At 39.5% G+C, this 144179-nt stretch overlaps 5 protein-coding genes across 18 annotated transcripts in view; 4 read left to right on the top strand and 1 right to left on the bottom strand.

Moving 5' to 3' along the window:
* Positions 1 to 24019, top strand: part of sdk2a (sidekick cell adhesion molecule 2a) — a 145868-nt gene extending 121849 nt beyond the window's left edge. Inside the window, exons 26-45 of the mRNA XM_057346533.1 lie at positions 162 to 277; positions 357 to 546; positions 637 to 735; positions 1656 to 1850; positions 1933 to 2134; positions 6192 to 6295; positions 6961 to 7031; positions 7144 to 7279; positions 9726 to 9782; positions 10275 to 10376; positions 10556 to 10671; positions 11715 to 11901; positions 13959 to 14096; positions 14988 to 15170; positions 15285 to 15410; positions 15692 to 15856; positions 15953 to 16093; positions 17488 to 17632; positions 20881 to 21010; positions 23908 to 24019. Coding sequence (XP_057202516.1) covers positions 162 to 277; positions 357 to 546; positions 637 to 735; positions 1656 to 1850; positions 1933 to 2134; positions 6192 to 6295; positions 6961 to 7031; positions 7144 to 7279; positions 9726 to 9782; positions 10275 to 10376; positions 10556 to 10671; positions 11715 to 11901; positions 13959 to 14096; positions 14988 to 15170; positions 15285 to 15410; positions 15692 to 15816 — 2147 coding nt within the window. The 3' untranslated portion in view covers positions 15817 to 15856; positions 15953 to 16093; positions 17488 to 17632; positions 20881 to 21010; positions 23908 to 24019. The remainder of the gene's footprint in view (positions 1 to 161; positions 278 to 356; positions 547 to 636; positions 736 to 1655; positions 1851 to 1932; positions 2135 to 6191; positions 6296 to 6960; positions 7032 to 7143; positions 7280 to 9725; positions 9783 to 10274; positions 10377 to 10555; positions 10672 to 11714; positions 11902 to 13958; positions 14097 to 14987; positions 15171 to 15284; positions 15411 to 15691; positions 15857 to 15952; positions 16094 to 17487; positions 17633 to 20880; positions 21011 to 23907) is intronic.
* A 5323-nt stretch (positions 24020 to 29342) lies between these two features.
* Positions 29343 to 52525, top strand: cdc42ep4a (CDC42 effector protein (Rho GTPase binding) 4a). 5 transcript variants are annotated; one of them, XM_057346320.1, is made up of 5 exons: positions 29343 to 29570; positions 46891 to 47081; positions 47805 to 47903; positions 48679 to 48715; positions 49658 to 52525. In XM_057346320.1, exon 5 carries the CDS (start codon positions 49813 to 49815, stop codon positions 50812 to 50814), a length of 1002 nt encoding a protein of 333 aa, XP_057202303.1. In that variant the 5' UTR covers positions 29343 to 29570; positions 46891 to 47081; positions 47805 to 47903; positions 48679 to 48715; positions 49658 to 49812; the 3' UTR covers positions 50815 to 52525. The 5 variants fall into 5 exon arrangements, with proteins under 5 accessions (XP_057202303.1, XP_057202300.1, XP_057202299.1 ...); XM_057346317.1 differs by lacking the exons at positions 46891 to 47081; positions 47805 to 47903; XM_057346318.1 differs by lacking the exons at positions 29343 to 29570; positions 46891 to 47081 and having other exon boundaries at positions 47101 to 47903.
* Positions 52526 to 82834: 30309 nt separating this feature from the next.
* On the top strand, positions 82835 to 85488 carry pmp22a (peripheral myelin protein 22a). Its single transcript, XM_057346321.1, has 5 exons — positions 82835 to 83034; positions 83850 to 83939; positions 84058 to 84151; positions 84480 to 84620; positions 84712 to 85488. Exons 2-5 carry the CDS (start codon positions 83862 to 83864, stop codon positions 84870 to 84872), a joined length of 474 nt encoding a protein of 157 aa, XP_057202304.1. The 5' UTR covers positions 82835 to 83034; positions 83850 to 83861; the 3' UTR covers positions 84873 to 85488.
* Positions 85489 to 112275: 26787 nt separating this feature from the next.
* Positions 112276 to 123696, bottom strand: hs3st3b1a (heparan sulfate (glucosamine) 3-O-sulfotransferase 3B1a). The gene is made up of 2 exons (XM_057346315.1): positions 123006 to 123696; positions 112276 to 114162 (listed from the first exon to the last, which is right to left on the bottom strand). The coding sequence occupies exons 1-2, from the start codon at positions 123494 to 123496 to the stop codon at positions 113544 to 113546; spliced, it is 1110 nt and encodes a 369-aa protein (XP_057202298.1). The 5' UTR covers positions 123497 to 123696; the 3' UTR covers positions 112276 to 113543.
* A 14276-nt stretch (positions 123697 to 137972) lies between these two features.
* arhgap44a (Rho GTPase activating protein 44a) overlaps positions 137973 to 144179 on the top strand; it is a 57939-nt gene continuing 51732 nt past the window's right edge. For 8 of the 10 annotated variants that reach the window (XM_057346304.1, XM_057346306.1, XM_057346310.1 and 5 more), the window contains exon 1: positions 137973 to 138283. In XM_057346304.1, coding sequence (XP_057202287.1) covers positions 138231 to 138283 — 53 coding nt within the window. In that variant the 5' untranslated portion in view covers positions 137973 to 138230. The remainder of the gene's footprint in view (positions 138284 to 144179) is intronic. The other 2 variants (XM_057346312.1, XM_057346314.1) reach the window with 1 other exon arrangement.

The raw sequence follows: 144179 nt of genomic DNA on the forward strand, positions 1-144179 counted from the left end.
TCAGAAACACATCTTTACGATTATGCTGAGAGTTTAAACCAGACTTTATTGGCATGTGTTGTATATTTAAACACTTCAGGTGGAGAACAGTAGATACTATATTACTTTAAAAACTTGACAATCTCTTTCTTGTGAATATTGCGTGGTTTTCCCTTTTTTAGTCCCATCCAGTGGCCCTGCGAATGTTTCTGCCTTTGCCACCACGTCCAGCAGCATCCTGGTGCGTTGGGGTGATGTGCAGGAGACAGACCGCAATGGACTTATTCTGGGCTGTAAGGTACATTGAAAACGTGTTATCCTTTCATTCGACTCCGTTTGAGTTGGTACAGTAGTAAAGACACGCATGTATCCTTTAGGTGGTCTACAAGGAAAAGGATGCAGATGCAGCTCTGCGGTTCTGGACGGTGGAGGGAAATGCCACCTACAGCGTTCAACTCACTGGTTTGGGAAAGTACGTCCTCTATGAGATCCAAGTTCTGGCCTTCACCCGCATAGGAGATGGCATGCCAAGTGCTCCGCCCATCTTTGAGCGAACGCTTGATGACGGTGAGAGTTTTAAACAGCTGAAAACAGCAACCATAAGGTCTTGCTTTTGCTGTGTTATCTATGTCAAACATTTTGGGTTTTTTCAAACAGTACCTGGACCTCCAGTTGGGATCCTTTTCCCTGAAGTTAGGACGTCTTCTGTGAGGCTGATCTGGCAGCCCCCTGCCCAGCCCAATGGCATCATCCTTGGTATATTTGCAAATCTTTACTTTATTTTCTATATGTGGTAAAGATGAATCATGCTTTTCCATGCAAAAGTAGCTGGCACAATGCGTGGTTGCCAGGGTGTTGCTATGCTGCTGTTCTGAATTGTGAATTTTGATGATAAAATTTTATAAAAAATACGCCTCTAAAGGCTGGAATACACTACACCTTTTTTATTTAGATTTTTGCAACTTGGACGAGTCAACAAGTGTTGCAGAAACTCTCCGCCAGTCTGCAGATTTTGGCTAGTCCGCGTTGACAGATTTGACAGAAAACAGTGTGGTGAATGATGAGCACAGACTCCAGTTCTTTCGCTTCAAACATCAAAACATTCTTAAAAACATATTATACCCGATTTTGGAATACACATCGCATCTACCCACCCAAGACAACATTTAAACGTGCATTAAGATTACAGAACGTTGCACCTCGATGGTGTCAATCATCACAGTTTTAGAATTGAGTCGTGTTCTGTACGCTTCAGACTGTAATTTAGGATTTTAGGCATTCGATCCCGTATTTAAATGCTGTTGTCATTAAAGTTATGTTTTTGAAATGGTTTGAAAGTCTGGAAGTGCGTGATAATCAAACGTTCAGTGCAAGATGCACAGTTTTTTTTGACCGCTTTCAAAGTCGGCAAGAGCATGATGCCTATTTTCAAACCTGTTGAGATTATAAAAGTTGTGTAGTGCATTCCAGGCATAAGCCTCTCTGATATTCTCATAAGAGGAAATAACATGCCTCTCTTCAATAATCGGAATGAATTGAAGTATCATTTTTGTCTAGTACAAACAGTTCACCAAAGTTTTAAAAACCTCCACATATGAGCAACAGCAATAACATTATCAAGAGCAATGATCCCATTTTCCACCGATTGTTATGTTTATGTTTCTCTGTGCATCCAGCGTATCAGATTGCTTACAGGAAAAACTCCTCTAGCATTACCTCTGCCACCGTCGATGTGCTCAACCCCAGCGCGCGACAGTACACAGCCAACGGACTGAAACCAGAGAGCGTTTATGTGTTTCGACTCACGGCCCAGACTCGAAAAGGCTGGGGGGAGGCGGCCGAGGCTCTAGTGGTCACTACAGAGAAGAGGGGTATGACGTCTGAGTTGTTCATTCGGTTACTGTTGTTTATTCCATATATTTGATTAACGCTGCTCATTTGATCTCCTCTCAGCTCGCCCACAGCCCACGAGTCTTCCCGTTGTACCTCAGGAAGAAGTGCAGGCTCGCAGTGTGCTGTTGTCATGGGAACCGGGTAGCGACGGTCTGTCACCCATCCGATATTACACCATCCAGTACAGAGAGCTGCCGCAAAGCAACTGGACCGTTCATTCGGCGTCAGTCAGCCATGAGGTCACCTCCTATGTCATCGACAAGTAAGTGCAAATTGAACCGGTGTGAAATTCCTCAGCTCGCAGAAGGTCACATTGACTACGTTTACATGCACCCTCATAATGCGATTATAATAGGATTTTGGCAATACTGCAATTACACTTTACTTCATGTAAATGCAATCATTCGATTTAAATAATGTGATTAAGCTCATAATCGCAGTAAGCATAATCGAAGTAACATATGTGGCGTACGCCAGTTTTAATTGCAAAATGAAGGCATGTAAACACCTTAATCGCATTTATGCTGCTCTGATCAAGGTGCGCATGTGCTTCTGTCACGCACCTGATGGTAAACATGACAGTCTGAAGTTTTATCATCAACACAACTTGCTGTGGTGTGAACCCGGCATTACAGAAACAACGCGATGACAGCGTACACCACTGTTGCGGAGACATTTTACATCATACTTCTCTATCACGCTGCAGAATAAGCATAAAATACGCCCACATAACGGTGTTTTGCATTTGACGCAATTATGTTTAAACGATAGCCAGTAACACACACCTACTGTATCTGAGATCATCGCTTGTGCTGTGTGTTAGCATATAATCAGACTAGTAATTACTTCCATGTAAATGGGAGCAAAGAGGTGTTCTCATGTCATGTAAACATGTTACTGCGATTAAGTCCTTACTCTGATTATTAGAAATAATCGCATTATTGATGCGCAAGTAAACGTAGTCAATTGATGGCCACTTACTACTTCTTGTGTAGAAAAAACACAGGTTTGCAGTTCAGACAATGTGATTTTTTGTGTTATGGTAGTTACTGTGTCAGCAATTTTGACTCCTAAATTTGCGTGTATCATGCACAAGAAACAATATACTGTACGTTGCTTCCTGCTGAGTACTCACTTTCTTTCTTTTACGCCGTGCGTGATATTATCGAGAAGCGATTGACTTCCGCCAACAAGAGAATAAACTAACCGAAGTTACCGAAGTGTTTTGTACTGGCTGTTGATTTTCTAGCTTAGCTTAAACTAGCCGGTGTTGACTTTCTATTTTTTTCAATTACTTTCCATATCCAGTATTTATCTTGATTAATTAAGTGATTCAAGGATAGACATGAAACGGCTCTTTTAATTCATTCAAATAAATAATATAAAACTACATAAAGTAGTATTATTAACTGACCAAAGTATTACAAATGTGAGAAAAATACATTAAAGAAAAAATTTTAAAGTTAGACTTTGAATTTTGATATCAATTCCACTATTTTATATAATATACAGTATTTAGTTCAATTACATCAGAAGTAACTATAATTAAATTACAAAAAATAAGAGTAATCAATTACTTTATTTTCAAGGTAAAAGTAATTAATTTACAGTAACTAATTACTTAGTGCTTCTGCTATCATTCTCTAGCATTAAAGGGGTCATATGACACGGCTAAAACGAATATTATTGTTTGTTTTAGATGTAATGCAATGTGTCTACACGATTTAAGGTTCAAAAGCGCTGTATTTTCACATACCGTGCATGTTTGTATCTCCTCTTTGTCCCGCCTCTCTGAAACGCGCAGATTTTTTACAAAGCTCATGGCTCTGAAAAGCGAGGTGTGCTATGATTGGCCAGTTAACCAGTGCGTAGTGATTGGTCGAATACTGCAAGCGTGTGAGGGAAATGTAACGCCTCTTACCATATTTGGAACATCAGGTCCCAAAGCAATTGTACTGACAGGTACGCCACCTTACTTGCGTATACATTTGGGCGGTCTTAGTCAAGTCAGACCATGAACTGACGTAGATTTGTGTGGGTGTGGTTACACGAGGCGTTTCAGGCAGGTCTGGGTGAGCATTCGCTTTTAGATAGAATGCATCTTTTGTTCCCACACTTTCATTTATGCAATTTTACGTGTCTAATACATGCATGGGCAACTTATAACACACCAAAGACACAGAAAAACACGTATTCGTGCCATAGACCCAACAGAAAGACTTGCATGTATTGAAGTATGTTGTGAAGCATCGTGTAGTTGGTGTAGTTGTTGTAGGCCTATACTATAACAGGCAAAAATCCCTGATAGCACAAATTCATCTGAGAGACGTCTTTTTGATGTCTGCATTTACATCTGCAAGTTATATTTTTTGATTGTCTGCTGTCACGACTGGTGTGAAGAAGAACCCAATTGCAGGCAGATGGAGATGAAGGGGTTAAACAAGATCTTTATTCTTACAAAAAACACAAAACAAAAACCCACGAGGGGGTGTAAATACAAGAACGAACTAAAATGCAAACTGGAACAAAACACTTCCCTCGATGGGGAAAAACAAACTAAACAGAACACGACACAACGTCTTAAATAGGGCAAAGTATATAAACTAACAGAACAGGAACACACTCACAAACTTGAACGGACACGAAGGTAATTCCCAAGACAAAACACTGGCGTACACAGACAAGGCACAACCACCACAATGAACGAGCAACAAGACAATGCAACAAGAGGGCATTAAATAGGGAACACAAATGAGGGATAACGAGCGAGGGCAGGTGGGAAACATTAGACACGGAAGGAGAGCATAGGTCTCGAAGGCTGCACCGGACTGGACGCCGGCTGGATCGCCGGCTGGATCACCGGACCGGATGCCGGCTGGATCACCGGACGCCGGCTGGATCACCGGACCGGATGCCGGCTGGATCACCGGACCGGATGCCGGCTGGATCACCGGATGCCGGCTGGATCACCGGACGCCGGCTGGATCACCGGACTGGATGCCGGCTGGATCAACAGATGCCGGCTGGATCACCAGACCGGATGCCGGCTGTATCACCGGACCGGACGCCGGCTGCAAGCTTTAAGAATACGGGCCCAGATGTTTATACATAGTAGATGTTTTCCAGAGCCCGTATTTTTAAAGCTTCTAAGAATCCTCTAAGAAAGCTCTTAATTTAGCTTAAAAACTTCTACGTAGGAGTCTTAGCTTAAAAGCGATTCAGTATCAATCTGAGAGCAACTCTGAGCAAGGAAAAGACAAAAACTAACACTTATCTTAGTGAAGAGGCGGGGGCTGACCTCGTTGCTATGTCTTTTGAAGACTGTGATAGGTTGGTTGGCCAAGAAGGAAAAAGAGCGCTTTTAAGTATAAGGTCATTAGTTTGAAATTGCACATGTAATTTTTTTCTGTTTTACCATACTCACGTACACACACATATATTCTTTATTTTTTATTTACCATGATGTTAATGTCAACGTATTTGATAGAAAATGAACAGTGTCTGTAAGTGCTGTAATTGTTTGTGTGATCACTATAGAAGGTTGTGACAGAACCAAATCATCTCTGCTGCAGAGCTGCATTTCTCCAGTTGCTAAATATGTTAATGTAGCTTTAGTGATTTCTTCTATTTCCGGTGCTATGACATTTCTGCACTGTATTGGAGATGTTAACGTGTCTCTAATAGGATCAGTCCCAAACATGAACCCTGCACGACCTAATGTGTTGTGTCTTATTAACTCACTGTCATTCAATTCAATGTCATTTAATGTTATAGCGCGTTTACAATTTGCATTTCATCAAAGCAGCTAAACAAGAAAACCAAGATAAACCAAAGTTGAACACACACAAAAACAATAAAAAAATCTTATAAACCTTTAAAGTAATATGGAAATTGTCATGCATTGCAACACATTTCTTCTCACTTTTTGTGTTTCGTCCATTTTCTCTGCTGCTAAAGAAACTCTTAAGTCTCTTAAAAGTCCTCCTCGCTACTCCTAAAATGTTGTACCTTAAGTATGCTTTATGAATTACTTTTTTCTTTACTAGGATCTTTAATGTAGTTTTAACGCCCACATTTCTAAGAATTTTCTTAGAATTTTGTCACTAGGAGCAACTGTTTGCGCTAAGATTTTTCATGAATACGGGCCCAGGGCCCAGTTGCTAATATCTTTCTTTGTGTTCAACACGACAAAGAACTGTATACAGATTTGGACCAACTTGAGGTTGAGTTATTCATGACAGAATTTTCATTTTTGGGTAAACGATCTTTCTTAAACTGTGTTTTTAGCATGTTACACTGGGGTTACGTCTTGTTCGCAGGCTCAACCCTTTCACTTCCTACCAGTTCAGAGTGAAGGCCACTAATGATATTGGGGACAGCGAGTACAGTGTGGAGAGCGAAGCAATCACCACTCTGCAGGACGGTAAGGGCAACTACACTGCACTTTAATGCTGCAGGGGAACATGTTCCTCTCTGAGACCTGAGATGAATCATAATGGGGCCAAAATAGCACAGTGTTTTCGAAGGGGAAAATACTGGGGTTGTGCTTGGTTACCCAACGCTTGAATTTTGACTTGGAACTAGAACATTGCCAGCAGTTATTCTACTTACAGATGCAAGCTGTACAAATTTGAGATGTTATTGAGCACTCAGGGACAAATTTGGGGGTTAAAAGATTACTTTCATCGTGGAGCAAAATCGTTAGTCAGCAGTGGGTTGGTGTGACATGATCGCAAATGTCAGATTGTTTGTCGCTAAATGAGTTCTGACCGTGTCAGACATTTTGGGCAACACGAATATCTTATTTCGTGTGCCCTTCACGTTTGAATATACGAATCAAAATGACCTTAAATGAATCTCACTTTCATCCTTTTCCAAGAAAAACATTGTGCAACATTGGTGTGACTTGTTTCTGCGCTCTTGTAATTCTTCCCTGCATGCAGTCCAAAAAAACAACAATCGTAAAGTTACAGTGTACACTCAGCTTTAGTCGGTTTTGTGTGGCTTATTGTTTTTTCCACTCTTATCAGGGTCTTTGCAGCTCCGCAATCATAAACTGAACAAACTGTCTGTTTGCGTTCCATTTAGCACCCGACAAAGCCCCCACAATCCTCTCTGTGACGCCGCACACCACCACGTCTGTCCTGGTCCGCTGGAAGGTGAGGTCCGATTCATCATGCACTTCGGAGAGGGGACATTTGTGTTTATCTGTTGTCTAGAGTTGTGTTTACAAACTGGAGATAATGACATAATCTGTTCGAACCCATCCAGCCGCCCCCCGAGGAGGAGATCAATGGCATTTTGCTTGGTTTTCGAGTTCGCTACAGAGAACTGCGCTACGACCGCCTACGTAGTTTCAGCGTGCGTACCGTCAACAGCCCATCTGCCAACTGGGCTGAGCTCACAGGTGAGTCTCTATTCATTAAAAAGAGTGTCCGAATTTCTACTCCACCATCTAATTCAAATCCATTATAAAACTGGTATCTGAGGTCTGGTGTGTAATAGTGTAGCGCTGCTATAGTGCAGAGATGGTATCTCTCTATCTATATGGTACTTTTATATATACCGTGGTACTGAATGATTACCCCGTTCGGTTGTGCTAACCGTAGTGTCCGCAAAGATTAAAGTTGGGAATCATTGAGAAACAGCTCCATTTTTCAATAGAATACTTTTTCAGCACTGCAGAAAGCACAGACATATTGTGTTTCGTTCAGTTGTGAGCTTGCAGTCTGAATGAAATGTGATAAGATGAAAGGATAGAATGCCTCAACATGATAAATAAGAAAATACATATTGTGTTGTCTCCATAGGCAGCACACAACAACAAACATGTAGTCTGATTCACAAACAAGTAACTTAAGGTCAAAGGATTTGCTAGAACTAAGGTTTGCAATAGTTCACAGATAGATTTTTTGTTATGGTTGAAAGTCTATTGATATACTAATAGCAATAAAAAAGTGGCATAAATATTAAAAAATATCTTGTGTTAAAGCATGAGACCATAAAATATGCATCCTGTCATTGCATTTGGTCCAGATGTCCAACATGTTATCCTATGTATTTGAATAATTTCACACTGTCTTCATACACAGACATCACACGTTATCACTGCAACCGTAAAAAAGTTGCTTGTTACTGTATAAAGTTGCTTTATACTAGAATGTTGGTTTAACAGGGAATGACACATGAGGTCATCGATATGAGAAGGCGTGGCATTGGAGAGAGCTCTAAAATAGGGGTTGGATCATTTTCCCTTTTATATGCTTTGAAAGCTAGCTTGCCATTGCTAAGGATAATTGGCACCGATATACTTTGACCTATGACGTACTGTATTAACAACCTGTACGTAGGCATTTATAAAAACATAATTTATTCACGAGAAATTCATTTATCGGTACTTACATTTGAAAAACTGACATCCCTATTAAAGTCCCGTGAACCGGAAGTTGCGATCAATTTTACTTCCGTATTTTGACGCATTTCTAATGAGAAAAATAGTGGCCGTGGCTTTCGTCTTTCTCTGCGATTTGATTGGATGTATAAAAACAGCCGTTGCATTTTGAAATGGAACTGGCTGCAGACTGACAGTTGAAGGGGAGGAGTTAACGGATGCGTCATCTAAGATTGATAGTCATTACAGGAAGGAAGTGCATTTTCAGATTTGAACTAAAGATTATGAGGCCGCACGAATTTTAAAAAGAAAATGACCCACATTGATAAACTATTTACAATAAACGCTGCATGTTTCATGGAAAAATAGGCTTTGTAATTTTTTATTTCACTGGGACTTTAAAGTTTTCCGCCATTTTTATTTGATTTACTTTTGCAATTTGACCGTTGCTCTGCTCCCGTGGCATCAAGGGATAGAGAAGCGTCCATCCAATGCACACTCACAAGTCTCAGCGGAAGCAGTAGACCATCTGGGTATTTCTAGCCTACTGTTTTTTGCATACTGAGGTTTCGGACATACTATTCGTGACTCATACTTAATTTCACCTACTATGTATTATGGATGTAGGCAATTTCGGACGCAGGGTATGTGTCTGGAGCGGTCGAGTGTTATCTATTACAGTGGTTCTCAAACTTTTTAGTTGTAAGGCCCCCTTTGTGTTAAGTGCATCGCTTTGTTGCCCCCCATATAAAGACGTATAATCTTAAACTTAGAATTTTTATTAAAAAAGAAACATTCAGTTATACAATGCTGAAACCTCAATTCTTTTGTTTGGTGGTGTCATTTTTCTAATGTTTGATTGCATAAAATCTATGATACATTTTTATATTTCATAAAATGCCACAAAATCTGTGGCCCCCCTAGATCCATCTTGGGGCCCCCAGTTTGAAAACCACTGATCTATTATATCTATGGAGAATTGAAAAAACAAAATGATCTTTACAATTTCCATCCTTTGGCTATGACAACTTTAAATGCATATATTTATATTTGACAGTAATAAATCCTTTAGAAATGTCATTTATGTTTTGACGACAGCACCGCAAATATAAACTTAACAGATGAACTCAACAACTACGTACATCATGTACTGTATATACATAGATATTAACCTCTGTTACGCATCTTAGCCGAAGTTGTATTTCTGTGGATTCATTGCGGCTTGTCTCATTAACATGGCTGTAATGAAAACTCTACTGTGTATAAAGGCTCAGGCTGTGTTAATTGTTTCCTCAGCAGTTAGTTTTTCTCTGTCAGAGTCTGGAAAGCTGCCAGTCCAGCCTCTCTTTCTTCAAGCATTGAACTAATGAGCTAATCCAGCACTTCTTTCTCTTTGTCTCTCTCTCCCTCACATAACCTCTGGTCTTCCTCACTGCTTTCCTCTTCCTCCAACTGTGCTCAGCTCCCTACAGTGTGAGGAACCTGACCGAATCCTCACTTACCCAATACGAGCTGGACAGTAAGTCCTGACATTCACTTTCGCTCTGTCATCAGTGTTTGTCATCGGTTTTGGAGGAGTTGTCTGCTCGTGATTGAACATGTACACAAATATATGACTTAAGCCTTTCGATTATCACGTATTACCTCAATTCACATGGCTATAAATCTGCATGTGCAATGCAATTCAACACAAAAAGCAGGAATTTTCGTCACTCCCCAACACTTTGTACCCATCCAGCGAGTCTCTCATCCTGCCAAACTCAATCTTCAAACTCTGGTAACAACTCTTTCTCACACCTCGTTTGCTCGCTCACACGAGAGCACAGTCTCATTTGTCTCTCCTCTCACGTCTGTTTTTTTTCTGACCGCGCTCATTTCTCTCTGCTCCGTCATTGACTTTTTCTCGCAACATCTCACTTCATTGGAGACGGATCATTATGTTTTAGCACCACTTTAAGGTTTTGTCACGTGCTGTTGAATAGCGCTCGTGTGCGTTTTCTCTGTTGTTCAGATCTGAATAAGCACAAGCGTTACGAGATCAGACTGAGCGTGTATAACGCGGTGGGAGAGGGACCCGTCAGCTCGCCGCAGGAAGTGTTTGTGGGAGAGGCCGGTAAGGACATGAAAAATCTACCTTGCTGCTTCAACGCAATATTTTCATTTGGCACCGACTAATACAACTATTGCAGCAGTGCTGTCAGTCGGTATAAAGTCTATTAAAAGGGTTCAAACTGTGTCGGTATTTTTCTGCAGTCGCTCAAGAATTTGATTAAGTCTCTCTGTACTCATCAGTGCCCACCGCCCCGCCTCAGAATGTGGCTATCCAGTCCTCAACGGCGACCCAGCTTGATGTCACGTGGGACCCTCCACCCGTAGAGGCCCAGAATGGGGATATTCAAGGCTATAAGGTAGGACTTAACATAATCGTTTATGACATGTATGACTTTTTCTTCTGCAGAACACAAAAGTTGATATTTTGAAGAACGTTTGTACCCAAACAACATTGGCTCCCGTTGACTTCCATTGCATGGGCACAAAACCACTGAGACATTTCTCAAAATATCTTCTTTTGTGTTCCACATAAGAAAGAGTCAGGTTTTGACCATCATGAGGGTGAATAGGTGATAATTCAATTATTTTGGGGTGAACTATCACTTTAAGACTCTAAAACCATAGACATACATAGAGTGCTTAGGCACGTTGCCGCGATGTCTTTGTATGTGCATGTATGTCTAATAAAGCAATAAGTCCCAAGAAGCAGTGGGTTTCTAAAGCAATAAGCCCCAAGCCACTTAGCTGTTATAAAATGCACTTGTAACCCACTGCTTCGAGGGTCTTAATGCTTTTATAAAATGGTTATTCCATATGAGTAGCAAGGTTTCATTAAATAAAGTAAATAAAATGATATTTAGGCTATGTAATGCGGTCAGATGATCCAATGTCCAATGATTTGGACAACAAAATATTTTTACGGTTCTATACAAGAATAAATAATGTTAGAAAACATTTTGAGCTTCACACACTATAAACACTTTTATTGAGGCACAGGTAGTCGAGTTTAACTTGAACCTGGAACATTAAAATACAGTATTTCAAAGTTAATTTACATCAAAATCTTACCAAAGTTCTCATCAGTTCTCATTCTTTTAACTTTCCGACCGAGAGCTTTGTTCTTTTAATTATGAGACATTCAGGCTAACCCAGATTCTTACATGAGCAGTGCAGGTCACAAATAGACTTGTATTATATTCTGTTTGAACCGAGTAATGATTAGGTAAGCTGTACTTTTACAGTAATTGCTCGAATCTAATGTGACAGAGCACTTAGTCTTTTCGGTTTGAGAGCTACTGCTTCCAAATATAATAATCACAGCTCTTATAACACGAAACTCCGTCAGATTTACAGCTTCTTCTAGTTATCCATTTAAGTGATTTGTAATCTGTCTGTCCAGATTTATTACTGGGAGTTTCAGCTTCAGAACGAGACGGAGAGAGTGCGCACTCTCTTCCTGCCCGAGCTGAGCGTGAAATTAAAAAACCTGACCGGCTACACGACCTACATGATCAGTGTGGCTGCCTTCAACGCAGCAGGCGACAGCCCACGCTCACTGCCCACCAGAGGGCGCACTCAACAAGCAGGTGAGAAGACAAACCACTTCAATCCAGTTTATGGGTGCTCGTTCTAAAACTAAAACTGCTTGGGGGAGAGTATTTCGTTTTTTCAGCTCCCTGCTGATATGTTTATTCACTTTGAATCGGAGGGATCACGTCTTACAGAGGTCACGAGGGCTGTGGTATTAAGTTTTATGAAGGGTTGGCTCTCGAAACGGAAGCCCGTGACAGTTCGCTTAGGACTGGGAGCTGGGAACTGGGTTTGAGAAAATGGGCCACATGTAGGGGAAGGGTTTTGGCGGGTCAGCATAAGAAAAGTTGTGTTCCAAGTGATTTAGAAAAGTTCATTCCGCCTTTTCCGCTTCCCTTGAAGACTGTGACAGTGTGGTGAGGATGCAACAATGAGAACAGTAAAGCGAGCTTGAATCTTGGCTCAGTGAAACTCTGGGAGATGAGCCAACACAAGCTCATATGCCAATGTTCTGGAGGGCAGACAAACTCCTTACATTACTGGGAAATTAACCTGACCCCTCACCACACTGTGTTTACATAGAAACTGACTTAAAAGTCATTTTATTATGATTTGACTGATGTATCACAATGTGGATTTAGAGCAGTGCATTTTTGAGAAAACCTTATTGTCCTTGAATACTTCAAATACTGGCTATGAAAATTATTTATTATTATTATGTGTTCCCTGGGACACTAACCCATGATCTTTGCCCTGGTAATGTCATTCTCTACTAGTTTAAGAACAAGAACACCACATATCTTGATGACAAAATGATTTTGCTTCTTAAAGCGGCCCTAACACACCTGGTTTCTGACAATCTCATATTAATCTTGAGTACCTATAGAGTAGTATTGCATACTTTGTATCTTCAAAGAGTATTTAGTTTGATTACATTTATAAAAGATAGATACATCTGTACGATTATTTCCGAAAGCATACCGCGCATGCGGGGGGCAGGGGTAGGCTGAACTAAAGCACGTGCGCACCCATTGCCAACAAAACACAGACATCAGTTTCACTCACCGCATGCGGTTCATGTCCGGCATCTTTTAGAGCTGGGACGGCTCCATATATCAGTTTCAAACGATCTCCAAATCCAGTGTTATATCCACCGTTTATATAACATGCATCACCCAAATGCAGTGAACAAACAAACACCTGAACTTTGCGTACGTATGCTCACTCTCTCTCTCCTGCACACAAGTGAAAGTGACATCTGCGCATGCTCCTTCTCCTGCTCTCCTTGCTGCCACGTGGGCGTGCCGCGTGCTTTTCCGGGAGAATTGTCCAATAAGGGACTAAGAAAAATTGTTACGAAACAGTTTTATATGTTCGAAAAAAACTTGACAAGTTGACCATGTTAAGCATGAGAAGACAGCACGTTTAACATTGTAAAGAAGCCAGAATGCATGACACACCGTTGCACCACCCCTTTAAAACATTTCTTTCGCTGTTGTGCTTCTGAAACCTCGTATCTCCATATTTTGTGATTTGTTTACTTTTTGTCATAAATCATTATCTTAAGTCACGCTTTATGTTTTTCACTGGGTTTTGCGAATATCTGACCTATAAAAAGTGCCTGTCAACTTTGACAACACAGTATTTTATCATTTAAAAAGTAGTGTTTTTTATTTCCTGAAAAACAGCGACTTGGACATCCGAGGTTTCCGAAGGACAACGACGATTTGCATTTTTTTTGTAGCATATTTTTTTTGAAAATGTTCATATGCATTTGGCAACCCCCTATAAAAATAAATATAAAAGTTGTGAATTTTCTGTTGACATTGAAGCTGTTAAGGCGCATGTGTCGTGGACTTTGTCTTTGATTTGATTCCCTCACGTTATTCACATCGACTAGATTCAGATTACCTCACAATTGATATTGATCTGAAACGTAATGCGTGGTTATTGCGTTGCAAATACTGGGAAACTGACTACACCTCGTAGCTGTATTGATTCACAAACATCAATTTTCACACACGTTTGGCGTTGGGCTGTATCTGTATTTGTGGAAATCAGTCAACACCATTTCACGAAAGTGAATTATTAAAGAGTTTCATTCCCTCCACAGCTCCCAGTGCTCCCAGTTTCATTCACTTCAGTGAGCTCACCACTACCTCTGTCAACATGTCCTGGGGTGAGCCCAAACAGCCCAATGGCATCGTGGAGGGCTACCGTGTGGTCTACGAACCCTGCACTCCAGTGGATGGTGAGAAACCTCCCGCACACATAAAGTTAATCCTAACTCTAATTTGCACCCTTTTAGCTGTTTTTATCCCACATATGTCTAAAATTTGACCCTGAATGCATTCTATATGAGGTTTCTTTTGGCATGTAATGAATGGCATTCCTCTGTGAAGTTTCTCTGCCCTTTGCCCTGTCATGAGCACGGCCTGGTTGAAACATTTCAAAGGTGTGATGCATCAGCCAAATTCCACTATGTTTGGGATCAGAGAGGGTTTAAAGATTACTGTGGTCCCCTCATGTACTCATAATGGCCCCAGAGTGGTCAGGCCTGTGGGGAAACCAGATGTGATGTGCTGCTGTTTACCAAGCAGACATCGAGGATACTCCTCAATGGCAAAAGTCCAACGCTTTGTATTAGTTTAACTCCTGGAGTTCGACCTTGTGTGATTTTCAAACAAATGGGTCAGTGACAAATAATAATGAGGTAAATGAGAAAGTGCATGTGCCAAGTTCGTGTTTGCTTCATTTGTTTCATTTTTAAAAACTTTGATTTAATAACTTTTTGATTTTATAATTTCAAGTTACAAGTAGTAAACTATTTTCCTTAAACATTGAAAACAAAACAAAAAAACACATCTTAAACATTATTTTTTCAAATATACATTAAAAATGTTTATTTATAATAAAATGTTTATTGTAAAAATATATGGATTTACATAAAAAATGTGTTGTTTATTATATGTGTTTATTGTTGAAGAAATGCATTCAAATGCTTTTCATATGTTTTTATTTGAACAATTTAATAAATCTGGCCAAAGAAATGAGTGTCACTCATGTATTTTGTGTATGTTAATATTAGTATTCGTACTTTGACTTTAGCATGGTATCTAGAGTTTGAGTGTTTCCTCTACAGACTCCTCTCCTCACACTTCAGGTGTCAGTAAGATTGTCACAGTGGATGTGAAAGGCAGCACCCCATTGTGGATGAAAATCAAGGATCTGGCAGATGGAGTGACCTACACCTTCCGCATCCGCGCCAAAACCCTTACCTACGGTCCTGAGATCGAAGCCAACATCACTACCGGCCCTGGAGAAGGTGTTATTGCCTAATTTTTATGCTAATATTCAAGATTTCATTCTGATAGATTTTTGTGTTTATCACTGCAGTTTTGCGGCAATCAATTGCTTTATTCCTTCATTTGTGTCACAGGTGCTCCAGGGCCTCCAGGTGAGCCGTTCATCTCTCGTTACGGTTCGGCTCTCACCCTCCACTGGTCCAACGGCGACCCCGGACGAGCCCCCATCACACGCTACGTCATAGAGGCCAGACCATCTGGTGAGTTCAAGTAAAAATTATGAAACCGAAATTGTTTAATTACAAGCAGATATCCTCACAACTTTCCCTGTCTTTCATTGGCTGAAACAGACAGAGTACAGCCCTCGAATTCACTCCATTGGTTGACACAGTGTTGCTCTTTTGGGCTATTTGGGATGTTAAAAGAACACATTGTTACACATTTTGGGAAAAGCATATTACAAATAGTTTGCGTACAGCCGGATGAAAGTTATTTTAACATTGCAAAATGTTGAAATCATCACATTTTTTACCGTCGACAGACGAAGGATTGTGGGATATCCTCATCAAAGACATTCCTAAAGAAGTGACGTCATACACTCTAAACCTGGATATGCTCCGAGAAGGAGTCACTTATGACTTCCGTGTTATTGCGGTGAATGATTAAGGCTATGGTTCACCGAGTGCTCCATCTCCATCAATATCAGGTGTGTAACGTCGAGCAAACACGGCCGAAAACATTTCAACACTACTGTATATCGTGTCGACAAACCATTGTTTTTGCTCTACTTTTCGTTTATCAGCACAAAAGGTCTCTCCCTTTTACGAGGAATGGTGGTTTCTGGTGGTGATCGCTCTCGTCGGCCTCATCTTCATCCTCCTGCTCGTGTTCATCCTCATCATACGCGGGCAAAGTAAAAAGTACACCAAGAAAACAGACTCAGGTGGGTCGATAGGCCAGGGAAAATATACTGGAAATAGATCCGCAATATCCCTCAATTACGCTGATTGCCTTTCTGCTGATTCAATGAAATGGACTCAAGTTCAGCTCCATTTTCCCACCGCCGGTGTGTTTTGCCACTGTTTGAGAAAACGTGATTTTCCACTTGAGAGAGGCTCGGGGAATCAATAGCGGCGTCCATTTGCTTCAGTTGCTGTTGGTCATTTCTAACAACTTGATTGCTGACTCATTTTGCCGCCTGAGCGAGGTGGTCTGCCGTCTAATCCAAAATTACATCATCTCGCTTCTCGTCTCAGCTCGGCAAAGAAAGTGATGATTGAGACCTTTAACATTTCTGAGTTTTACAGAAAGCACGGTGGCTTGGCCATTAAGTACCTGAATAGGTTTTTATCGGCGGGTAAGCTCATACAAGGGGTGTTCACCTTGTGCAAACTAAACAAGACTAAAAATACAAAAACAGCAAGTATACGAAAGAAGGGAAGAACAGTTCTGTAGTACTTCGACGAAAACATACAAGTTACACATAGATTTTGTAGACTGCACCGAACGTTCAATATGCTTTGGGGAAGAAACTGTTCTTGTCTTGATGTTTTAATCCTACAAAATCTAGTTCTCGACAGCACATGCACCGAGTGTAGTAATGGGTTTATGGGTTATTTGGATCGCAAATGGACCACAAACATTTAACAAAGCGTTTCATCTTTCGGGGAGGTCTGGTAAAAGTTGGACGTGTGTGTGTGGGAGGTGTTCACACGTGGCTGCTTCAGTGCTTGGTCAGAGTTTAGTGCTGTGCCAGGATCAGTAAACAGGGATGTGGATGGGTGAAACACAAGGAAAGTGTTTGTGTGGAGCACAAAGGGCTTCTCTCAAGGTTCACCCCACCCGCGCGGCTCCGTTCAGTCCTGATCTACTGCCATCGGCTTGTTTTACTGGTGTTCAGCGAGACACAAAGGTCCCGCAAGGTCACACATCACACTGTCCACATCTGGGTGGAGCGGTCACTGCTCTCCTGACCTCCCTAAAAATCACACTTCTGTTCAACTCTCATTGTGTGTGAGGAGGGGTTCTGAGATCAGAGGTCTTCTGAATTTAGGAATTGCATGCTTCATGACCTAGTGCTGCGGTTTGACTGGCTTCCATGCCATGGCCACATACATGTGGAGGTCAAACAATACTGCATGAGATGTGCTTTACCGTGGTCATTTCTTAGGTTTGTTGGACAAATGAAGGGACTTTTTGTGAGATACAAGCCCTCACTCCACGACTAAAAATATATTTTATAGGATATTGTTTATTATATACTGTAGATGTCTAGATTTAATTAACAAATAACTCATTTCCTCAAGTCCTCATAGACCATCTTATCTTCCTCTGTAGGCGCCCACTCCAATTGCACATCTCTGCCCCTCTCTCACGGCGAGATGGTTCGGCTGGATGAAGGACGTTTTCCCGCCCTGGAGCTCAACAACCGCCGACTTTCTGTGAAAAATTCTTTCTGTCGTAAAAACGGAATCTACACCCGGTCAGTGTGGGTGTGATTTATCCATTATACATATAGAGAGCCCTAGATCATAAATATCATTCACAAAGGATCATTTGCTTAGCTAATGTAATGGGGCTTTTTATGGAATTTGAGATAAATATTTTATATCAGTATTCGGTTGAGGACGTTATTTACACAATGGATTTTATTCCCGACTGGCTATACAAACACAGCAAGAGTGAAATGTATTCTCTCAGCACACCGAGCTTTGGCTCAATCGTTCTACTTCAGTCATTCTTTAACAGGACGGAGTTGGCATGGATTTTAATGACAGTCGCTCTTTTCAAATCTCCAACTGCAATCTGTCAGCTGAAAAGAACACACCAGACTGTGGAAGTTGGACGTCTAAGACACCCCTCCTTTATTTCTTATTGGCATTCAGAGTACATGCTGCAGAAAGTGACCATTTATGTAAGCTTCAGAAAAACCATTTTTTTCTTATCGTGCAGGATACAAAAGGTCATATTCGTGACAGACATACTCTGTCTGTGGTATAATGCGGAACCAGATAGTTATTTATTAAAGACATCAAGCCAGTTATACAATGACTTTGAGGAGCTTTTGGAAAGTCATTTATTGAAGTATTTTATTGATGCAGTTTTGGTTTGTCATTGGCTGCCCAGGGTTATTACAGTAAACTAAAACTTAAACTAATTAAACATTTCCGTTAATTGAAATCAAACGAAAAATAGGCTTAAATATTATTTGAAAAATGAAAATGAGAAATGTTGCCTTAGCAATAAACCGACATGAGTTTAAGTCAATCGACATTAGTTTCAATTATTGGCTGGAAATGAATAAAAACTGAGCCGAAATAAAATACATTTAATCTATATTGCAATATAAGAAATAAAATTTGTAATGATAAAGCACACAATTTATAATAATTATATTATAAAAGTTCCAGTCCTTGATTCGGATTGGTCAGTAGCTGTGGAAGGAAGACTAAGTGATTTTACTTCATGGAAGTTGCATTGATTTTTTTGGCTTTCTGTGGTAACCGTTTTATAAAAGCGATAAGGTACTCGAGGCTACTGCTTTAAAGAAATCATTTTTTATATAAATATAAATGTTATATAAATATAATAATTTATATAAATTATTTTTAATCAAGCACACTTATTGCTTACTTCAATGTTAATTATGTAACTAAAAATATATTATACTAGTTAAATTACATTAAAATATATGTCTAAACTAAAAATTATACAACCAAGATAAATACTTCACACTGTTTCTTGGAAAAAAATCTATCAGTCTATCTCACCCATATACACAAAATATTGCAAAGTATTTTAATATGCATAATGCAGTTGACTTATTTGCGATGTTTTAATCATTTTTATATCATTTGAAGCCCTAAATAATGCATAAACTTTATCAATCTCCAAAGCACTGAAAGTCACAGTGAACTAGAAGTCGCAATCTTTACTTTTTTTAATTTTAATGAATTTTTAGGTGAACTACTGTATCCCTTTAACGGATATTCTGCCCAAGCCATCAAACTGACATCATCAGAAGAGGATCATCACTCCAGAGTAGAAGTTGATTTTCAGATTAAAGATTAAAACAGATGTGTGGATTGATTTGCACCACAAAACTAGTAATATGTAACAAAGTACTTGGGGTTAGCTTTGATTTCATGTGAACTTTTAGCTGTTGCTGTGGTTACCTCATGAGTCCAATTAAAAAGCCAACTTGTGCTTAACTTTACTGAAACGTTGTCATTTGAAAACCCTTTTGAAATGTTTCCTTATGTAATATGTAAAATTCATAATTTAGTACATGTTTTTGAGATATGTTCTATCATTTGAACCCATCCTCAGTAGCTCAACAGCAGCAAATATTTCAGATTTAGACATTTTTTAAGTGAAACATTTGCATCATTCTAACAGCAAGGATCTGAAGTTTCTTCGTAGAGTTTGCAGGCCACTTAGCTTGATTGGATGAAGTGATGAGTCTGCTGCGAGCTTCCTCTGCTGGTAATTGGTGGGCCTATTAGAGTGGAATGTGCTGGGGGCTTGTGCTGGTCCTCTGCCCGGTTGCTGAGGCCCGGGATGGGGATCAAAGGAGATTGGGCAGTAGATGTCTTCCACTAGGGATGCAGTGCTGCTAATGAGCTACCGACTAGATGGAGTCTTAAGAGAAATCTTTAATGGATGTAGAAGAAGGAAAGAGTTTGTTTTGAATGGAAAAACATATAGTGGTTGGGACTAGAGGAAGACCTTTCGTAGTGCTGCGATGGGGGGGATACCGTGCTTGTGAATAATTGAAACCCTGTCGAGGGATGTTGGGGCTGTTTGACATGGCTCCGCCTCTGTGCTTCTGCCTGCCTCCGATCTCAGCCTCCTCTGAATCTTAAACAGATACAATGTCATAACCCTCTCCTCCCCCTCAAGTCCCATTGCTTTTATCCCAGGGGCCCTGTTTTTTGCTGGGACAACCCCTCCACCACCAAGGCTTTCAATGGGCATACAACTCTCGCATGGCCCTCTTGCTAGTTGTCAGTTTGAACAAAGCATCATACGTTCCTCCATTGATGCACATGGCTGGTGGTTGCCATGTTTTTTGAAATCCCTCTTGCATCCTAATTAGGACTCCCCAAATATCAGATGTTCCTTAAATAATTAGCGTCTTTAAATCTTCTTTCCTCTGCTTGATTTATATTGTGAGCCGACTGATGTGATGTTCTGAGCCAGGGCAGCTTAACATCACCGGTTGAGAACCTGATGTCTCCAGTGACCTTGGCTTTGAGCGTATCAGACCTCATTATGGCAAATGAAGTAAACTCATCTCGCCATGCAGTCTTTGCTCTCCTGTCATTTTTTTCAAGCGGTTCAAAGAAATACAGTCTAATCCCCCCATAACCCCTAAATCTGTCTCCAGAAGACACTGGAATGATTTGCTGCTCCTTATCCCCTTGGAATGCTCATCATCCGTTGTTATTTTTTCTGCCGTGTGCAGACGTCAGTCTTCATGAGTGTTTTCATGTAATCGAAACGAGCTTTGAGAATGAATTCTTCCATAAGGATGCTGCTTTATAGGATAGGTGGGGTTGACTGTATAATCTTCAAAGATGGCAAATTGATTCTGTAGCCTGTTTTAAAGAAATCGGTTTTATCTCCACTTACAAATGACAAAACATGCTGATCATTAATGAGAACTGAATTACTGACCCAAATGATGACTTCTGGGATTCACTTTTTTTGTTTTGTTTTCCCTTTCAGATCTCCTCCTCGGCCCAGTCCCGGCAGTCTGCACTACTCCGATGAAGACGTCAGTGTTAAATACAATGATCTGGTCCCTGCCGAGAGCAGCAGTCTGACCGAAAAGCCATCTGAAGTGTCTGACTCACAGGTGAGTCATAAACATATCAAATGTTTTCTTATAAGAAGAAAAGAAACAACTTTATCTTTTTTACTTTTCAACCCCTCCATCCCCAAGTTCCATTATACTATGTAAAGACCACGTTTTACTATCCAATCAGTTTCTGCAAGATAAAATCAAGCCCCGCCCCACATTGTCACGCTGAACCTGTTTCAACGAAGTAATGTAGAAGTAAAATTAGGTGGTATTTTGGTTAAAGAATTAAAGAATAAAGAATTAAAAATAAAAAAGTCTTTAATCCATTAAACAAGCAAAAAGCTTGAGGCCACCCACCATAGGATAGAAAAATGGGAAGGTGATCTCAACATCTCAAATGTTTTCTTAAGAAGAAAAGAGATTAAATGGAGAGAAAATGGAGATGTTTGTTCTAAGTATTTTAGATTAATCTTCAGATAAGACTCGGTAAGCTCCTCTAGTCTCCTCCAGAGATCTTAGCTCTGTCACAAACTGTGCTTATGTTTTCCCAGATACCGAAGTCAGCAAACAAACATCAAAGATTTGAATTTGCATTAAAACATCTTATTACAATTTATTCTCATTAAAGACTCTGAAGCTGTCTCCGGTACGTCTCCATTTCCTCCGACTAAAAACATGCTATTTTTTCCTATGCAAACACATTAAAATACAAGATTATGGTAAGAGAACTTGACCTTTCCTGTTAAAAGTGTTTATCAAGACAAGCTGACACAGCTCATTTCATCACTGGACATCCAATCCAATCCACTATTGATCTTCACAGGAAACAGTAAATTTCCCAATTACAATTAATGGAGTTTATTTTATGCAACAGAATATAATATTCTGTTACATAAGGATCTCTTCATATATGCAGTATATGATTCCATGACTATATAGATAGGGCTTTAGGTGTCATGGAGGTTTTGTAAATTGGGGCCGTGTCGCTTATTTCAGCATTTGTCATTTCTCGCCAGTGTTGGGTGTAACTAGTTACTAAGTAATTATTTACTGTAATTTAATTACTTTTCACTTGAAAAATTAAAGTAACGGATTACTCTTATTTTTTCTGTAATTAAATTACAGTTACTTTTGATGTAATTAAACTAAATACTTTGTGTAATATATGTGTGTGCAATAGTGTAATTAACATCAAAATTCAAAGTCTAACTTTAAAATCCGTGCTTTAATGTTTAATTCTCACATTTGTAATACTTTGGTCAGTAAATAAGAGTACTTTATGTAGTTTATATTATTTATTTGAATGAATTAAAAGAGCCGTTTCATGTCTATCCTTGAATCACTTAACTAATCAAGGTTGATGTAGTATATAGAAAGTAATTAGTAATAAGTAACTAAATTATTTTTGGAGAGAGTAATTTGTAGAGTAATCTATTTACACTATTGAATATGTAATTAGTAACTAGTAATTAATTACCTTTTCAGAATAACTTACCCAACACTGTTTCTCGCACAACCCCACTAAGAGTGTCAGCTGCCCACACTGTCATAACATTGTCTCTTCATAGGATCTTTCTAAATTCAACAAACCACTCCTGTCCTAAATAAAGCACTTAGGTTCCTCGGCACTTGTATAAATAGGTAGATCGGCATGTTCCTGACATAATCTCAACTTTAACAAACACTAAAACTGTTTTTGCCTGTCTGTTTGTTCATTTTGACCTCGTTTCTTTTGTGCTCTACACACAATGTGTTTGCTCTTTCACCGGGGGCTTGTGTTTGGTTATTAGGTCTCTTCTCCTTAGAGTTTGGGTGAGGTATGTGTTTACTGGTAGTCTAGCAGAGCAATGATGATTGTAGGAATCTGTATAATAGTGTGAATGATCAGATTCAGAGAATTCTGTCATTACTGTATATTTAACAACTTTTTATTGTTCCAAAGCTATATGCTATACCTTTTTTGAAGAAGATCCTTCCAGCAAAGTTTGATGTTTCAGACAACTCATATGAAACTTTTTTATTTTCAATGAAAAGTTCCTAAAAAGTTATTTGTGCGTTTGTATGGTTCCATAAGGAACCTTTAACATCCACACAACTTTTCTACAGATGATAAAAATGTATTTTTCTTTTTAGAACCTCGGAATGAAAGGAACCAGAAATGGTTCTTCTGTTCCATTTATTTGAAGAACCCTTTTAGCACCTTTATGTTTAAGAGTGTGCATTAGAATTCCAAAAAGATTCAGATTTTTCTCTTTTGTCTTCCAAAAAACAAACTAAAAATAATAACATAGATTTAGAATGATTTAATGTGATAGTTCACCCAAAAATGAAAATTGTGTCATCATTTACTCACCTTCAGATTGTTCCAGCCTGTATAAATGTTTTTGTTCTGCTGAACACAAAGGAAGATATTTGGAAAGATTTCAGTAACCAAACAGTACCCCCCCTCCCCTATTGACTCCCATAGTATTTATTTTCTCTATATGGCAGTCAATGGGGGATGAGATCAGCTCGGTTACTGACATTCTTCCAAATATCTTCCTTTGTGTTCAGCAGAACAAAAACATTTATACAGGTTTGGAACAATCTGAGGGTGAGCAAACGATGACAGAATTTTCATTTTTGGGTGAACTATCCATTTAAGGGTGAGTAAATAATGTTCCCATTTTTGGTTGAAGAGTTTCTAAGTGTCCAGATGTGAAGATAGTTTTTTTTGTTTAGCGGTGTTTCAGACTTTAGTTTTTGTAGATTTCAGAGTACTCAATTATTATCATTTAGTTTTTATCTCGTCTATATTTGCACGTGTCCATTTAGCAAAATCTTTTGTCCATTGCGACTCGCGAAAAAGGAATGTTGCAAAACAAGCCTCTCATTCTAAGCAGACAGTAGAGTCAAAAGTTGGCCATCAAAGTTCTCTTGGTAAAGGTGAACTCTTTCTCGTTCACTTGCAGGGCAGCGACAGCGAATACGAGTTGGACCCAAACAGGCAGAAGACCCACTCTTTCGTCAACCACTACATCAGTGATCCCACCTACTATAATTCCTGGCGGCGACAACAGAAGGGCGTCTCTCGCCCTCCTGCGTACGGCTACTCCCAGCCCGACACTGTGGCGGAGCAGGAGTCGCGACCTCACCCTCCTCCGCTGCCCCCGCTACCACCTCTGCTACCCCACAGCAATCCCTCCCAGCAACCCCAGGGCCACGGCACCCTGTTCAGGCCCAAGGGAAGCCGGACTCCCACCCCATCACTGCTGTCCTCTGACAACCATAACCAGCACACCCTGTACAGGCCGCCTAGCAGCCTGGGAGCCTCCACCCAGGTCCCAGCCGCAGGATTCTCATCGTTTGTTTGATACAAGACTCTCGTTTTAATGACAGCACGCCTGTGTGGGACTCCGGGGTTATTATTGGCCTGTTCTTCTGGTGCTGCATCTTGTCGGACATCCAGAGCTGCTTTTGGAATTCATTTGACCCTTTGTGTGGGTGTGCAGGTGTATTGTGGGCGTGTATGTGTGCGAGAGCATTCAAACACAGACAATCATTTCAAGAGAAAGCGCTTATAGCTTGTTCGTTTTAAGATGACGTTAATTTATTCACCTCACCTGTTCACTACATTTAAGAGATTATGCGATATGTCCAAAATATTTAAAATAAATGTTCATGTAATACAGTGGGGTCCAAAAGTCTGCAGCACCATTTGAAATCTGTGATTTTTGTTACTTAAAGCTGCAATTCATACGTTTCGGTTAAAAATATTGGTTACCCCTATAAGGTAGAATAATGTTTTGTTGGTCGAGTTGTTCCATTTTGTTTGGAAATGTCAGTTTGACCTCATCACACTTTGAAGGTCCAGAGTGTGAATTTTACCGGCATCTAGTGGTGAGGTTGCAAATAGCAGCCAATGGTTCAATCCACCGCTCGCCCCTTTCTTTTGGAGGACAAAGATGTTGTCTTCACTAGATAACATCTACAAAACTCGCTCTGTTGAGCAGTTTGTCCGTTTAGGGCTACTGTAGAAACAATATGGTGAATTCCATATAAGGGGACCCGAGGTGTATGTAGATAGAAATAGATCATTCTAAGGTAATAAAAACATAACGCTTCAATATGAAAAGTCTTTATACACCTCTGAACACATAGTTGTGTATATTATATTGCATTTCTTTCAATGGATCCTCCTTAATCGCACACATTGCACCTTTAACCTAACGTTAAGTACGTAAAAGTAACCTGCAGTTTTATGTTTCAAACAGATAGAGAGGCAAGAGTTATAAATTGCAGCTTTAAATTTACATTTCTAGACGTCTCCTCAAATATAAGCAAAGTTATGACATTAATAACCAGATCCCATGTCAGATTTCCTTGCTTTCATTGAAGCATATGAGATACTCTTTGAAACATCTCAAATCATGCTGGAATGGCATGAATCATCCGATTATGCACTCGAGAAGTAAAGCATACAGGAAAAATGTTAAATACTAAGAAATGCTCATTTCAGCATTTCACTTGAAAAGATGTGCTGATCTCCACTGAAAAACTTTGCATTAAATTAGATAAAATTAAGTATTTTACAGAAGTACTGAAGTTTTATTTCGCTCTGGTTTTTAGAACCTTGTATACGTCAAAAAGTGACTTGAACAAGAACAAATTGCATTTAGCATTGTATATAATGCTACGATTTTCCACAGCTGTCATCGTTGTAAATCTCAAAGGATTGTTTTAAATTCTGTTCGTGTGGTATTGCTCTGAAGTGTTGTCATTCAATGACAGAAGAATTAGTCAAATCAAAGCATAAAAACTGTGATTTTGTATAGCAATGTCAGGATTTCAAACTGAGGGCTTTTTCCATCTCCTTAGACAACCAAACTGAACACTGAGGAGGAGGAACGGAAAATGATTTCTATTTCTAGGAGGAACAGAAAAGGAAAAACTATTTCTATAGAATTCAATACATGGCCTGTTTTCATTTATTTTTTGCTTATCATTTGTGAGAAACCACAAGTTAGCACAGGATAGTTGGCCACTGTTTTTGTCATGTCATCATGGTTAAAGAAGAAAGAGGGCATGTTTGTTTGCTGTTGGATGAGTTAGCTTGTGGTATTCTGCCGGTGGTTATTTCCATTGAAACGTGATACATGTGAATCATCTCTGATCCTACAGGTGAAGAGCAAACTGTTCACGAGAGAAGTGAAATGGCAGTAATAACAATCATAACTATTACTAGTAGTACTACTAGTAGTCATTTCAAGAGCTACCACTCGGAATGTTTGTGCACATACAGTAAGATAATATCATGTGTAAGGCATGTAAAGATTACTGTGGGTCAACATCTTTCAATGGTAGTCATTGAAAGATCATCATTAGCAAATGAGCTACATGGACTCGCAGGTCATGCTACACTGTGTCAATGGATTTGTACAGATAAGTCACAAACGTCATTGATTCAGTTACACAATTTCATCACTCCGAGATTGATAAAATGTCTGCTATTTTAAATGACATTGTGAATATTCCTCTGAATATATTGTAGAATGTGTTTTCTTACAGTTCACAGTATGACATAGTGTACACATAAAGTATGCTTACGTGTTTCAGCAGATACGCTTCACTTCTTTATATTCCATTGGTTTTATACTCAAACTTAAAAAGAGCAACTGCAGTCTTATGTGGAAACTATTTTAAAGGACTTCAAAATATGATGATCATGAATCACAATATCTCCTGTCTTGTTCTCTGTGAAGTGACTATCATTGTACAGAACTTGATGAATTATATTGGACCAAGGCATGGTTCATATTGAAAATAAATTACTCTATTTTTCAGTGTTTTTGTTGGTCTCTTGCTTTGGGTGTTAAAAAAAATCATTTTTAGATCAACGAAATTAGCCTTTCTAATTTAAACCACTCTGCAAAAACAAATAAAAAATTCTCCAATTCTGTCTGGTTATAAGCATTCTTCCAAATATCTTTCTCTGTGTTCATCAGAACAAAGACACTTATACAGATTTGGAACAACTCAAAGGTGAGTAAATGATGACGGAATTTTCATTTTTGGGTGAACTATCCCTTTAATTTAAAACGTCTTTTTTAAAAATCTTGTCTGTTTATACTTTATTCCCGTAAAATAATAAAGTTCTAAAAAAAGTCCCCAATTAAAGCGGAGGTCTGATCGAATTTCACTTTTTTAAATTTAGTTAGTGAGCAGTATTAGCTGTTTCACTTTTTAAAGATAACAATGAATGGCTTGTTGGGAGTACAACAAGCTACTTCCTGCAGTAGTTACATTATGAATCCCAAAATTTACATTGACCCTGCCACCTAGAACACGGATAGGGTAAAGGGCGGGACATCTCAAAACACACTCTAAGCGGTAGACCAATCACAAGGATTGGCTCAGCTTGACCAATCAGAGCGTTTCGGAAGGAGGGACTTCATAGAACCAAGAACTCAACAGCCTGTTTTCTGAGAATCGAGATGACGGTGTAAAACACAGGTGAAATAGATAATATATAAAGCATTTTTTGAAAGTCGAAACATGAACACCTGTTTAACACATCATAAACATAATAAAGACGTTGCAAAATAGGATCCCTTTAATATTTTGCAGTGCTGTGTTTATACTCTCATTTAGTCCATCACCTTATCAAATAAATGACTATTTGTTTTGTCCTGTAGTTTAAATGAGAACAAAACTATAAACAGATACAGGGCGCACTCGCCTCACTTTCCCGCAGCACCAGCTACACTCAGCTACGAATAAAGGTGCTTAAAAGGTTCTTCACAGCGATGCCACAGAAGAAACATTTTGGTTCCACAAAGAACCATTCAGTCAAAGGCTCTTTCTCTTTCTCTCTTTCTTACTTTTTTATAATCTGAAGAAACTTTTTTTGCCAAAAATAACTTTTTGTGAAACAGAAAGGTTCCTTGGATGTTAAAGGTTCTTTATGGAACCATTCAGACAAAAAAGGTTCTTCTATGACATCAGGAAGCACCTTTATTTTTAAGAGTGTACAAATCAGGCCATCCAAAATCTAAAGAACCCCAGACGTGGGAGAGTTCTTCTGGAAATAATCTCTTTATTCCAGGCAGCAAAAGCATCGATCTGGATGTCAGAGGCTAAAACAAGAGATGTTACAAAAGAGATGACAAATAATAACCCAGTAGAGACAGCAGAGCCATTTCAAGTCACACCTACAAAGCAAGACAGAACATCATAATGTAACTTCACTGTATATAAAGATAAATCATTCTGGTATAACGCACATGAACACATTGCGCTTGCATCCCACGGTCAGTGGATCAATGAAATCTGGGAATACGGCCAAACGGGGGAAATGACTTTTAATTGTGACTAAAAGACTTCCTCAATGCGCTGCCTGTCACACTGTTCATCAAATTATGACCATGAAAGATTGTGAGTCATAATGTGCTCCATTCACATCCATTTATTGTGCGTATGATTGCATCTTTTATTATGTGTTCAAGTAAGTGAATAAAAATGTAACTCAAAGCCACTGATGGGACCATCAAAAGGAAGCTGATATATGAGCGTACTGGTTAAATCTCAGATGGTGACCTCACTGTTCAAACATGCTTTTCTTCTGAGCCCACAGTGCCAAAGGCCTTAAACTGCGCAAGGATACAATAAGAGGTGCAATTGACACATAATGGCCCTTTGCAAGTTGATTTATGTGAATACGCAAATAACTGTTGAACCCTATGGGTACTGACTAGACACTTAAGAGGCTAATGATGGCTAACAATTGTTCACTGGAAGATCGCTATCAGGTTAAATGCATTTCAAAGAGACATTCACAAACAAGGGGGAGCCTACTGGGAGGGCAAGCACAGTAATACCCAGTGTAACAAAATACACGTTTTAGGAACAGATTCATAGTTTTTGTTACAGTTACATGTTTGCACGCAACACAACAACTGTTTTAGTGTTATTAAACAACAATTCAACCAACATGACCCCCAACCAATAATACCAACCCCACAGTATATCAAATATTGCTATTTGCGTTTCTTGTTAGATGCATTTCATTGGCTCCATACTTGTACTCTGCACAGTGACTGTAAAGTTGAGTCAAATAATATAACTAAAGCATACGCTATAGTTAAAATATAAATAAATCTGAACCAAATATTGTAATTCAGTTTGAACAAAAGCTAAGCCTAAAATAAATAAAATAAGAAAAACTAAAAATAATTTATAACACAGTATAAATGCTCAAACATAACAATAGTTAGTATTCATACGTCTGAACGTTTGATTTGTGCTGTGTCTTTAAGCGCAGCGTATAGGGTTGTGTCTAAACGTATAAGGGGCGTGTTTTACACTCGAAGGGGCGGGGTCGTGTGAGTTATTGCACACAGCGCGGTGACGGTGAGTTTACGGTAGCGCTTGAAGCAGGAAGGATGCGGGCGGGTGTCTGTGGACTCGCTGTGTATTGACATTGTGCAACCGAGAGATACAAAACCTGCATGTTTTAAACATCACTGAGGAGCACGGGGCACATGTTTAGATGCTCAATGTTGAGTTGCTCAAGCAGCGGGTCTTGCAAAACCTTCCGGAGTTAAACTTACAAGATTCACAGTGCATGGATCCACACGTAAGTTAATATTTTTCGCTTTACAGATAAGATAAAGATATTTTAATGATATCCATTTTATGTTACGTTATATAATTTTACACGATTAAAATAAGCGCAAAAGCTGACTTTTGGTTTAGCTTCATTGAATATAACCATGTACTACAGTAAACATCACCAACAGCCTACACACGGTCTTCAAATGCCATGGACGCGTAAGAGAGGGAGGGTCAATGTCTCTCATTATCATAATAATATGTTCCCTAAATATAATCAAATATTGCAAAATGCTGAATGTCAATACAACGTCCACGTATTTGCCTTCATGTGTGTCTATTCAGCTGCTAGCAGCGCTTTCTGGTTGTGTCTCATTGTTTATTTCTGTGAGGATCCATCATCGCGACTCCACATGGTCAGCTGGATCATTGTTCTTTATTTGCCTCGCGCTCCGCTTCTCACGAATCAAAATGACAGATATTTTTTATTTTTACTCTTGATACAGAGAGACAAACGATTAAATTTACTCGATAAACTGCTCGGTCACTTACACATCTCCAGCCGCAGCTCTTATAATAGCTTCATCTTTGATACATGCTACGCATTGTCCATGTCCATGTCATTCATACTGCCATTTCCTGTAAGCTTCGCAGTAAAGCACGAAATGTCTTTTAATGTGAATGAGAATGCTGGGTTTGTAAACGGGTCTGACAAACCAGGACTGTCAGGTTTATAACAAAGAGAGGATCCATGTGAATAGATGAGAATGGTGCTCGTGGCAGTGGATGAATGAGATGAACTTGGGTGCCTTGACCTGTTTATGAAACCAGTGCCTTTGTAAGCCTACAGTTTAAGTCAAGGTAAAAGTTTAAGAGTGAAACCGACAAAATAGTTAGTTTAGATAATAGTAGGCCTAATCTTAACATTTTAGAATGTAACTAGATTGTTTAAGCTTTGTACCAATGAAAGACAATGTGTGGAAATGTATTATTGGCACAATTGTCATAAAAATATTCTTTAAAAATCCTTTGTACGGTTCAAAGATCCCATATTCATTTATTCAATTTTACAATAGCTGGTAACTAGTATTTTAATGGAAGCTGTGGCACATTTCTTTGTATGGGGCTATTGACCATCTAAATTCATGACTCGCTTTTGGGGATGGCATATGGAGCAATACTCCTGTGTACACACGTGTGTCGGCTGATAAATGTTCCTGCTGTTTGTTTAGCTTGAGAAGTTCAGCACCTGCTGGTCATCCGGTACCCATGTCAATGTGTTTCCCATTTTCCTTTTCATTACTCCTGCAGTAAACAGACCACCAGCAACAGATGTACAAGTTCATGTGAGCACTTCTCGTAAACGTCTTCTCTCTCCTATTGGTTCATTTGAATTCGTTTCCATTTATCTCCCATGTTATGGTCCTAGGAAACCATTTCCCTCAATTAGCAAAGTGGCGTCTGTTTAACTTAAGCAAAATTATCAGCACCGTCGCCAAGTTTTGGCCTGTGGAAGTCAGTGCTGATGGTTTAGGTTTCACAGCTGCCTCTGGCCTGTCAGAAAACCGTGCTAATGACACACTTTTATGTCGGCCTTGAATGCACTTCTTTGTCAGTTCTTTGTTGCAAAGCCTTCTTTTAACAGCAGTATTTTAAGACACTTATATACAATTTAGATTCAGGCGTAAACATTATTAATTTCAGATTGACTTCTGTTTATTTCCTAATGGAAGTCAACTTGTATTAAATGGATGCTAATAGTTCTCCAGTAATACCACATGGATAGAAACAGAAGCTCACACGACTATGGTTGGGCACAGTGGTATGTGTGCTGCTGTGTTTCTGCATGTCACAACCTCGACCCGGCTGTTATGTATGTTGTGTGTGCGACTAAAACTGTGTCCAGCCTTTGTGCATTCCAGGAAATACCACATAAACTGTATTTTTCCCCCAGAACCGAGCGTAGCAGCCATCTAGTGCCGGAGGCTGAAAAGGGGCTGAAAGACCCATCAGTATGTAGCGTGAACTCTTCAAACACAGATGCTTACAGGAACAGGATTAAAAACAGAAATAACATGCTTGGTGAAACAGATTGAGACATCACAAGAGATTTATTTGTAGTGATATAGCGGGCCTTGTCTGAACCCCATCGCTCACTTTCATCTATTGCCGGGTCACTCACAGATTTCAACCTTATGTAACCGCTATCAGAACTAACCACTGCTTAAAACACATTAGCAACCACATAGCAACACCCTGGCAACCACCCTTCACAACCTTGCTATGTGGCAGCAAGGTTTGCATGGGCAAGCATCACTCGAAGGCATTTTTAAATGATTATTATAGGGAAACACTTTTTATCGTGTGTAAGATGTTGTTAGCATATCTGTGTCTGGTTTTCACACACGCCTCCATTTGGCATCTACACTGTTTAAAATGAAGGCTTTCATGGATCCATCACAAGAAACATTCCAGACATGTTTATGACCTTGGACTGTGTTTTTAAAGAAACTTGATGACCTTGCTTCTTCCTCGCTATGCCGTAACATATCGCATCTGGTGAGTATGGTCAGACAGGGAATCGTGTTAAACCTGTCTTTACATGGAATAGACTCTCATTAGAAGGGTGGAAATTAAAGGGTTTTTCCAACAGAAAAAAAATCTTAATTTCTTAAAGGTCCAGCGTATTAAATTTAGCGACATCTAGAGGTGAGATTGAGAATTGCAACCAACGGCTCACTCCACCACTCCCTTTCGAAGCACTAGGGCGGCTGACACAGAACTAAGATGTCGTCATGTTTTCACTTCTTTCCCGAAGGAGATAACGTATTTACGAAACGCGTGTCCGTTTAGGGCTACAGTAGAAACAACATAGTGAAATCCATGTAAGGGGACCAGCGGTGTATGTAAATAGAAATAGATCATTCTAAGGTAATAAAAACATAACGCATAATTATGGAAGGTCTTTATACACCTCTGAACACATGTATATTATATTGCATTTCTGTCAATAGATCCCCTGAAAAAATACACATGAATTTAAAGGTATAGTTCATCCAAGACTGAAAATGTACTCGCCCTCATGTTATTTCAAACCTGTGACTTTCTTCTGTAGATATTTTGAAGAATGTTGGTAGCAAACAACATTGACCCCCAATTTAGTTCTTTTGTATGAACTACTGAGACTATTCTCAGTGTCTTATTTTGTGTTCCACAGAAGAAAGAGTCAAATACAGGTTTTGACAACACAAAAAATAATGAAAAAATCTACCTGCCTAGTGCCTCACTCTGAAATACATTGGACTACATGCGTTTCATGTTTGACTCAAATGTGCAACATTTTTAGTAAAACATACATAGAATAAACTTGTAAGTAAATACAAGCACTGGTGTCACTTACAGCAGAAAAGGTCTAAACCAACCATTTGCTGCATTATAGACAGTACTAGCTCATCGTATCACGATCATGGTCACAGAGGCCTCCCGCGCTGTTTGTTTGTTTAGTGTGATGTGAAATTGAGTTTGCGATGTGTTTGTGTTTGTCCTAACGGAAAGGCAGGGAGTTGATTCCTTTTGGGATGACAGGGTGTGGACACTCTGCCCTTCCTGTCCAAACGCTTAATCCCTCTCCCAGTTAATTCTGTATCACAGCAGGAATGAACTGTATATCACACTGGAATCCAGAACAACTGGTTTTAAAACCCCGTTTGTGGGATGGGTTGAGATTCATTGATGGTTTCGCTCACTGCTTAAGATCCTCCCTATAGTTTTACGATTTAATAGTTTAATAAGTTTCAGTCAAAGATCACGGAAAGCTTAGATGATTTGTGTGTAGTTACACACACCTGTTTTTCTGCCATTATGAATCCCTGAATTGCGTGTAATTGCAAAAACTGTGACCTGTGATCTTTCAACATGACATTTGGGGCCAGAATAAGATGCATTGTAGGCCAGATGTGATGACTATGTGGTCATGACTCTGTGAAAGCTTGGGGAAATATGGTTTTCATGGGACTTGGTTTTTAGACAATTAATTGTCTGTAAAATTGTAGTTGAAAAACGGTTTGTTGTATGAAGTTGTATGGCTTCTTTAGTCTCCTCTCTCTCTCTTTCATTCCTTCATGTTCTTCTGCTTTTCTGACCTTTTATGTGTAATTTATCTGTTAGCCGTGTGTCTTGATATTGTTGATATTTGGGAGCAGTTCACCATCAGTGGGTTATTCTCTGGAAACATGGAGCATTGAAAATATTTAGCTTTGGAGCCAAATGAATATAGATGTGCTGACGTGATTATTCCCCTCTGTCAACAATAGTGTGTGTGTGTGTGTGTGTGTGTGTGTGTGTGTGTGTGTGTGTGTGTGTGTGTGTGTGAATAATCCTGTACATTAGCTTAGTTTCTTTGGACAACCAAAAACAATGTCCAGAAAAAATAATACACATAAAAATCTGCCTCAAAATACATTATTTTAATGTAGTTGGGCAATATTTCAGTATTATTTTTCGTGTTTCTAATTAGGGGTGCTCCGATCAGGATTTTTTGGGCCAATCCTCAATCGCTGAAAGCTGTATCGTCCGATACCGATCACCGATTACAGGGGCTATTTGAAGCTCTCTTAGTAGCATTATTTATTAAACTATAGTTAACAACAATGTATATCAAGTATTAAAATTAAGAGCAGAGAAAGTGCTGTATTAACATAAAACATAGCAGCCTGTGCTTGGTTTTTGTAAACAGTTTAGAGCTTGACAAATACAACTTTCGTGTACACATAAAATAAAAGAGAATACAGTCTTTTACTTTAAGTTTAGACTTAAAACGGCAACAAAAAAGGATATAGCCAAAATATTATTTCAATATAAGTCAGTCAGCCCTCAAGTTTTTTTAATATACTTTAAGGACCACAGGTAATAAAGTGCACAGCAAAAAATAAATATCTCTATATAACTTTAACTCACTTCTCAGGGCAGGCCTAACAAGCCAGGCCCAATTGCAAGTTCACAAATCTTGGAATGTCAAGAAATGCAGTTAGCAATAACAGAAATAGGGGTGACCCCGAATAGTCAAAAATTCGATAGGAGGAGCCTGATTCGATTGCCAATCTCACAGTTGAATCTTCGCAGAAGTGTTATGCAATGGGGATCAAGCCATTTTTGGTTATATGGGCAGTGGTGTAACAGACGGGCACACACTGCGCCGGCAAAAATATTATTAATGATGTAAAGAAATAGGACATTTTTAGGGTTGGGTATTTTTAGGGTTGGGTACCGAAACCCCTGGTATTCCCGTTTGTAAAAAAGAATTCATTATTATCGAGTAGTTTTAAAAATAGTTTTGAGACAAGATCTGGTCTAGTGTTGTATTGCACAGCATTGTTAAGTGATGTTTAAGGAAAATGTCCATTAATTTGACTATTTGTGGCTTGTGTTTTGAAAATTATGTTCCCCTGCATTTCAGACATTTTGCCTAAACACGTTTATTTTGCACATTGTGACTTGATTCTGGCTTGTTTCGTTTCGTTTCGTTTCATTTCTTTTTTTGTTTTTCAAAGTCACGGAATCTTATTTGGACTCTTCCAACAACGTAGCTTTTGATGTTTTTACACCATGGTCAGTCTCCGCGGTCTTCTCAAGAAGACGAGTTAAAGCTCTGATGGATGGTATAACATCTGCAGTTGATGAGCTGATCTGTTGCGTGAGCTCTTCAAATGGGGCGAGTTGCGAAATCATATTTTCCACTAACTTCCAATTAGGGCTGTCACGAGTATTAAATAATCGTCTCATAGCGATTGTTTGACCTCATCGCGATGATTTCGGATCTCTATAGAAGACACTAGGGGGAGCTGTAGTGCATCTGCATATTGCATATTTTTGTGTATATATTGTTACTAAAGCATGGTAATACTTGTAAAATGTACCACCACAACACAATCACTTAAAAAAAAAACTAAAACATATACAAATTACCTGCAGTACAATTTAATATTATTTAAGCAAATCTCAGTGTGAAAACCAGTCTACCAAAATTTCATTAACACACAAGTAAAATTTAACTGTAGTCTTGCAAGTGAGAAAAAACAAACTAGAAGCTTTTCTATGACTGATAGCATTTTAATGGTGGCTTCAATTCACTCCTGATCAATTTACTTCATTTACAAGTATTTGGCGGTTGTATTATTGACAGGTAAAAGCCTAAACCTTAAATATATGATGACCCAATTTTTTCTGATGTATTTCCAAGAAAAAAACATAGTCTTGTATTCAGAACATTATGGTCGTTTCAATCGCTGAATCAAAAATGAATGAGAATTAAATGTCAAAGCTCAAAAACAGACAATTAATCGTCATAATCGCAATGATTTATTAGACAGTTAATCGTCAATCAAATTTCATAATCGTGACAGCCCTACTTCCAATGGCTGCCGGTAAACATAGATGGTAAGTCGTAGTCTGCTCCATAAGCACATAGGGTACGTGCCTGTTCCAGGAGACTTTGCAGCATGTATACAGTACTGTTCCACCTGGTCGGTACATCTTGCTGTAGTGTCTTGATAGGCTGTCCCAGTTGCTTCTTAATACTTTGAAGTCTGGAGTACGCAAGCGGGGAGTGTTTGAAATGACCGACAATGCGTCTTCCAGAGGCAATTATATCAGCGATGCTGCGTTGTGACATAACTCCTTCGGCCACGGCGAGCTGGAGTGAATGCGCCATGCACGGCAGGCTAGATTGGCATCCCTCATGGCCTTTTCCATGTTTTTTGCATTATCCTTTAAAATAACGTGGACATTTTCCTTCGGGATTCCCCTTGTGACCCTGAAAACACTTGAGAATGAAGAACAACTTTGTGTTGTTTTCGAAGTTTTGATTACTATACTGCGCATTGAGGCTCAGTACATGGACATGGGACATACACTCGCACTCCAAATGTCACTCGTGAAACTAAAAGGCGTTATGTTGTCCTTCATAAGGCTGTCGACATGTGTAAACACTGTTTGGCATAACTGCGGCAGGCACACATCAGTGAAATATTTTCGCCCTGGCATAAGTATAACGTGAATCCATGTAGGACATGAGTCGCCGGAACCCTTCGTCTTCCACAGTAGACAGCGGCTGATGATAAAGCCAATGAATTTCATTATTTTATTCAATAGCTTTCCTGGAGCTCAGTGGTTAGAGCATGGTGCTAGCAATGCCAAGGTCATGGGTTCGATCCCAGGGATTGCACATACTCAAAAACAAATGTATAGTATAATGCAATGTAAGTCGCTTTGGATAAAAGTGTCTGCCAAATGCATAAATGTAATTTTATCTGAAATTTCTTTATGCTTCTTACTGTCCTTGCAGTAGAGTTGCTGTATTTGAAGCGTCTCTGTTACCGACAGTTGAGCGAGTTGCGCTTGAGCTGCTGAACTGTGCGGCTCTATCTTAGCGCTAGCTAATTTTGAAAACTGCTCGTATTCCTTTACGTGACTAACCTTCAAATGTCTGATGGTTGGTGGTGTTAAAATGTTTGGGTGCTTCCCGCCTCGTGGAATTTGCATGGTACACACGATGCAGATTGCTAATGTATTGTATTTTTCACACACACCTTGTAGAATTGCCAGACCGGTGAAGCCATTTTCGTAGCGCGTAAAAAAATTGTCTCGCGAGTTTTGCGTCCTCTGATCGGCTCTTCTAGATCGGCCTTTATAGAGAGCGCCGCTCAAACTTCCCAAAGCGATTATCGGCCGATTATGATCGGCGACCGGTCAATCGGAGCACCTCTATTTCTAGTATTGCATTTCTAAAGTACACTTTCAATCAAGTATTAAGATTTCTTCGTAAGTCACGCTCTACTTACGCGAGCACACATTCCATTTATTTATTTCGATCATTTAATACTGAGGAAAAACATTTAGTTAACTTTACAATGGCTGAGGGCATCTGTAATAATTTGACATGGCTTTTTTAACCTTTAACAGCAGAAGAAACGCACTTTTTGGATCATTTTTATCCCCCACAATCACATATTTGTTACATTTCTCACAAAGTGAAAGATCACTCTTCTTTTTCTAGGGCTGAGAGAGATCTACCTCTCCAGCTTGTTTGTGATCGAAAGAACTGTGTTACTATACCCCCCTCCCCGGGTCCCTATCAACTATAACAGACATATTTCATTCTGTTAGAACTGGAAGAATAAAGCTAAACTGAAACAAGTTTTGGTTGCAACTTCATCTAAACCCCCACAAAGCCATCAAGATATTGACACGTGAGTTAATGACTTCTTGAATATATTTGACTAGCTGTTTGAAAGACCCGTCCTGACTATTGTTATGCCAGCTTGGCTTTGTGTAAAAGGCATGACACATTCAGGCCAGTAGCCTTTTGTGAGCCAATGTGGTGACGCCTTGAGGAGATGGGTGTCATGCTGAGGTGTGTGAGGGAGAGGGAGCGTGTTGTAAAGATTATCTTATCTCAGACCCATGATATTTACTCACCCACCCCTTCATTCTTTCTGCACACAACCTGAAATCTTCACAGTGAATGGCAGCTTTAATGTTATCTGAAGTCGGGTTTGAGCAGCGGCACGAAATTAGCTGGGTTTTAAGAGCGGGTTTGATTGCGTTTAGTGCAAAAGTGAGGATGAATGGCCTGAGAAGTTGCCTTAGTCACTCTGCCACAGATGCATTATGGGTAATTGAATCAACTCTGCTCAATGTCTGCTCTCCAAATCAAACGTTTAGCCTATTTCTAGTATTGAAGATGTGAAGTGTTTCATAAGTGGCTGGCATTTACGGCAATATCCATAGTCATGCTTTTATAAAACGTCTCTGTTCACAACGAAAGTGAATATTCGCATCAGCCAGCTTTGAAATAAAATAAAGCATTCTAATGGATCTAATGTATTCGCAAGAGAACTGTGAAAGTTTTTCAGAGTTTTCCCCTTTATGTAAAATGTATCCAAAAAATAAAAAATCTGTCATTTATTCACTCTCATCGATCAAAACCGGTAAATGACTCTTTTATCGGTGAAACACAAAAGAAGATATTTTGAGAAATGTCACAGTGGTTTCATGTTCATATGATGGGGTTCATTGTTGTTTGCTTGCCAACATTCTTTACAATATCTTCTTTTGTGTCCTGCAGGTTTGAAATGACATGAAAGGTGAGTAAATGATGACACAATTTTCATTTTTGGTTGAACCGTTTCACATGAGCTATTTTACAAAACTGCTTTCATGTCCCCTGGTGTTTAAAGATCTGTAGTAATGTAACTTGGTTTGTACCATATGGGTCTCTCTGTGTTGCCCTGGGGTCATGAAGACCTCCAAGCAGGTCAGTGGGTCCTAATGGACACAGCCAGATGGATCTGTCCCAGCTGGATGCACACACCTCATCACATCCCAACACATCACTGCTGGTTTGAGTGGTCAACACTGACAGATTTATATCTCGGCAGGAATCAGTCCTCAATCACAGAAATCTATTCACTCAATTATTGATGAACATTGTGTGAGTGACATAGTCGACTCAATCTGCCACTGCAATGAAAATGAATGCAATGTAATGACACTAAGTTTTCTGGCTGTTTCCAACCTAACAAGAGTACAACTGAATTAAATCACAGGGCCTTCGCATCAGTAGGGTTATTGAAGCCTCTAGTATTGAATAAAATGCATGTGATCGATGATTTATGGCCGAGGCGTATAATTCAAGAGAACGGCCCGCGTAGCTCTGGGGGCTTGTGCTCCGGCCAGCAAAGAAATCGTCCACAGATCATTCACTGTCTGAGTGCTAGGATGCACTCAGCACTTTTGTTTGATTCACAGAGAGGTGCTTGTTTGTAAAGAGTGTGCTTTCTGTCCGTCCGCTGCGAGGACAAAACACTCTGAAGTGCATGTGACATGCAAGTGTGCTTCAGCGTTAAACGGCATGTTTCCATGTCATAATAGACACCAGTTTACTGTACAGTGTCAATTGTACAGTGCTCATAAATGGACTAGAAACTTAAAGGGACAGTTCATGCAAAAAATCATTTACCCATCCTCATGTCATTACAAACCTGCAAGACTTACTTTCTCCTGCAGAACACAAAAGAAGATATTTTAAAGAATGTTGGTGACCAAACGACATTGGCCGCCATTGACTTCCATTGTAAGAACACAAAACCACTGAGACATTTCTCAAAATATCTTCTTTTGTGTTCCACAGAAGAAAGATTCACATAACGGTTTTGGAAAGACACGAGAGCGAAAAACGAACGACAGAATGTTATTTTTCAGGTGACCGATCACTTTAAGGCACACTTACAAATATAATAATGTTATTGCATTACACTTGGAAACCAAACGAAAGTGTAGAATTGAAGCTACACCAAGTGCGGTTCGTGTGCGATGCTGATGTGTGTTTATTTTTCTATGGGATTTGCTAAGCCTCTTAAACTCACACATGGGTCAGAGGTTAGTATGTTTAGGGTCGTGGGGCTGTAAAAAGGAGGAACGGATAGCCGGAGAGAGGGAGGTGTGTTTAGTCTGTGAAGGGCGCTCGATGTATGCAGAGCTGATCACAGGAAGTCCAATTGCTCCCCATGAACCGCCTCGCTAACATAGATGTTATAAGAGGGTATTTGGAAAGTCGCTCTCCCCCCTCAGAGGCCTTGTGCTTCCCACGCTACCTTCCCATGACCCAGTCTTGCTTCGTATTTGCACATAGCTATAAATAAGCTGCATTCCATCAGGCACTTTTGATAAAATGGTTCAGAGATGCTCATGGACCGTCATTAGCTGAGGTCATTAGCCATTACTGCGATGTGCTAATATCAATGCATATTTAGATAAAGTTGCCTGAGTGGCCAAAGTGCGTCTCTGTAGAAGAGTTATAACAGAAACACAACGCGAGTATGAAAATGCAGATTGAGAGTATGTAGCCTGCACCGCTACACATAACCAATGTGCATTATTGTGTTACTGTAAAAGTAAAAATACACCTCAGGTAAAGGTCTGTAAGATATTGAAATTAACCAAATATTGCAAATGTGCTTGCAAAGGTATATGACCCTAAGAATGTAAAAGGTTATGTATACTCACAGATTTAGGTTGATCCAGCAAGTAGCTTATTAAAATAGTTTTTTGTTGACATTGTTAAAATGACATTGTCATATTTGTGTTCATGTAGCCTAGTACTGAAACAGTAAAACATTGCTGTTCACCATCAGATCAGAAGTAGTAGTTATGCTTTCTGGATAAAAGCATCTGCCAAATGCATAAATGTAATGTAATGTATTCCCAGAAAGAATGTAAAAGGTTTGTTGGTTATGTCATTATCAGTTTTTGAATACATTTTAATATAATTGTTTTTAAAAAAGTACAGCAACGTACATCCATTATCTCTTCTTCAACATCGTGTAGCCCTACTTGGGGCTCAAGGGGGGGCGATACAGAACTGGATTTGTGGCAACTACATCAAGCACAAAATCTGTCCTTTTTTGAAAATGTTGCTTGAGAGAGAAAACTACGCTATTGGCCTATTTAAAGTATTGCGTCGAGTTTACGCCGTAGCCTGACGTGCATCTCTCCCAAAATGTAACAACGTTTCAATAATGCATGGACCGCAAGCATTGTGATTGGTCTCCTAGAACCAGTGTTAATTTTGACAGCAAATTTTCATTTAGTTTTAGTCATAGTCTTTTGACGAAAATGCAATTTAGTTTTAGGCGCATTTTAGTCAACCCCATCATTTTAGTTTTGGTCTAGTTTTAGCCGACGATATGAAAAACATTTTAGTTGAATAAATATACATTATGTTTAGTCTACTAAAATCTAAATGGTTTAAATCATTTACTTGGTGTAATAACCTTTATTTTTCAGAAAAGTTCAGTAACTAGATTTGCATTGTTGGAACACAGAATATTAGACCATGAACGACATGTTCCAGTTCATTCAATCCCATTTGACTCAATTGACTCTTTAAGTAGGGCGTGTTCATTCAGTTCATTCAACCAATGAAACGCTCTGACAGGGCTCACACTCAAAGGCTATTGGCTCATGGCATGCCTCTTTGAAGAAAGAGCTGCAATGTCTTGGCTTAAGACAGCAATGAATGAGAAATAGCTTTCAAAAAGACATATTATATAAATTGTATTACATTTCTTTAATCATGCAAACATGTTACATACTTGGTTCGAATGTACAGTTTGACTCACTTCATCACTTCTATAATCAGTAGAGGACAGCGCTGGTTTCTTTTGGCTAACTATGTTGCATTTCACGTTATGCAGCAGCTCTTGTTAAGTTAACATAGGCATATAAAAACCTTTGTGCTGCCTTTGTAATGTGTTTCGGGGTAACTCGCCTGCAGTCACGCTTCAAGTTTGCGGCGTTTTACCGGCGATCGTGAAGAAAATAAGACGCTTTGTAAACCGTGTGGAGACACAATATACTGTATGTCTGTGCTTCCCCTTCTCCCAGAGACTTCTCTCTACCTCAGTGTTGCCAACTTTTGCAAGACAAATAAGCAACTGCAGCTCCAAAAACAAGCCCAAAACAAGCCCAACATTATTCATGATCATCAATGTAATTTATTATCAATTATTTATTATTAATGAACGAGCCTGGGTCATTTTAAACTGACACTACCCTGTTTGAAAAACACAAACATAAATTATTTTACAAAAATTAATTGCAAATCTCTGATGTGAGCAGTATAGGCCTGGAGAGATGGAAAAGGAGAAGATATAATGACCACTTAACGTAGCTGTAACAGCCACACATTTATAATAAAGTAAAACTGAACTATATGCATTTGATGTATACTTTTTAAAATTATATTCTGCAATGATCAATACATTTATTTAATACAATAAAAATGTTTGATGTTTACCTTATAGCCTAATAAATAATAGGGTCATCCCTCCCTACCCCTTTGCTGCACCGTGATCAGATCTGAACACTTTTCGTTCATTTTCACATTTCATTCTAATCGTGACAGATTTAATACATTTGGTTTATTTGGTAGGGGAAAGGAGGCGGTGTGTTTGAGGACAAATAACGCTATTCACACGTGCTTAGGCTTGAATAACGCTGTGTAGCCAAACGCGCAGATCTACACTTTTAACATGTTTAATGATGTAGCCCGGTTATAAAATGCTTTTTATCTTTAAGTGAATATTTCATCTGTTTAGTATATTTACCTCCGATTACCCAAAGCGCACCGATGATTACGTGAAGAGACCACTGTAGCATTCTTGGCTTCTCTATGTTGTGTTACGTGCTTAGATCGGTTGTGTGACCTCCTGCGGCGCAGCGCAGACCAATCGGCGCGTGACATCATAGTACCGCGAGAGTGATGCGACAGTAGACGTCTCTGTATGCTTTCAAATAGCTCTCGCGGTGCTGTGATGTTATGCTCTGCCGCATGTAGTACAAAAAGCCTACCGTCGAGCAGACAGTGTTAATGGATTGAACAAAATAGCGACCGTAGATGTAAAGAAACAAAGTTGCTTGTCAGGTTCAGAACAAGCAACCATATTTTTTAAAATAAGCCCCAAAACCCGCAACCCACGATTTTTTTAACGCAACTTGACAGAAAAAGAAGCCCAAGGTCGCGTACTATAAGCGGACTTGGCAACTATGCCGTTTATATGAGATAAGCAGCACATGCGCGCAAACTGATGTCCGCCAGGTGGGACAAGAATATTTTCGTCTCGTTTTTATTAGTTGACGAAAATGTCAGTATATTTTTATTACAGTTTTCGTTATCACGCATTCATTTTTATTTAGTTATCGTCTCGTTTTCGTCAGTGAAACGAAACGAATACTTTTCATCGTAGTTTTCGTCAAAGAAATTAAGACTGGCTAGAACCCCTCTCTCCGGTCAAAAAACATCTTTGATCGTGTCGCATTTCCTCCTCATACACATATGCATGCCTGGGACACTGCCTACTAGCGGTCATTGCCTGTTGACGCAGAATTATAAACTAAAACAGGGGCGGCAAGATCCAATTGCACTTAATACCCAATGCTAATAGCGTATTATAGTGACATTGCTTGCCTCTTGCTGCTACGTTGTAGTGATATGAATTATGAATCATTTGAGTGAATCGTTATTTTTTTCAGTTCGTTCACCAAAATGATTCGTTCAGATTCGTTCACTGATTCGTTCAGTGACCATTTCTATAATACGCCAGCAGGTGGCGAAAAAGAGTTGTGTCATGTCAACGAACGTATTAATGGACATATAAACTGATTACAGGCTTTATTAAAATGTGTGTCTCTGATCTACTCATTAAATAAATAAAATACACTGCGTTCCAAATTATTATGCAAATGATATCTTTCTCTGGTTTTCCTAATTTGTCGATGCAAATGACAGTCAGTATAATTTTCAAGTAATCAACAGTTAGGGTACATTTGGAATTTTATTGAACAAACCTCCCACTGACAACAGTATTTATTTAAAAAATGAAAAACTCAAAATGCACTGTTCCAAATTATTATGCACAACAGAGTTTGAAAACATTTCATAGGTTGTAAAAAACTGAAAATGGTCATTTGTTGAATTTGCAGCATTAGGAGGTCATATTTACTGAAATCAAAAGCTATTTCAATCAAAAACATCCTAACAGGGCAAGTTACATGTTAACATAGGACCCCTTCTTTGATATCACCTTCACAATTCTTGCACCCATTGAACTTGTGAGTTTTTGGATAGTTTCTGATTGAATTTCTTTGCAGGATGTCAGAATAGCCTCCCAGAGCTGCTGTTTTGATGCTAACTGCCTCCCACCATCATAGATCTTTCGCTTGAGGATGCTCCAAAGGTTCTCAATAGGGTTGAGGTCAGGGGAGGATGGTGGCCACACCATGAGTTTCTCTCCTTTTATGCCCATAGCAGCCAATGACACAGAGGTATTCTTTGCAGCATGAGATGGTGCATTGTCATGCATGAAGATGATTTTGCTACGGAAGGCATGGTTCTTCTTTTTGTACCATGGAAGAAAGTGCTCAGTCAGAAACTCTACATACCTTGCAGAGTTCATTTTCACACCTTCAGGGACCCTAAAGGGGCCCACCAGCTGTCTCCCCATGATTCCAGCCCAAAACATGACTCCGCCACCTCCTTGCTGACGTCGCAGCCTTGTTGGGACATGGTGGCCATCCACCAACCATCCACTACTCCATCCATCTGGACCATCCAGGGTTGCACGGCACTCATCAGTAAACAAGACTGTTTGAAAATTAGTCTTCATGTATGTGTGGGCCCACTGCAACCGTTTCTGCTTGTGAGCATTGGTTAGGGGTGGCCGAATAGTAGGTTTATGCACAACTGCAAGCATCTGGAGGATCCTACACCTTGAGGTTTTCGGGACTCCCGAGGCACCAGCAGCTTCAAATACCTGTTTGCTGCTTTGCAATGGCATTTTTGCAGCTGCTCTCTTAATCCGATGAATTTGTCTGGAAGAAACCTTCCTCATTCTGCCTTTATCTGCACGAACCCTTCTGTGCTCTGAATCAGCCACAAATCTCTTCACAGTACGATGATCTCGCTTAAGTTTTCGTGAAATATCTAATGTTTTCATACCTTGTCCAAGACATTGCACTATTTGACGCTTTTCGGCAGCAGACAGATCCTTTTTCTTTCCCATATTGCTTGAAACCTGTGGCCTGCTTAATAATGTGGAACGTCCTTCTTAGTAGTTTTCCTTTAATTGGGCTCACCTGGCAAACTACTTATCACAGGTGTCTGAGATTGATTTCAGTGATCCAAAGAGCACTGAGACACAATACCATCCATAAGTTTAATTGAACAATATAAAATTAAATGTTTACGACACTTAAATCCAATTTGCATAATAATTTGGAACGCAGTGTAAGTCTAATAAGTGGTTCAGATGACCAACGCACAAGGTTTTTCTGCATAATTAAAAAGTTAATTGTTTGGTCATTGACACATTCATAAATCTGGGATTATGTTAAACGTGAAGTTTATGTATTTTAAATAAACAAGCGTGCAAAGTAGCCTACCTGTAAGTGCGCTTTGCATCCGCTTTCTGCTGATTGCTGAACGAGACTCGCATGCTAATTGACCGACCTACAGTGTCACTCTCGTTCATTTCCTTCATTTCGTTCATGAACGACATGTACCAGTTCGTTCAATTCGTTCACGAACGAGATCTCTCTCTCTCGCTCGTTCAGACTCAACAGCGACTTGGTCAGTGTGGGCGTATTCGTTCAGTGGAAGATCTAACCAATGACATGTCCCTTCACAGCCGGAACTGGAATGCTATTTGCTGACGTGACGCGAATGAGAGCTAACCAATACTTTTTTGTTTTACAGTTTTTAGAGAAGTGCATGACATGAATTAAACGTAATGAAGTCGTTTTTATTTGAAAGAAGAAAACTATTCAAACATGAACCAACAACAACAATAATTAAAATAAATGATACAAAATGCACACAAAACACCTGTGCTTGCAGTACAATAACGGAGTAAACAAGGCTTGACATTTTCCATGCAATAAAAATGACAATGTTAATTTGTCTTTGTTACATTTAACCATCAGCTTGCATTATTTTATTATTTTCGTAAGGATCTTTACATTGTGTCCGTTTCTGTACTTGTTGAGCAAGAGACCTCATCTTTCGTTCGAATCAGCGGGTCCTTTGACTCCTTTCGTACGCGTACGAACGAAATCTCTCTCGTTCAGACTCGAACACAGGCTGGTTCGTTCAGTGAAGGGCGTATTCGTTCAGCACATTCAACCAATCATATGCTCTGTCAAAGCTCACACTCGAACGCCATTGGCTCCTGCTTTAGACACTCTTTTAAGCCAAGACGCTCTGTGCTCGAGGCGACTGTGTGTTTGTAGAGTATATTCTGGGTCTCGGTGTATAGGATTCATCTTTCATCATCGGCTACTTGTTTTCCTCGTGCTTATGCCACCCAGTAGCAACACCTCACCCAAACACTGCAGTCTTTGTCCCGAAAGCTGCGAATTGTCATTCTGCATTGTAATTTGAGTCACTAGCTGAATAGTTTTGCGTGTTGATTCGTGAACACAGCTGTACTTCTTCCCCATCCTTTTTTATGAGAAATACTTTATTCTTATCAGACTTCCATATTTCTATTAACAAATGTCTGTATTAGGAAGATTTGCAAATTAGTGGTAAAATTGCAATGTGAACTGACAACGCTTGGAACTTGGGACAAAGCAGAAGTTGGGTGCATGGAAATTTGCATTAGACACAAATGTGTAAGCGGTAATCCCCAAATCATTTGCATTTATCACAACGTACCTACATTCTATTCTATTTGATTTGATTATTTTAAAGCATTCACACACTAAAGATCTTGTTATCCCATGCTCAGAACATGAAATGGTGTCATGGAAACGGGTGTGTGAAGAGCAGAGCCCCAGGATGACTTCTCTCATTGGCTGAGTCTCATCCACAATCTATCGTGCCTTCAGGGAGCCTGCATGAGCTCAGTCTCCAACAGAACAGAACAATAGATCTTTTACTTTAACATCAACATCTAATTTCTACTGATTCTGAGAGACGGTATGTCGTTTATGAAATATAATTTATTTTAATAGTGATGATAAAGAGATTATTTTAGGTATTGAATTGAACAATTTAGATTAGAAATGTTGATACCTTTCTCCAGATTTTGATACTAGACTGTTTCATTGGACGCACACGCCTGGCCCGAATTTAACTTCCGGTTTGTGTTTGGTTATAATATAACAGTTTATTTTATATTTAATTTATATAATAATATTTTGCTGTATTTTAATTATATTAAAGTCAATCTATTCAACACTTATTGATTCTTTGTGGACGTCTAGCTGAAGTTAAGTTTGGGCCACATAAGATATGCTTAAATTGTTGCCGCTGAAACCGTCTATATGAAAATTAACTATTACAATTTTAACAAAACAAAAAAAAACATCGTTAAACCGTTGTTACTGTAGTAAACCATTTTTTTCTTATTGTAATACACCAAACCCTGGTTGCTACACTGATCATTTTCGAAGGGGACGTTTATAAAAACAGTAAAAGCAAAAGGCTCGCTTTGCAGACAGGAAACCCTAACATCTGTGTGGAGACGGTTGTTGCTATAGAAACGCAAGCAGGTAAGAACATAATCAGGAAGTGCAGAGAAGGCTGGTAGAGGAAGAGACAGACAGAAACAGGTCATGAGTTTGTCGGGCCCTTCAGTCAATATTAAGCTTGCTCTCATTCTTTTTCAAAGCAAATACGACTTCATGAATATTTCAGCAGATCGGAGAAACCTGTTGCCTGCCAAGCATTTAGCCTGTCTCTCAGTCTCCGTGTTCATTTACTGACCTGGGAATACCGCCACGGGACTCTTCAGCGTGGGTGAGAAAGCGTTACGTTTGGTTTCTTTAAAATGAGCATCATATCTTGTCGGTCATTGTTCCTGTAGATGAGCTGGTTGTGCATTGGAATAGGTTGTTCCCAGAGAACACACATACTGTTAAAATGTAGATCTGTTTGTACTTTAAGTCTATGGATAAAAGCATCTGCCCAATGTGTAAACTCTACTGCCGGGTGTTTTGGTCTGAGGTGTGCGCTTGCTTGTTTACGTGTATAGGTTTGTGGTTAATTTGATGTTAAATGTGGTCGTCCCTGACGAGCCACTGAGATCACAGAATCAAGTTTGAGTTGAGAGCCTTGTTGAAACACACCATGAGTAGTGTTGATATACACGGTTGTTGTGTTTTGGCATTCATACAGCTGTGGCTGTTTTCACAGGATGTAGTTGTCCTTTGCACTCTCTTATCTCTACTGCAGCGCAATGATGTTTGATGACATGATATAAGATGACATTTATACACACTAGTAAGTCATTAGCATGTGTTCATCATCTGTTCGGATAATTGAATAAGCCTACTGCACACTGTAGATATTTACATGGCGATTTTGTGACAATTAAAGAGAGAGTGCACTTAAAAGTTAAAACTCTGTCGTTATTTATTTATTTACCCTCATGTTGTTCGAAACCTGTATGTGAGTCTTTCTTCTGTCAAACACTAAGAAGATATTTTGAGAAATGCCTCGGTGGTTTTGTGTTCATATAATTTAACTCAATGGGAACCAGTGTGGTTTGCTTACATTCTTTTGTGTTCTGCAGAAGCAGGTCATACAGGTTGGGAATGAACCTCATGAAGGTGAGTAAACGTTGAAAGAATTTTAATTTTTGGGTGAGCTGTCCCCATAGGGAACAACTCTTTTTCATTGCATTAATGTACTATTGAAAATCATGATCCAATTTTCTAGAAAAATCTGCATTCGTTAAAAATACAACAATGAATACTGTAATTGTTAAACTTTGATATGACATATTTTTTTAAAAGAACTTGAGAAGATCTGGAAAGGGAAATGCGCTTAATAGTAATGAAAATAAGAATTCTATGGTCCTGAACACAAGCCTTATTACTGTTATACAAAATGTTGTATTCATATATTCATGTAAATGTTGTATTCATATTTCTGTCTTGTTGTTTTAACCCTGGCATGTTTCCAAAAGGTTTTGAAAGATTAACAATAATAAGGAAATTACTAGTCCTCTGCAACTCAAAATATTCGATTAACTTACATATACATCTTTCAGTTGGCTCAGTTTTGTAAATCGCAAAGAACTGTTGAAAAAAACCTTTTGCCACAAGTGATACATTTATGAAACCTCAACTGAGCCTATTGAAAAATGTTGACATTAACAATCACAAGAAAGTTTTGAGTTGGGCTCTGAATTTTTTACATTCTCACATCAACTTCTGCTTATCTTATTAATGATTAAACCTCAGTTCATATGACCGAAATAACAATGACCCTTACTTCAAATGAATGCTGAAAATCCTGCTGCTGTTCAGCTTTTAGATAAGAATGACACTGCGGCTTCTAGTGGCCTTCTGGCCAGACACATCGATAAGAGATCCTGGAACTGCCTATTCTGCCACTTCCTTTCTGTCTGTATTGATCTTGCAGCCGGTTAAACAAATGACACGGTGCTATAATTAACTTAATTTAGTTAGTCTGGGTCTTTGCTCCGAGTCAAGATGTCAACTCCAGTTAAGGAAGAAATCTGATCTTGTTGTTTCTTCCTTTTTCAGATTAATCATCTCCCGTCTGGAAGCTGAAGTCACAGCCCTCAAGACCGCACTTCACTGAACAGAACCTGGATGATACGTCTCTTTGGACTTGTTACTTATTAACACCATCACCGAATCAAACTGTAGAATTAGATTTGCACGTAGTACAGCACAAGATGCCTATCTTAAAGCAGCTGGTGTCCGGCTCATCTCCGACTAAACGGCGCTCTCGTATGGACCTCACTACCGAGATGATCAGTGCTCCCTTGGGTGACTTCCGGCACACCATGCACGTAGGACGCGGCGGGGAAGCTTTCGGAGACACTTCTTTCCTCAGCACTCGATCTGGAGAGCCGCCCCAAGAGGATCACGCTTACCCACGCTCTCCGAAACCCGGACTCCTGTCCCGTACCTTTCGGAGCAGCAAGCGCTCTCAATCCGTCACCAGAGTGGATCAGCGTGACAACACCCTCCTTCCGCCCAGCGAATCGCCTACCTTTGTAAAGAATGCCATGTCCCTGCCCTTCCTAAACAATGAAGAGGGACATGACAGAGACGGCAGGGTCCTCAAAAGCATGACCTCCAGCCCCTCCAATGGAGCTTCAGCCAACGCCCTGGACCTAGAGCTCCACGAGAGGCACTTTGGGGTGTTGACAGACCTCCGACCGTCCCCATTCTACAACGGGGGAGGTTTGAAGAAGGCTGAATCTGTCATGTCGTTCCATATCGACCTTGGCCCCTCCATGTTGGGGGAAATCTTAGGGGTCATGGAGAAGGAAGACGATGATCAAGGGTTTGAAGAAGGCAAGAGCAGTGAATGGCACGCTTCACCTCTTCCTTGTAACCAGGGAGGAGTTGAAGAGGATGGGAAGATACAGGAAGAGGTCGCGATAGAGGAGAAACCGGAGTTAGTCGTTCAAGATAACGGTCCCGTACGGGCTCCCAGCTCTGTTGACCTGGAGATCCAAAGTGAGGGCACCAGCACTCCAGAGATGCCCCACAAATACCAGCATCACCCTGACAGCTGCTCGGTGTCCAGCTCCAGTTCAGCTGCCATGGAGGAGAAACCCGCCAGTCAGCCCTACGAGGATGACGTGGGCAGTACCGACAACAATCCGGACGATGAACCAGCCTTCTCCTCCTTCATTGAGGATGAGGATGATGAGATCCGAGTATGAAACCACCACTATTAGCAAACCTTTACGAGGATAGAGAGACTTGTATATCTTGACCAGAATTGGACAGTCATTAAAGAGACTTGAAGTTGGGATGTAAGCTTGTCTAAGATGGACGGATGCCTCGGGATCCCTGTAGAAAGAAGTTGGGAGGACTGGTTTAGCTCCGTCACACTACTCGCCCACTATAACGTGACCAGCTGGATGTGTTTACATTTAGGCAGACGATCAGTACAAAAGGGACTGGTTGTGAGTTTCACTGACAGCTTTGTTGAAGGAAAGGTGGCAAGGGATACATGTGTCAATTGCTTGAGCGGATGCATTTATTACTCCAGTCCTGTGACACTGTGCCTAAAGACAGCTTTTTTTATTTAGAGCACTAGTGAATTTCAAGTAAATTAGGCTCTGTGGCCTTATTTGTGTTATCCCGTGCGTAAAAGTGCCGTATAGTTTGTCACATCCTTTGGGTTTGAACTTTGTCAATGCCCTGCCAGAAAGTATCTCTCGATTGCATAAAAATTAGTATGCGTCCGCTAACGTGATGTCATTATAAGAGCGGCTGTGTTTCAGAAGCTCAGGAAGAGGCGTTGTAATCCTAACAACAAACTTCATCTCTCAGAACTCGAATGGAGATTTAAAAAAAGAGCAGATGTCAGAAAAGTTTCCTTGACAGACTGGTCATGCTCCACTGTTGGGAATAATGGCACGAGGCGTCCTTTCATCAGAACTCTTTTTTTTGTTGTTGGTCTGTACGTGTTTTGCATAGCAGTTCTCTGCGCCGTATCTTGCATATCTCACCACTTCCTTCCTGCCGTTTATGGCACGCGAAGGGAACTACTACTCCCTTGCTGAAGTTTTTGATCAGTTTGGCGGCATCACCGTCATTGACATAAAACACAACGTGTGTTATGTTGAGTTCATGTAAGAAGCCGTCTGTGTTCTAGTAAACGGTATCGGTGGTATTAACTCTGCTAACTTTAGCAAAAGACAATGGTATTGCTCCTCAGGAAAATGAATGGGGCGGTCTGATACACTGTTGAGCAGAGACACTAATCTTCACTGATTCTCTTTGCTTCTTTTGTCTTCATTGTTACAGTACAGTATGTATAGGGCTATGTATTACTGAATAAACTAAACCGAGGCCTTTATCACTGCAGACTTTTGTGTGTCATCACTCAGTGTGTGAGTTAACTGGCTCTGAAGGATCACAGTATTGTGTCTTTACCGTCGAGACTTACAGAGATTTACAGGGATCTGCTTCACACCAGGAGTCACTTCAGCCTTAAGCAAAAATGTAAAGTGCCAAATTGAATTCAGCTGCCGAGAAGGGAATTATTTAACAGAAACTCGTTTAAATAAAGGGCAAAATCCTTAATTTGATTACCGGGTTAGCAAGAATTGACCGGCTTTGTTTGGAGATGAACCACAGAGATAAAAATACACATGCATAATACATTTACATAACATTGTGTGGTCAGTTTTAAATTTGTGATGGTAAAAAATGAGCTGAAGTTAGGAATCTCTTTATATCTGAAACCGTGAGGCTGTGCGTGTGAGCAATGTTTTTCATCTTTTCCCTGTTTGTAACAAGACTTTGTCTCGACTAGTTATCTTTGCTACAGATTTTATGCTGAACGTGTATGTATTCATGCTCGCCTGGCTTTTTCAAAAAGCATAACTGTTATATTTTTAAATAAAAGACAAAGCAAAACTGTGTTTTCTTCATTTTCGAAATTCATTTGTCCTTGTAATCTACAGAGATTGTGGTTGCACTTTATTTTACAGTACGTGTACCTATAGTGTACTTACCTAAGAAAGTACTGGGTAGTATAAGGTAACTACATGGGATAAGATTAGGTTTAGGGGTAGGTTCAGGGTTAGTACCCAGTTATTATATTTACTGTAATAAGTACACAGTATGTACAAGGGAAACAGGACTGTAAAATAAAGTGCTTTGTTTCTCAAGAAGATAAAACAGACAAGAAGCGTGTAACCTCAGTAATATTGATAAATATTTATATAACTTTAATGCTGCTGATAATAGGAACTAAATTGAGAAGTCGGCTGCTTGTAGTAACGAGACAAACCAGGATTTGTTATGACTAATTCAATAGGCCAACGTGAGACTCAAGTGAGTTCATGTTTTGTGCACATGCTGTTAATGGAAAGATCACCTCCTGTGACTGTCCACCACATGCAGCTCAATCCGATTACATTGACTGCAAAGCTAAATGAAACTTTCATGAGTAACTGATCTCAGCTTTATATATTTAGCACTTTCTTACATCTTGTAGATTTGTGCTGTTTACAGGGCATCGTTCAAAAATCCCTTTATTCCCAACTCAAATTTATAAGTGAATATCGATTTAGGTGTTGAAAACAAAGTGGTTTGATTGATCTATCTGCTTGGCCCAAAACTAGGTTTTGTATTCATCTTCAAACAACACGGTTATCTTCCGCCATCTAGTGGTCAAGACGCACCGAACAATTCAGCATTAAACGCAACCACAACAAGGGAGTTGAGGCTTTGTAGGGGGATTAAAGACAGAATCAAAATGATCCGAAACATTTAAAAATCTAGATGTTTCTTGATGTGTTGTTTTTTTAAGTTTTGTCGTATATTTTTTAAATATTCTGTCTCTATCAGTTAAAATAAACCTACCATAAAAGGTATAGACCCTTCATTTCATTGTAAGCAGGCAAACTTACAAAATCAGCAGGGGATCAAACAATTATTTCCCTCACTGTATGTGTTTAGTTAAAATTATCATTTTGTTTTATTCTGTGAACTTACAATAGTTCACCCAAATCTAAAATTAAAATATTGTTTCTATTTGCATTTATTTGCAGAAAATGAAAACTGGAGAAACAGGTGAAAATAACAGAAAAGATGCTCTGTATTTTTTCAGACATTAAATACAGCAAAGAAAACAAGTTCATATTCACTTTTAAACAATACAACAGTAATATTTCTACATGTATTTAGGGAAAGTAAAAATAACCTGGATATTTAACACAGACTGACAGCATGACAAGACATAAAACTTTCACATTGCTGTTGGATGACAAAAATACTTTGTTAAAAAAATACGATCGTGTTCAAACAATGTTCATTTATACAAATAAAATCTTGGAATGGACACAAAACGTGCAGAAATATTGATTAAAAACAAAACTCTATATGGCCTATATGTGTGTAAACTCTATAAACTCTGTATGTGTGTAAACGTGTCCTATGGTGGGACAGCAAACATTTAGAAAAAAACTATTAAGATAAATCTCTCTTATGCTAGTTTATATTACAGGCTAAATATAAATATTAATAATACAAAACAATATATTATTAACAGTTTGTTTTCAAATTTTTTGCTATGTCACACCATAGAACACAATAGTGAATTTGTCAAGTACCATGCGACTATTTATTTATTTATTTACTTATTGTCTTTTTATAAAAAGCAGCAGTGTCCAACTTCATTCAAACTGTGGCGAGACCTCAAATATTGTGCAGAGCTTACATCTAAAGTTAAAATAAAAGTTCACCCAAAAAAATTAATTCTGTCATCATTTACTCACCCTTCTGTCATTTCAAACCTGTATGACTTTCTTTCTTCCGCAGAACACAAAAGAAGATATTTTGAAGAATGTCGTGAACTGGCCCCCATTGACTAGCGTTGGTTTTGTGTACATACAATAGAAGTGAATGGGGTCCAGTGCTGTTCAGTTACCAACTTTCTTCCAAATATCTTCTTTTGTGTTCTGCGGAAAGAAAGTCATACAGGTTTGAAATGACAAGAGAGTGAGTAAATGATGACAGAAATGTTATTTTTGGGTGAACTATCACTTGCTGCTTGATATGTCTGTATTCTGCTGTTTTGCTCTTTAGCCAGATGAGGTCGCTGGTTGTCAACAAACAGCACATAACTGCTGTGAGCTGCCAGCACTGCGGCCTCTCTGCCGAATCTCATGACAGAAGTCAAGGCATCCAGGAGGAAACCAGCATGAAGAAATCTGGAAACCATTAAACAACCTGCTAGAGCAGAGATTTGAAAGGGAGCGAGAGATAGAAAAGGGGGGATGGGTTCAAACTGGGAGTGGAACCGAAGGCACGATCGCATTTTCTCTCTTAACTTTTCTTCCTATTGTGTGTGTTTCGTCCACACACACATAAACAAACTATGGGTTACAGCTGTGGCCCACCCTTCTGCCATAGATTGCCAACATCATGCACAATCAGTTACAAAACAAGAGATGATGATAACCAGACAGCTCTTCCTTTTAGCTCGTCAACTCCACCAAATAACAGCCACATGTCTGAGGCCACTGGAAAAGATGATAATATCTTTTTCTGGTCCTTCTACTTGTTGAAATGTGCATTTTTCTAAGTTAAAATACCTTTTTTATCCTAGCCCAACATGCAAGTAGAATTGAGGTTTGTATGTTGATTTCCCTGAAAACTCGAGTATGGCGCTTTGGACGTACATAAGACCAGAAAGGTTGGCATACACTAGTATAGTCCATCTCCATGCTGGAGCATAAATAAAATGTAAGGCTCACGCTTAGAGAGTCAATATTTTCTGTTCTCCTCCTACACCAAAATACAGTTCACCACTGATGCGCTGCAGACAGACCATAAAGCAAAGAGCATTTGAACTTTTTTGCATCGTGCCATCAAAACATTCTCGTTTGTTGCTTGTTCTTAGTGAAAAAAAGCTGGTCTGACTATGCATAGTTATATTCCACATATTCAATATAATGTACGGGATGGGGGGATGGACATACATAAGAGTCAACGTTCTGTACTTTGTTTGTTTTTGCTCTTTGGTCGCAGATCTAACCACTACGATCACTCCGGGCTTTGAATTTTACAGCCTTTTGGAAAGTGTATTTAAAAATGTTTAATAAAACCCAAATGGGAAAAAAACGTGTTCAGCACTGCATTGAAACTTCTTTGACGGTAGAACTGCTTTTTCCATCAAGCATTTTCCAAAAGAATTTTAGCTGAGAGTGCAACCGCGTTTGGATACGTGCGTATGGAGGATTTAAGCTTGCGGTCTAGGACGGATTGGAAAATGTGAACATACGGCAGTTTGGCAGTGACCTCTGACCCCGGACCCATGGGACCACACACACGGCTGAGGAATGGTTTGGTTGAGATGGCCGCTTCGGCCGCTGTTTAGGGTTTTTAAATCACAGCGGATCTCTTCACTTGTAACCTTGTTTTATGTCTACAGTTTGTATAGTGGTCGAGATTTGCTCAGTTCTTTCAGCTTTTTTGTATTTACACTGTAAATCTGTTTCAGAAGAATCTGTTGCAATAAGCCATTTAAATCACAGCCAACCGGAGTCGTTTCAAATACAACCGCTCATACTTCAACACTCGTGCAAAGAGTCAACACTCGCTCGCAAGTGTTAAATATAAAGATAATATGCACTATTGCACGTGTAGAAGACATCATTTAGTGACAAACCAGGGTTTGTTTATTTGGTCAACCCTCTTCCCCATTCAAACTGTATTGCATTATTAATCTTTTTGTTTTTAAATGAATATTAATGAATACAATTTTTTTACACTATTTTAATTTTTGTGTAGTTTTTCAGGACATTTATTCTGTGAAATGTGTTATACTATCAGGGTTGACAGGTCCTCGGTTGTCCCGCAAATGTGGTTAATTTTACACAGTTGCCAGGGTTGTCTTTAATCCCGTGTCTTAAATGTGGATGTATTTTTTTTATCGCCTGGTTAAAATGAAGTTATTTATGAAAACAAAGTGTATTTATGGTAAACTATACAGTACGCTGCTAGCCTATACAGTGATTTTCAAAGAGAAAGTGTCTGTAATGCATAACGATGACTGTAATAAATGTATTTTAGGTGGGGGAGTAAATATTTTATGTTTTGGTGTTTGGGTTGGCAATTCGTTTTGTTGGGCTGGTTTTGTTATGCAGATTTGGCAACCCTTGTTGCAAATGACAATAAAGTCTCACTTCTGCAAGTTGGGTTTGAATCTAGTCTGGAGTAGCAGATGGATTACGGACCTCTATAGTGCCCTATATGTCAATGCTGAGGATGCAAAACATCCGCCCTATATTAATTGCATTGTGAATCAAACTTTTCCAAACACAAGAAATTGAGCTGGTTTGTCTAGAAGAAAGTTTGTGTACTTACATATGGTTTGCTCTAAAGAACAAGCAGTCCATAAGCCACAACTGACTCAAGGCATATCATTTCCAACTGTAGTACAAAGTGTAGCATCTTTCTATTTTTATTTACCTTATGCATTTGACAGACGCTTTTATCCAAAGCGACTTACATTGCAATATACTATACATTTGTATCCAAGTATGTGCAATCCCTGGGATCGAACCCATGACCTTGGCAATGCTAGCGCCATTCTCTAACCACTGAGCCAAATTTAAAGTCTCAGATGTACATACAGCATGACTCATTTACTTTTTATTTGATCATATTCATGTTCCTCGTGTTCACCCTTTCCCGTTTATTACAGTGGTGCAGTTTAGGATATGTGGGATCGCTCATGAATTTCAAATTTCCACCCATAAAATGACAACACCCAATACATGCATGCTTTCCTATTTACAAAACCCACAATGCAGGCCTTGTTCAGAACTGGGCTTATGGTATGTACTCCAGCGTAGGGAGAGCACGCAAGGTGACGACGGGGTCAGATCTGGCAAGGAAGTGGGAGATCACAGGGGTCATTTGCTTTTGGCATGTATGAAACTCTAACCCCTGCAGACTTCAAGCCCATTTTCAACCCCTGTCCTGCACCATCTGTTTTATTTGCCCCAAGGTATGGTTGCAGCGCTTGTTGGAAAGCATGCATAAAATACATCAAAAATATGCTTTGAAAAGTTTCTGGTAGGGTTTTGACTGGTCAAAACTGCTTATTGTATACAATCGTAATCATAGGGGAACCACTTTAAGTGCTATATAGCACCATGTCTTGGTGCTTCAGTGGTTCTTCAGAGGTCCTATGGGGTGACCGAGGTGCTATATAGCACCGTTTCCATATAAAGAACCTGTTAAGCCCCTGTATGGTTCTTCAGTGGTTCTATAGCACCTCAGTCATCCCAAAGAACTGCTGAAGAACCTCTGACGCACCAAGATTTGGTTCTAAAAGTGGTTCCCCTATGATCACGAGCCGAGAACCACTTTAGTGCTATAGCACCATTTTTTTAGAGTGTTCTGTATATATAATTGTTTAAAATCACATTAAGCATTTAGTATTTTTAAACCAATTCGGTGTAATAAAATTTTAAAACATTCAGCATTTTGCAAATTAAATTGAACACGTTGATTTGTAGGATACAGTGTTTTTGTATGCTATTACAAACACAGCCTTGATTTTTTACTTGATATCAAACTCGTCTTAGAAAGAAAGACTTATTGTCTTCTTTCATATTTCTCTCTTTTGGATCCGTGTGCTTTTCTCAGGCTTGTGTATGGGTGGATGGCTTGCTTCTGTTTACACTTTCTCTAACTCTCCTTCCATTGGGTAAATCAAAGGATGTTGTTTTTATATCCGAGCCTCATCCTATGTGCCATAGCGCGAGAGGCCCTGGGTCAGGCAGAGCCGAGCTCTGAACTCTGTGAGCATTCCTTTACTGGTTTTAGAAGGCACATAGTGAATACGTGTGCCGATCTTACAGTGGCTCATTAATATCGAGCCTGGCTCTGAGCTATGTAAAGCACTGACTTTTCCATTACTGCACACTACTTTCTGTTTTTTCTTGCTTTTCCCAGGGGGCAGTAGTGGCCTAATGGTTAGAGAGTCAGACTCGTGACCAGAAGTTTGCCGGTTTGATTCTCAGGGCCGGCGGGTAACGGCTGCAGTGATAGCTGCCTACTGCTCCGGGTGTACGTGTGTTCACAACTCACTGGAGGGGTTAAATGCAGAGGTCACTTGAAACGTATGATATTTCCTTCCCAAGATTCCACACAACAGAGTGGATTGTCTATTCGGTGAGTCTCAACTCTACTGCAAAATAATCGCTGTCCTCAGACTGTCTTTCATCATTGGGCTGGCTGAGTGAGGAGGACAAATAATTGAGATCACACTTCAGCTCAGCATCACATCATGGGATGGAAAGGCAAGGCTTTCTCGAATGTTTGTGTATGCGTGTTTATATGCGACTAAATGTGTTAGCGTGTTTAAGAACACGGCATCTGGTTTTTATCTAGTGCTGGTTTTACCAACACACTGGACCGACTAAATAATAAAAACATAAAAGGTAGATACATGTGCAGTTATTATCATTTATTAACGAAACTATTGAGGCATAAAGTCTAAAGTGCTGTTTTAAAAGTCATAGTTGAAGTAATATCGACTACAATTGAGATGCTTTCTAGTGTTTCATGTTCCTCATTTTTAGAGCTCATTCTTGCTCATTTCATTTTCCACATATTTACAAGTTTTAAAAGTAACAATGAACAACAAGGGTGATCTATATGAGAGGGTGAAAAGTGATGTAAAAGTGATTGTTTTGGGTGCAAGAAACCTTGGATAATATTCTAATCTAAGCAAATAAAACAATCCAAGAAAAGTTCATATTTGCTGGGTATGTGTTTATTCAGATGGATCAGAGATGAAGACTTTCTTTGCCTGTCTGAAATACAAACATTTCGTGAACTTTTGACTCCCGGTTAAGCTCTCATGTGATTCAAAACATCAGTCAGTTTGCATGCAATGTCATTTGGCCGTGAAGGCATGCAAGTGCAATCATAAAACTATACTTTCTCTGCGGATAAATAAAAAAGGAAGGCCAAGTTAAAACAAACATATGTATTTTTACTTGAGGAGGCTGTTTTGGGTGGGTGTGACACCCCCAAAAAACCCAAACAGTTCACCGTGTGGTAATTGACACCTCCGTTTCATTTAATCTCCTTCACCAAATCACCACAATGCGTAAATGAAAAGCAAGCTCAACATGCTGTGGATGTGAAACCTGTTAAAGATCCAGTGTATTTTATTTATAGGCAACTAGTGGTGAGGTTGTGAATTGCAACCAATGGCTCACTCCACCCCACCCATTCAAAGCACTACGGTGGCTGACACAGGACTAAGATGTCATTTTCTCTTCTTTGACGAAGTGGATAACGTATTTACAAAACGCGTTTTAAGCAGTTTGTCCGTTTAGGGCTACTGTAGAAACAACATGGTGATCTCCATGCAAGGGGACACGCAATAGATAGAAACAGCTCATTCTACGGTAATAAAAACACAACGCTTCATTATGTAAGGTCTTTATACACCTCTGAAGACATAGTTATGTATATTATATTGCACTTCTGTCCATAGATCCTCCAAAAAATGACACACAGCACCTAAATATTTGAGGAATACTGCTTGAGGAAAGTCCAACTGCAGACGAAAACTTGATAAAACTTATTCTGATGTTTCGTCTCTTGTTCTCTCGTCATGTCTATGGGTGTGTGTTGTGTACGTGTTTTTAATTAACACTTAATGATTCTCCAGCAGTAGTAGATGAGTGGGTGGGGCGGAGCAGGGTAATGAAGATGGGGATGGGTGGAGGTAGGTTGATGTCACTGCTCTTTCGGCCCCTGAGACATTAGGAAAGATGTTGTGTTTTATCCCAGTAGTATTTTATTACAAACATCATTCAGACAAAAATGAAATATAGTCATTATTTTCTTCTTCAAGAATTGAAACCAATCTCTCTTCTCCATGCAACTACTTCACAATAAATAGGAGGCTTTCTAGCATTATAAAGTACACAACAGCATCATAAAAACATTAAAGTGATGCTTTTACAGCGTTCTAGATATCTTTTAAGTTTTAACACACCCTTATGAGGTTACATTAACTTTTTTTTTCCGCTGTTGTGAAACACAAAAAAAGTCATTTAGTTTTTATGACCAGCCTTTTTCACCAAACTTGGTTCTCCTGCAGTATTAAGAAACACATTTTATATGTTTCACGTGTGAAATAAATAAGTGACAGTGCTGATCGCTGATACATGGGCTGTATAATGCTCTGATTAATATGTTTAATGTCTCTTTGTCGTAAAGACATATACAGTAACTGTTTTGTTATTGATAGTATATCTAAATTATGTTTAGCTCACCTAAGACTTGCAATAATACCATGAAAATTGTACATTGTATGCACCGCCTATTTGTGTGTTTATACATGTTTGTGTCTATGTATACATTTGCCTTTTTCCCTTACCTTCTCTATTTCATATTACTTTTAAGGTTTATCTTTTGTGTTTTTCTTGGTTTTGGTTTTCTTGTACAGCTGCTTTGATGCAATGCAAATTGTAAAAGTGCTATAAAAACACATTTGAATTGAATCTTTGTATCTAACCTGAGTAATGTCCATGTCATCAAAGATTTGATTATCAAACATCAACTAAATCGTTTATGGTGTTTAAAAAGTTTATATGGTGTTGACATAATGACATCTAGCTAGTTACCCTGGTACTATATGTAATTTTGTTTCATTGCAATGCAAGTTTTAAAGCTCTCACATAATATTTGAACTGTTGTTTAATATAATTGATATGTTTTTATGAAATATGTATCTGCAATCTTTAGTATAACATTGAGTATAACAAATATCTGTTTCCTTAGGACAACTCTGAAGTTTACAGGCCAGTTGGAAACTCTGTGGAAGTAGAAAAAGCAATTTTTGCAGTTTTAACACATGGTCATTTTGGACTTGGCAGGAAGATTCTGAACATTAAAGTATGTTTTCATTATACATAAAACACTTGAAAATTTGATTTCTTATGAAATGACCCATCTCAGATGCCTGAACTGTGTCATGGTGGTCATTGAATGTGTGATAACTGCTGCAGCTGGTCTCCATGTGTGGGACAGAAAGAGACCTTCGCTTATCGGATCATCTATCTATATACACATGTGAGGGGCTTATCTGTTCATTCATCTTACCAAAATATTTTGGGGACGCCTCAAGCATTCTTGTTGTATCTCTGTTCTTGTGTGTGTTTTACTTCTGCTTTATACGGTTTTGTTCGATGTGCAGTTTGGCAAAGTTGCACATACTGTATGATTATTAATCTGCTCACGTTGTTGTTAAATTTAGCAGATTCCCATAAAATCTTGCATGTGCCCTGTTCGTAATAACGCCAACATTTCAGCCAGGCGCGCTGTAACACGAGCCCAGGTAATTTTGAAAGGTTATGTTTATAATGGAAAAATTCAAACAAACACAGGCTCTGCTTTCAATTACACCGAAAGACCCCCCCCCCACAACCAACAAGAGGAAGAGAAGAAAAACATTGAGGTAAGTGCAACCTTTGTTTCCCCTTTTGCAATGCACATAGGATATCACTCGGGTAAAAAATTAGGACTGTTCAGCGACTGTTTTTACATGTATAACCGTTGTTCTACACCCATTCTCCTCACAAGAAGTCAAAATCTCCTGCTTTGAGGAATGCATTTTAAGTGACTCAAAGAACGTGAGGGTTTTGTGGAGGCTGACTTGCAAGGGGCCCGTCTGGAATGCAGAGCACCCCCATTTCAGAACATATATGGCCGCAGGAAAGGGGGTTAGATCGTGTGTGTGTGTGTGTGTGTGTGTGTGTGTGTGCGTGCGTGCGTGCGTGCGTGCGTGCGTGCGTGCATGCATGCGTGTGTGATACTTGCATGCATGTGCGTCTGTAAAAGAAGGGTGTGCCAGACCTCCCTGCTGAAAACAAACCAGAGGAGCTGCACATATGTAAATTCTTGTTTCCAGCATTTCAGCTTATTTTAAAAGAGAAAATACACATACGGGAACATAACATTGGTATCGGTGCATTTTTACAAGTAGGAGTATTTATCGATTGTTATCGGCCATATCGGTATGTGCAAATAAAGTGTCATTTTTAATGTTATCGGTTTCAACGCGATAATAAAATTAGGCCGATACATTAAGGCCGATAAATTATGAATAATTTCCTCTTGTTGAACCACTACATTACTGTGTTTACGTAGTGATCATTCATATACTGCTATTAGCAAAACATTGTTGATGTACAGTATGTAGATATTTATAATTGTGTAAATTATAGGAACAAAAGCTTACTGTTTGAAGCAGATTGCTGTCTGAATGCTTGAGACCTGTTTGACTTGTGGCTATTGAGAACACTTTTGTGAATTGCACTGAAAGAACATCCACAATTTGTTTATTAAATAAAAATTATACCAGAGAAATTTAAATAATTTTTAACTGCGTAAAGTAGTCTTGGTACATGATTTTTGAAAAAAAAATGTTAATTTTTAAATTAAAAGCAGCTGTCCACTTTTTGCCTTTTGTTTCGAAAAAAATTTATATTATTGTTTAGATACTGTATATCGGCCAATATATCGGTTATCGGCAAAAAAATGATCAGTGATCATTATCGGCCAAAATTACATATCGATGTATATGTTTGCACAGACAGGTGTTTAAAACAGTAAGTTATTATTCATTGATAATCGTACACATGTAGAAAAACTGCTAGCATAGTATGGCATTGTTTGCTCTTCGCAATTTGGTTGCTTTATGGTGAGACATTAGACATATAAAAAAATCCCACCTCATTATTGTGTCAGTAATGAAAATACCAAAAACATAGAATATACAAGACCTTCTGTGAATATTTGAAAACACAGGTGTTTACATCTGCACGTCAATCGTGTCTCCTACTATGAGATTTAATGATAACCGGCCACCTGCGTCATAGATAAACAGCAAGGTATTTCACAAAGAGTGAGAGAAAGTGATCCTCTTTCATTCTTTTTGTTGCTGTTCTAAGACCAAGAAGCATTTGAGGTCAATGCTTTTACAATATCAAGGCAACACCCTGGGATGAGGTAACTGCAATACTGAGCTCTCGCATTCCAATACAATTCTGACTAGATGTGCAGGAAATCCTTCCCACACAGGTCTCCCATCATGACCTGCCCCATCCTTCTTCAACTCCATTGAGATGTTAATGCTAACAGCTGCTGAAACGTCCATTAACGGCTGTTAATAACCAGTCTCTCACCTCCCACGTGAAGTTGATTACGTGCAACCCAATACAATGGCAAAACATTCTCAGCTAAAAAACATGTTAATTAAGATGCATCCCATCTCTAAATTCAATGGAAAGGTTAGCTGTCCAATATGAGATAGAAATGTTTATAGTATTGTCAAGCCAGCAGGAATGTGTTTCTGGGTGGGAACAGTTGGTGTAATCCGAGCGGCCTTCAGCTCAGAGTTAGTCTCGGTGGCCACATTTCCGCCGGCATTTTACTGAGTCAAGGGCGGTCTTTCCCAAACCTGCTTCTAGAATCCCAAATTTGAGTCGTCTCTCAAATTGAACACACCTGGTTCAACTCATCAGCTCATTAGTGGACTCCTCCACGATTTGGGTGTGGCTGTGCTAAACAAATGAGACATCCAAAATGTGCACTACCCGTGGGTTTACACAAGGATTGATATTGGGTAACCCTGTTCAAGGCTATTGTGAAATCTTCCAGATTTTAAATTGCTTCACTGTTGCCGGCTGGAACACACTACAAGACTTTTAAAATCTGAACCTTTTTTAAACTAGACATCATACACTTGCAGACTTTTAGAAAGTTTCAGATAGAAACACACTAACTGATCAAATCTGCAGACTGGCACAGACTTTCTGCAACAAGTCCAGACTGAAAATCTGGGCAAAAGTCTTGTAGTGTATTTTAGCCTTAAGGCCACTATCAGACCGATTCCTCCAGCGGTGTGACAGTCTGGAGCGGTAATAGGGATGTGTGTGCTGAAGACGTAGTCTGAAACAGGAAGCCCGAACTAATGATTCGCAGATGGTTGGGATGGCTGCAGTCCCGAGGCCTGGGCTTCGTCACGGTGTGTGTTTGTGATTTATACGCCTGTTACTCTGAAAGGGGGCTGTGGCGGAGGGGCGTGATGGGGGTGGGGGTGGGCAGTGAAGTTAAGCCATCTCCCCTTTGGTCATGGTGCGAGGGTCTCAAGTTTACCCTCTTTAAATGGAGGAAGTTCCAATCCCGTTGAGAAAATGAGACGAACGTTGGATCACACTTGGCTCAGGCTATGAAGATCATATCTATCCCAAACAACATCTGGGCTCTGCGAAATGTACGTGGCTGGATCTAGATTGAACACTAGCATGGGTGTTTTCACACTGCTATGGTAAGAGTGCCCTTGCTTTCATTCAGGCTGACTCACGGCCCCTCTAACCTGACATCTGATAGCTACTAAGCGAAACGTAAACATTCGCCACAGATCCCAGAGCGCTTCATGTAGGAATAGTAGAAAGCTTTGGCTGCAGTCTGAGAGAACGGGTAAAGTTAAAAAAAACATAATTACGCTGCCTCTACAGACAAAGCCTTATCGCGCATTTTGCCACAATGCAGCTGTGAACTTTTGTTCAAGCTACAAGTGGCCTTGAGGGACATGTTATGCAAAACCTGTCGGTAAACCAAGAAACAATTTCTCATGTTTGTATATCCTTGCATGGGAATTCTGTTTTAGAAATACAGCGTGTTTTCTCTGCATCGGCCAAATTTTTTAACACACCAACACTGCAGGATTGTTTATCTAACACATTTGTGACATATGCGAGTTAGGGTGGAGGAGTGAGGCACTATGCATTTCAATACATTAGCCTCATCTGTTCAGGGTGTCCTCCCTCGTATTCGAAGCAGTGTGCTCCGGTGACATAATACTCATTTCAACCCACACCCATCCAAAGTTTTTCTTCTCTGCGAGTCAATGACTTCCATTTGCTCTATATTTTGCAGGCTCAATTCCAGCATGATGGCGGCTCCTCCCTTTCTCCAGACACATTTGAAATTCCCAAGGTCCACCCTCTTCCAAAACTAATAACGAAACCTCCTTGATTTCTTTCACCATTTTCCTGTGGTGTGGCTTGGCCTGTTTGTCACATTCACTGCTGTCCTCCTCTAGAACCAGACAGACCTCAGAAAACCCCGGGGTGGTGACTCACCAGGACACATCGCTATGAGCAATGCCATAGACTAATAACAAAACTATTCAAGAAAGATTTTACTCACACAGTATGTTTTGCGACAGTTTTCCACACCATGCTTTTGGCATGGGATGAAATGCGAACACATTTGAGAGTAGAGAGGTGTGAATTCAGAACGTTGATTAAAGGGGTCATATGGCGAAAATACGTTTTTTTATCTGTGTCTTTGGTGTGTTATAAGTTGCCCATGCATGTATTAGACACGTAAAATTGCAAAAATTAAAGTGTCGGAACAAAAGATGCATTCTATCTAAAAGCGAATGCTCACCCAGACCTGCCTGAAATGCCTCGTGTAACCACACCCCCACAAATCTACGTCAGTTCTTGGTCTGATTTGACTAAGACCGCCCAAATGTACACGCAAGTAAGGTGGCGTACCTGTCAGTACAATTGCTTTGGAACCTGATGTTCCAAATATGGTAAGAGGCGTTACCTTTCCCTCACACGCTTGCAGTATTCGTCCAATCACTATGCACTGGTTAACTGGCCAATCATAGCACACCTCACTTTTCAGAGTGATGAGCTTTGTAAAATATCTGCGCGTTTCAGAGAGGCGGGACAAAGAGGAGATACAAACATGCGATATGTGGAAAATACAGCGTTTTTGAACCTTAAATCGTGTATACACATTGCATTACATCTAAAACAAACCATAATATTCCTTTTAGCCGTGTCATAATGTTTCTATTTGCATTTATTTGCAGAAAATGAAAACTGGAGAAACAGGTGAAAATAACAGAAAAGATGCTCTGTATTTTTTCAGACATTAAATACTGCAAAGAAAACAAGTTCATATTCACTTTTAAACAATACAACAGTAATATTTCTACATGTATTTAGGGAAAGTAAAAATAACCTGGATATTTAACACAGACTGACAGCATGACAAGACATAAAACTTTCACATTGCTGTTGGATGACAAAAATACTTTGTTAAAAAAATACGATCGTGTTCTAACAATGTTCATTTATACAAATAAAATCTTGGAATGGACACAAAACGTGCAGAAATATTGATTAAAAACAAAACTCTATATGGCCTATATGTGTGTAAACTCTATAAACTCTGTATGTGTGTAAACGTGTCCTATGGTGGGACAGCAAACATTTAGAAAAAAACTATTAAGATAAATCTCTCTTATGCTAGTTTATATTACAGGCTAAATATAAATATTAATAATACAAAACAATATATTATTAACAGTTTGTTTTCAAATTTTTTGCTATGTCACACCATAGAACACAATAGTGTATTTGTCAAGTACCATGCGACTATTTATTTATTTATTTACTTATTGTCTTTTTATAAAAAGCAGCAGTGTCCAACTTCATTCAAACTGTGGCGAGACCTCAAATATTGTGCAGAGCTTACATCTAAAGTTAAAATAAAAGTTCACCCAAAAAAATTAATTCTGTCATCATTTACTCACCCTTCTGTCATTTCAAACCTGTATGACTTTCTTTCTTCCGCAGAACACAAAAGAAGATATTTTGAAGAATGTCGTGAACTGGCCCCCATTGACTAGCGTTGGTTTTGTGTACATACAATAGAAGTGAATGGGGTCCAGTGCTGTTCAGTTACCAACTTTCTTCCAAATATCTTCTTTTGTGTTCTGCGGAAAGAAAGTCATACAGGTTTGAAATGACAAGAGAGTGAGTAAATGATGACAGAAATGTTATTTTTGGGTGAACTATCACTTGCTGCTTGATATGTCTGTATTCTGCTGTTTTGCTCTTTGGCCAGATGAGGTCGCTGGTTGTCAACAAACAGCACATAACTGCTGTGAGCTGCCAGCACTGCGGCCTCTCTGCCGAATCTCATGACAGAAGTCAAGGCATCCAGGAGGAAACCAGCATGAAGAAATCTGGAAACCATTAAACAACCTGCTAGAGCAGAGATTTGAAAGGGAGCGAGAGATAGAAAAGGGGGGATGGGTTCAAACTGGGAGTGGAACCGAAGGCACGATCGCATTTTCTCTCTTAACTTTTCTTCCTATTGTGTGTGTTTCGTCCACACACACATAAACAAACTATGGGTTACAGCTGTGGCCCACCCTTCTGCCATAGATTGCCAACATCATGCACAATCAGTTACAAAACAAGAGATGATGATAACCAGACAGCTCTTCCTTTTAGCTCGTCAACTCCACCAAATAACAGCCACATGTCTGAGGCCACTGGAAAAGATGATAATATCTTTTTCTGGTCCTTCTACTTGTTGAAATGTGCATTTTTCTAAGTTAAAATACCTTTTTTATCCTAGCCCAACATGCAAGTAGAATTGAGGTTTGTATGTTGATTTCCCTGAAAACTCGAGTATGGCGCTTTGGACGTACATAAGACCAGAAAGGTTGGCATACACTAGTATAGTCCATCTCCATGCTGGAGCATAAATAAAATGTAAGGCTCACGCTTAGAGAGTCAATATTTTCTGTTCTCCTCCTACACCAAAATACAGTTCACCACTGATGCGCTGCAGACAGACCATAAAGCAAAGAGCATTTGAACTTTTTTGCATCGTGCCATCAAAACATTCTCGTTTGTTGCTTGTTCTTAGTGAAAAAAAGCTGGTCTGACTATGCATAGTTATATTCCACATATTCAATATAATGTACGGGATGGGGGGATGGACATACATAAGAGTCAACGTTCTGTACTTTGTTTGTTTTTGCTCTTTGGTCGCAGATCTAACCACTACGATCACTCCGGGCTTTGAATTTTACAGCCTTTTGGAAAGTGTATTTAAAAATGTTTAATAAAACCCAAATGGGAAAAAAACTTGTTCAGCACTGCATTGAAACTTCTTTGACGGTAGAACTGCTTTTTCCATCAAGCATTTTCCAAAAGTATTTTAGCTGAGAGTGCAACCGCGTTTGGATACGTGCGTATGGAGGATTTAAGCTTGCGGTCTAGGACGGATTGGAAAATGTGAACATACGGCAGTTTGGCAGTGACCTCTGACCCCGGACCCATGGGACCACACACACGGCTGAGGAATGGTTTGGTTGAGATGGCCGCTTCGGCCGCTGTTTAGGGTTTTTAAATCACAGCGGATCTCTTCACTTGTAACCTTGTTTTATGTCTACAGTTTGTATAGTGGTCGAGATTTGCTCAGTTCTTTCAGCTTTTTTGTATTTACACTGTAAATCTGTTTCAGAAGAATCTGTTGCAATAAGCCATTTAAATCACAGCCAACCGGAGTCGTTTCAAATACAACCGCTCATACTTCAACACTCGTGCAAAGAGTCAACACTCGCTCGCAAGTGTTAAATATAAAGATAATATGCACTATTGCACGTGTAGAAGACATCATTTAGTGACAAACCAGGGTTTGTTTATTTGGTCAACCCTCTTCCCCATTCAAACTGTATTGCATTATTAATCTTTTTGTTTTTAAATGAATATTAATGAATACAATTTTTTTACACTATTTAAATTTTTGTGTAGTTTTTCAGGACATTTATTCTGTGAAATGTGTTATACTATCAGGGTTGACAGGTCCTCGGTTGTCCCGCAAATGTGGTTAATTTTACACAGTTGCCAGGGTTGTCTTTAATCCCGTGTCTTAAATGTGGATGTATTTTTTTTATCGCCTGGTTAAAATGAAGTTATTTATGAAAACAAAGTGTATTTATGGTAAACTATACAGTACGCTGCTAGCCTGTACAGTGATTTTCAAAGAGAAAGTGTCTGTAATGCATAACGATGACTGTAATAAATGTATTTTAGGTGGGGGAGTAAATATTTTATGTTTTGGTGTTTGGGTTGGCAATTCGTTTTGTTGGGCTGGTTTTGTTATGCAGATTTGGCAACCCTTGTTGCAAATGACAATAAAGTCTCACTTCTGCAAGTTGGGTTTGAATCTAGTCTGGAGTAGCAGATGGATTACGGACCTCTATAGTGCCCTATATGTCAATGCTGAGGATGCAAAACATCCGCCCTATATTAATTGCATTGTGAATCAAACTTTTCCAAACACAAGAAATTGAGCTGGTTTGTCTAGAAGAAAGTTTGTGTACTTACATATGGTTTGCTCTAAAGAACAAGCAGTCCATAAGCCACAACTGACTCAAGGCATATCATTTCCAACTGTAGTACAAAGGTAAGGTAACTGTAGTACAAAGTGTAGCATCTTTCTATTTTTATTTACCTTATGCATTTGACAGACGCTTTTATCCAAAGCGACTTACATTGCAATATACTATACATTTGTATCCAAGTATGTGCAATCCCTGGGATCGAACCCATGACCTTGGCAATGCTAGCGCCATTCTCTAACCACTGAGCCAAATTTAAAGTCTCAGATGTACATACAGCATGACTCATTTACTTTTTATTTGATCATATTCATGTTCCTCGTGTTCACCCTTTCCCGTTTATTACAGTGGTGCAGTTTAGGATATGTGGGATCGCTCATGAATTTCAAATTTCCACCCATAAAATGACAACACCCAATACATGCATGCTTTCCTATTTACAAAACCCACAATGCAGGCCTTGTTCAGAACTGGGCTTATGGTATGTACTCCAGCGTAGGGAGAGCACGCAAGGTGACGACGGGGTCAGATCTGGCAAGGAAGTGGGAGATCACAGGGGTCATTTGCTTTTGGCATGTATGAAACTCTAACCCCTGCAGACTTCAAGCCCATTTTCAACCCCTGTCCTGCACCATCTGTTTTATTTGCCCCAAGGTATGGTTGCAGCGCTTGTTGGAAAGCATGCATAAAATACATCAAAAATATGCTTTGAAAAGTTTCTGGTAGGGTTTTGACTGGTCAAAACTGCTTATTGTATACAATCGTAATCATAGGGGAACCACTTTAAGTGCTATATAGCACCATGTCTTGGTGCTTCAGTGGTTCTTCAGAGGTCCTATGGGGTGACCGAGGTGCTATATAGCACCGTTTCCATATAAAGAACCTGTTAAGCCCCTGTATGGTTCTTCAGTGGTTCTATAGCACCTCAGTCATCCCAAAGAACTGCTGAAGAACCTCTGACGCACCAAGATTTGGTTCTAAAAGTGGTTCCCCTATGATCACGAGCCGAGAACCACTTTAGTGCTATAGCACCATTTTTTTAGAGTGTTCTGTATATATAATTGTTTAAAATCACATTAAGCATTTAGTATTTTTAAACCAATTCGGTGTAATAAAATTTTAAAACATTCAGCATTTTGCAAATTAAATTGAACACGTTGATTTGTAGGATACAGTGTTTTTGTATGCTATTACAAACACAGCCTTGATTTTTTACTTGATATCAAACTCGTCTTAGAAAGAAAGACTTATTGTCTTCTTTCATATTTCTCTCTTTTGGATCCGTGTGCTTTTCTCAGGCTTGTGTATGGGTGGATGGCTTGCTTCTGTTTACACTTTCTCTAACTCTCCTTCCATTGGGTAAATCAAAGGATGTTGTTTTTATATCCGAGCCTCATCCTATGTGCCATAGCGCGAGAGGCCCTGGGTCAGGCAGAGCCGAGCTCTGAACTCTGTGAGCATTCCTTTACTGGTTTTAGAAGGCACATAGTGAATACGTGTGCCGATCTTACAGTGGCTCATTAATATCGAGCCTGGCTCTGAGCTATGTAAAGCACTGACTTTTCCATTACTGCACACTACTTTCTGTTTTTTCTTGCTTTTCCCAGGGGGCAGTAGTGGCCTAATGGTTAGAGAGTCAGACTCGTGACCAGAAGTTTGCCGGTTTGATTCTCAGGGCCGGCGGGTAACGGCTGCAGTGATAGCTGCCTACTGCTCCGGGTGTACGTGTGTTCACAACTCACTGGAGGGGTTAAATGCAGAGGTCACTTGAAACGTATGATATTTCCTTCCCAAGATTCCACACAACAGAGTGGATTGTCTATTCGGTGAGTCTCAACTCTACTGCAAAATAATCGCTGTCCTCAGACTGTCTTTCATCATTGGGCTGGCTGAGTGAGGAGGACAAATAATTGAGATCACACTTCAGCTCAGCATCACATCATGGGATGGAAAGGCAAGGCTTTCTCGAATGTTTGTGTATGCGTGTTTATATGCGACTAAATGTGTTAGCGTGTTTAAGAACACGGCATCTGGTTTTTATCTAGTGCTGGTTTTACCAACACACTGGACCGACTAAATAATAAAAACATAAAAGGTAGATACATGTGCAGTTATTATCATTTATTAACGAAACTATTGAGGCATAAAGTCTAAAGTGCTGTTTTAAAAGTCATAGTTGAAGTAATATCGACTACAATTGAGATGCTTTCTAGTGTTTCATGTTCCTCATTTTTAGAGCTCATTCTTGCTCATTTCATTTTCCACATATTTACAAGTTTTAAAAGTAACAATGAACAACAAGGGTGATCTATATGAGAGGGTGAAAAGTGATGTAAAAGTGATTGTTTTGGGTGCAAGAAACCTTGGATAATATTCTAATCTAAGCAAATAAAACAATCCAAGAAAAGTTCATATTTGCTGGGTATGTGTTTATTCAGATGGATCAGAGATGAAGACTTTCTTTGCCTGTCTGAAATACAAACATTTCGTGAACTTTTGACTCCCGGTTAAGCTCTCATGTGATTCAAAACATCAGTCAGTTTGCATGCAATGTCATTTGGCCGTGAAGGCATGCAAGTGCAATCATAAAACTATACTTTCTCTGCGGATAAATAAAAAAGGAAGGCCAAGTTAAAACAAACATATGTATTTTTACTTGAGGAGGCTGTTTTGGGTGGGTGTGACACCCCCAAAAAACCCAAACAGTTCACCGTGTGGTAATTGACACCTCCGTTTCATTTAATCTCCTTCACCAAATCACCACAATGCGTAAATGAAAAGCAAGCTCAACATGCTGTGGATGTGAAACCTGTTAAAGATCCAGTGTATTTTATTTATAGGCAACTAGTGGTGAGGTTGTGAATTGCAACCAATGGCTCACTCCACCCCACCCATTCAAAGCACTACGGTGGCTGACACAGGACTAAGATGTCATTTTCTCTTCTTTGACGAAGTGGATAACGTATTTACAAAACGCGTTTTAAGCAGTTTGTCCGTTTAGGGCTACTGTAGAAACAACATGGTGATCTCCATGCAAGGGGACACGCAATAGATAGAAACAGCTCATTCTACGGTAATAAAAACACAACGCTTCATTATGTAAGGTCTTTATACACCTCTGAAGACATAGTTATGTATATTATATTGCACTTCTGTCCATAGATCCTCCAAAAAATGACACACAGCACCTAAATATTTGAGGAATACTGCTTGAGGAAAGTCCAACTGCAGACGAAAACTTGATAAAACTTATTCTGATGTTTCGTCTCTTGTTCTCTCGTCATGTCTATGGGTGTGTGTTGTGTACGTGTTTTTAATTAACACTTAATGATTCTCCAGCAGTAGTAGATGAGTGGGTGGGGCGGAGCAGGGTAATGAAGATGGGGATGGGTGGAGGTAGGTTGATGTCACTGCTCTTTCGGCCCCTGAGACATTAGGAAAGATGTTGTGTTTTATCCCAGTAGTATTTTATTACAAACATCATTCAGACAAAAATGAAATATAGTCATTATTTTCTTCTTCAAGAATTGAAACCAATCTCTCTTCTCCATGCAACTACTTCACAATAAATAGGAGGCTTTCTAGCATTATAAAGTACACAACAGCATCATAAAAACATTAAAGTGATGCTTTTACAGCGTTCTAGATATCTTTTAAGTTTTAACACACCCTTATGAGGTTACATTAACTTTTTTTTTCCGCTGTTGTGAAACACAAAAAAAGTCATTTAGTTTTTATGACCAGCCTTTTTCACCAAACTTGGTTCTCCTGCAGTATTAAGAAACACATTTTATATGTTTCACGTGTGAAATAAATAAGTGACAGTGCTGATCGCTGATACATGGGCTGTATAATGCTCTGATTAATATGTTTAATGTCTCTTTGTCGTAAAGACATATACAGTAACTGTTTTGTTATTGATAGTATATCTAAATTATGTTTAGCTCACCTAAGACTTGCAATAATACCATGAAAATTGTACATTGTATGCACCGCCTATTTGTGTGTTTATACATGTTTGTGTCTATGTATACATTTGCCTTTTTCCCTTACCTTCTCTATTTCATATTACTTTTAAGGTTTATCTTTTGTGTTTTTCTTGGTTTTGGTTTTCTTGTACAGCTGCTTTGATGCAATGCAAATTGTAAAAGTGCTATAAAAACACATTTGAATTGAATCTTTGTATCTAACCTGAGTAATGTCCATGTCATCAAAGATTTGATTATCAAACATCAACTAAATCGTTTATGGTGTTTAAAAAGTTTATATGGTGTTGACATAATGACATCTAGCTAGTTACCCTGGTACTATATGTAATTTTGTTTCATTGCAATGCAAGTTTTAAAGCTCTCACATAATATTTGAACTGTTGTTTAATATAATTGATATGTTTTTATGAAATATGTATCTGCAATCTTTAGTATAACATTGAGTATAACAAATATCTGTTTCCTTAGGACAACTCTGAAGTTTACAGGCCAGTTGGAAACTCTGTGGAAGTAGAAAAAGCAATTTTTGCAGTTTTAACACATGGTCATTTTGGACTTGGCAGGAAGATTCTGAACATTAAAGTATGTTTTCATTATACATAAAACACTTGAAAATTTGATTTCTTATGAAATGACCCATCTCAGATGCCTGAACTGTGTCATGGTGGTCATTGAATGTGTGATAACTGCTGCAGCTGGTCTCCATGTGTGGGACAGAAAGAGACCTTCGCTTATCGGATCATCTATCTATATACACATGTGAGGGGCTTATCTGTTCATTCATCTTACCAAAATATTTTGGGGACGCCTCAAGCATTCTTGTTGTATCTCTGTTCTTGTGTGTGTTTTACTTCTGCTTTATACGGTTTTGTTCGATGTGCAGTTTGGCAAAGTTGCACATACTGTATGATTATTAATCTGCTCACGTTGTTGTTAAATTTAGCAGATTCCCATAAAATCTTGCATGTGCCCTGTTCGTAATAACGCCAACATTTCAGCCAGGCGCGCTGTAACACGAGCCCAGGTAATTTTGAAAGGTTATGTTTATAATGGAAAAATTCAAACAAACACAGGCTCTGCTTTCAATTACACCGAAAGACCCCCCCCCCACAACCAACAAGAGGAAGAGAAGAAAAACATTGAGGTAAGTGCAACCTTTGTTTCCCCTTTTGCAATGCACATAGGATATCACTCGGGTAAAAAATTAGGACTGTTCAGCGACTGTTTTTACATGTATAACCGTTGTTCTACACCCATTCTCCTCACAAGAAGTCAAAATCTCCTGCTTTGAGGAATGCATTTTAAGTGACTCAAAGAACGTGAGGGTTTTGTGGAGGCTGACTTGCAAGGGGCCCGTCTGGAATGCAGAGCACCCCCATTTCAGAACATATATGGCCGCAGGAAAGGGGGTTAGATCGTGTGTGTGTGTGTGTGTGTGTGTGTGTGTGTGCGTGCGTGCGTGCGTGCGTGCGTGCGTGCGTGCATGCATGCGTGTGTGATACTTGCATGCATGTGCGTCTGTAAAAGAAGGGTGTGCCAGACCTCCCTGCTGAAAACAAACCAGAGGAGCTGCACATATGTAAATTCTTGTTTCCAGCATTTCAGCTTATTTTAAAAGAGAAAATACACATACGGGAACATAACATTGGTATCGGTGCATTTTTACAAGTAGGAGTATTTATCGATTGTTATCGGCCATATCGGTATGTGCAAATAAAGTGTCATTTTTAATGTTATCGGTTTCAACGCGATAATAAAATTAGGCCGATACATTAAGGCCGATAAATTATGAATAATTTCCTCTTGTTGAACCACTACATTACTGTGTTTACGTAGTGATCATTCATATACTGCTATTAGCAAAACATTGTTGATGTACAGTATGTAGATATTTATAATTGTGTAAATTATAGGAACAAAAGCTTACTGTTTGAAGCAGATTGCTGTCTGAATGCTTGAGACCTGTTTGACTTGTGGCTATTGAGAACACTTTTGTGAATTGCACTGAAAGAACATCCACAATTTGTTTATTAAATAAAAATTATACCAGAGAAATTTAAATAATTTTTAACTGCGTAAAGTAGTCTTGGTACATGATTTTTGAAAAAAAAATGTTAATTTTTAAATTAAAAGCAGCTGTCCACTTTTTGCCTTTTGTTTCGAAAAAAATTTATATTATTGTTTAGATACTGTATATCGGCCAATATATCGGTTATCGGCAAAAAAATGATCAGTGATCATTATCGGCCAAAATTACATATCGATGTATATGTTTGCACAGACAGGTGTTTAAAACAGTAAGTTATTATTCATTGATAATCGTACACATGTAGAAAAACTGCTAGCATAGTATGGCATTGTTTGCTCTTCGCAATTTGGTTGCTTTATGGTGAGACATTAGACATATAAAAAAATCCCACCTCATTATTGTGTCAGTAATGAAAATACCAAAAACATAGAATATACAAGACCTTCTGTGAATATTTGAAAACACAGGTGTTTACATCTGCACGTCAATCGTGTCTCCTACTATGAGATTTAATGATAACCGGCCACCTGCGTCATAGATAAACAGCAAGGTATTTCACAAAGAGTGAGAGAAAGTGATCCTCTTTCATTCTTTTTGTTGCTGTTCTAAGACCAAGAAGCATTTGAGGTCAATGCTTTTACAATATCAAGGCAACACCCTGGGATGAGGTAACTGCAATACTGAGCTCTCGCATTCCAATACAATTCTGACTAGATGTGCAGGAAATCCTTCCCACACAGGTCTCCCATCATGACCTGCCCCATCCTTCTTCAACTCCATTGAGATGTTAATGCTAACAGCTGCTGAAACGTCCATTAACGGCTGTTAATAACCAGTCTCTCACCTCCCACGTGAAGTTGATTACGTGCAACCCAATACAATGGCAAAACATTCTCAGCTAAAAAACATGTTAATTAAGATGCATCCCATCTCTAAATTCAATGGAAAGGTTAGCTGTCCAATATGAGATAGAAATGTTTATAGTATTGTCAAGCCAGCAGGAATGTGTTTCTGGGTGGGAACAGTTGGTGTAATCCGAGCGGCCTTCAGCTCAGAGTTAGTCTCGGTGGCCACATTTCCGCCGGCATTTTACTGAGTCAAGGGCGGTCTTTCCCAAACCTGCTTCTAGAATCCCAAATTTGAGTCGTCTCTCAAATTGAACACACCTGGTTCAACTCATCAGCTCATTAGTGGACTCCTCCACGATTTGGGTGTGGCTGTGCTAAACAAATGAGACATCCAAAATGTGCACTACCCGTGGGTTTACACAAGGATTGATATTGGGTAACCCTGTTCAAGGCTATTGTGAAATCTTCCAGATTTTAAATTGCTTCACTGTTGCCGGCTGGAACACACTACAAGACTTTTAAAATCTGAACCTTTTTTAAACTAGACATCATACACTTGCAGACTTTTAGAAAGTTTCAGATAGAAACACACTAACTGATCAAATCTGCAGACTGGCACAGACTTTCTGCAACAAGTCCAGACTGAAAATCTGGGCAAAAGTCTTGTAGTGTATTTTAGCCTTAAGGCCACTATCAGACCGATTCCTCCAGCGGTGTGACAGTCTGGAGCGGTAATAGGGATGTGTGTGCTGAAGACGTAGTCTGAAACAGGAAGCCCGAACTAATGATTCGCAGATGGTTGGGATGGCTGCAGTCCCGAGGCCTGGGCTTCGTCACGGTGTGTGTTTGTGATTTATACGCCTGTTACTCTGAAAGGGGGCTGTGGCGGAGGGGCGTGATGGGGGTGGGGGTGGGCAGTGAAGTTAAGCCATCTCCCCTTTGGTCATGGTGCGAGGGTCTCAAGTTTACCCTCTTTAAATGGAGGAAGTTCCAATCCCGTTGAGAAAATGAGACGAACGTTGGATCACACTTGGCTCAGGCTATGAAGATCATATCTATCCCAAACAACATCTGGGCTCTGCGAAATGTACGTGGCTGGATCTAGATTGAACACTAGCATGGGTGTTTTCACACTGCTATGGTAAGAGTGCCCTTGCTTTCATTCAGGCTGACTCACGGCCCCTCTAACCTGACATCTGATAGCTACTAAGCGAAACGTAAACATTCACCACAGATCCCAGAGCGCTTCATGTAGGAATAGTAGAAAGCTTTGGCTGCAGTCTGAGAGAACGGGTAAAGTTAAAAAAAACATAATTACGCTGCCTCTACAGACAAAGCCTTATCGCGCATTTTGCCACAATGCAGCTGTGAACTTTTGTTCAAGCTACAAGTGGCCTTGAGGGACATGTTATGCAAAACCTGTCGGTAAACCAAGAAACAATTTCTCATGTTTGTATATCCTTGCATGGGAATTCTGTTTTAGAAATACAGCGTGTTTTCTCTGCATCGGCCAAATTTTTTAACACACCAACACTGCAGGATTGTTTATCTAACACATTTGTGACATATGCGAGTTAGGGTGGAGGAGTGAGGCACTATGCATTTCAATACATTAGCCTCATCTGTTCAGGGTGTCCTCCCTCGTATTCGAAGCAGTGTGCTCCGGTGACATAATACTCATTTCAACCCACACCCATCCAAAGTTTTTCTTCTCTGCGAGTCAATGACTTCCATTTGCTCTATATTTTGCAGGCTCAATTCCAGCATGATGGCGGCTCCTCCCTTTCTCCAGACACATTTGAAATTCCCAAGGTCCACCCTCTTCCAAAACTAATAACGAAACCTCCTTGATTTCTTTCACCATTTTCCTGTGGTGTGGCTTGGCCTGTTTGTCACATTCACTGCTGTCCTCCTCTAGAACCAGACAGACCTCAGAAAACCCCGGGGTGGTGACTCACCAGGACACATCGCTATGAGCAATGCCATAGACTAATAACAAAACTATTCAAGAAAGATTTTACTCACACAGTATGTTTTGCGACAGTTTTCCACACCATGCTTTTGGCATGGGATGAAATGCGAACACATTTGAGAGTAGAGAGGTGTGAATTCAGAACGTTGATTAAAGGGGTCATATGGCGAAAATACGTTTTTTTATCTGTGTCTTTGGTGTGTTATAAGTTGCCCATGCATGTATTAGACACGTAAAATTGCAAAAATTAAAGTGTCGGAACAAAAGATGCATTCTATCTAAAAGCGAATGCTCACCCAGACCTGCCTGAAATGCCTCGTGTAACCACACCCCCACAAATCTACGTCAGTTCTTGGTCTGATTTGACTAAGACCGCCCAAATGTACACGCAAGTAAGGTGGCGTACCTGTCAGTACAATTGCTTTGGAACCTGATGTTCCAAATATGGTAAGAGGCGTTACCTTTCCCTCACACGCTTGCAGTATTCGTCCAATCACTATGCACTGGTTAACTGGCCAATCATAGCACACCTCACTTTTCAGAGTGATGAGCTTTGTAAAATATCTGCGCGTTTCAGAGAGGCGGGACAAAGAGGAGATACAAACATGCGATATGTGGAAAATACAGCGTTTTTGAACCTTAAATCGTGTATACACATTGCATTACATCTAAAACAAACCATAATATTCCTTTTAGCCGTGTCATATGACCCCTTTAAAACTTGATGACTGATGTGATGCTGAAGTTGGATGTGATCTTACACCCAGGCCACGCTTTGATACCAAAGTTGTGTAGAACAAGACATCAATCAACATATAGAGGGTACAGTTTATTTCTCAAAACCTCTCATTTTCAGGATGTGAATAAACACCTGGTTCACCATGAAATACAGGTCAGAATGCAAAAAGAAACTGATTGAAGCCAGACCTCTGAATCACACATGGCATGATTTAAACCATACACTCTCATTTCATTCTCAATCATGAGTCATTTTGGCATCATTGACTGCTTCAACACAAGGAAATGTTTAAGTCTGAGCATTGAATTTTCTTGTAGTAAATAGATGTTGTTTCAATAAGATGGAGTCATGCCTGTGGCGCTTCCTGTCAAGCTATATTGCAAACAACCACATTAAATTTCTTTTGCATCATTCAGTGTTAATCTTATGGAACGTAGATGCATGAGTTGGCCATGATTAAACTTCATAAGTGGGAATCTTATTTATATTCTCTACAGTTCAACATACAGTATAATACTGGTTATTTGTTTCTTCTGTGTATTAATTCACGGATCGCTGACATGAATTCTTACGTTTTGATGGGAATGTCTCCAGCTTTCCTGTGGCTCAGCGGTTAAAGCATGGCACTAGGTCATGGGTTCGATCCCAGGGGATTGAACGTAGTCAGAAACAAATTACAATGCAATGTAAGTCGCTTTGGATAAAAGCGTCTGCCAAATGCATAAATGTAATCTCCTACTTAATGCCAATTTAGATGCAGTGACCTCAAAATAATTTATACTTAAGTATGAAACAAATACGAATTTGAATGAACAAGATAATAGTACATCAATATATAATTTGTATTTGTGAACAAAAGATGCTAGACTAAAGGGACAGTTCCCCTCCGTTATTTTGAAGAATCTTGGTAACCAAATAACATTGACACCCATTGTATGCACACAAAACTGCATACATTTGACACATTTCTCAAAATATCTTCTTTTGTGTTCCACAGAAGGAACAGGCATAAACAGGTTTTGAAGTAGGCTACATGAGGGTGAATAAATGATGACAGAATTGTTATTTTTGGATGATCTATCCCCTTTCTTTAGTCATTTTTTGCTATTTTAATTGTGGTGAGAAAAATAGTCATCAACGACCAAGGAGAGAGTTATATTAGGAGATGCATTGTACATGTTTCAAACACCACAAAAGATGTGGTCTAGATTAGATCTAGATTTAAACATTAGCCCCACGCCCTTGAGTTTCTTTGAAGTAAACCATTTGGCCATTGCCCCCTATTGATCCAGGCAAAATCAAATGAACCCAAAAGATAAGGGAAATTAAAAGAAAAATTAAAATAAATTAAAATCACAAAAATGATGTCTCCTAGATTAAATGGAGTGCAAATCGATTTTTTAAACATCTATTTCCCTGTAGAAGAAGAGCCAGAAATCTCACCAATGTCTCCATTCCAGTTTCAGAAGAAATCTTAAAAGTGTCAATCAAAAGTCAATATTATTGAAGATCTCAATAGGAACTCACACATTTCTAATCAAATTTACCAAAAATATACAATATACAGCTGCGGAAATAACTAAGAAACCATTTCAGAGAGAGTTTTTCTGATTTAAAAATGTAAAATTTATAGGTATGTGTTTAGGTAAAATGATCATTTTTGTTTCATTCTGTGAACTACTAACAATATTCCTCCCAGATTTAAAAAATATATATTGTATCTATTTGTATTTATTTGCAGAAAAGGAACCCTGGAGAAACAGGTCAAAATAACAGAAGAGGTGCTCTGTATTTTTTCAGACCTCAAATACTGCAAGTTCATATTCACTTTTAGGCAATACAACAGTCATACAGTATTTGTACATGTATTTAGGAAAAGTTCAAAAATATAGTTTTCATGTGTCTTGTCATGCTGTCAGTCTTTCGCATTTGGTGTTGGATGACTTTATGTCACTCCTGGGGTTTGATTTTGTTGTAATTCAACAGTCACTGGACTGGAACGGCCACAAAACATCTAGAAATAATGATGTGAAATGAACATTTGCAGTGGTCTCTTATTTTTTCTGCGGCTGTGCATTTATTTTATACCTCCATTATCTTCATGTATTTGAACAAGCGTGTCGTTAGTTTCTATTTGTATTTCTCTTAAACCGTGTCTACACTGGACGGGACAGGCACGACGCGACACGACAAAGGACATTAGAAACGCATTAGAACCCATTATAATTTCAATTTTTGTCCACACTGCGGTGCGCCTGTCGCGTCCGGTGTAGACGCGGTGTTAAGCCATTCTTAGGAGCAACACAACGTTGAAACACAAATCCTCTGGTAAGCTCTGGTGAGGAGGATCCAGTAGCTTATACTTCACCCCTTTCACCTCAATAATAAGGCAGGAAATATTTAGCAGGGCACAACATTTGTCTTTTAATGTGCTATAATTTGTGTAGTCTGCAAAATAACTGTTACAGAGCAAAAAAAGCATAGCCGAGTACCAAGTAGCTAAGTACAGAGTGCACCCTTAATGGTCCACTGCCAGCACACTGTCAGACTGTGCCTCCAATGGACAGCAAGTAATTCAAGGATGTGTATTTATGACCTACATCAAATCGGGAGATCAGGGCAAACACATCACCCGGCCGCTGCTAACCAGTTACTCTGACCCATAATTCATAAATCTCACAGAGCACCAGAGCCAACCCACGGCAACACTGTCCAACACTCCAAACCAGAGAAAACAGGGCTGGCACAGGGAACGCCTCCCTCACTGTATTTACAAACACAGCTGCTGCCATGAGACTGCTCACGAGGGTGTGGCAGAGAAAAGACGCTTGTAGTCACCAAAACAGTGCTGAAAAGTGGACTTGAAAAGTCTAAACACTGAATTTAAACTACAAAGGTTTTTTGTGGTTTAATGCACTCCAGATGCATGTAAACAGACACATGGCATACCGGGCATACCGTGGGGCCGCTGGGAGGGGCGTGTGGGGTTACGCACGCACACACGCACGCACGCACGCACGCACGCACTGAGGTTCGCTCGGTGCCACTAAACAGCAACAGTGTGTCAAAATGGAGGACATGGATGACCTTGCTTTAAGTGTGCAAAACTCAACAGTTCTGTAGAAACATTCATACTTGAACAAAACAAACTGCGTGTTATGAATTCATGCACGGTTTCCAAATATCAAGAGGGTTGTTGCTGGTGCAACGTTGTTTATATTCTCTTTTTAAGAACTGTTAAAAGTCTAAACGATATTTTTTTTTTACTTTTCGAAAATGTTGCACTTGAATAAATGCGTCTGACACATTGTTGCGTAGCAACCTGTGAGAAGAAGTTAGGCGTGGGAGGGGAAAGAAAGAGAAAAGAGTGACGTCGTTACGCTTTAGGGCGGTGTTCTCACGTTTCTGGGAAAAAAGGAGAAAGAAAAAACGCAAATACGGCTGTGGCGCTTCATCTGGAATTCACAGGCTCGTCTCGTGCTTTGAGAATCTGTAGTGGGATCCACAGCCAACGCAAGCCAGTGTTTTCTTCCTGCTCTCTTTCACTACTGAAGGATTTTCCCGTCTGTTTCTCTCTCACCTGTAAGTTGGAGCGCTATGGAAGTTTTGTTTTCCTTGCATTTATTGATGGGATATCGCAGAGTACGTCATTACAGGAGTCTGCAGCCCACATTTGGGGTTACTATGATTCGGTGCAAATCGTTACTTTTTCCGCAAATGTGCAAACGGTGTTGTACATTATTCTTTATAGTCATATATAGGATTTTTAATAGTTTCGTTTTTAATTACGTGTTGTGTTGTGCTTGTTGTTTTATTAGCTCTAACACATCTTCAAAATCAAATGTCCAGCACATTTGAAGTTTTCATACTTCGCTGTGAAGACGGTCGTTTGCAGAGTTTGGATGAAAACAAACGTGCGTAGGAATGTGTGCCTGTTTCCTTTAGTTTATGCTTCGGAAAACTCACACAGCGCGTACGTTACAGTTATTTCAGTTATTATATTGTTGTTATTTTCTTACATGTCTGCTTTCTGGGGTGGAAACTTCAGATGCATCCATACACATTTTAGAGGTGGCGAAAAAGGCGGCACCGCCAAAAAAAGCGACCTGACTGAAGACATAAAAGCATATATTTCGTTGAGAAACACAAAGCGCATTTCAGTCACTGCTATGCGACTGGTTAATGAAGAAAGGTTTCCACATATTACATTTGATTATTAAATGCGTAAAGGACGAAAGAGAGAAAAAAAGAAAAGTTTATAAGTGTTTGGGCTAGTGATGAGTTAGTCCGCGGCGCGACCTGGTGGCCGGATGAGGAACTGCATCATCACATATTGAAGTGATGAACAGTACGTGTAACAGGCAGAGCTTTTGATAACTGTCTTTCTGTTCTGTCAGGCGGACCCCAACATGCTGGCCATTCTGTTTGCGACATTAGTCTTGCATCTGACAGATCTGATTATTCTCTTCGTTTCCACCTGTGCTAATGTGAGTATCACCTTTGGGCTTTATATGTTGTAGAGTTTGTGGGTTGACCAGGAATTGAATAAAGAATGCGCTGGTGTGTATGTAACCATGTGGGTGTGTCTGAAAAATAAACAAACAGGCGTGGAGAATACATGGAGCTGATAGCTATGACCTCTGGTATCGATGCGCACAAAGCAATGGGGGATACACCTGTAAAGGGACTGGTGAAGAAGGTGAGCACTGCAGAGTGAAAGTTTTGTGAAATTTAACCAATGCATCTTTTGTTTCAACGTATTGATTAATACAATTCCAACATTGTAAAAACATTTTATTTTGCATTCATGAAAACCCTAGGATGCATGGTCCTGTTAAACATAAGTTGTCAAATAGAAAACAATACAATTAGGAAACAATTTATGTATTCATTTTTTATGAGCCCATTGAATTGTTTTGCAAACAAACGACAATGAGCATGAATAAAAAAGTTGACGACTGTATACTGCTTCAGTGGTTGTTGGATGGGCTTTTGTTTATTTCTTTTTGTTTTTCTGTCTCTTTCAGAGTGGCTGCAAGCAGTACAGGCTCTTATGGTCCTAGCCACCATCTTCAGCTTGACCTCCTTCATCATCTTCCTCTGCCAGCTCTTCACCCTCGTAAAGGGAGGACGCTTCTTCTTCACGGCCGTCTTCCAGATCCTAGCCAGTGAGTATCGTCTAGCCGTGTTTGTCAGATCACGTCTGGGACGGCGTCTGCGTATTCTTACACCCTTTCTTTCTCTCTCTCTTTCCTGCAGGCTTGTTTGTGATGAGTGGGGCCATCATCTACACAGTGATGAGTCCAAAGTGGGAAAGTGACAGCGACAGTTATGGATACGCCTTTGTTCTGGCTTGGCTGGCATTCCCTCTCACACTCGTCAGTGGCTTAATTTACATCGTCCTCAGGAAGAAAGAATGAGAATTCAATCTTCAGGGACTTTTTTGGAAAGGAAAACCCTACTCAGCCAACAGACTCTAACCAAGTGGCTGCCTCCTAGTATTTAGACCTAAAGTGATCAAAGAAAATGACAATTCATGAAGATTCAGTACAGCGAAGACATTGTGTATGACACAAATCTGTGTCTCTGGCTGTTGAGCCTATTTATATACGTTTTCCCAAGCTTTTTGTAAATAGTATGCAATAACATTTCAGTGAAGGCCCTGATTTTTTAAGATTGTACTCATGGAGATATAAGAAAAAATCTCTTTGTATTGTGTGTTTTATACCCTTTTCAAATATATTGTTTTTTAATGCTGTAATAAAACGTACTCTTTAAGGGATCTTATTGACGTTGACTTGAAATTTCTCTTATAGCCATATGAAACATAGCCATTCAAAAAAGAGTTTGTTGTGTTGTGTTCAGATTCTCGGAAACGGTGCTATGTATTTACCATTGCTGAACTTTATAGTTAGATATACCTATAGACTCGAATTTTGTACAAAATTTCACAAAACATTTTACATTTGTGTATTTTACCTGTGATTATATTACTTTATGAGATGTCTTTTTTTAAAAGAAAAAATAAAACATCAAATTGTTTCCCTTGTCTCATATTGCAATACACTTCATAAGAGCACTAAGGCTGTTCAAGGTCAACAGACTTACTAGGAAGGTCGTGCACTGTAATAGAGACTTTTTATCTTGTTAGACAAATATCTTTGGTTTGGTTTCTAGACAGAAATGTAGAGTAAACCACTCCTGACAGGAAACACAGCAGGTGAGGTCATTTTTATAGGCTTTCTTGCAGTGTAAAGGAAAAACAGATGTGATGTAGAGATGATTTTTCATGGTGTACCAGTGAGTCATCTCAAAGTATCCTACTGAGGGCCAGTGAAAAAAAAAGGAAAAAAATAAAGCAAAAAGATAATTAACTTTAATTTTGACCTGAACATATTATAGTGATATTTTGGTCACTATGTTGACAATATTTATAATGACTAATTTTATTTTAAACCTTCAATTCATAATAAGTGCTAATTAAAGGCATACAATAATTACAAAATCTGTTCAGAACTAAAATAAATCCCAGAATGCATTAATTTATATGTACTTCAGAGTACATATGTACATACACAGGTGAATGGCTTTGTGTTTAACGCTGGAATGACACCACAGAAGTTTACTGAAATATTCAGATTAAAATTTAAACTCTTCGTAAAGATTTTGTTTCATCCCTTTTTAAATAATAACAGCACCTCCCCACCTACAGTACATATATCTATTATATTATATGATTACAGGATTATGACTGTAATGGTCAAATGCGGAATGCACACATCAAAGACCACACCCGTCACAACAGCGTTCATATATTCGACCGCTAGATGGCGCCAGAGACTTGTTTGAAATCTAACAAAATCACAATTTAAAGGGACAGTTCACCCAAAAGAGAAAATTCTGTCATCATTTAGTTACCCTCTTGTCATTTCAAACCTGTATGACTTTCATTCTTCTGCAGAACGCAAAGCAAGATATTTTGAAGAATGCTCGTAACGGAACACAGTATTCACTTCTATTGTATGGACACAAAACCAATGCAAGTCATGACAGCTGTTGTTTGGTTAATAACATTCTTTAAAATATATATTTTTAGAGTTCTGCAGAAAAAGTAAATCTTACACGTTTGAAATCAAGAGGGTAAGTAAATGATGTCAGAATTTTCATTTTTGGGTGAACTGTACCTTTACATTTTACACAGATTAAGAAACTCATAATATCATAAATTATCAAATATTCCAACGAGTTAATGTTGCAAAAAATACTACTTTATTGACTTTAATATTTAATTTATTGTTAGTGTAACAGATATACATTCAAAAGGTAGCCTGCTTTGAAAGGGATGTGAGTTTGTTCTCTTTTTGAATTATTGTATGTTCATCTGTCAAACATTCTATAGGCAGTACTTAAAGAGGCCTGTTTAAACCAGTGATCTATTGGATTATCACAAATATCTTACAATAGGATGTGCTGTGCATCCAAGCTGGCAGAATGGGATTTTGCACATACATCGACAAGAAATGAAAATGTTTTAGGTATTATATTTAGCATTTTCACCATGTGCATAGCAAGATTGCTTGTTTAATGTACTGTGTTTGCTAAAAAGACTTGGTGGAGGACCGATGTGGGCCGAAAACTCCAGGGCCGTTTTTGCTTCCCAGTCCGCCCCTGCCTCCACCCAAACAAAAACCTGGTTTTATGACCTAATCTTCATAATGTTAATGTTTATTAACCATCCTCACTTTCAATCTAAGCGCATCATTTGTTTAACATGCACTTGTGTTTTTAACCAGTCTGCTCAACACAAAACACACGTCCCATTAGGTGTGCTCATCAAAGGCAGAGCATGTTGATAACATATTGGCAATGTCAAGAAAACTCTGGGGGCCCATAATGGTCTTACAGCTCCATTTCAAACGTGGTTAACCTCAGAGGTTATTTATCACCCGGTGAGTCATGGGGGTTGAACGCCATTTTACTACAGGACATGGATCTGGGAATCAGTGGGGTGTACATTGAAGATGACACTGGCTGTTCAGCAGAGGTTTCTAACAAACTTCTTATCCTAAAATTGGCAGTACTATATGAAGAGCTCATTTGCTAATTTTTTTTATTGTGCATTCCAAGCAATATCAATCAAACTGCAGTGTGGTTGTTTTGAATGAGTAATTATAACTAAAAGGAATAACTAACACAATAATATGCAATAAAAAACATGATAACACAATAAAAACATGATTTTTGAAAATTAATAAACCACGAGTCATCTGTTTTTGCAAATGAACTCTTCATTTGCACTTAAAATTCAACACCTCTCTTTACATAGACATTTTATTTCCACTTGTAACTTGCACTGCCTCCTTATACTGTGAACATTTTATTTTTATTGTCAATTATTTCATAATTTCGTATATGTTTTCCTTATTTTCATTGCACAAACTTTTTTCTTGCTACGACTGTTCCCCAATGAACCATTTTTCTTATAAGAAAATACCTTCTTATAAGAACCTTTCGTTTATTCTTAATTGTCTTAATAACATTTCTTTCAGTATAAAGAACATTTTGTGCAACAGAACAGAGCATTTCTTAATGGAACAATTCAGACAAAAACTGGTGTTCTTTGGCAAACAGTTCTGGGGCACTTTTGACTACCATTGTTATTTTTCCTACTATAGTCAATGGTGGCCAAGAACTGTTTGGTTACAAGCATTCTATCAAATATCTTCCTCTGTGTTCATCAGAACAAAGACATTAAAACAGATCTGCAACAACTCAAGGGCGAGTAAAGGAAGACTGTATTTTTATTTTGGGGTAAACTGTCCATTTAAGTTAGTCAAATCAATTTAAATTGTATAAAATATGTAAAAACTTAAAATTATACTGTATGACCAATATACATCAAGAAATTAAAAGAAAAGAAATAATCACTCTTCTAAATAATGGCTATATGCATCGACCTAAAACTTTTTGAAATATTAAAAACATTCTGTTATTACAAGACAATGCCATATCCAAATTACAAAATGCACATTTGCAATATGTCAATAATTGCAATATCTTGCAGCCATAACACATACCACACTTTATTAAAATAAAAAGTGATTGTGACTTGCGCCCTTTGAGCTTTCCTCGCTCTCTTATTGGTTAGAAAGGTAATAAGAGCACCCCAATGTTAACAACTTAAAGTCGCATTGCACTTTTCATCATGTTCTTAGCAAACATCTTGACACGCAGTTGAAATAGAACAGGGACCTCTGAAGGACCCAGTGTGTTCTTTCTTCTCCTGTGAACCCTCCTCTTTGATCCACACTGGCCCCGTCAGCTGAGAGAAACCTGAAAAGAGCATCTCCGGTCAGCCGGGGACCCTCCCCACGCAACCCCTCTTTCAGTTTAAGGCCTTTTCATCCCAGGCGCCCATCTCCAGCAACAAAAGCAGTCCACTTAGATCTAAGTAAATGATATAGAAAATGTGGAAACCTAGTATATTCAGGCCGGATTTCATCACGCCTATAAATCTCAGACAAATCAAAGCCCTGCCCCTCCTCAGACTTTTTGTCTTGCTAATACACATTAGGGTGCGGCTGGCTGGTTGCTTTGACCGCCGCTGCAATGAGAATCGAGCGGCGTTGCGGATGCACAACCAGACGACTCATGTGAACTCTGACCCCACCACTTAAACCACCACCGGTGTGAGAAGAAAAACCTCTCTCGCCGATGAAGATGTAGGATGCAGATGAAGAAAATTTTCGGCAAACCCAAGCTTGCTGGTCGTGAAGAGATCTCACGTTCACACCAACAGCGGGATAACGGAGCGGCAGCCGGAGAGGATCGGAATGCATTTCATTGAGAGCGTGGAGAAGAGGCTTTTTCAGAGGTGCTAAATAACCCATCTTGCAGACCCTCGCGTTCTTTTCTTCTCGGTGACCCCTTCCGATTCACTTCATGAGTTAAGCAGAGTTGAAAGAGGACAAAGCATTCCTCTGCAGTAAGCTAAACTGAGTGATCTGGGGAATGTTTCTTGCAAGCGTGTTCTTTAGCTTTATGACTTTCGAAAGCTCACAGAAGCTTTTTGTTCTGAGGAAACACCACCGCAAGCTCGTCCTTGAAAGATATAGAAACATAAACTGGTGTTTGAGCCACAGTTACGGAGGATGTGCTTGGAGTTCACAGTTATCAGGAAAAAAACTAAAGCAATCTGACTTTACTAAAATAAAGAATCAGAAGTTATAGTGGTTATAATGGGAATGTATTGGCTTTGGTCATATGGCAGGTTGGAATCAACAGAGAACCTCTCAGCAACTTGCTGAATTAAATCCTACTGGAGTAAGTCCCAACACATGCTAAAATTAATATGGTATCATAATGGTATTCGATTTTTTGGGGTGGTTGTGTGGTTTCCTCCAAATAACACAGTCATGCTATATCAGCTCATTCTTGACCATGTCGATGTGCATGTCGACGTCCCATCTACATTCACACCACAAGCTTTTTCTTAGGTGGAATTTCCAAGCTTCAGGAGTGAAAACAGCACCATGCTTTGCTTTGCTTGTGCAGGAGCACAGGAGTGGAATCCAGAGAAATGAGCGCAGATCCATCTCCACCAGCTGTCTGTTTTAATCCTCTGGTTGCGGATGGTGCGGTGCGGGCTGCTTTTCTGTGTTGTAAGATTGTAATTATGGATCTCCGTGTCTCTCTCATTTTCTCTCAGCATGTTCTAACTGAAAGTGGCAGGCTGGATTTCAAGCCCAGGAGGTAAAAGACATACATTAATTTGGGGGTTTGTCACATCTTAGCTGCATTAAACATGTGCTTATTTAAAGTGCCACAAAAATGTCTTTTCAACAGGCCTGTGCAACACTCTTACACTACATGTCAAGAGAACTTTTCTTTTGGTCGTACATACAGACATAATTGAAATGATATGTGAACCTGGACCACAAAACCAGTCGTAAGGGTCAATTGAATAATCAGCTTTCCATTGATGCATGGTTTGTTAGGATTGGACAATATTTTGCGGAAATGCAACTTTTTAAAACTCTGGAATCTGAGGGTTCAAAAAAATCAAAATATTGAGAAAATCGCCTTTGAATTGTTAATCAGAGACGCTGTAGGAGGCCGTTGCTAAGAAGAAACAGGTTTGTTTTAACGCTCTCTATTGGTTTACCGCTGTAATGACGTTGTGGAGAGTAGCTGATCCCGAAAGCAGAAATTATAAGCTTTACGTAGATACCAAACTTGAGTGGGTATTCCCAAAGAGCGAGCAGCTACGAGTGAAGTTTGAAGGTGTGTTGTGTTTCCCACCATTTTTGTTGGCGTTTTCGATGCTTCAACTCAAAAAAGTTTTGATAGATTTACGGTAGGAAATTTACTAAATATCTTCACGGAACATGATCTTAATATCCTTTATAATGGATCATTTTGACCCATACAATGTATTGTTGGATATTACTACAAACGTCATGAAAGGTATGAACATGTAAAGGCACAATATGTACGATTTTGCATTTGGTGAGATATAAACACTGGCATTGAAATTATTTCATGTTATATATTTTATTGGTGCCTTACTCATGTAGTTGGAACTGATTAAGTGACACATTATTTTTATGAGCTGAAAGGAAGTAAAAATTAAATAAAAATATAACAAAAAAATGTTAACATTCCATTAGATCGACATTATATCCCAGTTTTGTTACCCTTCAGTAATGTGGCGTTCAACATGTGGTTTGTTGAGTTGTGGTCACCCTACGTGTGTTCGAAGTGCAGCACAGCGCAGACCAGTCGGCGTATGACATCGAAGTATTGCAAGATCGAATCGAAAGCAGCAGTCTTGCAATACTTTGATGTCATACACCAGCAAATCTGCACACATCTTATTAGTCATTTGTTGCTATGTGTTCCAAGGAGCTCTGTTTTTTGTGCATTGTTTTGTGGGTGCTTACTGTCCCCGTGACATTTGTCTATTACTTCTTGTGACCCTTCGTCGATGTGGGTCTGTCTGTAATGCCTCAATTTAATTATTTTTCAGTAGTAACACAGTGACTAAAGGGCAGCCCAGATTCAGTGTGACCTCTCTGGGTTAGTTTAACCCTGCTGACCTCTTTACCTGAGTGTGTTAGTGTCGGAATACTCCAGGTTTGAGTTCAAGAGGGCTTGCTCAAGTGGCTTTGTTTGCTTGGCCCCTCTGGACCCTCTCCTTCCATGAGTAATGAACAGGGGCCCGATGGATCTAGTTCAGGCATTAGATAAATGAGACCAGGCATTACTCCTTGAGTAAACATTTTAGTGACTGATGAGAACTTTGATGAAAATGGCTCAGACAGATTCATCTCCAGACCAAAGACTTCCCCCAGAGAACACGGACACGGCCGGTGACACTGAGGATATTCTACCATCCCTAATCAATTGGTTTACCCTATCCACCATTAGGATCCACTAGCCTGCAAGTGTCACCTCTGCTTAGACAGCCTGGAAGAGTATATATCTGACTGAGATCGTATCTGAGATCTGTCTGTCTCCCAGGGCGTATTTAGCCTTAGAAGATATCAGATCAGCACATGCCTCCCACAGATACAAGATTCTTCCCATGAGCCTAAAGCCCAGTGTAGTTCATAAATCATGTAACTAGACATCAAATGATACTTTGGGTGGTAATAAAAGACACGGATGGACCAATGTAAAAGCTTCACACATATTCCCATAGTTCTCCTACTGTATCGGACAGGTCCATTTGGATTCTGCCAATCATCTTAAACCTTTAAAAGCCTACAAATGTGAGCTAATGAATCACTAAAGAAACCAAGTGACAGGCTTTAGGGAGTATAGAGGTTTGTGTATAGATGATAACATTGTTACATTTGACCTCCTAGCATCAGTGTTTACATTTTCTTCACTTCGAGGCCTGTCCCAGTATTAATCTGTGTCTGTTTCCCAGAGGAGAACCCCCTGAGATTATCAGACTCATGATGCAATTCTCAAACTGTTAATGATGACACCATATTGACGATTACACTAAGATACACAACAACAGTGTTGTTATGACTTTGGTTTCCAAGATTAGTACTTAAACTGGTTGGTGGGTGGGTGAGGTGAGACCCCTGGTATGATTGTAAAGCACTTTGGGTGTACAGGTGTACATAGAAAGCACTATATAAATGCTTCATTCATTCATGCATTCATCCATCCATCCATCCATCCATCCATAAAATCATTCATTCATTCATTCATTCATTCATTCATTCAAACCAGTCACAGTATCTGACTGACCGATATCAAGAATGCAAATTTGTGAAAAGCTAATCTATAGAAACTATAAAACTGTATAGCTAGGTCTATAGCTGCAACTGTTGCTCATTCTCATCCATGCGAGATAATTTAATACAGTTTTGCTTAGTGTGACTTTCCATGAGAGTTCATGTCTAACAAAAAAAAAACACAGACACTTTCCATTAATAACCATCCATTAAAAACACACCTCACCCAAAAAGTGTACAAAAAGTGAAAACAAAACTCAGCCCATTTTTAACAAATATCCAACACAATACAAGAAAGACATGGATTGTTTTAACAATCTTTTTTGTTGAAGTTAAACTTCAGGGCTTTTATGCCTTTAATGGGACAGGAGAGTGAGGAAAACGTTGAGTAGAGATAAGGGAAGTAGGATCGGCAAACAACCTCTGAGACAGGAATCGATCTCAGGTCGCCACGAGCATACTGTCGCTATATGACAGTGCACTAACCATGGGGCTGTCAGCACTTCCTTGCTACAAAAGCTAAACAATTTGGGGGCTGTTAGGCTAGCACAGCATATCTACTGTCTTCACGGGACTTACTAGACTGGCATCTTAATTGTCGTAGTCAGAATTAAATAGACACAGAAAGCATGTTTGATTCCAGTGTATTACTTGCATTGGTGCTCATTCCTTTTCGTTGACAGTTGAGACTCTTTTGTCCTTTCTGTGAGTTGTTCAAAGGCCCTTTTGCTTGGCAGCATTCGGTATCAATGTCACCATCGGTGCAAGTATGTGCTAATGACTCATTTGACTCTTGACCTCATTTCACAGTGGCCTCTGAGTAGCCGCTGAAGCACAACATGTGTCTGAGGGGAAATCTCCTTTCACAGCACAGGAGTGACTGCAGACATAATGTCAACTTTGCCATTACAAGGACATCTTTGCCTGATGACTCTTATACCTTTACCTTTTTCATCAACAGAACGCATCAGACAATGATGTTAATTTCCTAATAAATATTAAGTCGAGGGAAACACCTCTGAGATATGGTTAGCAGATCTCCACAGCTAAAGGATTGGATTAGTCCATCACCCAACCACTCACATCATGACATTGGCCAAACAACAGCCACACAAAGTTTATTGCAACATAATAGAACTAAAACCGCATGGACAGACAAGTCTTTGATCTACAAGACAGTGTTTTAATAGACTTTCACATCTAAAGTGACAATGGATGAGGATGGGATTCGAACCCACACGTGTAGAGCACAATGGATTAGCAGTCCTTCGCCTTAACCACTCAGTCACCTCATCTCATTGCTATGAAGTGAGCCTTCAGTAACCACTACCAAGAAAATGGATACTTCACCCCACAATTAATTTTTTTTCATTATTTATCCAGCCTCAATGCAAGATGTATGCTTTTCTTTCCTCTGCAGAACACGAAAAAATAAAAATTGGATTAAACAAAACATTGGTTCCCATTGACTTCCATTGTATGAACACAAAACCACTGAGACATTTCTCAAAATATCCTATTTTGTGTTCCCCTAAAGAAAGAGTCATATACATGTCTTAAATGGCATGAGTGTTATTAAATGATCACTGAATATTATTTGTGTGTGAACTATCCCTTTAAGAATATAGGTAACCCTTTTATCCCAAAGCCCATAAACACATATTACGATATGTTAATAGCACTTTACTGGAAATTAAACAGATTAGCAAAGTAATGCTTTCAGCACCCTTTCACAGACAAAAGCTCCTGGTTTAACATCTGCTCAAGTATCAAACGTGCAGTCATACCTTGTGCAGCTTTAATTTGTTATTGAATTTTCAGTCCCTCGTGTCTCAATTTGTAGCCCTTCCACAATCCAGCACTTTCAGTACACTTCTGCTGACACTTTCAGTGATAAAATAAGATTAGTTGCCGGGACAGAAAACTGCGTATATGGGCATCAATGCTGGAATTGAAATCATCATCAAAGGCTCTCTCAGACTGAGAGAGAGCTGTGAGATACCACTCAAGGGCAAGACATTATTACACATTCCAAGCCAACTCTGCCCTATTTCCCATGGGCACAAACACTGCCATAAATCTGCTTACTTTGTACAGCTTTACCCTTGCACATAAACACACACACACATAATGCATTACAATCAATCTAATAACCCATAAAATCTAAACTTTCATTTAAGGAGCAGGAAAACATTCTCATTTGAACATGTAATATACCAGAGCATCCCACATATGGCATAAATCTTTTTTTTGTCATCTCAGTTTCTTACAGGATACACACAGAACATCAGGGCCCGTATTTATCAAGCTTCTCAAAGTGCCATTTTAGTCTTAAGTGCTGAGAATTCATGAAATGTACTCCTACTTCCAAACTTAAATATAAAAGCAAGTTATCAAATTTCTTAAAGCTAAGAATCACTCTTACTCTCCCAATTATTTAAGACAGCTCGAGAAGTCTCTCAAGTACTTAGGAGTTGCCACTAGGGGCTTGTGATGGCGCTGAGGAGACAGTAGTCTCGCGTAGAACTTATCGCCGCTTTCTTTGGAAAGGCCCGCCCAAGAGGCCAAATGACTGACAGGTAAAGCAACGAATCATGTTTCGTTTTGTGCAGCGTCATGTTTAGAGGCGTGGAAATGTCCCCGCAGTAACAGACCGATGTACATTCACGAACGTGTCCAAAGTTAACAGCAACAACGTTTATGCCATGAACTTCGCATACTTTTAAGAATTGAGAGTTTAGTCGATCGTGATGAATTCTTATAACTACCGTTGTAAACACGACAGCTTACTTCTTAGATTAGAAGGCTTTGTTGTTTCCAGGAGGACCGTTAAAGAAAGCAACACACACGTCTACCGGAAATCATGTGAAATTCAACCAATCAGATGACGACTTCGAACGTGCTGAAGTGTTTCCAGAAATGTGTGCCTTATGCATCAGAGGTTTAGCCAACGGATCGTGGGCGTGACGTCAGAGGCTGAGACTAAGGAGACAGAGACATGTGGTGGACAGAGGGGTTGGCCAATGGAACAGTATCATTCCACATTATACACGCATAAATTCGGTAGTCCCCTGCATAGGCGTAATTGCGAGTGGCACTTTGGTATGAATTTGCGAAAGGCATTTATTAATGAAACAACATCTACACATAATTTTTCATAATCGAATTTATACATTTAACAAACTTCTTTGTGCACAAAATAAAAGGCACATAGGCCGTACATGTCATTAATCCTGCGCGCATTCGAGTTATGCTGTATTGCTATGTATCATCTTGTTATGCTCTATTGCAATGAATTTGCATTAATTTTGCGTGTTCTCGTTATGTTATATTTTGTTCTCAATGGTATGTGTGATTTCACAAGCAAGAAAACATTTATAACGAAAATAACATTGTATTTAAAGCGAAACTACTCGATTAAAGCAAATAAAACTAATTTCAGCACCGGTTTAAAATGGCTAATTATGAAATGGTGGAAACGTGTTTATCTTTCATTTCCAATGTCTATATCATAATGTATTCTCTTGAAAAGTCTTTGTAGCGAGGAAGGCGGGAAGAGAGCCGTGGGGCAGGAAGGCGGGGCCGGTGGCGTGGGTGATAATGAGTATCAGCTGTACGCGCACCGGTCCCGCATGCCTCACGGGGGAGCTAGGGAGCATAAGGGGACGAGCGACGGGACTGCCGACGAGAGAGGACCGGGCCCGGAAATGTTAAGTTTTGTGTTTATGTTTGTGTAAGGAAAATAAGGAAATCTATTCAGTGATTGGTCCATGCCAATGTCATCATGCCAAATCCCAGACACTTAAGATTTAGTCCTACACTTCACTTAAATTACGACTGAGCTGCTTTATAACCAACCTTTAAGCGCAGCTTTGAGCCAAGAATTTTTGTACTCTTAAGTCAATTCTTAGCAGTGTTCTTGTAAGTAATTCTCAGAAGCTTGATAAATACGGGCCCTGGTTATCTGATGTTCTCTGTGAGTATCACGCCACGCTCAGGTTTGCTGAGAGAAAGTGGTCTCTATCAGTCTCTCCTCTCTTCTTTCTCTGCTGATGTCTCCTCTGCAAAAACTCAGTAATACCACTCTAAAATCAATACCTCACCTGCCTCTCATACTCTCTTTAAAACCTTCTTGGCTCTTCTTTGCCCGCCTGCCCCCTCACCTTCATTGGACTTAACTGCTGATGATTTTACGTCTTTCTTCATAAAGAAAACTACCACCATCAGCAGTCAGTTCTCTGGGCCGATGCCTCTTGAACACGCCCAAACCCCTGACACATGTTCACTCCCCTCTTTCTCTCTCCTATCTGAAGCTGACGTTTCCAAGGTCATTTCTTCTAACCATCCAACTACCTGCCCGAGACTGCACTGCTCTCAGTCATTGAAACCCTGAGACTGGCAAGGGCACCCTCTAAATCATCTGTACTCATCCTACTGGATCTATCTGATGCTTTTGACACTGTTAACCAGGTAGGTCATTTAGGGCATCCTGGAGAGGTGAGGTCTCTGAGTCCCAACATCTCAATACAGGGGTGCCTCAGGTCTCAGTGCTTGGAACGCAGCTCTTTTCCATATACATGACATCCCTAGGTTCTCTCATTCGGAAACATGGCTTTTTCTATCACTGCTATGCGGATGATATACAACTCCACTTGTCATTTCAACCTGACGATCAGACTGTTTCTGCAAGCATCTCAGCATGCCTGAATGACATTTCACTCTGGATGAAGGACCATCACCTGCTGCACCTTGCAAAAACAGAACTGCTTGTAATCCCGGCCGACCCAAAGATTCATCACAACCTCTCCATTCAACTAGGCTCATCAACAATCCCACCTTCCAGAATGGCCAGAAACCTGGAAGTGGTAATCGATGATCAGCTTAACTTCACGGATCATGTTGCCAGCACCACCTGGTCCAACATTAGGAAAATTAGACCTTTCCTGCCCGAGCATGTTACGCAAGTCCTAGTCCAGGCTCTTGTCCTGTCCAGACTGGACTATTGCAATGTGCTACTGGCTGGACTCCCAGCGTGCACAACCAAACCTCGACAGATGATCTAGAATGCAGCAGCAAGAGTGGTCTTCAATGAACCGAAGAGAGCACAAGTCACTCCTCTCTTCAATAAGATACATTGGCTCCCTATAGTCGCTCGCATCAAATTCAAAGCTCTGCTCTTGGCCTGCAAGATCGCCACTGGTTCGGCACCCCCATATCTTAACTCGCTAATACAGACTTATGTACCCGCCAGATCCCGATGCTCTGCAAACGAACGACATCTTGTAATGCCATCCCAAAAAGGGAAAATGTCACTCTCGCGTACCTTCTCTAGATCTGTTCCACGTTTCTACTCTTTCTATCCATTAAAAAAACTTAGCTTTGTATACTGTGGTTGTCTATATGAGATTAGTTTTAACTGCACTTGATGTCCTTTTGTTGTTCCAATTGTTTCTATTGTTTACCTCATTTGTAAGTCACTTTGGATAAAAGCATCTGCTAAATGACTAAATGTAAATTGGGTCTTTCCCCCCCAACCAAGATTATTACTCAGGCAGACACCGTATGCCTGCAAACATTCCCCATGGTTTCGTGTTAATGAATGTGAAAAACTCTTGCTAGACATTCTCTGGCGCTGTATTCTGGAAGTGTTTGTCATGTTATACTGTGCTCAGAAAAGCTTCATATGCCTTATGGATCCTGATTTCAAGAATTCACTTCATTTGTGGTCAGTGGATGTCCTAGTAAAACTGGGTGATGTGAGTTTGTGCGCACATTCCAAATGTTTTAGCTTCTGTACATTACATTGCAATGGAAAATGGATGGCATTTTAGAATTTTCCTTCAAACCAGTCAGTTACACACAATCTTCGGTTACAAAATATTTTCTGAAACTTGAAACTTGCAATGTATCACATTATTGGCAGTGCAATGACTATGTGTTCTTCCTGGAGGTGGGTTGTAAATCTCTGGACTGGGGATTGTGCTGCTCATCAGGGGGAGGTTAACTGCAGGGAGACGTTAGACCAAAGTACAAAAACTTTGTGTACACTTTCTGATTTTACATAATAGACCTTATAATTTACATTTTTGATTTACGTTAACATTATAGTAGATGTTTTACTACTGACCAAAATTTTAAGCACACTTGTACAAGTATAAAGGAAACTATAATATGTGTCGTGATTCTGCCCATCTTGTCATGTCTTTTTTGATCTTGTAGCAGAATCACAGCAGGATCCCTTGTTTTATGTGAGAAAGCCATGAGATGTTTATGTTTTCTACTTCTCATGTGTTTTCTCGTGTCTCGTCAGTGGCCCCGCCCCTCTCGTTTCCTGTATTGTTTCCCTGCTGTGTTTCATTACCCTCACCTGCCCTGTGTCATTATCCTTGTTTGTCTTCCCTTTAAATAGTCCTCATGTTTCATTGTCTTGTGGCTCATGCGTTACGTTCCATGTACCTGTGTTTCCAGTGTGCCACCGTAGTGGTTTCCCAAGCCTGTCTAGTCATTGTACCCTGTTCCTGTTTGTGAGTATATGTTTATCTAGTTGTTGTCAGTTTAGTTTTAGTGTTCTGTTAGTCTAGTTAGTAGTTTATTGTTCCTGTTAAGTCTACTTTTCTTATTCCCCTTGTCTTTGTTATTTTACCCCCGCGTGGGTTTTTGTTTTGTGTTGATATTGAAAAAGTCTTTGTTAACCCCTTCTACCCCGCCTGCCTGCAATTGGGTTCTTCCACGTATTTCATGACAAATATGCATTATAGCATAATTAAATTCAGATTTTGAGAGATGTTGCATGGCATATTAAGCGTATATATGATGGGCAAGAAAAAAGAAACAGAACCAAGAATGCCAAGTGCAAAGATGACAGAAATCAAACTTTACCCCTAGGGTTAAAGTTTGCCAGCCAGACAACTGGCAATTAGATAAATGGGAATGTTGACTGATGGTTATTATGGCAACAAAATGTTTATTTTAGTCCTTTGAAAAGAGTTTCAGGCTGTCTTAGTACCATAGACTGTATAAAATTATCACATTTGTTCAACCTTTGCATGCAGATTTTATAAAGCTGGCTTTGATCTCATAGTTTTTGCAATTTGCCTGTGAAAAATGTACAACTTGCTTTGTCTTGTGGATTCAGACGTCATCTTAGTTGTATCCAGTCCTGTGTCTTGAGCAGAAGCATATCAGACCTACAGTTCCCATCAGACAGAAACAAGAAGCAGAATTTTACATCCTGTCTAGCATTAACTCCCCCAGAACCTTGAAGTTATTCAGCAATGAGTGTGTAAATTCTTATTCATTTAAATCTCACTTTACATTGACTTTGGGAAATAAGTGCATTTGCCAAGGAACAGTTGCTCATTCAACAAAGTACTGTGTTGGTTATAAAAGCGGTAATAAAAGCAGTTCCAAATAACAAATCCAATATTAACAGTGACATATTGTACTTAAATACAGCAACAATTCACAAGATTTGTAATAAAATAAAATATTTTATTATTCGCCATGCACATTGGGACATTTTTCTTCTATGAAAATTCTTTGGTACTACAGAGGGGCCTCACAAAACAAGGACAAACCTTTGGATTCAGAGAGAGTTTATTTTGGCAGACAGATGTAACTCTGAGGTATAGAGATTGAATAGGGAATGAATGGCCAAGTTTCGCCAGAAGATTTCATATTTCCATAAAGTGATTCATCAACTATCACATAAAGGCACTTGAAGCCACATATACACGTAATTGAATGTGTACCTACTCTGAGACTCAACTGTTCAAAAATGAAGAAAAAAATGAAAGCTTTAAACCAACAGATAACAGGATATAGAGATGGCTATTGAAGTATGACAACTCAATTGATTTACATTTAGAAATGAATGTAGCTATCAGTCTGAAGATGAGAGATATCACATATAGAGACAACACACTACTCTAATGTGATGGATGATGTAAAGCAGGCATCTTCAATTCATTCAAAGACTTTTGTCTGCATAGTGTGGGGTGACATTTCGCAGAGAGGTATTGTAAAATGAAAATGGCTCTAATGACACTAGTTGATAAATGTGTAGTGTTGGCCAAACCAGTCGGTTACCTGCACCCTCACCTCCCAAAACTGACAGAAAACATTCACATTTGTTACTTTATAAAGAATGCTAGCGCACCACTGTTTTTAATAACTAGACAATTTCCCTGCAGTGATTTATGAACACTTAAACAGACTGTGGCAAACAAGAATGTTCTTTGTGTGGACTGCTGCCTCCTTAACTTCATTGATCCCAGTACACTGCTTGCAAACTATTGAGCTGCTCAGCACATTTGAGATTCACTCTTTAAAATAATGGTTTACACAGTTCATATCAAAAATACCAAAGGAGAATCTTTATTGAAGTGCCTTAGAAACTTCAAAGAAACACTTTACTTGCCTCCACATTTACATTTATTTATTTGCTGTACAATTACAGCCATTGGAAATGAGCAGTGATACAGGATCTACAATTCTATACAGATGTTTTGTGTGTTCGCTGGCCTTAAAACCAATGACATTAGCATTGCTAGTGTCACATAGAGTTCAGCTCCTCAATGCTGATTAGTTATACCAAAATGTGTAACTAAAGTTTAAAAACAGAACAGAAAAAAATGTTATATCTTTTATTAAAAAAGCAGTAAGGCACTGAACCCTATGTTATATAGTGAATAGTCACGGTTGAAAAAATCTTTTTAAGGTTATTTTGTTAAAGAGAACCACTCTTTCTCAATCCATTTCAATTCCAAAACCTGATATCTTTTAGAGTAGAAAACGTCTTGGTTACAGATGTAACGTCTTGTAACCTCGGTTCCCTGATGGAGGGAACTAGACGTTGTGTCGAGCCGACAGATGGGGTTCGTCCCTGAGAACCAATCGCTTCCGACTTCTTAGAAAAGGCCAATGAAATTGGCGAATGAAATTTGCATGCTGGACTCCGCCCTCCGCCGTCTGAGACGGCGTACCTCATTCATTCACCTTTGTTCTGAGGAGCCTGAGACCTCTCACGACTGCTGCAGTGGGCAGCACGTGTTGTGGAAAGAAGGACACAACGTCTCGTTCCCTCCATCAGGGAACCGAGGTTACATCCGTAACCAAGACGTTCCCTTTCTGTCGGTCTCTCGACGTTGTGTCGAGCCGACAGATGGGGTTCCTATGGAAAATGCAACAAAAATGTGCCCTGTCACAATCTCTAGCGAAGCGATGATGACTAGCCTGGGCGTGTAAGCCGTGAGCAATACCGCAAAATTGTAACCTACCAGTGGGTAGGTAGGGGGTCCCAGAGCTTTTCTTGAAAGGTGGGAAGGCCCCTGCCTTCGGCCTCACAGGAGGCGGCCTTGTTTCTCTAACAGCGAGAAGCCGCCCGGTACCGTAAGGACACTGGGTAAGCGCTACTTCCTCAAATGGAGGATGCGCTACAGAGACCACTTCCTACCGCAGGGAGGAGTTTAGTGGAGATAACAACATGGTCTCACCGTTAGGGCAGAACTCATGGGAGGAATGTGCGGACTGAAGGAGTTAACCGCAAGGTGGAGGTCCACCTAGGGAAGGTCATGGGTTACCAAGGTGGGAACCAATCATGAGGATACATCAGATGGAACCGCCCTGCTGGGGGGTTACAACGTCCGGTAGCACTACGTCCGGTTAGAGCTATGTGTGGATAACTCAGTTGGTACCCGGCCTAAGGGGCAGGGCTGCTCTGCCCAGCCCGCCCGCAGGAGGTTCTTGCTTAGTGATGGATGGAGTGCCTGTTCTTCACCCAGTGGGGGAAGAAGGGAGGCTAGTTTAGTACGCCGACCCCCCTAGAAGAAAGGGGGGGAGGTACTGTCATAGGCGTACACCCTACCGGCCGCCGGTCTTGACTGATGCCTGCAAGACTCGAGCTGATACCGGTTTTACGCAGAGGCTGTAGGACCTCGCGAAGGTGATGGGTGTAGCCCAACCCGCTGCTCTGCAGATGTCTGCCAGAGAGGCGCCTCGAGCCAGTGCCCACGAGGAGGCTATACTCCATGTGGAGAGACCTCTCACCCAGTGGGCGCGGGCGATCTTAGGACAGGAACGCCATAGTGACGGCGTCCATGATCCAGTGCGCCAATCTCTGTTTGAGACAGCCCTCCCTGCTGATCTCCAAAACAGACAAAGAGCTGCTCAGAGCTCCTGTGGCTCTGCGTTTGGTCCAAGCAGAGGCGTAATGCGTGTACTGGACACAACACGGATGAGGTTGGGTCTTCCTCCCCGGTGGGGAGCGCGTACAAATTCACCACCCGGTGTCTAGGGGGAGTGGTGGGAACTTTGGGCACATAGCTGGGCCGGGGTCTCAGGATAGCGTGAGAATCACCGGGCCCGAGTTCTAGGCAATCTGTGGACACGGAGAATGCTTGTAGGTCCGTTACCCTCTTGAGCGCCATCCGGAGGGGCTCCAGGACCGCATCAAGGTCGCAAGAGGGTACGGAGCACGGGTGAGGCGGTAGCCTTCCCGCGCCCCTTACGAACCAAATGATCAGGTTGTGCTGTCCTAGAGACTTGCCAGCAACTGGGTCGTGATGAGCGGCAATAGCGGCTACATACACGTTCAGTGTGGAAGGGGAGAGATTACTCTCGAGTCTCTGGAAGGACAGCACATTCCCGATCGAGCAACTCCGCGGGTCTTCTCTTTGAGAAGAGCACCAGGATGAGAAGAGGCACCACTTACAGGCGTATAGCCGCCTAGTCGCCAGGCCCCAGAAAACGCTCTCCAGGGAACTCGACTCTGTAGCCAGTGTTGGAGCGGTCTCATGTGCATCAACCCGAGGGGTATCACCACTGCCGAGGATGCCATGTGCCCAGGAGCCTCTGAATTTGTTTCAGGGGGACCGCTGACTGCTTGAAATATTCCAGGCAGTTCAACACTGACTGAGCGCTTTCTGTAGTCAGTCGCGCTGTAATGGGGACAGAGTTGAGTTCCCTGCTGACATACCTGCCTGGCGATAATGCAGCACAACGCACTGTCGACTAAGAGTGCTGAGGGCTGCTGATTATCATCCTCGAGAGCGGCTGTGATAAACACCCAGAGAGAGAGAGGAAACTCTTAAGAGAGTGGGCTGTTGGGACGGGGCAGGAACCGCCCCGGATCGACCACCCAGCGATGGAATGGCTGGGGTCGGGCCCGATGGTATTCTCGATCTCCCTGGGGTCTTCCCATGAAGGCCGCTTCTGCTTTCGCCGCGGCTGCTCACGGGGCGATGGTCTCCTCTTCGATGTCTCTTCCGGGGAGGCCGCCTGAGTGGGGGGCGCCAGAGCCAGAGGGCGTCGAAGAGGACCTGGGCTGCTGGGAAGCAGACGGTGCACGAGACTCGATGGCCGAGGGCGGCCGAGTCACGGCGGGGGGGATATGCTTGATATCCTCTGTCTGCTTCTTTACTGTCGAGAACTGCAGCTCGACAGTATCACCAAACAGCCCCCCCCCCCCTTGCGAGATGGGTGCGTCGAGAAAGCGGACCTTCTCGGCGTTACTCATCTGTGCAAGGTTCGGCCAGAGGTGTCTCTCATGGACCACAAGTGTGGACATCGCCCGACCCAGGGCCCGCGCGGTCACCTTGGTCGCCCGTAGAGTGAGGTCGGTGGCGGAGCGGAGTTCCTGCATAAGCGCTGGGTCGGTCTTACCCTCGTAGAGATCTCTCAACGCCTTGGCCTGGCAGGAGCCATAGCGTGGAGAGAGGAGGCAGCTTGGTCCGCCGCAATGTAAGCTCTCGACACCAGAGATGCCGAGACCCAACATGCTTTGGACGGGAGTCTAGGTCGAGCCCCCCAGGTGGCTGCCACCTGCGGGCACGAGTGCACCGCGGCAGCACACTCCTGGGGGACATCGACGTATCCTCTAGCTGCCTCACCCTCGAGGGAAGAGAAGGTGAAAGAACTTGTTTGACGTGAACATGCCGGAAAGGGGGCATTCCAGGTCTTACTAAGTTCCTCATGCACTTCCGGTAAACACGACACTGTGGGGCGGGGCACCATCAAACCCGAGGCACCATGTATCCAGCCGCGAGCGCTGGGAGAGGCAGTGCGGGCACTGCAACCCAACGCTCACGGCGGCCCGGGAAAGCATGCCTGCTTGCCGTAGTGGACGGCAGGGCCGTAGTCCTGCCATCACGGAACGGGGAGCAGACGAGGTGGTGGCTGAGTCCCGTGGGAAGACAGCCACCCATGACGCAACGTCTGAATCGTCCACCGCCCGCAGTGTGGGCAGGACGTATCCACAACGTCTGCCCCAGCGTACTGGAAGCAGGCATCGTGTCCGTCCCCCTCCTCGATGAGTGTATTGCACCCAGGAGTACAGCGGGACATGCCACGCTGGAGAAATTTGCTCTTTTAGAGAAAAAAACTCGAACACTTCTGGCACTGCCGAGACGCCCAGGGGAAGTCGCTGCAGGAAGGGACAGTCCGCTGCAGCACGTCGTAAGATTCCAGCAGTAATTCGGCGTAGAGTTTGAAGTCTCGAAGTCGATCAGTGTGAAGGCTCCGAAGAACAAAAGGTGAATGAATGCAGCACGCCGTCTCCCTTTTATACCCGGATATCGGGGGCAGAGTCCGGCATGCAAATTTCATTCGCCAATTTCACTGGCCTTTTCTAAACTAGTCAGAAGTTGATAGGTTCTCAAGAGCGAACCCCATCTGTCGGCTCGACACAACGTCGAGAGACCGACAGAAAGGGAACAGGGCATATAGCTAATTTTTTTATAATTCATTAGATCGTGAAATTTATTGAGGTGTTATATGCCAAAATGGAGCCAGAGGGTTGACGGAGAAGGGTTAAAAAGTTACAAATTCATGATGTCCGCCAAGAAGAACATTCTTTTCAAAAGTTATTTAGTGTGAACTCAACAAAAATAACTGTACAGTATGGATATCATGATAACAGAACTCCGTCCCTCAAGGTAGGCTAAACAGTACACTGGATCAAAATACTATCTGATACAAGCAGTGTTCTATGGCATTGCCAAAGTACGTCTGTTTAACTCTTACTTCAATCAATCACGCAACAGAGGAGGAAAACCCCTTTAGATCTCCCTTCAATAAAGAACCAGGAGAACAGAGTGTTGCCACGGTGACAGGGAGTGACATGCCCAGTGAAAAAAACATGGAAATATTAGGAATTCTGCAAAGTAGGTCTGTAACGAATCAGGACGCCGATGTTCCTGGCAAAACAGAGGACCAGAGGACTTTGAGCAGCGAGCAGCAACGTCCACAGAAACCATCTTCATAACCAGCATCTGAGAAAGACTTCTGGAAGAACTACATTTGCTGTAAATAAAAAGTCCATTTTAAACAGATAGCAGCACCCTTGTAGGTGAAAACAGACCTCCATAAACGTCATTTCTTTTGACAGTGATACATCAATGCCTTGACACTTCGTAGCATGCAGCTGGCACTGCTATAACCTTTTCACTTCTGTTACGCACTGAAGAAGTGTACAGATGGTGATTACTTTCAATAACAGAGCTTATCATTTGGTAACCCATCAGCGGGACATTACATTTACATTTAGTCATTAAGCAGATGCTTTTATCCAAAGCGACTTACAAATGAGATAAACAATGGAAGCAATTGGCACAGCATAAGGACAACAAAAATCGCAGTAAAACTGGTCTCATATAGCCTACCACAGTATACAAAACTAACTTTTTTTTTTTTAAGGATAGAAAGAGTAGAAAAGAGACAGAAGTCAGAACTGATCGGTCAGGTGCTGATGGACGAGATGTGTTTTCAGCCCATTTTCATTCTTAAAGATGGCCACAGAATCTGCTGATCTTGTAGCAGCGGGCAGATCATTCCACAAATGTGGAAAAGATCCAAAGAAGGTACGTGAGAGTGACTCTTTCCCTTTTTGGGATGGCACTACAAGACGTCGTTCGTTTGCAGAGCATCGGGATCTGGCGGGTGCATAAGTCTGTATTAGCGAGTGAAGATATGGGGGTGCCGAACCAGTGGCGGTCTTGCAGGCCAAGAGCAGAGCTTTGAATTCGATGCGAGCGACTATAGGGAGCCAATGTAACTTAATGAAGAGAGGAGCGACGTGTGCTCTCTTCGGTTCATTGAAAACCACTGCATTCTGGATCATCTGTAGAGGTTTGGTTGTTCAGGGACATCAATCGATCACAACCCTAACTGTATATTATATCATATCATATGTACATACTGTAATAAGTGGTCGCTAATGAAACAAAAAGTTTACCGTAATGTCAGTTGTGTAAGTGACTAGATCTGAGATCGAAAGTCGTGTGGATGGGACTTCTTGGGAAATATGCTGCAATGCCACTAGTTTAAATTCTGTTTCATCCCATGAGTACAAAAGTAATTATTCAATTAATTGCATTATCAGACAAAATCCCAGTAAGCCTAGAAACGTCAAAAACATCATCAGTTTCAAGCATAAACACTTAAAATATAGCATCAACCCAAGTCATTACTCCTGGAAGTCAACCGGTAAAGCTGAATGCTTTCAATGTCAAGGCCGAGGGGTGGAATCCAAGGTTACACATTAAATAAACATAGTCCAATAAAGGAAGTCTATGGATATGGTAATATTTGCAGCATTTAATGTATTTAAGTGTATTTACAGGTGCTGCTGCATATCGAAATTAATTATAAGTAAACTAAATACATTTTTCTTAAGTAATTTTGCATTTAAAGCATGCTTATAGTCAGCAATGAAGAGATTTTATTTCATAACATGGAAATCCAACTCACTCTCGAACTCGGATTAGGGCCCTTGCTGAGAAACATATGTAAAATTCTTTAATCTTATTTGCCAAAGCCTAAAGCTTACTACTGTGGCATGGCTGGTATTAGGAAAGTCAAGTGCTTTACGCAGCATTCAAGGGCTTGAAGAGTTTTAAGGCTGCTGAAACAAAAGGGATTTAACATCTGCCGAATGTTGCTCCTAATCAGGTCCTGTCATATGTTCACCACCAAGCCTTTTACTGCCATGTTATAATTTGTTGAAAAAGTTTATAATTTTAAAGGTTTTACAGGCATTTAGACCAAAAAGGTAACACACAAAATACAATTTTAAATAGGTGTTTTGAAACAATCAATCAATTAAATGCTCTAGAGCAGGACTTACTGTTTATTGAAAGAACTATAATTTCAGAATATTTAAAATAAAATGTTAAAGGTCCAGTGTATGAAATTTAGCAGCATCTATTGGTGAGGTTGCAAATCGCAACCAAAGGTTCACTCCACCCCTCCCTTTTGAAGCACTACGGCGACACAGAACTAAGATGTCGTCACGTTTTCACTTCTTTGCCAAAGGAGATAACGTATTTACGACACACGAACTGTAGAGCAGTTTGTATGTTTTGGGCTACTGAAGAATCAATTTGGAGAATTCCATGCAAGGAAACCCGCAGTGTACATGTTAGAACTAGCTCATTCTAAGATAATAAAAACATAATGCTTCATTATGGTCTACATCTCATAATGAATCATTCTACATAATGTAAAGACTATTCTGTAAAAATATAACCTACAGTATAGATACCTTTAATATTGACAGTCATGGCTAAGGTTGAAATCAATGTTTAGGAAGCCAACTCACATTACAGCAGTAAACATACAGTACATTACACAGTCTACTTTTTCACAGACAGGGTCACATATAAACAAAGTGACAGTGTAGAGCAGGGCTAGTCAACTGGCGGCCCGCAGGCCAAATGCAGCCCGCCAATCATGTTTTCCTGGCCCGACTTAACATTTCAAATGAGTGGAGAGACTTTTAGAATGGTGTGCTTTAAGAAATGCACACCCTGAGACGCCACATCTTTGAAAGTCCCGAACGCTGCTACATTCATTACGAAAGTATTTCCCGCGGCTCATAACGATTGAGGTCTTACAAAGCGATTTGATCGGTCTGTCCAAGAAACGTAATTATTTACAATGCCATTGACTTCCATTCATACGCATGCGAATGCAACAGTCCAGAAACGCAAGCCTGTCCAATGATATTTCACATTTCGCTGTGTAGCAAAGGTTTGGTGAACTCTGACCTGCGAATTCACGTCACGTGAGTGCGTGAGACCAATAGAAGATCAAAACGTCACAGCGTGACCTCTCGGTACAGAAATGTAAAAAAAATGGAGGAACCGTGCCCGCCCATTTTCAGACCACCATCCAAACGATCGTCGCATACTCACAGTCAAGTCTGACTGCGCTTAAGTGCGTGGAGCACATGAATGCGATTGGAATTCACCCGAAGATGCTTTAAAAGCGTTCAGTTTTTTGCACAGATCAATTGATTTGCTTTATAATACGCCAGTTTAACGTGAAGGGGCAGGGATTACTTTTATTGTGCTGAATGTAGTAGAATTTTTGACTTTCATTGATTTTACTTTCCAAATTAATTAAATAGGCTATCGTCTTGAAAAAACAGTGCCACCCACATCTTGGATGGAACGGTGGTGAATAAATTAACAGCAATTTTATTTTTGAGTAAACTACCGCTACAAGGAATACAAAATAAAATTAAAAAGACAATATCCCTTTGAATTAAATATCATGAACCAGATGCAATATTTGTGTGCATGTTTTAATATATGACCTATAAGTAACGTATAAAATGAAGAAAATGCAATAAATAACAGAAATACAAAATCCTAAATTAGGATATGGTAAAAAAAACTGGCCCGCATCCTATTTATACTTTTGGAATCTGGCAGTCAAAGAAAAGTAGTTGAAGACCCCTGGTATAGAGTATAATTGGATAACTAATAGGCCTTCTATGTAAAACAAATATGAATTAACTTCAATAAATTAAAATGAATGAAAATTCCCTTAAAGAAAGATCTAACAAATTCACTGGGCAGGTAGTCCCACCCAAAACTCATGAACAAATGCAGAAGATGGGGCCTAGACAGAATCATACAGTAATTTAAATATATGTAATGCATGAGAAGAATGTGCCAACTTTTTGTGCAACGTAACACACTACACACACAATTGATCTCCAAATCAGAGACCATTCTCTATTAAGCCCTATTCGGACGGGATTAGTTTTACAGGGGTAGATGGGATAAAGTAATTATTACCAGAGCTTCTCGGTGATTTTAGTCCCTTCCGAATGCCCCATGTCACTAATCATTACGGACAATGTCAGTAAAGATTACGGAGGCTTTTACCTTCTGTAAAAAGATCCGGGAAAATTACCTCAGGTAATTCTAATCCTGTGCGAATAGACCAGGCGCAAATACATACATAACTGCTCCGCCATTTTCCTTGTTTTACGTGGTGCGTAAACAGAGTTAACCCTCCCACTTTTTTACTGAGTTTTACTGTGATTTATAATCCCGTGCGAATTGGCCATTAATATTACAGACGTCCTGTGGTAAAATTATATTACTCCATCTACCCCTGTAAAACTAATCCCGTCCGAATCCAGTACCTCAGAGATGACGTGTTCTTGTAGGCTAACCCGGAAGTTAGCGCCGCGCTGGTTCCCTCGACTGAAAGCCTATGCATTTTTCCCATAGACTTTTGGAAGATCGCAAAAAATAAGATAACAATGGTTTATGATGTTTACACGTTTTGTCTATCAAGATAATCTTTACAAATGAACACCACATTTGTTACATTTGAAGCCGAAATACAATCGGCAGAAGTAAAAAGTTAACACGATGCTATTAACAGACTACACTTAAGGTTGCTCCAATGCTCGATATCAACGTCACCACCACCAAGTCTCCCACAACCCTTTCAAACTTTATTAAAAATGTGTTCCCAGGTAAATAATTGCACCGAGAATGAATCCGCATCTACGTTTTAAGAGATTTGTGCTCACGTTGCATTATTTGTGAGCTTTATATGTGCGATGACGTCTAACGTCCCCGCCAAAGGAAGAAGTCACTTTTAGCAACTTGTTAGCAACCGCCATTTTTAAGACACAATAAGGCTTTAAAAAATCACAAGCAGGTTATAATTGTTGTGTTTTATGTCATAGAATAAAACGTGAAAATATTTAGAGGTTTTGTTTACCACAGACCTTATTTCGGGCGATTTACCAAAAACCCATTAAAAAAACTAATAGACTTTGGAGCGATGGAACTGGAAGTCCTAAAATGCTAACTCGCTTCCCAGTTTTGCGTACAAAAATACATCATCACTGAGCCTCCCTATTGGCCATTAATATTACAGACGTCCTGTTTTTTAATATTACAGACGTCCTGTTTTAAAATTTATATTACTAAATCTACCCCTGTAAAACTAATCCCGTCCGAATAGGGCTTTAGACTACATTATAAAATCACAGGTCACAGAAGATGCACTTGATCAGATAGCCGGTCTAAAAAATGACTGTGCACTCTTTATGATAATGGTAACATGCACATTTAGACATGTGCCACTGTTATCCTGTAATATACTGAGACATTTTCAGAACCGTGTTTTTGGTCGTTTGGGGGTAATTTATTGACTCTAACAGCAGCAGAGATTGTCTGCTCACTCAATTTGGATTGTCAGGTGTCTGGTTTGTGTTTTTCTTACCTGTCAAACAACAGCAGCTTAACACATCAGCCTGCGGGTATCTGAACAAACAACAATCCCCCAGCTGGGAAAAAGCATTTACAGCTCTTTCTAGCCCCTCCCTGTATAACTGCTGAGAGGACGCTTCTTAACAAACTCTGACTGGCATCCTGCTACCGCCAGCCGCTTTTTTAATGACCTGCTAACAACTAAAGGGTGATTTGTAAGCATCCAAAAATGGCTTGATAATAGATGAAGGTAATCATTGCTTGTTATCATGAAAAATCTAATGAATGGGGACAAAAAAAAATATTTCACCTCAAGTAGGAAATGATGTCCTGGCTGAAGTTAGCAATTAGTCTGTCTAGTCAATGCATGCTGAAGTGAACGCAGGAATAACTGAAGTGTATTCAATGCTCTAATTTCTCTCTGATCACCAAGGTAACGATGATGTGTCAGTTCACAGCACTTGTTGCATCAGGAGCCCAAGGGAAATGTCCTTGAGTGGTCTCTTGTGATCTAACAGTGCTAACAGCTACAGATAGCGGTTAATTCTAGATAGCGGCTTAGCAGGTTGAAATACAGTGGTAGCCTATATGCACGTGTCGTCACTTTCCCACGTGAACACCCCGGAAAGCGTCCGCTTGAGTGGTAAAACACTCAAAATGAATGGTTACAATATCAGGAAACGCAATTCCACGCAACATTTGAGTGTCCAAGAACACTTGATTCCTTTGTAAGTCGTAAGGTGGTCATAAGGACCACCGTCGAAATATGTATGCCTTCCTTTAATATTATATAGATGTATATACACTTGCTCTCTGTGTATTTAAAGTCGTGCTGAGTGACACGAATAAAAGTTTGTGCAAACTGACACGAAAAAAATGGAGAAATTTGACTCCATGAACACAAATCAATGGCCTGAAGATTTTGTGCCTATGCCACGAACTGCCTTGAGACTGTGTTGCATATACACTATGCATACATATGAAGCTAAAACATAGCATGCTGTGGTAAAAATATATTTATTTTCTCACTGCACAGAAATACTTGTGTCCAGCTCCACTGAAGTTGAAAAAACAAGTACATTTTGCACTCATTTTATCCCATTCATTATAAAAAAACAAATGGCAGATGTTTGTGCCTGATACAAAATACCAGTACATAAGGGCTGAATAAAACTCAACCACTGATGTATGAAGAATAATTACATAAGTTAATAAGTTTCTCTTTTTTGTAATTCTTGTAAAGTATAAACTGATTTAACCAAACACACCATCGAAGATCATATCCATACTGAAAAGGCCCTCAGGTTTATACATTAATATGAAAGACATAGAAGTTTGTGTAACTGCATTGCAGGAACATGTGAAAGCTTTTCCTCAATTTACCTCCTTAGGACCTCATATTCCTAAAATCAACGCTTACAATCATCCCTCAGAATTACAAATACAGAGGTACAGAGTTTTAAGTACTGCTGTAATATCATTACAATTACAGAAGTATTTTTCAAAAACCTTTGTGTGTAATGCTAAAGACGAGCGTTATATTGCCTTTAATGATGTTAAAAGTACAGCTGGTGTCATAAAGATCAGTGCCGGGGCATTTTTCTGCCATAATTGACATGTTGCATTGCTTAATGTTTATTGATCCAGCAAAAGTGGCTTCAGATGAGACTCAATACTGACCGTTTAAAGTGAAAAAATTAAAAAAAGTATGGCATGTCGGTATCTGTGTAAAACAGATACAATCTTACTAGAAAATGTTCATTAAACTGAATAATCATAATATTTTCTGTGTGCAGGATGAATTGACTCATTATATACCCGTAATTAGTTTCATTGTGCTTCTATGCAGTGCTCAAATTAAATAATGTCTTATGGGGGTCCCCAGCATGACATCAGGCCCGTATGACAAGTCATATAAAATATAGACTTATTTATTGTAAATAATTAATTCACATTATTTACAGTATATTGTCTGCACAAAATTTAGATTTGTCATTATTATTTTTTTTAAGTAACTGAAGGACCCCCTAAGTCAAATTTTTTACCCTTATGGAGGTCCTTGATCCCCCCCAGCCACCCTCAATTCGAGCACTGCTTTTATGTGAAACCCCATTATAGTCCTGTGCCACACGTTTTTTTCTCTGAAAATACAAAACGATCCAGCTTACAGATTCGACTGGAATGTGGTACAAACGTACAGTATGTACAACAACTGATAGGCAGCCGAGTAACTATATTACTTTCAAATAAATTATTATAAAATAGACTTCTAAACATTTTACAATGAATTATCTCCTAAAAAAGTGTTCTCAAAAATATCTCAGTCCCAGCCAAAATCATGGCCAGTCATATGGTAAAACTTTTTGTTAAATGGCTTGTAAAAGTCTCGCAGTCTTTGAATCACATCGGGATGGATGTTTGGGTGTGTGCGTCCTTTTGTTTTGCCGAGGCAGTGCGGCTTGCTGTTGCTCTCGGGTCTTTTGAGGCAGGGAAAGCCCTTGGCGGGGTTAAAGTGAAAGTGTTTATGCGTGACCACCCTCCTCAGGCCCAGAAAGTGTTGCACGCGGGCCATCTCGCCGGCGGGGTCGCTGATCAGCCTCTCGCCGCTCACAAACAAGAACTGGTCCAAGGGGAAAAACTGCAGCCACTGCTCCAGATGTCTGGCATACATGCCGATCTGAACAGCGCTCCATGAGGTGTCTATTAGATTTGCTGTGATGTTCTTAAAAGTCAGACACTCAAAGCAGGGGATGTCAGGTTTCTTTGAGCTAGTCTGCGTGTAATCTGAAATCGCCCGGGTTACGGGGTCTCGGACCACAACTATCAGCTTGGTGTCCTTGGACATGGAGTAGATCCGGCCCGGCACTTCCTTGGTTACAAAGTAGCTCGGTGTCTTCTCCATGGTCAGCTGACCCTCCAATGTTTTCGGCATTAGTTCCCTAGGAGCAGAGAGGCACGTGTGGGTAAGTACTGAAGAAACATTCATACATCAGATATGAAAAAACAGCAGGATGATCATGCTATACACACACATCTTTTGTTGTTATTGTAGCAAAACCGTTCTCTGTCTCAAAGAGATACCGCAGGTGGTGGTCATGAATAGTTCACGGACCGCTGGACACATATCACACAAAAGAATGTCGTGCCGTTTAGATTTATGCAATTGTCAGATGCTTTTGTGCACAAGGAACATCAGCGCATTAAAAGTATAAACGTTTATCAGTTTGCATGTTTAAAACACTAAAACAAATCTGTGCTTTATAGTTAAAGTGATGAACACAGTCATTGGCCTACACAGTCAAGGTTCTTTGATGCCACAGAAGAACCTTTTTTGTCTAAATTGTTCCATAAAGACCCTTTAACATCTGAAGAACTTTTCTGTTTCACAAAAGATTCTTTGTGGCGAAAAAAGGTTCTTTAGATTATGAAAAGGTAAGAAAGAGATGGTTCTTTGTGGATCCAAAAATGGTTCTTCTATGGCATTGCTGTCAAGCACCTTTATTACTAAGAGTGTAATATAGGATGTGTATGTTACTCTTTATCATTGAAGTTATATTTAGTGCACAGAAGGCATCCATCTCTTTACAGTCTTTTAATCCCTTTTACAGACTTGAAATAATCCTTCAATTACAATCTCTCAATACAGAACATGGGTTGACTGACACAACAGCTTGAAAGCAGACAGAAATGATACAACGTTCTTTGTTTTCCTAAATGTTTAGTATTTTTCCAGCTAAATGTGTGTGTATGTAATAAAATCTAAACGTGTGATAACCAGTATCAGGCAACCTGTTATAATTGGCAAATTAGGCTCTTAGCTCAGGGGGAATGGCTGAAATAGGTCAAGAGGGGTTTACACAAGACCAGACACTTGCGATAACACATGTTATGGTAAGAACAAACTCGGGGTCAATTCTGTGTCAAAAAGCACATGGTCATGAAAGGACAACATTTACAATAAGACCAGGCTTCTTATCAAGAAATTCGAAATAAAACAGCTCAGAGTATTATGAAACTCGAAACATTCTTCGTAATCTAAAGTAATAAAACCGAGTTGTTTACACTTCCTCGACTTTCTGATGTCAGACAGAATAATATAACACATGACAGCTCACATTTAAGTATGATTTCTATTCAGTACTCAGATAATTTTAGAAACAAAGGACAAAGGAGTATTTAAAAAAAGATCCTAGTCATTTCACTTTGACTGTCACAGATTGTGCTGCACATTTCAGATACTAATGCTTTGTGAACCTGTCACAATTCAACGCAAAACTTGCACAGAGACTCTTTAATAAAGGACAAAAGTAAACCAGCTGCTTAAAGGGACAGTTCACCCAAGAATACAAATTCTGTCATCATTTAGCCTTGAGTTGTTCTAAATTTCTTTGATGTTTGGACGAATGCTTAACAGTTCTTGGCCTCCATTGACTACCATATAGTAGGAACAATGACAATGGTATTCAAAAGTGCCCCAGAACTGTTTGCTTTCCTACATTCTTCAAAATATCTTCTTTTGTGTTCAACAGAACAATGGCGGCCAAGAACTGTCTGGTTATAAGCATTCTTCCAAATATCTTTCTCTGTGTTCATCAGAACAAAGACATTTATACAGATTTGGAACAAATTGAGGGGGAGTAAATGATGACAGAATTTTCATTTTTGGGTGAAGTGCAGTAAAATGCTAAAATTCACCTAAATGCACAGCAGAGAAAAGTAACGTTTCATTCTAAAGGTCACTGAAATGGTGGGGGAAAAGTCATAAAAACAAAGTTAAACTTTTAACAAAATTTTACTAACATTATAAGTGGACCTTAGAAAAAAAGACTTCTTTGAATTCTTAAACATGATTTATGTTCATGTAGCTACTCGAAGACTGCTTAAACGTCAACTATTCTGCCTGAAACAACAATCGGTTTATTAGAAGATATGTTTACCTCAGAGTTTTGACAGTGACAGATGTTTCAAAATAAAATTAGCCGCGAGGCAGAGGGTGGAGAAAAAAGTTACCGTAATGATTACTCCAGCTAATGGGGTTTTTACAGTATATGTATATATAGACATTACATATCACTGAATGTTGTCTTAACTCTCCTTCACGACAAAGTTTAATAGATAATATCTATGCAATTACTGGAAAGGAGAGGGGAGGGGTGGAACGGTTTTGAATGAGGAAAAGAGGAAGGCAGATGAAAGCAGCTTTGGTTCCTCGGTGTATTGAAGAGTCTAGGGATGAGAGCTGAGCCTGTCAGGGGGATTGCTATGGGCTCAGCTCATTAACCACCTACCACAATAAAAAAGCCTGTGGTGCATCTTATGTAATCTTAGAAACCTCTCTCTCACTATTTCTCTCCGGACCCTCATCATAAAAATGGGCTGTGAAAAAAACATAAACCTAATGAGACAGAGACGCAGAGACAGAGATGGGGGGAGAGGGCCACCTCCGTATCGGGGCAATTATGTCCACAGTCCCTTAAATACACAAGCAGAGCCTTGTAAGCTTTTCACGGCGGCCCAGGGGGAAGCTAAACACAAGTGATCAAACTTTCCACCTGCTTCCCCCGCAAAACAAACCTGCGTCAGGAGTGCATGCATTATTCATGCAAGCAGACGGACGCTAACACGTGTCTGGTGTAAGAATCAAGAGAGAAATGTGGCTTTTGTGATTTGTTCTTTCTGACTGTGGAACTTGCACGCAATGGCTGTTCATACATCTCCATCCAGCACTTACTGAGGAACTGAAGGAGAAACTGCACTTAACGTGTACAAAATTGCATATCAGGTTGAAACGAAGGCAGTGCAACACGATTTTTATATGTGTTGTGCTTGCATGTGCGAAACATTTATGTTTTCATTTAAAAGACACTTTTATTAAAAAGCGACTTTTTCTAAAGCGATCAAATTCGCTGCTATGGCGCTACTAAAGATTTTGTTTTGTTAAAAGTCTACCTCTCAAATATTTTGTCATCATTTATTCATCCTCAGGTTATTCAAAATGTATATGAACACAAAAGAAGATATTTTGAGAAATGTTGTCATGGTTCTGCCTCATCTTGTCATGTATTTCTTGGTCTGGTGGCAGAACCATGGCAGAACCTCTTGTTAGGTGTGGAGAGAAACATATTATTGTCCCCTTGACATATGCGTTCTCTCCGGTGTCTTGTCTCTAAGCCCCGCCCTCTCATTTCCTCCTTAGCTTCTCCTTAGTGTTTGATCCTTGTCACCTGCCTGTGTTATCTTCCCTCGTTTGTATTCCCCTATTTAAAGCATCTGTGTTTGCTGTCCGGTGATGGTTTGTTTTGTATTTTCCTCTTGTTGTGATCTACCCCAAGAACGTCTAGTTTTGCCAAAGTTCCTGTCCGATTAAAGTCTTTGTTATTTTTATTCTCTTTGGTTTTGCCCCCACGTGGGAAGTTTTTGGTTTTGCATTTTTGAATACTTTGTTACCTTGTCTGTCCCCCATCGTGGGTGTTTTTTGTTTGTACAATTAATACATATGTGTTAACCCCTTCACCACTGCTGCCTGCATCTGGGTTCTTTCCCGCAACCCCGACAAATGTCTTAGTGTTCATACAGTGGAAGTCAATAGAGGCTAATGTTGTTTGGTTACAAACGTTCTTCAAAATATCTTCTTTTGTGTTCTTGCATTCAGGTTTGAAATGACATGATGGAGAGTAAATGATGAAAGAATTTTTATTTTGGGGTGAACTATCACTTTAAATCTTGAAGTACCGTTCATGTTCACAGTGTAAACAGTGCAGGATTATATGCTTAAAAGTTCAATACATAGGGTTGAAGATGTGTTCCCTTAACAAACACCACTATTAAATGGGTAAATGGGGATTTTATCAAGCAACGATGACATTAAAGAGGTGCAACCTGACAGTCTAACTTCATAAAGTCTTTAACCAGCTACAATTTAGGATAAAGCTGCCCTGCTATGAAAGAGAAAAGTAATCACAGTCAGGGTTAAATTAGAGAGCCTGCTGTGTTAGATGGCTGTTATTACGCTGTGTTTTGTCTAGAGGGAAGTGAGCTGTGTCTCCTCTTGAGCATGATTTTGAAGAGCTCTCTGTAAACCCGTGTTTATATGATCTGCTATCGAGCAGCGTGTTCAAAGGCTGGTGTTTGTGACTTTAAAGTCTCTGACTGTTTGAAGTTCCCTCAGGATAGTTTAACATGCTAAGAAGGCAGTCAAAGAAAAGCATTTGCAGGAGGGAACGGCACTGTTTAATGAGTTATTGTTCAGTTCAGTTTCTGTTTTCTTGGATTAATGGCAGAACACCTACTGTAGGTGCTGAGATCTCTAGTTGATGTGTGTTTTCATCCGGAAGACTGCTCATCTGCTGTACGTTAAACATTTACCGAACATTTTTGTCAGGTGCTAGAACAACAGCAGATGTTTTTGACATCTAAGATTTAAAATGTAAATCTAAATGTGCTTTTTTCAAGATGTTCACAAGATGCCTGGACACAGACACTGAGTTTCACAGAGAGACCACTACCCTTATATCAAATAACTTAATAATTAACATTTTTCTTAAAAATTTGTGTCCCTCAAATCTACAGTATGTCTCATAAAAGCTATGTCCATACTATGTTGTTGTACATATTACAGACATTTTTTGCATATTGCAATGTTTTAAACCTGATGGTTGGTGTTTGGAGAGGACAGGGTTTGACACATCTGTAGGAATTCCTCTGGAAACGTTTCTCAAGTTTTCTCAAAGAACCCAGAATGGTATAAAGGGTGGTGGTATGGAGCTACTTCAAATAATCTGACAAGAGTTTCTGTCGACACGTTCCCGACCTGCATCAAACCACAAGGTTGTAGGCTGTGGGTCCTTTCATGACTCTTGCCATTTGTGTGAAACTCTTTTATTTCCCCAGCATGAACTCAAGGGTTCTTCTGTCAGCAGACAAAAGACAAATTAGAGAAAATAATCATTTTTGTTCATCCGTTCTTGAAGCCACCTGGGTTTTGTATTGCCCTCTCGTGTCCTTGTTAACATTCAGAGAGAACTGCGGTTGTCATCTTTGTATGATCATAAAACATCAGCCTGAATTGAACTATGAGATATAGACATTAAAGGGGTCATATGGCGCGAAAACATGTTTTTCTGTATCTTTGGTGAGTTATAAGTTGCCCATATATGTATTAGACACGTAAAATTGCAAAAATGAAAGTATCGGAACAAAAGATGCATTCTATCTAAAAGCGAATGCTTTTTTTTTACCCAGACCTGCCTGAAACACCTCGTGTAACCACACCCTCACAAATCTACATCAGTTCGTGGTATGAGTCTTTATGGTCTTTAAAAAAGGTGCTTCAAAAGGTTCTTTGATGCCATAGAAGAAACTTTTGGTTCCATGAAGAACCTTTAACATCTGATGAACCTTTCTGTTTCACAAAAGGTTCTTTGTGGTGAAAAAAGGTTCTTCAGATTATAAATAAGAAGAGATGGTTCTTGGTGGAACCAAAAATGGTTCTTCTATGGCACCGCTGTGAAGAACCTTTTAAGCAGCACCTTTATTTTTAAGAGTGCAAGTCACTTTTGTCTCTGACTTTACAAATTAGCGACACTTCTGACACAAAGGCGGCTCAAAAATGTAGACAGCATAATTATTATGCCTTCAAATAGCCTCTTTTGGCCAAAGTTTACTTAAGCATTTCATCCTTCCCCACAATCCCATCATGCACTGGGAGCATGGAGATATATTTCTATGTATTTCATGTAGATGATGAGAAGAGAAATGTTGACTGTTGACTTAAATTTAATTGAATATACAAAAAAAGTATTATTACAAAATAGATTTTTAACCCCAAATGTGTTTGTGTGATGTGTTTATTGTCCTTACCAGAGGACTGCTTAAAGGGATAGTTCACCCGCAAATAGAAATTCTTTTATCATGTACTACATCTCAAGTTGTTCCAAACCTTTGTAAATTGTGCTCTTTGATATTTGGAAGACTGTTGACTGTTGAATTGGGGCACTATTGACTACCATAGTAGGAAAAGACTACTACTATGGTAAACTATAGTAAGTGGGTATTTGGTTTCCCACATTCTTCAAAATACACTGCCCATCCCCAAACAAAGTCACACACAATTTCGTTGGGCCACCTTTAGCTTTGATTATGGCATGCATTCGCTGTGGCATCGTTTCGATAAGCTTCTGCAATGTCCAGAATGTCCATTTTCTCCTGTCCAGAGTTGCATTGATTTTTCGCCAAGATCTTGCATTGATGATGGGAGAGAAGTGTTGTCCAGCACATCCCGAAGATTCTCGATGGGGTTAAGGTGTGGACTCTGTAGTGGCCAATCCATGTGTGAAAATGATGTCTCGTGCTCCCTGAACCACTCTTTCACAATTTGAGCCCAATGAAACCTGGCATTGTCACCTTGGAATATGCCCGTGTCATCAGGGAAGAAAAAACCCATTGATGGAATAACCTGGTCATTCAGTATATTCAGGTAGTCAGCTGACCTCATTCTTTGGGCACATAACCCTGAACCTAGACCTCCAATCCAATGGGAGGCTCTTACCTTTTCGCTTAGTTAAATCCTGGTGGTGACTTTTTTTTTGGACGGGCAGTGTATCTTCTTTTGTGTTCAATAGAACAAAAAATGTATACAGGTTTGAAACAACATGGTGAGTAAATGATGAAAGAATTTCCATTTTCAATTTTATCACCAAACAAAACATCAACATCTACCCAGAGGAAAAGTTACGAGTGTGTTTTTTAAGAATCCCCTCGCTCTGTTCCACTCAAAGCCTTTTTCAGAGAGATCCTGCTGAGATTCTCAAAAAGACTTTCACCCCCTGAGCACATTTGCATACAAAGTGAAGAAAGGAACAACACAATTCATTCTAATTGCCTGCTCTTTCTCACCGGGGTTAATGCAGAACCTCGGGGGTCCCAGAGATCCCCTTTAAAACATTCAGCATCACACTCAATAGACTCACTTTCAATTTACTGCCAGCATCTGCCATCCACAAACAAAACACTGCCTTCAGCTCTATTAAACTAGTCAATGAAATAAACAAAACGATTGCTCCAGAAAAATCTTGACTAGACATTATTTCTGTTAAAAATACTGTCCTCTTAAAGAGACAGATGGTAATACTTTAAAATAAAACTTTCTTCACAGTAAATGGAATAAAATGTGTTATAATGTTGTCTTTAAAGGCCTTACAAAGTTTCATTTGGACACGTACCATGGCAATACCACGGTATTGTTTACAGAACATTACAAATATTTTAAATAAAAATGATATTAATTCTGTAACATGGTTTCGGACAAGCTACTATGGTTCTGCCATCTCATATCATGACTGAATCATAGGGTTTGCTCAGAAAATAAATCAGATGTTAAAGTCTAAACTATTTTATAATTACGAACCAAACCATTAATATCAACACATGAATGGCTATCCAACAATGCTCAATGATTGCATCATCCCCGGTTTCCTTCGAAGGCTTTGTGTGTCAAGTCAAGCTTCATGTACAGTTATAGAGGCCTGCTGTGCTCAGTCATCCCGCTGAACACCTCCTACAGGGAGCATGGCGGACGCCTCCTCAGTGTTGGGCTAACAGTGGAGCACAGCTCAATACCTCCATAGGAGATTTGGCCACCTGGCTACATGCTCCTCTCTCCAGGTTTCTGCTTCACAATTAGTCTGCCGAGATCCCTGGATAAATCAGCTCATCCTGCTCTTTGCTTCCCCCTAGTAGTCCCACTGTGCTTCCATAGTGAAGGACCCTCCGATTCCTCCACAGAAAAAAGTCTATATCAGCTTGAACAATAGAGAAGCTTAGAGGAATCTTTAAGCTTTAAGATCTATCTCAAAATGGTCAAAAAAAACTGTGACACTAAAAAACTACTCTGTTTCCTTCCATGTGGATCAGAATGAAAACTTTTTTTGTATTGCAAAAGCTTGTTTAAAAAGGTTCAACTTGAGCACACATTCTTGTTTAGACTTCCCTTATATTGATATGTTTAATTTGTTTGTTCATTTTTTTAAATTACACATTTTATTAAGCTACACATTTCACCCCACACATGCTATTTCACGATACAGATGTTTAGTAAAAGAATAAAAATACGATGAATCAAAGGTGAGGGTCAAACTAACCCCCACATGTTGATAATGTTGCACCTGACTTAGACAGGTGTTACACAACCAGAGAGCATAGTGTTTATTCAGGGTATGTTTGTCTTGAGCCTTGACCGTGTGTGTAGTTCACCATCCCCAAAGTCCTCTGCAGCTGCAAATACTTTATTTCCAAGTCTGACATTTTCAGTATCAATATGCCATGCCCAAGTAAAGTCATAGAAAGCCTCGACGAGTCCTTGTGAATTTGTTGTGAATTTAAATGTTCTTACATAGTTCAAGGTCACGATATTGCTTTTTGTGAGTGAAGTTGATCAAACATAAAAATACATTGGGTAGTCATATTAGCTAATTAATATAATTATATTGGCCAAGTTAAATAGGGATTTATACATGGGACTTAATACAAGATGAAATGTTGTATTATATGACTAGTAAGTAAAAAGGAATAAAAGAAATAACCAAAGACTATTGGTTTTCTTTCATTCCCATAGTTGTAGTACACATTAATTCTATAGCAGTCACCTAATTCCTGGATCATAACAGGCGTTTAATCAGCTTTAATCCTGACCGTGACGTCCAACACAAGTATCAAATACAGCGCAATGCTGTAATTCCACCCCGGAGTCTTTCGGGGTTAAACGTGGGGTCGATAATAAACTCACCTGTACCACTCGAGTCCTTTCTCATAGTTGCGATCAAAGAAGTGCGGTTCGGCTCCCACCGCTCGAATGTCTGGATGAAGGCGCAGAAACTCCAGCAGCGCCCGCGTGCCTCCCTTCTTCACCCCTATAATAATCGCCTGGGGCAACTTTTTGGTCTCGGAGCCGTTCAGGGCACCTGTCACTCCCGAGTCTTCGTCGTAAGTCGTCTCGCCTTTATTTTCCTCCCAGCCATCTCCTCTGCTCTCGGCGTCACTCTCGTTATTCAACAAGCCCCTGGACTGGGTTTTGAAGAGCATCTCGAGCTCCTGGTTCTGGAGAGGTCTGGGTGGCGGTATCCTCCTGCTCCTTTCATCCAGCATGTAAGTGGGTGTCGTGGAGCAGTAACCCACGCAGCAGTAGAGCATGTACACCCAGAGCGACAGCATGATGCAGAACACAAAAAGTTTATTTTTCACCTGCTGAGAAGGGTGACAAAGCAGACTATATTCCATAGGACTCCTGAATGTATAATACCAATGTCCAACAGGGCATATTGGCAAAGAAACTTGTTCCTCCGCATAAATCCATGTAGCGTGCAGGCATCTCCGCAAGAGAGGAGAGAAAAGCGGAGGAATAAGCGAAAGAAAACGTATTCACTTCATGTTGGTGTCTCACGCAGCCCTGGAGATGTAGAAAGTCATAGCTGCGCGTCTTTGCGCATCACACCGCCGCCTCCCACTGGTAAATGTCATCTGAGTGAATGACGGGGCCCTGCGCGTATTTAAATGAGAGGGCGTGTGATTGGCAGCGGAAACGACCAATCAGAGCGTGAAGATTATAATCGCTGTGTCCATGTAATTTTTTACATTTTCTTACGTTATTTGGTGCGTTTTATATGCACGCCTGCTAATGTGATTATTCCAAAAAATCATATTTTGATCACTTAAACCATATTTTAAATTAATTCCTGGCAACACTTTAGTATAAGGACCAATTCACACTATTAACTAGTTGCTTATTAGCATGCCTATTATTAGCATATTGGCTGTTAATAAGCACTTATAAAGCACATATTCTGCATGACCATATTCTACATCCCTAATCCTACCCAATACCTAAACCTAAACCTAACAACTACCTTACTAACTATTAATAAGCAACAAATTAAGAGTTAACTAAGCAAAAGTCATAGTTAATAGTTTACTAAAACCGAGAACTGGACCTTAAAATAAAGTGTGACCAAAAGAAGTGATTAAATGAGGTAGCAAAGAGTAGAGTAACTCGAAACAATTCAAAAATCATGTTTTTTATTATGTTTTCATGTTTTTATTGTGTTAGTTAGCTGTGTTTTTTTAGTTATTATGACTAAAACCAAAACAAACCAACTGCAGTTTGATTGATATTAATTGGAATGCACAATAAAAAATAAGATTTTTGAATTTTTTTAAAAACTGAGTTATCTCATTTTGGAAACAAACTCTTCAAATACTGTAGCTGTTTACTAACACCTGTAATATGTTATATGTAAATTGTCGCATAACAGACTCATTTCACATTAAAATGTACAGATTAAAAACTACAATGGTAAATCTCTAAGGAAAAGACTAACATTAGGCTTTGCGCAATAAAATGAGATGATTTATGAATGAGATAATTTAAAGAAACTCATTAATGCAATGAGATGCAATACAAATTAATAAAAGGTTTTATTGCCTGTATATGAAAGAAATGGCAGTCGTCTTACAGAGGATTCCCAATAAAATAGTGTAGACAAGATGCTTGCAGATATTTGTACATCACCCACTGCTCATCTCTTGCTCCCGGCTATAAACATGTCACTGTGGTACAAAATGCTTTACACGAGAATAAGTGATGATATTGTAACATTGAGACAGTAGGCAAGTGTTGAATGGAGACACATCTGAACTTGATAATTGTGTCTGCGTTTGGCCTCCGGTCAGGGGCCCTGGACCCCGCGCACCTTCAGCATTCTACAGGATTATCAGGACAGGATTACGCCAGAGCTGCCATGTCAATCTGAGTTTCAGCCGAACCACACAAGTACTGGCCACTAATCCTTTTATCTCATCTGCCACACGATGTGCATGTGCGTCTGTGCATGTGAGATGAGACTATCTGATTTTCCTGCATGCACCAGGGTCTGAGAAACACTGTTGCTTCCTGTCAGGTCATCCCCTTTAAGTGACAAAACAAACACTTGTTTCAATTTGCCTCTGCAAATCTGGACTGATACAATGTTTTTTAAAGATTAATGTAATGTCAGGACACTTTTCAAAATCAGTTATTATTGCAATTCTTAAATGCAAATATAAAATCTATTTTTTTCACCAGTTTCAACTAGTTTTGCGTTAGCACTCAGGGGACGCTTAGTTACACAGCACCATTTTCAATGAAAAATTGATAACTTTTTATGTGTTTTAGCTGCATGCGGGGGGCTGAAAATATAAACTTTTTGAAAACAATGCTATTATTGTCTTTGTGTAAACTACAAAAACACGTGTATTGATTGGACAACATTGTCGTCTGTTCTCAAAACCTTTTAAAATGCACTTTTCCGTTTCTAGTACACCTTTGTCGTGTAAATTTCCTCTCAAATGCAAAAAACACATTGTTAGATTTGTTTTTTCTGTGCCGTCAACAACACTATCAGACCCCGCACACCTACCCGTGTCACATGTTTCCTTTGTTTTTCATGTGCTTGTAATTCCATCACATGTGATGATTTTGACACAATTGAAAAAAGCGCACAAAGTCATAGAGAGATGAACAAAGGGCAAAAAGAGAAAAGTAATATATTCTGTGCGAGCGGTTTGTTCTTTCCGAGCGCCTCCCTTCGTTTTGATTGGCACTTCAAAGTAACTCGGGGACTAGAAGGGAGGGCACGCCATGATGGGAACAAAAGACACCTGAGGGGTGGGAGTTAAAGATCTAGACCGCAGAGCTCTACAGCATCCGGAAGAGCATATGGGTAGATCAGCTCGGCCCGTTCTGCTTCATGATGCACACACAACCTGCCTGTGTGTTTTCAGAGAGATTTAGTAGCTGTTCAGTTGACACATCAAAGGACTTACGGTCTTCAACATCTCCCTCGATGGAATATCTGTAACTGTACTGTTTTAGCATGTGCTCCTCTGATCGCTCATTAAATAAAACACTGAAACCATTTCTGCATTCGGTGGTTAGTCTTCTATTAAAATAATGTACTTGACATGCTTTGAGCTTTTAAAAGTTTTTTTTTTTCAATAGCAGAGCTTCAAAGGAGCATTATTTATATTTTTCATATTTTTGTGATCTCGCTTGCACCCACATACAGAAAAGTATGTGGTTGCAGCTACCACCCACTAACCTTTATCACAGAACACGTGACAATGTAAAAGTCAACATTTTTAGCATACTGACAATATCTGACAATATTAAAAGACTTTGTTTATTTAATTTCACCCTTTATGACAACAAATGATCTCTTGTTATCTAAATGAATTTTTGTTTAGCATCTTGTAGTTTGCACAAGTGAGTCACTCTGAAAACATTGAACAGCAGCTTGTGTCCTCATTAGCCGAGTCACAACAGGACACTAATGACAGGCTCATTAACTATGCAGAAAAGCAGATCAACACACCGCTCAGCCTCTTTAAGTTGTGTTCCAACGTCATTTGCTCGAGCTAAGACTGTTTTAAATGTCTATAAATTCCAACAAGGCTGCTGAACTCTTGTCTTATCTCCCCCTCTGAGGTCCAAGTCCGCTTGGATTTCGGGGCATTATCCTTAAGAGACAGCTTTATCCCGCTATTCTGTCCTTGTGTTGCCGTTGGCAAATGTTATAAAGCAAAAGGCCACTTAATCATTTGAGCTTAGAGGCTCTGGAGCAGGATTGTGTGCTGAGCGTCTCTGACCTCTGACTTCTGCCCGGGTGCTCATTCTCAGAGACTCCACGACAACTCCATAATTCCCATCTTTATCATGTGTTGCACAACACAATAATAGTCAATCATGCACAAAGACAATCATATTAGCCGCTAAAATGTTACATTTATTTATTTAGTAATTGATTTTGTCAGCATTTAAAAATATGTAAGATTTTAAACCTTTTTGAACATCAAAATAAAAACAAATAAAACAAAAAATAAATAAAGACCAACATTTATCTAGTACAGGTAAAATTCAATATTACCTTGATTTATAGGATGTTGTTTATAGTAAGTTGTTGAAACAATATTCTGGGTTGTTGCTAAGTGGTTACTAGGGTGTTCTTGATGGTTGCTAGGCAGTTGCAACATGGTGTTCCGGGTTTAGATTTTGGTTAGTCATTTGAAACAAAACTCCAAACCATTTCTAAACTAACACTAGGATTTTGTCAGGCCAGCTTAGGGATCTGTTTTGTAGCCCAAGCAAAAATGAATGGAAATATGTTCTTTTCCAGTGAACTTTGAGTTTACCATGACCATCATCAGTCACAATATCAGTTATAAAGACATCCAGATGTAATCCATCTACCCAATCTTACAGGGTTTATTTAGCAACACAGCCTGACTCCAAAAGGGTCTAAAACTCATATTTTCATGCACTTTAGGGCTGAAAGTAAACACATTATTTAATGCAAGCATGTATATTTAAAGAGCATGTCTGGACGGCTTGATATTATTTGTTTAACATATTTTACCATAAAAGGAAAATAAATATAATAGACGCGGGTAATGACCAAATGCAGGGATCATATTAGAGTTGATTCTGTAGTTACATTTTTCCCCTTAAAATAAAGTTTGCTTCACTGATGAGCTTTGATGATAAATTCCTTCATTAACAAATGTTATTCTGGGCTAACAGCTATATGAAAATATACTGTATTATACTATTTCCTAAAGTAAATTGTTGGTAAAATCCCATATACAGTACTATAATGTTTTTGAACCTCACTGTAGTCAATATTAATTTATACTACAATATTTATCATTTACTCAGGCCATTCTCATGAATTGCGTATAAATAACACGCGCGTTGCATTATCGTGAAATACGTACGCCAAAGTTCGATTTTGCGTGCATAAATACGCCTATTTTTGCGTGCATAGTGCATATTAACCGGCAATTTGTCTTATTAACCTGTCCCCTAACTAAAACCCTAAACCTAATGTTAGCGTGCGTGCATATTATAACCTCTACCCTAACCCAAACCCTAAACATAACAGTATTATTTTAATTATTTCAGTGTTTCCTCTTCATGTACGTTTCAAAATGGCTGCTCTCCAGCGAGGTGCGCGCATATATTGACGTACGTATTTCACGATAATGCAACAGCGTGTTATTTATAGAAGCATATTCTATACTACAATACAATATACTACAGTTAACTATACACTGTAAAAACGTAAGATTTTTCACGTGTTTCCGATAATATGGTCAAAAATTGTCAAATTACAGAAAAAGACTGCACATTTACAAAAAAAAACCATGAAAACCAATTAATTTTTTGGGGAAACCAGTCATTTTTTCGGTTTATCTCTACAGCACACAGTGAGGACCAGGGTTATAGGGTTCAGTTAAAAAGTGGTTCAGTTTTTTTTTTTTAATACAGTCTAGTTTAAAAATACGGTAGGCCTATAAGAAACACAAAAATTACAGAAGTAGACTGCAATTTTACAAGAATAAAATGAAAACATGTAATTTTACATAAGAAAAAACTGTTATTTTACGGTATTTCTGCTGCCTCAGCAGTTTTTTACTGGATTTTTTGTAAGGTAATACTAAAGTATAAACGGCTTTTATGTCAATTGTATAATATGGTTGATCTGAAATAACGCTAAGAAATTTTAAACTAATGAAATAAACCATGTACTGATAATTTCCACAAGAATAAGTAAAAACTTTCATTGTGTTGCTTTAGAATAGCTCCAATGAAATCCTTTGCTGAGCTGAAGATGCAGTTGAGAAATAATTCTACAAAAGAGTTTTGACAAACTGATGGATCACGAGGTACAAGCGTCATGTTGATGTTGAGCACATCTGGAAAAGTGGTTGCACTGCATTGAGCTCTTTGTTTCCTCACAGTTATGACTCATTGGCAACAATCCTTATAGTGGAATAATATTGTCCAAAATAACCAACATTGATATCTGGCAGCAGAATGAAGGTTCAATTCCAGTTCTTATAATTAGGGATGATTGCATTAATTATTCAAACTCTTCCAGAAGTCAGGTAAATTACATTATGCTTGTTTGATAAATTGAATCGATTCATAATTCCATTGCATAAATGGTCCAGTCTTCACCATGTAGGTTTGAGTATAAACATGCCTGATTTTTAACGGTTGTTTTGGAAATATTTCCTTTATAATAGTCAGATTCTTCTATGATTCTATGGTGAAGCACATTCTTCAAATAAAAGACCACCTTTAACTCTCCCAGAGGCCAAGGTTGTTGATCTCTTTGATCTAGATGGAGATGAGAAACCTGTGAGGTCTCATAGCCACAAGCAAACTCCTTTTTTCAAGTGCAAGTCCAAGAATGTCAAATGAAGACATTTGATTAAAGACATCCGTCATTGATTTCTATTGCTGTGATATTAGACTCTATTTGCAGCGTTCTGTTTAGCGGTCACCCCTGCAGATGTATCATTCCCAAAGTTGGTCGCTGTCGGCTAACCGTACGTTCCCTTAGACCGGAAAAGGAGAGAAAAGATGGGTAATTACAGACTGCAGTCTCATCTAAATGGAGTTCAACCAGAGGCTGAGGGAAACAAGGTCATCCATTAAAACAACACAATTAAAGCCGCAGCCTGCATTCCTCATGACAAATTTCAACAAGAATGAAGGCAGATTATCGCGTGATGTCTGGCACCCATCGTGTCCAAGAGCCTTGCAGCAGAAGACCTGTCATCTTGAGGTTTTCAAAAAGATGCCTTAAGTAGGTACACAGCACATCTGTGTTATTGTGTTTGGTGATATTGTGGTGTAGAGCAGAAATTCAAAAACACTGCTCAGAACCAGAAATTACCTTTTTATGCACAAACATAAATAAGAGAAATAAAGAGGTCTTTAAAGTGTACTTTAACTCATTGTAATGCACAAAAAAAATGTGTTTCAAGAGTTTTCCTCAAGCATTCAGTATTTTTGAATTTTACCATCAACATAACCTAGTTTTCAACAACAACAAAAAGGCTTACTGAGGAACAATGCTTTTTCTATTGTAAGAATTTTTAAACATTTTGTGATACAAAAATCCCACCATGCCCCAGATTTGAACCCGTACCTGTGCATAATAATTTCATTTCGCTTCAAGCTCTTGTAAATGGCTTCAGAATATTTAAACTCCTACACCTATACATATGGAGCATTTTTATTATGCTTTTATGGTTTATCTACAAACATCTCAAAACAAAAAGCATCATTTAAAGTTTAATAAATTAAAACTGGTAAATAATGATCTTTCTATCTAAACTACAAATCAGGACTGTACTGAAAAACAACAGAAACACTCAACAGTCATCCGATGTAAACACCTCTTTAATCTGTCAACCAAAAAGCATTAGATGTCTGGCACCCATCACTGATACCACAGTAAATCTGCTCTCCAAATGTCCTTTGTGGTTTAATGAATAGTCTCAGTTAATGTTGTCATTAATTGACTGGTCAAAGAAGCCTTTACTCAGGTTATCGTTTGTTCAACTCTGTGTCAACACGACTGTAATGTTTTCTTTTCCAGGACAGCTGCTGTATGCCACTGTTTTACACTACACACACACACACACACACACACACACACACACACTCACGCACGCACGCACGCACGCACGCACGCACGCACAACTGGTCATTGCTCTTTAGGTATATGCTACACACTAATGTAAGAAGATGTTAAGCTGCATGGGTGGTCCTTGCCTAAGGACAGTAGCTGTCACCTACAGATGTTGACAGCCCAGGACTGTGTTAAATCGCTTCAAAAGAGGTCTGAGTGGTAAAGGTGTCAAACCTCAGATAAACCTCTGTAACAGACAAATCTAGAGGTAATGATAACAGCTCTATTTGTCTGGGTGTTCAAACGTAGTAAGAGATTGCACTGTGGTAAACCACTTTAGAAATGACAAAATTAATTTGATGTGACACATTTGCTTCTTGGTTCTTTATTGTTTATAATACAAATTGTCCTACTGTAAATAAAAATATCTGTAATTGTTCGCACCTATTTATATTGTACAAATTACTTCAAATAAATGCTAAGACAAACATCATCAATGCAAGTCTCATTCCCCTTTTCACCCCAATTTGATTTTCTTTGGTAATATGAATGTTTTTTGGATATTTGTAAATGGCTTAAAAAAAGCTTAAACGGATACATCACCCAAAAATGAAAATTCTGTCATCGACACCTTCGAGTTGTTCCAAATCTGTATAAATTTCTTTGTTCTGAGAAAGATATTTGGAAGAATGCTTATAACCAGACAGAGTTTACCCCCCATTGACTCCCATAGTAGGAAAAATGACAATGGTAGTGTCATGAACGTGGGTGGTGAGGACAAGGACAGAGGACCCAGGTGCAGACAGCGGGTAAGGGGTTAACAAGACATTTAATAAAATATAAATACAAAACAAACACCCACGGGGGGGTAACATAACAAAACACAAGGGTATAAAACATGACACCAAGGACACCTAACCAGACTAAGACAACACTTGAATTAAATACAAAATAACTACACTACACTACACTACACTACACTACACTACACTACACTACACTACACTACACTACACTACACTACACTACACTACTCACCACATATGACACACACACGACAGTACAATGATTCAGCACAGGACAATGAAACAAGAGGACTATATAAAGGGGACTAAATCAAGAAGGGGACAGGTGAGGGACATAAACTAATTAACAAGCAATAAAGACAGGAAAGGGCGGGAACAGAGACGCCACACCGGAGAGAGGGAGTATATGGAATGCCAAAACTGACTCTCTCCACATAAAACAAGAGGTTCTATCATGGTTCTGCCACTAGGTCAAGAAAAGCAAGACAAGGTGGGGCAGAACCATGACAGGTAGTCAAAAGTGCCCCAGAACTGTTTGCTGTCCTACATTCTTCAAAATGTCTCATTTTGTGTTCAACAGAATAATAAAATATATATATATTTTTTCCTACTATGGGAGTCAATGGGGGGCAAGATCTGTTTGGTTACAAGCATTCTTCCAAATATCTTTCTCTCAGAGTTCATCAGAACAAATACATTTATACAGATTTTGAACAACTCGAAGGCGAGTAAATGATGACAGAATTTTCATTTTTGGGTGAACTGTGGTAAAAAAAAGGTAAATCCAAAATATATTATGTAAGGGATAATGTACAGGCAGCCGCATTATTATCGCAGATTATCGTTATCGCAGAAACAAGCCCCGACAGTTTGATCAGGGCCCGACGCGAAGCGGAGTGTCTTGTATCACACTAAAGGGGCTAATTTCGTGATAACAGCCGGCTGCTTGTACATTATCCCGCTTATTACACGGCTACTTGCCACATGAGAAAAAACTGGACATGAAATGTGATTTTGAAATATTTTATTAGCTCATTTTTACTGAATGCAGACCTTCTGCGAGGAAAAGCCGTTTACTTTCAGTTTTAAGGTAAGAAACGACGTTCAAATGTCACAAACATTCAATTTAGTTTAATAAAGTAAATATAATGTCATATATGTTATTAAAAGACATATTTATATTTAATTTGTCCAAAAACCTGTCAAAATGATTTGTTGCGTCCGGGTTGCCGTGTGTTATTAGTTTTGAGAGGTTGTTATCTGGGAATAACGAACCTGCAAATGTCGCGACTGACCAATCAGAATCAAGCATTCCAACGAGCCGTGTAACAAATAAAGTTGAGGAAATTGTAAAAGATATTTCATTTTTAGTGGGCTGTTGCTTTAAAAATGACTTTTGATGTGGTGTAATGCAATGTAGTAAGGCTTATTCAGTCATAATAAATAGCATTTGTGATTTATACATTTAGAAGTTACCTGACAAAACCTTTTCACAATGTAATATGTATATAAATTATATTTAGAGCTGTTTTAAACCTTGTCCTAAGGGCATGCAGTTTTTTTTGTAAGCACCCTAAAAGTAAAGTCCAATAACTCCGTATTAAGACCTGTTTACATTGTTGTTTAGCTTGACTAAACTGAAAAGAGTGCGTTCAAAAGGAATAACTTTGTTTCAAGTCCATGTATGCATTATTGGTCAAGTAAACCTATTTTCATTACTTTATTTTTCTCTTTTCATCTCCACAGACAGTGTGTTCACTGCGAGCAGACAAAGCTGTAATAAACTAGCGTTTGGGGTCAGGCTAAGAGCAGCACTGCCTTATCAAGTCCATCACCTTGCCCTGCATTTAGCTGTGGAGATAGCCATCATTATCTGTCACCCAATCCTTCTAGAAACAACATTTCCAGTTTGGACTTGCAAATTTGTAGCCCGTCTTATGTCACAGCGTTTTCATTAGCCACGGTGTGAGGGATAGTTATGGCTCCAACTCTTTAAAGACTAAACTGATGGTGTAGAAGAGCATTTTGATCCCAGTAGTTTTGTTTGAAGGCATTTGCCAGCATCTTTAGATGTCAGTTGAAGAACACATTTGTGAAAACATTCTTATTTGGTATAGGTTCAAACACAAATCCATCACAATAGATGGTAAAAGGACACTCTTTGTGAAGACCTTGCGGTCTTGGCTAATCGCACATGTCCTATGAACCTTTCCTGCAGACAGTGGGAGTGTCCAACTGCAGGTCACGACCTGGACTTGATATCTTTAACAACAACTGTGCCCGTTAGCTCTGGTTAGCTTTCTTCTTAACCAGCGTTAAAAGAAACTTAAAGGATATCAGATGACAACATTAGAATCACATAAAAGCTACATCATACAGTGCTGATGTGATTTATCTTCGAAAGCGCAAGGGCTTTATTAAAAAGCTCACCATCAAAGTCTTTCTCTTACAGTGTTGGTAGTAAACTACATTCCAGTCAACTCGGAAAGCTGGAATTTACCTAAGACTTGAAAAAGTGCAATGGCTAAATTCATCAGGAAATTTAGAAATTGGATTTTGTGACATTATGACATTTGTATTGGTCAAAGATAATGGCACACAGGGAGCTGACAGCCTGGTAGGCAGTGCTCTGACACGAGTTCGAATCCAGGCTTTTGGTCCTATGCCGATGCTGGACCCCGCTCTCCACCCTCTAAAAAATTATTTATGCGGCTTAGTAAATATCACAAAAATAAACAGTCATATTGACCTAATAAAATCTTTTAAAATCATTGAACAGATTTTTTTCAGTGGAACAAAGTAAAAAATTGATTAAAAATCCAACAGTTAATTCCTCTACATATGAAGAGTTTGTTTCCGAAATGAGATAACTCAAAATCATGTTTTTTATTGTTATCGTGTTTTTAATGTGTTTTATTGTGTTAGTTAGCTGTATTTTTTGAGTTATTATGGCTTAAATAAAAAAAACTGCAGTTTGATTGATATTAAATAGAATGCACAATAAAAAAACATTATTTAAAAAAATTCAACGGAGTTATCTCATTTTGGAACCAAACTCTTCATATATTATTTAAGTTTTTTAATGAAAATATTTTTTAATATACACTAACTTTGATATACTTTTGGAGACTTCTAACAGAAATAATAATTGAGTGTCTCAAAGACAAATTACTTACATTTACACAATTCAAACAGTATATTTCATTGATTTAACACCTTTAAAATCTACTCAATTTTTTAAGTGTAAATTGTTTCACAGTTAATTTTTTTATATTTTCCGCTCTTCTGTCCTGTCAAAATAAAGGCATAAAAGCCAAAAAAAACAGAACTTTAAAAACATAATGGCCCCCGGGCAGTTCATTATTACAATCACTTTAAAGAAAACAAAATGCATTCAACTCTTGGTGTTCATGTTGTTGTTGTTTTTTTGCCAACGTTTGTGTGTCTCCAGCATTATTCCGTTTTTAAATCAGTATAGCCATTAACAGATGTTTACTTTATTCCAATTACAAGCAACTAGACAGTACTGTAATTATTATTGGGTCATTTTTTGGGTCAGTATACCTCTGTTCAATGACACTTATGAAAAAATATGTTATTCGTTTCTTCTACTTAAAAAGAAAAATATTTGATACAGGTGAAAAAACAAGATAAAAAAGTCATCGTTTTTAATGGCATATTTTTTCTTTAGTAAACACTAAGGTTAAACGTTTTTTTAATACTGTAATACATAAAAAATAACTTTAAAAGACTAGTTGGGTTTTCACAGGCAGAGTTACACACACACACATACATATATACTGTACATATGTGCTATATCGGCCAGCCTTGAATGGAGCACAGCATTAGTATAGGGAACAGCAAGGGTCAGGGGTATCAAAGGTTGTGAACTTTGCGGAAATAGCTTTATTAGCTCTACTTTAACTCAATTAGTTGCCAGATGGCTGCAGACACAACACTAATTGGATTTTAAGAGAGTATGATTAGTTTACTATTTTCCACTGCAATATTTTTAAAACAGTTCCACGTCAATGTACGACTCATGTCAGCATTACTTTCAGGAGATGAGCTGCTTTCCATCGCAGGAGATACACAGTACGCTCTTTCGCCTTTGACCTCTCACATTCCAGTCTCTCTCAGTATGACAAGAGCATGATGAAGAGGTTTTAGGGAGGAAATTTAGAGGCAGGGGTCTTTTTGGGGAATGCAGATGAGTGGACCCCCTTCCATATTGATTTAAAGTAGTCAGGAGAGCCTCAAAAACGGCTTGGTTCCTGCGCAGTTCAGGTGGCACTAGAAGATCCTATGCTTGGACGTGATTAACATTTGACTCCAGACTAATAAAAACGAATGACAGTTTTGAGGTCAGAGGGTCGAGATCAAGGCTCAGAGGATCTCCCCTCAATTTCCAGAAATCCAGATTAATGAGGCCCCTGTCATAAGAGCAGAGAGTGGCTATTTTTCAGTATCACTTACTCAACGAGGCACATGTGAACCCTTAGGCCTCAGTGCACTGCCCACCTGTTGTCCCATTTACTTCTAATGGACAGAACAACAGAGAGTTTTTGGTGACCACTGATTTTGAGGTCAGTTTCACCGTTTAGGTAAACCAGGGGCAAGGCAGATTTATTTTGCATAGTACGTTCCATAAAATTGTAGATCCAAATAAAACGTCCAATTGAGACGTTTAATTTAAGAACACATAAATAATAGAAAGAACAAATGGAAATTGTGCAACTAGCAAATGCTTAGTCAGTAAACGCAAAGGTAAACAGATGTGAATGCGACATCCCTTGGGGCATATCTGACATCTTTTGAAATCTGTGGGTGGCATACAGACATATTGAAATGCTGTCTCACCTAGAACGGGAAAATTATTTTACTAATCCAAGAACACTTTTGGATTTTAAGCAATTTATTTTCAATGTCAGCTCAGATTCTGTATGTCCTGCCTATCCAAACTCTACCGCCGGTCTATAGAAAACAAACTTATTTAAAAAATAGGTTTTGATGCATTATGAATATTCTTAAGCGTGTATAAGCATTTATCATTCGCCTTCCTTTTCACACATTTTACAAAAAGCTCATATCGGATGACCAGTAATTTTGTTTTAATAGGAAGTGTATCAATGCAGGAAAGAAAGTCAGGTTTCATCATGTATTTAACCTCATGTGGCTCCAGTGGGACTGTTTCTGGAGCAGTCTGAACTGCAAGTGGTTTTGGATTAAAAGCATGTGCTAAATGAGAAACGATAACAAGCTTCTGTTTCAGATGTGTGAATCACAGGATTCTCAGGGCCTGTAATACTGTTAGGATGACACCATATGGTCGCCCGTCATCACTATTTCAACACCTCCATTTGCATTATTCACATCAGCTATTTTTACACATATTTGGCTCAGAATTGTCACAATGCTTCGGTATGTCTACATCTGAAAAAAAATCTCTCTTCTTTGTTGCACCATTAAATTTTAGTCAATTTAGTCATTTCATCCTGTCGTTTTTCTTCATTGAATTTCTTCCATTACAGTTTCTGCACTGATGAAGACACAGAAAAGTGTTGTGAAATGATGACACCTGATGGAGAAACACAGTCGAGACATTTTTATTTGCATAGCGATTTTCACAATACTGTAGCATATACATTGTTTCAAAGCATGACATTTCTATTCATGTGCATTTATTGTCATTTCAATAATATTAATGCAATTAATATAGAATATTAAAATGATTAAATTATCATCACATAATAGCATTCTTCTATGTACAAAGTCAGAAGTTCAGACTCACTCAATTTTTCCTGTTTACAGTTCATTTGCTATTGTTCTTAACTGTAAAGCCATAATAAAGAACGAGCAGTGTCTGTGTGTGTCTGTTAGATGCCAAAAACTTACAAAAAGTCATTACTGTGGCTTTAAAAGTCTTTTTAAATGCAGTAGGCTAGCCACAGGATGGCAGTGTTCTCTTTGGTAACATTCACATTAGCTCCCAGTGGACGTACCGTTTCATAGAAAATATATTCAGTTCTGTTTTCTTTTTTTTTATTTCCCGATCCTCTGTGTTACATTAGGCTGTTACAATGAAACCTACCATCTTAGAAATGATTACAAAAATACCACAACTTTTTATGCAATTTAAAATGGATAAAAACAATAATAACATTTTCGTCTGAGGCTTTTTACAAAAACCAATGACATTTTGATTTTTAAATTAGCAGACTACCAATACTTGGGCCTAATTGTAGTGAGGTAAAACGTTTGGTAAAAACTCAGGTTGGTAGCCTACTTTTTGCCATTTTCACTCATTATAAATCTACGTGTTTAGAGTGTTAGTTACAGTGGATTCGTTGTCCTGCCTCTAAACAGACGACACTAGATTTTGCCTCGCCACACTTTTAGAACAAGAGTAGTAAAACTCCGTCTCCCATAATGCACCGCACCCGCGTCGTTCCGCTGCTGTCAGTCTGCCGATGTGAGAATCGCCCAGCAGCATCTCGAGCAGTCGAGCGCAGCGCAAAAATGCATTGAAATATGCATCTTAGGACATTTCCATCCATCTTCTGTTTGCCATGAGGGCGTGTGACGGGAATAACGTGGACGTTCGCATCGGAATACGGGCCTTTATTTTGAGAGAAATGCGGATTGTTTTGCGCTTGAGGTGTTAACGCAGAAAATATATATCTTTAAAAAATGAAGAAGCAATTCAATCGGATGCGACAGCTCGCCAACCAGACCGTTGGCAGGTGAGCGCTGCGATTTTGCTCATTTTACGACGCGGCAAAGTTGATTTTGCTATTTTGTTTATTTATATATTTATCAAACAGCGAAAGTTTGAATGGTAAACCACCCCTGTTTTGCGACGCAGTCGCTATTTTAGATACATATGTTATCTCATTCAAACTTTAGCGGTTTTGTAAACACGTATAACGTTATATATTTACACACGCAAGTGTTGGTCCGATGCATTACTAATAGCGTCATCTAGATTGCGCAATGCATCTTAAAACAGCCTCACGTTCATGCTATATTATGCATTATTTTAACTGATTGCTCGAAGGTTCTGCATGCATTTTCCCTCCGCGTCTTTTGCGTAACGGGTTCACTGCAGAGGCAGTTCTTCCAGCGCAGTGGCTCTCGGAGGTTCCCCATTGCCCTGATACTACACCCCGTCAAGCTCTATGTTGCACTGCTGTATCAGCTCACATTGATTTGAATAGTAGGCGTGTGCGTGGCATGTCTCCAGTGCCAGCTGATGCAGAGACATGCAGTGATGCGGGTGAGTGGAAATGGCAAAGGCGCAATGTTTTCATCACGCACCTATCTCTGGAAAAAAAGGAGGAGTTGGGTGCAGCAAGATGTGTCACTAATGGAGAAGGTCATCATTGCTTTAGGCAGCATGGATTCACATTTCCATGCGCGCAGGACGTATAATGCAATATATTTTAGATATTAAAAAAGTTTCAGGAGATAAGCAGTCACGTCATTTTTGACATGTAGAGCTAAAAACATGTTCGTGCATTTCTGCATCGCATTGCCTGTGTAGTCTGTGCGAGTAGGTGTGTACGCATGACCTTTAACATGCTCTGTTTGTTTGTTACATTCCTCGCCCACCCCACCTCTCTCTCCACCTGGCAAGGAGGGCAGCTTGTCATGCACGAGGCGTTGCGTAGGACCAGAAGGTGCGCTCTGCTATCAGGCAGCTCCTTGCTGGGAGATTATGTCAGTGTTGTGGGTCATCTCAAGTGAATTCCAAACCAGTGCGTTCTCTGCGGGTGATTTAAAGCCAAGCCAGCTTTCCTCCTATACCTCTGGCTGGCATCTGCAGGGCACTGGAAAATGGCAACCCAGGCCCAAGGCATCACATTTTGTGTGTGCGTTTGTGCGTAGACCCAGCATTAGTATTCCCCACCTTTCTTCAGCAACGTCCAGGGAACAGTGGTAGCGGGCCGTTGTGGCATGCTGTCTAAAGCGGAGCGGTAATGAGAAACATGTTTTCTAAACAGCACAGAGTCCTGACTCATTAATATTATGTTCCAGGGCAAGGAAGGGGCACGCCGGACTGATGTTTGCTTTGGAAAATAGATTTTCGTGTACATGTCAGGTACGATCACAAGTACTGAGTCAAATTTCCCCAAACTGGCTGAAAGTGGCACTTTGTGCGATTAAACTCTGTGTTTGTGACCTTGACAGATTCATGCAGAGGTAATGCAGTGTAAGAGATGATCCATGACTCTTTTCGTCGCTGCTCTCGTGTATTATCACCACTGTCTCATTTTCTTTGCTTTATAAACTGCTTAAGGAGGCCATTTAACAGAGGACGTGATAACAACTTAGAGGAAAAGATTTATGATGCTGTTACACATACAGCTTATAAAATGTCATTGATTCCAAAGTTTGTCCCAGGACCCCTGTCTGAACACATAAAGGCTTCATAAAAAATATAATTATTTATAATAAATATCAGATTTTTTTTCAACAAATCATTTGTATATTAAATAAGATTGTGGCAATATCTTTATTTGGAAAGGTGAATTAAAAACCTCACCCAAAAATGAAAACATTCTTATACAGTAGTTTACATTATCCCAGATTTTTATGAATTCCTTTCTTCTGTTAAACACAAAGGATACATTTTTATTAAAATGCTCTCATTTTAGGCTGTTATATACAATGCTTAAAATGTTGAAGCTCCAAAAAGAAGACCCACTGGAGTCGTTTGGATTACTTCAGTGATAAATGTATGTGCTTTTGGAGCTTTAACATTTAAGTACCTTATAAGAAGATAACATGACAGTCTTTTAATATAAAAATTCAAGGATGGTAGTCATATACACTTGGGGTGGTATAAGGGTGAGTCAGTAATAAGAGAATTTTTATTTTGGGTGAACTAATCCTTTAAAGGGATACTCCACCCAAAAAGTACAAATTCTGAAGTTGTTCCAAACCTGAATACATTTCTTTGTTCTGATGAACACAAAAAGATATTTAGAGAAGTTAGCCTGTATCTTTTTTTAGTTCTATTGAACACAGAAGAAGATATTTTGAAGAATTTAGGAAAGCCAATAGTTCTCGGGCACCTTTGACTACGATTTTAATGTTTCCTACTATGGTAGTCAGTAATGTCCCAGAAATGTAATTTGCGAACATTCTTCCAAATATCTTTCTTTGTGTTCAACAGGACAAAGAAATGTATACAGATTTGCAACAATTTGGGGGGAGTCATTCATGATTTTTTACTTTTCCATTTTGGGGCGAACTATCCCTTTAATTGAATGGTCAGTGTATTAAGGCAATAAGAGTTCAACACTTTTTAACACTTGAATTAAAAACAAGAATTCTCAAAACAGCCTAAACGTAATAAAAACAGATAGTTCTGAATTGTCTATATTAATCCATATAATAATTCTGTTTGGATGAGACACATTTAAAGTGACAGTTCACCCAAAATGAAAATTCTGTCATCATTTACTCACCCTCTTGTCATTTCAAACCTGTATGACTTACATTCTCATCCACAGAACACCAAAGATGAAAGTTGGTAACGGTACAGCACTGGCCCCCATTCACCAATGCAAGTGAATGGGGTCCAGTTAAAGGGGTGATATGACACGGCTAAAACAATATTATGGTTTGTTTTAGATGTAATGTAATGTGTCTACACGATTTAAGGTTCAAAAACGCTGTATTTTACACATACCGTGCATGTTTGTATCTCCTCTTTGTCCCGCCTCTCTGAAACGCGCAGATTTTTTACAAAGCTCATCGCTCTGAGAAGCGAGGTGTGCTATGATTGGCCAGTTAACCAGTGCGTAGTGTTTGGTCGAATACTGCAAGCGTGTGATGGAAAGGTAACGCCTTTTACCATATTTGGAACATCAGGTTCCAAAGCAATTGTACTGACAGGTACACCACCTTACTTGCGTATACATTTGGGCGGTCTTAGTCAAGTCAGACCACGAACTGACGTAGATTTGTGGGGGTGTGGTTACACAAGGCATTTCAGGCAGGTCTGGGTGAGCATTTGCTTTTAGATAGAATGCATCTTTTGTTCCCACACTTTCAGTTTTGCAATTTTACGTATCTAATACATGCATGGGCAACACACCAAAGACACAGAAAAACACGTATCGTGCCATATGACCCCTTTAACGGCATTTTTCAAAATATCTTCTTTTGTGTTCTGTGGAAGAAATAAAGTCATACAGGTTTAAAATGACAAGAGGGATAAATGATCACAGAATTTTAATTTTGGGGTGAACTATACCTTTAAGCTTTAATCGAATATCAATGTACAATATGTATCTTTGACATTGTTTATTCTCTTGATAAAGTTGCAACTATAAACAACAAATATCAAAAAATCTATTGTAGACAGTGTAGTAAAACATACTTTTCACATTTGTCCTAATTGCTGTCAGGCCAGTATTTGTTGTGTTCCTCACTTTGTTTTCATTGGGACTATATAGCTGGGTGGGTGTTGTAGGGAGTGGGGGGGGCTTGTTGGTTGTGGTTCGGGGCGTTTCATTTGTTGGGACTGTGTGGGTCTGGTCTGGTCTTGTTTTGTGGTCGATGTCGGACAACAGAGGAATAAAGTTAATTATGCCATTACTACTTTTCCCTGGTTGTCCCTCTGTTGTCTGTTGTTGACCATGGAATGGGACCGGGTTGGACCTGCACGGTTTCGGCGGGTGGGGCTTCCTGGGTCGCGGCTCGTGGGCTCTCCCTGTTCTTCGTGGACGTTGCTCGGTGGCTTTGGTCGGGGTCACTGAGTGCAGCTATGACACGTCAGAGGAGATCTGGCCCTCCCGGCTGAGCCTGGTTTCTCCCGAGGTTTTTTTTCCTCCATTATTCATCATTGGAGTTTGGGTTCCTCGCCACAGCAGAGCAGTGTTGGCATGGAGACTGCATTTATTTATTTATTTAATCATTTATTTATTAGATATTATTTATTATAATGATCTTGCTTGGTCTATAAACACCATGCACTGTGCTGTGTTTTACCTTTCTGTGTTTTTCTTATTTGCTCCTGTAAAGCTGCTTTGGAACAATGCACATTGTGAAAAGCGCTATATAAATAAAATTGAATTGAATTGAACTATATCTTTAGTCCTCTCATTCGTGTTTTTGTGTCCGTGAGGGTTTTTGGTGGGGTTGTGCACTGCCTGTACTGTTTTCTGTCTCAGGAAGTATTGCAGGCTGCCCCTCCTCTCAGAAATGCCAGCTTGTTTACAGGGCGCAGTACGTAACCTGTGTGTGTTTTTCACCGTCAGCAGAGAGGTGGGGAACTGTGTATATGTTGATAAATGGCCCTGCGTGACAAATGTGATATGCTCAAGTAGCAGGGAGTGCCACACATTGCAGGGGAATCCTTTCTTATTAAGAGCATCGGTTCACTTTATATCTGCTGTTAACTGCACTCTTATTGGTGTTTATTATGACTGTTTAAAGATGAGTTAGTTCGTTTGTCTAATATTTTCTTGTGAGTATTGTCACTGTTCCCCTGTAGCGTAGAGAAGCAAATGATGTTCTCATTAAAATCTCATTTTGACTATCTATACATTCATCCCCACACCTCCCATCCCTCCACACACTCACCCATCTATTTGAAGGGGCAAGATAATGTGTTCTTAAAAAGCAGATGAGAAAATAATGGACAATATAGAAATTAATGCAAGACAAATATTACAAAATATGTGCTCAATCACACACATTTTTAGTAGACACATTTTAAAATAGAGACAGTGGGTTTCTTTTCACCTCTGTGAATGCAACCTTCATTATACTTGCTGTGTTTACAGCGGCTTTCATGACTAATGGTCCGAAAAACGGTGGCTATTATTAATAATATCTAAACAACAGCTAGAAGTAACAAATAAAATGTCTGTTACTGTACGTAGCAATTAGTTGAATCAATATAAAGAAAAAAGTCTCATAAATCTTTGATGTGACTTTAGTTATGTAAAAATATGGGGTTTTGTTGATAGTTTAGAATGTTTCATAAACTGGAAATGTGAAATGTATCTGCAATGTGTATTTATGTTGTATTAAAAAAATGTAGAAGGGGACTTTGCCTCCATTTTTTTGCCACACCAGCTTCACTGCTGCAGGTCAGAGATGGATATGCAAGAGAGAATGTTGGTGCCTAGGTATTTTGGGGCCATATCACAGTTTTTCACCATTTCTGGAGCTCCAAGAAGCACATCCATCCATAATTGAACGGGACTTTGCATGAAATGTTCACTTTAGCCTTTTCTGCATTTAGTTAGATTCTGGCGTGTCTGGCAGCTCTCCTTATGTGACTGTAGACCGCCCCCTTCCCACCCGTTTTATACACTGGTAGGAAGCTAGCTAACAAAGGCTATAGGGTTAGGCACAATGAAGCGATCCTGACATGTAACTTGTTCTGTATTCCGCTATAAAAACTCACAGGCGTCCTCACACCGAGGTGAGCAGCAGCTCATTATCATTTAAAGAGACATGCATTGAACGGATCACTGTGATTGGTGAATTGGTGAATACCCTAGAGCAGCGGTTCTCACACTTTTTCATTGTAAGGGCCCCTTTGTGTAGAGTGAATCGCTTTGCAGCCCCCCAAATAAAGACTTGTAGTCTTAACCTTAGAATTTTAACTAAACCAAA

Source organism: Triplophysa rosa, linkage group LG11 (assembly GCF_024868665.1).
Source record: "Triplophysa rosa linkage group LG11, Trosa_1v2, whole genome shotgun sequence".
Lineage (NCBI taxonomy): Eukaryota > Metazoa > Chordata > Actinopteri > Cypriniformes > Nemacheilidae > Triplophysa > Triplophysa rosa.

Coding starts and splice junctions, on each gene's coding strand:
- cdc42ep4a (XM_057346320.1), top strand. CDS start 49,813: ATGCCTATCTTAAAGCAGCTGGTGTCCGGCTCATCTCCGACTAAACGG.
- pmp22a (XM_057346321.1), top strand. CDS start 83,862: ATGCTGGCCATTCTGTTTGCGACATTAGTCTTGCATCTGACAGATCTG. Junction 83,940..84,057: donor TCGTTTCCACCTGTGCTAAT/GTGAGTATCACC, acceptor ATAAACAAACAG/GCGTGGAGAATACATGGAGC. Junction 84,152..84,479: donor TAAAGGGACTGGTGAAGAAG/GTGAGCACTGCA, acceptor TGTCTCTTTCAG/AGTGGCTGCAAGCAGTACAG.
- hs3st3b1a (XM_057346315.1), bottom strand. CDS start 123,496: ATGGAATATAGTCTGCTTTGTCACCCTTCTCAGCAGGTGAAAAATAAA. Junction 114,163..123,005: donor AAAGGACTCGAGTGGTACAG/GTGAGTTTATTA, acceptor CTCTGCTCCTAG/GGAACTAATGCCGAAAACAT.